Source organism: Anastrepha ludens, chromosome 5, assembly GCF_028408465.1.
Source record: "Anastrepha ludens isolate Willacy chromosome 5, idAnaLude1.1, whole genome shotgun sequence".
Lineage (NCBI taxonomy): Eukaryota > Metazoa > Arthropoda > Insecta > Diptera > Tephritidae > Anastrepha > Anastrepha ludens.
Genome location: NC_071501.1, coordinates 103076200 through 103220378, shown reverse-complemented (window position 1 = coordinate 103220378; position 144179 = coordinate 103076200). Strand labels below are relative to the sequence as shown.

Here is a 144179-nt window from a genome sequence, read left to right as displayed (position 1 = left end):
GGAATTGCCACTTAATCACACTCTACTAGAAACCAGTCGATTGACTCTTTCGGATAGATATATTTCTCTTTGTCGGATAGATATATTATATTTCAGATAGACTAATATGAACACAGACAGCCAAGTAGTAAGCAAATCCCTTGATGAACATTTATGGTGATCAGTCGAACTTAGATGAATAAGGTGTGCCGTAGCTGAGTGACTTTATGCGGGACTACCAATCTATTGTTCCCACATTCGAAAGCCAGTCTGGATATGAAACGTCAAAAGAAAGAAATAAAATTTGTTTAATAGTTGCCACGTTCGATGGGTTCGTGAGTGATTTGGATGTGCCCAGAGTCGAAGCTCCGGGCATGAAACATCAAATGATAGAATAAGTTTTTTAATAGCGGTCGCCCCTCTGCAAGTAGTGGCAAACCTCCGAGTGTATTTCTGCCATGGTATTATGAAACCTGGTATTATGAAACCTGTAGTATTATGAAACCTTAGCAAACAAGAGAGGCATCTTGCTCAAATGGGCACACCATCCAATGCAGTAGACGACGGTCACTGTAAGTGCGAAGGCATTTTGAACCTTACCACACCCACAAAAAGATAAACCAATAAAAGTGGTTTTTACTGTTCGACCTACCTTGAAAAACCTTCTTCCGTTCGGAGGGGGCAAAAAACCGTTGGAAGGTGGCATCAAGATGAACGCTTCAAATTAGAAGAGAAGCTCAGTCACAGATAAGTGGTAAATACGGTCCGATATCTTTTCTTGATGTGTAAGAGTACTTTCTTAACAAAGTATTGTTGTTGCAACAAAATAAAATGGGCCTCATATAATCTTGGATAATATGGCTCGAGTGACAATTCTTAGCCATATATAGAGAAGCTTCCAAAGCTGGCCACAGCTCGGGCTTCGCTTCTAATTGTCCTTACGGTTACACCTGAGTCACAAGTGGCCCGCTGGTTGAAAGATGATGACTATAATCACCGGAATTTCTATTTCTTGCTTGTGACCCCAAAACGCCCCCGCAGATTTTCCCTTATATTATACTTAACACATAGAGTCACTCAAATATGTATTTACCAATACATTTGTGCACCGATTTGTAGGATAGCAAAGATTTCAGTCGGAAAAATATATGTATGTATCTGTGTGTCAATGTATACATATAAAAATGTAACGGCGAATGGAAAGCATAAATTTATGTAAAAAGATCTGTGATTTATACAATGGAGCAAAGTTTTATTTCGCACGGCGTTTAATTTATGGAATTTCTGTTTTAACGTCGAGCGCACGAACTCACAAGTTGAGGCGAGCGGCCAAGGTGAATACGCGGAGCGCTGTAGTGACAGAAGCAAAAGTTGAAGTAGTTGAAGAGCACATGAAAATCCGTGAAATGCAATAACAATAGTGAGCAGCAAAGGCAGTGAGCAAAAGTAAGAATGGCCATCGCCATGCGCTCTACTCCCCGCCAACTGAAGTTACAAACCGTAAATATTATGCAGAAGTAGTAACAAAATGAGTATATGGAAGGTGGGAGTAACATACTAAGAGCTTTCATAGTCTCCGAACGAAAAACAAAAGGGGCGAAAGTAGTGCACAGAGTGAGAAAACAAAATAAAATAAACCTGAAAACAAAGTAAAGGATAATAAATCAAATGCAATTTTTGCGCTGCGCTCGACATTCGTGCTCGTGCAATTCCAGAACGCGCCGTTGTGCGGGGTGCAACATAACTACACTTTTCCAAGGGTCACGCTGAGGTGCACAGGTTGGCTAAGTTGTAGTTGCAGCTTTAGTTGTTGGGTTGAAAGCTGTTTTTGGCTGGGTTGGACGCCACCAACTTATAAAGTGGAAATTTTTGATTTTATTGTTTGCAGAAAGTTTCGCTTTTTCGGTAGATATTCATCCATTTATGTAGGCGGGCATATGTATGTGTGTGTGTGTGTGTGTGATCTCATCCTGCTACTTACTACTTAGCTGGTGCGCTAGCTTGGTGGCGGGCTGATTGGTTGGCTTGACTTGACTTGGCATGGCATGACTCGGTTTGCTTGGCTGGTTTGTTGCGTTTATGGTTTGCGCTGCTTCCTTGTCCTTCCTTGCTTGATGTTTGCTAAGAAACTTTTGCTGCCATTTTGAAAATAACATTTTTTAAAAATGTTTTCATTTTATTTCATTTCATACAATTTTATTTTGTGCATGCTTTCGCAGTTGTTGTTGTGTGAATTTATGGCTTTGCTGATAATGCAATCGTAATGAAGGTGGTTGCATGGACTGGCGCTACTTTAGTTCGAGTATAGAGCAGCGCACTTTATAATGAAAGAATTGAAAATATGCTAAGGAAAAAAATTGTAAATTTTTTATATGAAAAACATAGCTAATTTTTCGAATGAAGAGCTTGAAATGTGTAAGTGCGTTCTTTTTTTAGAGCAGACACCTAACAGTAGTTTTTGGATGCGCTAAATAAAGTGCCATTTAAAAAAATAGTAATATTTGGCGCGTATACCTCTGTTAGGTGTTTGGCCCAGTTCCTCCTCCTATTTGAGGCGTGCTTTATGAGGAGCTTTTCCATGGCAGAAATACACTCGGCTCGCCAAGGGGCGACCGATATTAGAAAAAACGTTTTCTATAATTTTGATATTTCATGCACGAAGACTCGAACCTGTGCACTGCCGAATGGTAATCACGCACCAACCCATTACGTGCAGCCTTTTAGACCTCTACAGCGGCATTATATGAGGCCTACTCCCCTCAAAGTAGCAATTAAATCTTGAGCTATTCTAAATGAGCTGCTTAAACAGTGCACCAGGATCTCGCCTGGGTCCCTGGACACACAGGTGAACTGGTGAAATAGTTGAAGTGCCAGTCTGACACTCTTCAAGTAGCACTGGAAATTGTGTCGTGGATAGGTTGTAGCTACAAGTCAGTTCTGCCCAGCTTGTGGGCATCCTTTTTTACAGAAGCAACTTGTGGGTTAGGTAATAAATGGACCACGGGGCTCACTTGTGAGGTAACTATAAAGGTCTGACCTGAAATTAATGAACACAGAAATTGGTCCCACATCAATTTAAGCTGACGTTGGTATTATCACCGATCACTACCTATTGGGAACACTTGGAAAGTGTAGGGGGCTGCTCTCTAATGACTCTGTCATAGATGCCGAAACGAGGAGGAAGTGAATATTGTTGAATACTTTCTCAAACACTGTCTCGTTCTTGCTAGAATGCATTATAGCTGTTTAAACTCTTACTTCTTTGGATGTTTCGGAGACTTAGAATGCGTAGCCGTCCACAATATTTCTTCCTTTTTTTGAGAGACTAAGTAGGAATAAGAAGGAGAGACTTGAGCCCAAGCAAATGATATTACAATAGGCCTCCAGGTCTAAGTGGTCACCTGAACATCTTCATAGATAGTTGTAATCACCGTAACCTAACTTAACTTACGCTAACTCAAGTCTTACTAAAAAACTCTTTTAAAGAGAAACAGAAAATTTTTTTGTTAGCACAGCTGAGTTGATAAAAATACTGCGATAAAAAAGCTGATCGGTTAAATTCAGTAACCAATTCAGGCTACTCTAAGTCCCTAACTGGGAAGTGGATGGTTTCTTGTCTTCCATTGTGGGTTTAAATGTACCTCTTTCCTTGTGAACAAATGGTTATCAGGCTGATGAATGAAAAGTGGAGATCTTGGGATCCATGTTTCTGGACTGACTTGCAGACTCGGTAACTCTAACCGTTATTTTTTCGGTGCATGTCAGCTTCGTCAGCTTTCTGCACAAAATTTCAATAATGCTTTAAAGCAGGTATTCCCAGCCCTTGAGCTCGCAAACTAAAACAGCTTTCGTGCTTTTACATGCCCACACGAAAGTAAAATAGATTTAGATGATGTAAAGTTTTCCTCATAAATTGTGTGAAATTTCATTTGCAGTCACAAACAGCGAATTTTCAATATACAATCAGCCGTGCGCAAAATACCAATAGACTTACAACTACGACTAACAGTACCGAATACCGCCTTCAGAATTAAAGAAGGTGGTTTTCGGAATGCAAGGATATTCCATAGTGTTATTTTAGACAGTCAAAGGCTTACTAGCATCTCATTAGATTTTACTACTGCTACTTTAGAGTTTAGAATCGAGTTTAAGTTCGACATGCGAAATGAATGTTACGAAAGCCACGAGCAGACATATTCAGACTGCAATCAAGAAGAATCTAAGGAATCAATTTTCACTATATGATTGAGTGTCTGAGTGCTCTACAGTATAGAATGCTGGGGTTATTCTCGATTGTTAACTTGAAAGAATTTACAAAACCGAAATTAGGTGACATAGGCAGATTCATAGCTAAATCAAGAGGGTTCAACTCCTAAAAAGCAGTGGTGCGTCAAAATGGCAGCTTTTGTGCTAATTGGGCCTGGGCTGTGTCACTTCGACACACCTGGGAAAGTTTTTAGAAACCTTAGGCAGAATTTTTGTCAGATATGCACTGGGTATTTACCTAGTACCCGACTGTAACCGAGCGAATGCAAGGAAGTGAGCAATCGCACATCACCATGGGTAACAAGACATCTGACTCCTTAGCTAGGATGGGCTCTGAGACTTCGTTCTGCCACTGCCTTCTGCAGCCATCAAAGCCACGGTTAGCAAATGGGTTACTACAACCCTTAAACTGATGTTACCTGTCATGTCGGACCGACTGTTGCAAATCCTTCTGTCATTAAGCAAAAGGGACTGCAGACAGCTGGTTCGACTGATGACGGGCCACTGTCTGTGGGCGAAGCACATGGAAAAGGTAGGCATCTCAGACAGAGATGTGAGTCTGCCCCGCCTTCGCTCGAATCAGGCTTGAGGTCTTTGGAACTGATGTGTTAAGAAGGCCCCTTGGCACCACAAGGTCTACTCAGATTTCTTCGGAGTCGGGTAGGTTTAAAGAAAATTAAAAAGGAATCCGAGTGCATTGCAATGGACTTAATTGTGTCTGAGTGCTGTACAGACAAGACACAGATTTTTTTTATTTTTTAAATGAATATTGTGTAATTGCTCCTGGCCGGATTGTTATACCTCCACAACTTTGAAACATTTATCTGAAACTCCATAACTCAAAATCTACTGAACCAATTACGAGGGGTGCCTTTTATATGTCGGGATTGGGTCGGGGTTGTCGGGGTTGTCGGGTTGCCAACCTGGTGTTGCAATCTGGCAACTGACAGCTGTATCGCAAAGTTTGACATTTTTTGGCTTTTATGTACTCAGAACGTTTTGAAATACCAGCGCTATTTGTGTTGTTTACAGTAACTTAAAAGATTCATCTCGGTCCAAAAATGGAATTAAATCGTGAACATTTTCGTGCGATTATTTTTTACAACTTTCGACGTGGATTAACTCAGCAACATTGCATGGATGAACTTAATTCATTTTTTGGCGATGAAGCTCCATCAAGGACCAGTGTTTATCGATGATATGGTGAATTCAATCGTGGTCGTAGTTCACTCCAAGACGAATTTCGTGAAGGTCGTCCAAAATCAGTTGTTGTTCCGAAAACCATTGATGCTGTGCGCGAACTGATATTGCAAGATCGTCATGTGAACTATCGTGAGATTGAGACAATCTTAGGCATTAGTGGGACCAGCATACATTCAATATTGCATAAACATTTGACTGTCAAAAAAATTTGTTCGCGTTGGATCCCACACAATTTGTCAATCGCTCAAAAATAGGCTCGTGTCGATTGGTCGAAGGAAATGCTCAAAAAATACGATTGCGGGGCTTCGAAACACGTCTATGACATCGTGACAGGTGATGAATCATGGATTTACGCGTATGAGCCCGAAAGTAAACAGCAGTCGACTGTATGGGTGTTTCAAGATGAGCCAAATCCAACAAAAGTTGTTCGCGCATGAAGCACTTCCAAGCAAATGGTGGCCTGTTTTTTCGGAGAAACTGGACATGTCGCAACCGTACCACTAGAACAACGCAGAACAGTGAATTCTGAGTGGTACACAACCATTTATTTGTCCAAGAAATTAGGAAAACCAATCGCCAAAGACGGATCACTCTTCACCAGGACAATGCGAGCTCTCACACATCGGCTCAAACAACTGCATTTTTGAGCACCCAAAACATCGAATTAATGGGTCATCCACCGTATAGTCCTGACTTGGCACCGAATGACTTCTTTTTATTCCCGTACGTAAAAAACAAACTGAGAGGTCAACGTTTTTCGACACCTGCAGAAGCGGTTGCGGCATTTTGAATGCATGTTTTGGAGGTACCTCATTCAGAGTGGCAAAAGTGCTTCGACAATTGGTTCAAACGCATGCAAAAGTGTATAGATCTTCATGGAGAATATTGTGAAAAACTATAAAGTGATTTTCGATGATTAAAATTTGTTTTTGTGCTCTAATCCCGACATATAAAGGGCACCCCTCGTGTTTTGAAATTATGCACAATACTTTTTCATATAATTTTCCAGGGTTTCCTGAGAGCATTGATGTTTTTTTTATTGTATTATCAAGCTTACAATCTTATCATTATTGTGAGTCGATTTACCACTGCGAACTGAAAGGTCAATTGTGCCGCCTTTATGGGTTCGGAGTATATCTAGGTGTCTATATCCGATAAACTACTTCGTATCCTAAAAGGAATCGTAATAGGATGAAAGTTATAATACTTGAATGTTTTTGTGAGTTTTTTGCCTCAAAGTCTTATTATTATAAAACAAAAATGTGTTTCAATTTCCTGCAGGAAATAAATTATTTAAAAATAAATGCGTAACTTTCATATATCTCTAATTTTTTACAAATTTATGGACAACTCATGGAGGGGTCCTAAGCTGAACTATTCGTTTGTCGTGGCAAGTCACTGCATGCATTTTTTAATGTCCCAAGTATTTGCGCTAATTACGACAGCTAGTCAACAGACGCGAATTCAACACCATTAGCACAACAACAACTTCAGTAAAATATCATATCTAATTGAACTTGTTTTGATGGTTGAATTACAAAACTTTCAAAATAATATTTATTTCACACTATCAGTAATAAATCTCAATTTATGGTGCGAGTATTTGTGGTGTCGGCGGCAGTGCTGTCGATGTTGCTATTGTTGTTGTTGCTTTCTGCAGCAGTGTCTTGTAGCGTGTGAAAAAAAACAACAAAAAATTAAAAATAAAGACAACTGCAAGTGGTGGAACGAGATCCAAATAAAAATGCACACTTTATATTCCAGCAGCAACACATCTGGAAGGGAGATGGAGGGAGTCAGGCTTCGGTGCATGGGTGTAAGCAAGTTGCTGAAATATATTTTATTTAGACGTACTTTTTTAAATGCAATTAAAGGAAGGTGTGCGTTTGCAGGCGGCCAAAGTTGAGTAAATTTTTGTGTGACTACTATTTGACTATTCGCGCTGGTTCGGCGCGCACTGTAGGCTTCTAATATAATATCTAATGACGGAAAAAGATGTTTTTTTTAGTGCTTCCTGCTGGTGTAGGCTACGAGAGGATTTCTATCAAACAAAACATCAAACAATTACCATTTGCTATCGAAAGGCGGCACTAACTCATTCAAATAATTGTGGAAAATGTAGAAGGTGAAATCCAAAATAAACAAGACTGAGCTAAAATAGAAACGATAGGGGCTTTGTTCTGCTAACTTGGAGTTTATTTATTCAATATAATCCCTCTGGCCTTGACCGATCTAAAAGCTTTTCGAAAGAGTGATTCAGGTCATTGACTGGAATGTCTTTCAAAATGTCGGTACAAACATTTTGGATGGCCTCTATGGACGCAAAATGTTTTCCTTTCATGGTCTTTCATGGGAATAGCTAGAAGTCGCAGGGAGCCATATCAGGCGAATACGGTGAGTGAGTGATGGTTAAAATGTAATTTCTAGTCAAAAATCAGTCACAAGAGTGGATCGATGAGATGGTGGATTATCATGCAATAAGCGCCAGCTTCCTCCTTCGCGATATTCAGGGCAAATTCGGCGAACGCAATGCAACAAACGCTTCGAAACGCCAAGATATAAAATTGCATTGACAGTTTGGCCCATTGGCACGAAATCCTTGTGGACAATTCCTTTGGAATCGTAAAAACAAATGACCATCGACTTGATTTTTGACTTCTTCAAACGCGTTTTTTTTTTTGTGGTGGCTCGTCTGGGGCGTTCCATTCGGTACTTTTACACTTAAGCTCAGGTTCATGTTAAAAACACCACGTTTCATCCCCAGTTACAATGTTGTAAGAGAGGTTTTCGACTTTTGTCGCCTCTTTAAAGAGGTCTTTCGAATGTTGAATCCTGAGCAATTTTTGGCCCTCAGTGCACTTGTGCAGAATGAAACGTGCACAGACCTTTTGTAAGCCCAAATGCGATAAATCGATGTTTTGGAGATATTCAACTCCGATTCCATGAATTTCAACGATGATTTTGGTTAATTTTTGATAAGTTTACGAACAATTTTGATGGAGTTTTCGGTGATTACTGTTTTGGACGGCCCGTATGTTCATTGTCATTTATGTCCTCACAACCATCTCCGAAACGTGTAAGCCACTCATGAACTCTGGCACGAGATAGACAATAGACAATCATCGCCATAAACTTTTTTCATCAATTCAATTTCGGTAAACGTTTTACCGTTTTTAAAAGCAAATTTGATATTAGCTCTTTCTTTGAAACTCATTTTTGTACCGATGACACAAACATACTGACACTTTAGACGCGATTACTTCGGTTCTACTGAACCGAATGTCACCAAACTTTCACTGTAAGTTAGGGATGCAACTTCCAACGCACTAACTCCATAAAAAGATGGTCCCATTAAAAATATTTTTATGACGCCATTTTCTTTTATTTCGGACTTCACTTTGTATAAGTAAACGAGCATTTCTATAAAGTATAACTATTCTCGCTAGCGGCGAATCTTGGTCGATAGCTTTATTAGGGCTTTCATATGCAAATTTGTCGACAAGCGAGCATAACCGAAACCTAGTGGGAAGTGGCGAATCGAAGGCGCCTATTCCATTCCTTCCATTAGAACTCTACATAAATTTTTTATTATTATTTTTTTTTATTTATTTATTTATATTTATTTATTTATATTTAGAATAAAGAAGTTTATCCATGATAACACATACACGCAGTGCTCCCAAAACTGCTTCTTTTGTACAGAAATATATATACCACCAATATCTTATACAGCAGACCCTCATATACATATAGCCGAATATACTTTTGCACGTCCATGCCTATATGCTGTACTATCTGGTGGCAACCTTGGCTAAGTTTGTTAAAAGGGCTAAACCAAACTGCAATACCTTCGTTGTTGTTCATCTAGCAATGGTTCGCTGTTTTCTTTTTTTTTTACTTTTTTTACCCATTATAGTTGTTGTTGCTTTAGCTGTTGTTGACTGCAACGCCAACTGAATTTGTAACTGGCAAAATCGTGACTAATTACAGAAATTAAAACGCTGTAATTTAATTATGTATCGGCGATTTGTTATCGCTGCAGCAACAGCCAGTCAGTCAGCTCGGCGACCATTCAGCCATTCAACCATTGAGATGCAGCAAAGTGCAACAACCAATGGCATCAATGGGCAACAACAATAGAACAATACAAGTAAACGGCAGCAACTAAAGAAATAGAAATGTGCGAGTATGAAAAGTTGAAAAGTTTAAAAGTAAGAAATCTAGAAAATGAAACAACATTTTTTTTTAGTATCAGAGGAAATGAAGTAAAGTCAGTTTAAATATTTTATTTTGCATATATTTGTTCCATTAAAACTGTTTTACTAAAACTACTGAAATATAATCCCCTGCATAATGTTATTTTCTCTCCTAAAGCAAGACTTTGCCCCCAAAAATTAAGTCACACATTGCCGCATATCAACTCAACGTGTGGATTTTTCCAAATGAAATGCAACATAAATGGCCTTTTTACATATTTTTTGCATTGTAATTCAGCTGCCACTGGTCTCCGCTGCAAGGGGTGGTTAAGGCAGATCCAATACACATTTGAATAATTGATATCTGTCGACTGCCGCTGAAGTTCAACGCGGTAGAGTGCAAGCACCCGCTTGTTTCGATCTCACTTTGCTTTGGACGCTTTTGACTGCGCTTTTCTTTTGATTTATTCACTTTTGAATCAGTCAGCTGACCGTTAGGCTATTGAACTCTGCGCGTTTCAACATACGAGAATACGTGTGTACATATGTATGTGATTTCAGATTTAATGAACAAATTTTCAGTCTTTAGCTTCATTTATAGTTTAAATTGTGATTTGCATGGATTTGTAGAATGTAACTACATTAAGAGATTTTGAATTTCAAATTTAAAAAAAAATTAAAGCATATTACCAAATTTATTTTTGTTTCTATTTTCATATATATTCTATGACGTTGCGCATGTAATATTATCTCGATCAACCGCTGCTCCGCTGTAGGTTGCGCATCCTAGTGAAGCACTTTTGAATGACATATTCACATAAATGGGGCTCACTTTCACGAAGCACGCGAATTATCTTAGCCTTCAAAGTTGCAACCGTCATAGACCAAAGAATCCATGTAGGCCCACAGAAAATAGTCGAACGGCTTTAAATCACCTGATCTCGGTGGCCAGTCAATGTCACCACCCAGCAAGAAGACTTAGCCATCGGGCTTCTCAGATAATAAGTTCAATGTTTCAAATGTGAAGTATAGAAAATAGCGCCATTCTGTTGAAACCGCATTTTTACGAAATCCATAAAATCTATCCCAGGCAGATACGGCATGCGGCTACCAAAGCAGTAAAGGTCAATGTTAAGTAAATTAATGGTAAACATCGGTGGGCCAACACTGAGCAAAAGAAAGCTAATTATGGCGGCCACAAGCTCAATTCTTCTGTACGGCAGCGAAGTATGAGGAATTGTGCTAAACTGCAAAGCCAAGCGCAAAGCACTGGAGGCTGTGCAACGAACAGCGACACTCAGCCTACCGCACTGTCTCAGGCGCAGCAATTTTCGTGATCAGCGGTCAGATACCCATCGACCTCATGGGCTGGGAATGAATGGATGCGTGGGACTCCAGGAAGAAACACGTCATCACTAGCCTCCCAGAATGGAGGCGCCTAACCTGGCTGCGGTGGCAAAGCCGATGGGACACTGAACCGAGTGGCAGATGGACGGCGAAACTTATTCTATCAATTGACAAATGGGTCCAAAGGAACTTCGGAGAAGTGAACTACTTCTTAACTCAGTTCCTCTGGGGTCACGGATACTTCCCGAGTTACCTATACCGTATGGGCAAGGTAACCCGTTCCAAGTGCATATACTACGAAGCACCGAGCGATGACGCTGAACACACGTTTTTTAGTTGTGACAAATGGCTCGCGGAAAGAAATGCTCTGAGGCAGCAGATCGGCGGCTTCGGGCCGAGCAACATAATCAGCAAAATGCTAAAACGTGTGAACAGCTGGAACGCGGTAATAAAATACATCAAAAACGTACTACGAAAAAAAAGATTGACCTCGACACAGTGCAACAAAGTGAAGCCGCCCAGATAGAGACACAAGAAGTCGAGCCTATAGCATGAAAGCTGGCTACAAATATGGTGGACCCCGACATGGGTGAATAGAATTGATCCATTTTATGGACGTCGTTCTAGGCACTCCCGAAGTAATGCAGAAAGTAGTTCCGGCAAGGGTGTCCCCCAAAAGTGGAGGAGGGATTGTTTTAGTGGTCATACCACACGACGCAGTAGACGACGGTCGCTGTAAGTGCGAAGGCATTTTAAAACCTACCTCACCCCCAAAAAAAAAACTCCCAGCCCACAAAAAGTTTATTATCAATTGATAAAGAGTGTATCTCATTGGGTATCTTCAAGGAATCCAGGGCGATGATGCCGCCGTACTCCAAAAGGTGCCTTTTCCAAAATGTAGGAACAACTGCTGTAGCTTTTTGTTCCTGTAAATTATCAAATTTTCCTTCTTTACGAAACCACTTAACCGGAAATGAGCTCCGAATGGTTAAGAAGATCATAAATTGAAAGCAACGCACAGCATACAGAGCACTGATTTTGATGCATCCAAAACGCATTGATTCCATATTTTAATGTCATTATATTCCATAGTTTAATGTCAAGACTAAGCGTAGTTTCTATGACATTTTTTAAAACAAACTAGCCGAAGATCCATCCTTTACTATTAACACTATAACGAATTGGCACATAGTCATAGTCTACTTGAAGCCAACAGGCGCACAGAAAATTAAAGAGTGGTTTCAAAACCTCGTACCTATAGATTTTTCCATCCTTAACATAAATTTGAAAAAACAAGAAAAGAAGCACTTTTGATGTTTCACGTGAAAATATTTCGGAGAAACTTCAGTTCATGCAAGAACTTACAATTTTTTTTTAATTTTCTTTATAATTTTTTTCTGAGAAACTATAGTAAACGCAATAAAATAAAATTAAAACAAAACTAAATTTTCGTTTTTATTTTTTTTTTATTTAAAAATTTAATTTTTTATTTTAATTTGCAAAAAAATTAAAACGAAGTTAAAAAAAATTTTTTTGCGTGAATTGAAGTTTTTCCGAAATTAAAAAAAAAAAAACGAAAATTAAAAGTAAAAAAATTAATAAGAAAATTAAAAGAAAATTTAAAATATTTCTTTTAATTTTTTTTTTCTTTTAGATTTTCTTTTTAATTTTTTTTTTTTCAATTTCGGAGAAACTTCAATTCACTCAAAAAAATAATTTTCTTTTAATTTCCTTAATTTTTTTATTTTAATTTTAATATTTCTTTTAATTTTTTTTCTTTTGATTTTCTTTTTAATTTTTTTTTTTCAATTTCGGAGGAACTTCAATTAAGGCAAAAAAATATTTTTGTTTTAATTTCTATTCAATTTTTATTTAAATTAAAAAAAAATAGAAAATTAAAATTTTTTTTTAATATTATTTTCTTGCGTGAACTGAAGTCTCTCCGAAAAAAAAAAGAAAATTAAAAAAATAAGGAAAATAAATAAAATATGATTTTCATTTTTTTCGGAGAAACTTCTGTTTAATTTTTTTGAAGAAACGTCGGAGAAACTTTAATTCACGCAACAGAATATATTTTTTCGAAAATTAAAAAAACAAGGAAATTAAAAAGAAGTTAAAAAGAATTATTCTTTTGTGTGAATTGAGGGATCCCCGAAGTTACAAAGAAGAAATCACAAAACGAAAATTTAACAAAACAGAATAAAAAAACTTAGGAAAAAATTTTTTTTTTAAATTTTGTTTTCAATTTTTTTCGGAGAAAGTTCTCAGTATACGCAAGAAAATAACTTTTTTTTATTTCTACTTTCAGCATCATGTTCCGCATTTTAGTTTCGACTAAAGTTCCCTTCCTCACCAAGCCGCTTTAATTGATTTTGATGTGGCGCTGAAAGAGGTATCACACTTTGGCGGTTCTCTCGCTCGCCGGGGCTAACGGCAGTATTTTAAGCCGATCTGACTTCCTTACTTAATAGCGGCAATATACGATGCAAGGAATAATGATTTTCTCACCATGTCCCGTCTATTCTCTCTTGAAAATTCGAAGTCTGCTTTTAGCCTCACTTTCTGCTAAACAAATGCGAATGCGTTGAAGGAAAAGATTGTCCGGAATCAACCAAACATTTTTAGCTGTAATATAATTATTTCTGCTCATTTGCGCATAAATGAAACTGAACAGCTGTCGCTACTCACGTGAATCATGCTACTTGGACTGGGGTATGTCATGTGGCTGTATATTCACTAAGCAGAGAATTCAGAAGGTGGTGTCTTCCGAAAACCGCTGCTCAATTTTTGCGATTTTGTCAATTGAGTGAGGTCAGTTGTCTTTTCCAGTAAGAAATCGATAAATGTGTGGATTAAAATGACGTCACACCGATCCAAATTGCTTCGATCAGTTTTACAAACAGGTCCTCATGCATAGAACTTTTTTTCGCGTGGGCGGCCTTTGGCCGCGCTTCAAAAAAATAACCCTCATCATTTTGCGTAGTACTCCTTTTCGCCAAATGAAGGAATAGTTCCTGTTCCTGTAAGCATTAATCGACAAAATTAGGAACTGTGTGAGAAATGATTGTCAATCGACAAGAAATGTGCGCAATCGAAACAGCAATTCCGTGCAAAAAAATTAGCATTGGGAAAAAATGATATGTTCCTACGGCAGGTAATTCGCTATCTTAGTGATTCGCTAATTTCCGCAGCGCTTAGTAATTTCGGCAGCTCTCATAATTCCCTCAGCTCTCTCTCTCTCTACCAAAACTAAGATTTTACTTTATTGAATAGCGAAGGTTTTATTTCAGCAATAAGAAAAAGTGTCAGCAAATGGCAGCAGGCCACAGAGAGGACCCTAATAGGAATATGAGGCATTGGTAGAGTGGCTGTCGGAAAAACAGAATCAAATGTTCTATTTTTTTCACGATATCTACTTTTGCTTCTATTATTAAATATTAACATTTTCTGGTTATTATTCAACGTTAGTTAATTTTGTCTTGGTTGGTTCTTCCATTTTACTTTGACAGCTAATTTCGATAAATTTTCGATACAAATCAGGGTTTGTTCGTAATTCACAAAGTAATTGTGACGTAATTACTTACAAAAGAGGAGACTCACTCTCAAATTTGCTTATATTTAATTTGCCCTTCAAAGACATCATAACATACAGAAAAGAATTAATATAAATTAAATTAATTTGTGTTTATACCACCTCAAGGCCAAGTTGCAATAATAATCGACAATATTTCATTTCATTTGGCTATAGATCAATCGAGTATTCACACTGAAATAGGCGGCACAAAAGATCATGGGATCGAAGTGCAAACCTCCAATAGTTCTAATTCAATCCAACTGAAATGAAATGGAACTCTTCACTTTGGTGAGGTCAAATCGACAATTTCAATCGAGAACGTGATCGAAAATAGTTACAGAAATAAGCTACAGAAATCTGGAAATCTAGAGATAATTTTAATAATTAGGTATACCTTCTGCTCAAATATGAACGAGACGGTATCAATAAAACGGTCCGCGGATGACATATGGCAAAAATAAATTTTTGGTTTTTTGTTAGGACTGTTATAAGCTTACATGGCGAATTTCATCGTGATATGTCACATAGTTTGTTTTCTGTGCTACTGTGAACAAGTCAAGCTCGAGTGTGTTCTTCGAATTCTCTTTTATGACTTCAATTGTCCCAAAATGTTTTCCACGGAGCGGCACCTTGAGCTTGGGAAACAGAAAAAAATCACATGGAGCCATATCAGGCGAATACGGTGCTTGCGGAACGATATTAACATTATTTTTGTTCAAATAATCGCGAACAAGACGTGTTGTGTGAGCTGGTGCATTATCGGGATGCAAGAACCATGACTTGTTGTCCCACAATTCCTTCCTTTTAAGACGAATGTTCTCGCGCAAACGCTTTAAAACGTCTAAATAATATTCAGCGTTAACCGATTTTGCGATTTGTGCGATTTTCAAGCACAATTTCCTTTACTTTTCCGATGTTTTCGTCGTTTACTGATTTTGTTGGACGACGTTCATGAGGCAAGTTTTCAACCGATGTACGGCCCTCTTTGAACGATTTGTACCACTGAAAAACACGTGCACGCGATAGAACAGAGTCCCCATAGGTTGTCTGCAACATTTTTAAGGCGTCTGAAGCCGAAATTTTGTTGGAATAATAAAATTTCAAACAAATTCTTTGAATTTCCATCGTTAAATTCGAAGAACACACTCGAGCTTGACTTGTTTACGGTGGCACAGAAAGCAAACTATGTGACATATCTCGCTGAAATTTGCCATGTAAGCTTATAACAGCCCTACCAAAACACAAAAAATTTATTTTTGCCATATGTCATCCGCGGACCGTTTTATTGATATCGTCTCGTTCATATTTGAACAGAAGATATTCATACGAAAATCTGGTAATTTTGCAGAGGAGTGGTGAATCCTCAACCCACCTTTCTCTCCCTTAAATACCATATCTCCATATTGCCAGAGTCCTTTGCAAAAATTTCCGCCCATCTATAACTACATTCCATACCTAAAATGATTATATTAGTATAATGAAAACTTTATAATTATAATGGATTTAATATTTCTTTAGTGAAATAAAATTACGAGTATTTCCCCTCCCGCGTACCTATATTTCAATTAAACCGTCTTTTCAGCCATTAATATTATATTTTTCTAATAGACATAGAAAAAATTTATTTAAATACGAAAACCAAATATTTGGAACCCACAAAAACAGTTTAAATAATTTGTTAAATTTTTTCATGCTCTCTGTATGTATCTGCAGTTGTTATGTTAAACCTCCAAATCTGAATAGCCGACAAGAATTTAAAGCGAAAATTGGACAACAACAATGGTAACTGCCTCAATATACGGCTAAATCATTCACAAGCCAAGTAACGAGAAAAAAGAAAAACTAGACAAGAGAAAATTTAAACAACAACAAAAATTCTCTGCTTCAAAGAACGCCAAAATCAAAGTTCAACAAAAATACATAATTGCATATTTCGTCAGCAATTTCGAGCCAATTCATTCGGACAGGCAATGGAATTTGTATAGCCATATAAATTTGGGGACTAGCAAAGAGTGGGAATAATGCATGTAACAACAGGCCGATTGGTAGGTGGTGGTGGTTAGGTTCAGGAACAGGAAGGAAAATCAAGCCGCAATGCCAAACAGACAGACAGCCAACAAATTTACCGTTGCAGCAATTGGGTTTATAACTGCAAATTTTCAAATTATCAAGCCGTGAACCCCAAAGCTATGTAAAATGGTTAAAAGTGTACGTATCCACTCGTACAGCGTAATGATCATGTAGGTGGATGTGTGCGAGAAATGAAGCCCTGGAGGAAATCGAGATAGTTTTAAAGTAATTATTTGTGCTTTTATTCATTTAAATATTCAGTACAAAGTACCCTACAGAGTAGACGCTATTGCAAGATACAAAAAGTTGGACAATTACTTTAGATTTTTTATAAAATATTAGAGCGTTAAATCCACCAAGTGCCTAAGCAATAAGGCAATGGGGCATTTCACATAGAGTACATAAAATTGACGAAGGCTTCGTGGAGAAACGTTTTAGCTAATCTCGCCATTAACCCCTACTTCCATTTAGAATAGCAAATTTGACTTTTTGTGCAAATTTATTCGCTGGTGGATAGCAGATTTTATCTCTAACTACGCAGATAAGTGATCTCTAACTAACTTATATATTCTACAGCCCATTAACTAGGTTGAGAGCGCTCCTGTACCTCAAACTTTAAAATCATTTATCTCATAGGTCCATATTGGTTTTAAGAGAGCTGAGTAAAGTGAGAGATTACTTTCGGAAGAACATGAAAATTTTGATATAGTAACCATTATAGGCTTCTGAGTTTTATTCGTAGAGCCTTCCGTTTGGTGAAAATATCGGGTTTCCATGTGAGTTTGCTATCAAGATGCATGCCGAGATATTTTGTGAGTTTAGTTTGGGGGATGATTATATCATATTATTGACGGGTGGGCAAGTTTTCGACTCAGTGTAAAGGTGACTTGGGAAGATTTTGTCTCGTTTTCATTAATTTGCCATTATTTCAATCAATGCGTTACTTTATCAAGTAATTTCTAGAGTTGTTGGGAGGCCACAAGGGGGTGGGAGTCAATTGTTAGTACAGCAGTCTCATCCGCGAAGTTTTGAACTATTTTTCCTTCAGAAGCTGGTAGATCGTATGTGTATAGTAAGCATAGGATAGGGTCCATAATACTGCCTTGGGGTATACCACCTGAACTTTCACATAGTGCAGACTGTTCTTTGCTTTGCTTGACAAAGAAATATCGATTTTCGGGGTAGGACTTAGTAAATATGTAATAATTTATTGATAGAGTGTCTTTTATTTTATAGAGTGAGTTATCATGCCAAACGCGGTCAAAGGCTTGAGGTATATCGAGAAAAACCGCTGTGCAATATTTTTTGAAGTGAAACTTCTTAGGCGTCGATGGACGAGCGAGAATGGAGAGTAAAATGTCAAGGTCATGCAACGAGAGAGAAAAAAGATACAACGTAGAGGAAAAGGAAAGAGAGAGCTATACCTTATATATATCTTAGATACACTTTAAGCTACTTTTCCCGAGTTTTTCCTTGTGGTTGCAAATTTTTAGTGAGAAATAACACTGCCTACTTTTTGGAGCTTGTTTGTTGGTGCAAACTTGTAGGAAATATATTTTTGTTGCCTACTTTTTGGCGTTATATTTCCTTGGTGCCAACTGTTTGGGGCGTTTTTTGGTCTTTTTTTGGCATTTTTTTTTGTGCCTACTTTTTGGCGTTTATTTCCGTTACCTGTGCTAGGGCTTGTGCGTACTATAAAGTGCTATCCATTCCGGCGTCAGATTTATTGGTATTGCCTTGCGGTAATTTGTGCCATTGCTGCGGTCCTGGAGTCACTGCGTTTGTGCGGGTGATAAACGTTCGGCCTAATGCGCGTTGTTGCCACGATTTGTGTCCGGCGTTTACCTACACCGGTCGACCCTTCTCCGTTTTTTTGTAAATTTTGTCTATTTGTATTCCCTGAAATGTTGTGAATTTATTTAGATATATATTCTTTCTCTCTCTCTCTCTCCCTCTCTTTCTATCTTTCATTCTCTCTCGGGTCTCTCCCTCTTTCTTTGTCTGCCTTGAACGTTTCACTTCTGTTATGTGTACCACGCTATACGCACTTTTTTTTTGTTCCAATGCTTTGTGTAATCTGTTCATGAGTCTATGGGCTTATTTGATGGCTCTGTGTTTTTTCCTCAAACCGAATCGGTGATTTGGGATTATATTTCGGTCTTCAGTTATAGGCATCATTATTTTTAGAAAAAATAATTCCATTACTTTAGAGGCAATAGACTGATGGGCCGATATGATTCGACTTTTTCAGCACTTTTTCCTGGTTTGAGGACCAGTTTTACTTGAGCTACTTTCCATTGAGGGGGAACAAAACCAGATATTGTAAGTTTTTCTTCTCAGGGTTACTTCAGTACTTCTCTTGTTATAAGTTCATAACCAGGAACCATTTTTAAAGATTTTTTTCAATTCTTTAAATTAATTTTTCGTGAATTTTTTTATGGGTGGGTCCCACTGGTGCGCGTGTTCTAGGGTATATTTTACTTTTTGAGCATTACTTAGAGAGGGTTCGATTTCGTAGGGGCAGAACACTCGAGTTAAGTGACGAGCTAATGTGTTTGCCTTCTCGAGATCTGTTTTAGCACATTTGTTAGTTTCCATTTTAATGGATGTTGGTGGTAGAGTTGGCCTTTTTAAATTTGTGTTGTTTTCCCATAGAGAGTAGTTAGTGACAGGTTAGGTTAGGTTAGGTTAGCCTGGTTGGCAATAAGCCACGCATAGACCTTTTGGTCCCTAGCGATACCAGATGGAGACCGATAGTGACAGCACATACATCAAATTTGCGGAGATAGTTCTGGAGCTGCGAGTTGTGTTCTTTTTCAAAGAGTTCTTTGAGTTCTTGAGTAAGTGAGTTAAGTTGGTTTTTGATCTCAGAGCGTCTATCTACATTAAAATTTATAAAAAAATTCTGCATATCATTTGGTTTTTAATAACTACCTTGGCATTTCAGCTAATTTCTTAGAGGGTGTTTAATATACCCACATACACATACACACTTGGTATAATTTCAATTCAAATGGGTAACTGCATACATACACCGATAACCACATGTGGGCATGCATATGCATGGATCAAACATGAAGTTTGTGTGGGTACGAGCAGTTTCCAAATTCGCCAACAACAACTGCAACAAATAGAAGCCTTCATTCACATGATAGAGCATGTAATTTGCATACCCTTCAAGCCATCAACCGCTCCTTCACACTCGATATTTAACTCGCTGGTAATACAGCGTTTCCCCTTTGCCGCCCACTCCACTGAAGTGCCGAATTCAATGAATAGGCCAACAATTTGAGTGAAATTTTACAAATCGGCAATTATCACATACATATGTGTGTGTGTATGTGCATATCTACATATACGACAGAGGTTGATTCTAAGCAGCAAAGCAAAAAATTGCACACAACATTTTTCAAGCGCTAAAAATTGTTTGCGCGAAAAAATGCGAAACAAATTGGAGCGAGCGATTTTCGTTTACTTAAAAAATAACGGTTCAACTGTTGTTTGATTTAGCATAAACGGAAGAGTATTCCGCTGCGACCGCGCCAAGCGCTAGCGCGATTAAATGGTCAATTGTTGTTACTGGCATTTATCTATTTTTTATTTTCTACTTTTAATTTTTTATTTAAATTTTTTTTTTTTGTGCTTTCTTTTTTTATTCATCATTTACTTCCCTTTACTTTTTGTTGCTTGTTGGCGCATGAGAAATTATTGTTGTCGATTTATACTTTTTTGTTTTCTCCCTTTTTAGAAAATACTCATACCAACTCATTGGAATTGCTCCCACAAGCTGAAACTGTAACGACTCATCGGCGCAACAAACAAAAAAATGCAGGTAATATTCGCCCGCGCTCATCGGCTCAATCAGTCAAGCGTCCCAACGTGCGGCTGACATACATGAAGCCTGACAAACAGGCAAGTCTGTCGCTGTGCCAGTTCATTCAGTGGGCAAGCAACGTGGCGCGCTTTATGGGAGCAACGAATGGCAATGGGAGCGGAGAAGGAACAACATTTGCTGCTGCAAACAAATTGTAGTCGTAATAATGACAACAATGAGCAAAACCAAAGCAATCGAAAAACAACAACAACCCTCAGCTCCTTCTGTGCAGAGCGAATCCCATTACAGTGTACTCCACGTCCATGCAGTTAGATTTTTGCTCCAGTATGGATTTTTTTTTGCTCCAGTATACATTTTTTCGCTAATGCTAATGAATTTTTCCATTATTTTCGAAACTCATTTCGCTTTTAGTTAAACTAATTTCAAAATTCGTATTTCAAGTAAACTTAATTAGTACAGCAGATCCGCTTATCCGTATAGGTAAATGACAGATGGCAGGCTTGCGCACACCTCAAACTGCTTAAAAACAAACTCTTGTCATGGACGTGTAAGCACAGATATGACTACTAGCATAAAAACTATTTCTTACGTTTTGAGCGTAAAACTTTGCTAATAATTTGTGGTTCTGTACGAGAGTCTGTTGAGTCTTATAGAATAAAACATAATATTGAGATCGAACAATTTATAAATGGACAAAACATAGTGCGCTTCGTGAAGGCGCAACGTCTTCGATGGCTAAGCCACGTACTTCGAATGGATGACAACAGAATTGCAAAGAAGACTTTTAACTCTCCCATTTTGGGCAGTAGAAAGCGTAGACGGCCGCCAAAGAAGGAGGGCCGATGACGCGGAAGACGACTTGCGCGCCATGAATGCACGAAAAAGCCATGCAATGAACCGATACGTATGGAGCGTAATAGTGAAATGAGCATTGACTCACCTGGAGCTGTAAATGCTTCGATGAGGGTGAAGAGTATCAAGAAAATGTGTACACGGAAAGCTTATTTCATGCTATAAAACGCGATCGGTTCATGACAAAATCTAGAAATTTCACTAATATCTCTAACTTTTTCGAAATTGGGCTCCTATGCAATCATATTTGACACTTCTGAACTGGACAGCTGCAGCATGCAAACGGACAAGCAGGCAAGCAATTAATCGTGTAAAGGTAAAAATAAAGACTTCCATTCCTTACAATCATTTTTTTATTTAGTAGAAAAGTTATTCAAAACAAAACTGTACGCCACCAAATGTAGACAACTTTTTGGCGTTAGTTTTTTATTGAAATCTGTTTATTCTCCTGTTTTTGTTGCCCATCTTTGATGCCTCCGGTGATAAATCCAGAGGTTTTGCAACAAACTGCTATTACCTATAAGAACCACAAGCAACAACCTTAAACAAATTGCCTGCTATACGCTCATTAAAAAAGATTCCAATATTAAGAAGCTAAGGAAAATTACTTTTGAGTTTGGTGTCAGCACTACTCTCATTGAGAAGGTTTTAAATCCTATGCCATGGCCGGCGGACGTCAAAGTTCGGGCTTTTCAATTTATTCAAAATTCTGCCAAAAAAAAAAGACTGCCTAGCAACTAAAAAAATTTAATGAGCTTAACGATCTAAAGATATACACACCTTGAAAACATGGGCAGCACTCGGACAAAATCTGAGGCTATTCGCACTTTAAACGCTCTTTCGGAGTTTGCCGTGATTATCTTTGTGGAAACGTGGCTGACTATAGACGTCAGAATGGAATATGGACCGTACAAACCGACTGTTGAAACTTAACAGGAAGGACATGAGAAATTTTGTGGGGGTTCTATCAGGGGCAGGCATGCCAGCAGATGGGAGCACCCCAAACGACTACTGCAGAAGCTGTAACAACCTTGAAGTAAAACAGAGCATAGAACACTTTCTGTTCGGGTACACGGCTCTGTGTAGAAGAATGTTTAATATTCTAGGAACTTGGCAAATATTTGTTGTCTTACTCCAACCAATTTTACAGCTCCCCATGAATCGTAGTGTTAGAGTTAGCTCAAATAAACTATTTTACGAACAAGCTTAATTGAATTCTTGATCTGGTTTCCACCAGCGCGAATATAGACGCCACCATTTCTCAATGTCTTTCCTACTCTCTCTCTCTGGCAGACGACCATCATCTTTCGTTATCACTTACAATATGTGGTTTCAACAGGACGATGCTATTTGCCACACAGCTAACGAAACAATGACTCTTTTGCGCGAAAAATTTGATGGCCGAATAATCTCACATCGCGGCGATGTCAATTGACCGCCAAGATCATGTGATTTGACACCGTTGGACCTCTTTCTTTGGGGTTATTTGAAAGAAAAGGTGTACGTCGATAAGCCAGCAACAATTCAAGAGCTAAAGGATGAGATAATTCGGCACATTGCCTCAGCGTCATCGAAAATTGGGATCATCGGATGGAGGTGTGCCGCCGAGGCCGCGGCGGCCATTTGGCCGATATTTTGTTTCATACGTAATTGAGCCATACCAGTATTATCATAATAAAGAGAAATGACAATAAGTTTCCTAAAAAAGTTGTATTTTATTCAAAATCAACACCGGCCCTTGAAACTTTTCCACCCTTTATAAGACCAATGTTATTAGATTTAAAACAAACAAATAGAATTCTTAGGGTTAGTTTATAATTTTTTTATAATAATTAATAAAATTTTACCATTTTCATTGTTACTTATATTAATTTAAATATTAATTATTAATAATTTTAATATCAATTTTTGTGACTGCACAGGAAAATGAAGTCATTAAGGGATTCACCAAATGACTATTAAGTGGGTGTTTTTTTATTCGTTAGTCATTCAACTGATTTAAATCGCATTTCACTAACAATCCTGGCATAGAGTACGTTTCTAAATAAAATAGTACAAATTGAAAGAGGCCCACCCCAGAGTGGTCTTAAGTTATGTCCACAATTTCTTTTCATGTAATATATTTGAGGTCATATAAAAGATTTTGGTTTCCAGAGATGCATTAAGTGTCTGCCTAATCGAGTGGAACAATTAAAACAAATGGTCCCACAATACTAGTTAAGAGGCGGTAAGTCACATGACAGTACAGTCTATTTCTACAGATAAATCAATGATTTCACCGGCAGTATAGTAACATTATTCTCTTGAAACCAAGGCTATTCAATACAGGAATCTTCAGGGGAGGTTTCATTCTCCAATTCCTTTGTATTAAAATATAGGTATTATGAAGTGAAGTTTTACATCGCTGGTAGTTTTTAACTTTCTTGTACCGATACAGTTTGATTAAATTGAGCCGTGAAATGTAAGCATAGACGTTTTGCATACCCCAGGGCAGTAATCAATGGTAGTTGAACTTTGATATAAAGCAAAATTGAAGTGATCGACAACAACAAATGTACGAATATATCTCTTTTGCTTATACTCGCAAGCATGGCCGCTTTTCAGAGTAATCATAGTAGCAGAAAAAAAAGAAAACAGAATAAAAATGCATGAAAATGCGCTGACTTGGCAGAAAATGTGAAGAAGTCCATCGCCGTCGAGTGATCGTGATTATCATTCCTAGCATCAGCACTTGAACAACACTTCGTCGTCGCCCTCAACATCATTACGAACGCCAGCAACATCATCACCTGGCATCCGCTTGGCATCGTACCACCCACCCACCGGACAGCCAAGCCAAGCAATGATTGCTTCCACCACTTTTCATTTACAATCATTCAACATTCTACTACTTCCACTCATTCGCTACTCCAGCGACTCCTTTCTATGCATTTGGCGGATTGGCGGTGGTCGGGGGGTCAGTTGGATGGCTGGTGGCTAGTTGCTGCGTCAGTCATTCATGTCCCGTTTCAGTAATTTTTCAGCCATACACTCATCCGCATACACATATGATGTATGTATGTATATGTTTGCTTGCATATGTGTGTATGTGTGCTTATGTGTCAGCCTGTTCGCCTTTCGTAGTAGCAGTAAATTGCACAACGCCCACAGGGAACCGATGAATAAATGTATGCAATGCACTGGTAACAGCAACAAAATAGTAAAAAAGCAAAGCTACCAACAGCAACAGCAACAACAGCTCTGGTAATAGCAATAACGTCAACAACAGCGATTTTGTAAGTAAACGCATAATAAATGGCTTATCATCAACAGCGCAATTGGTCTATTAGAGATTATGGCCAAAACGGTGTGCCCGGATAAAAAAGACAGGCGCAAGTTGTAGAATGCTACGAGTTGGAGTTCCTTAGATCGTTTGCTTGTCTCAAGTGCAATGAGTGACTGAAGAGTGGCACATTGGTGGTTGGGTCAGATTTGATTTAAGGTAAAAATTAGGCTATCGTTTGTGAATTGCCTAAATTTATATATAGTTTTTTTTTTTTAATATCAGAATAGGCGTTGAACAAACGCATTTATTTATTTATGTAGTTTAAGAAATTACAATTTTGCAGTAACGCAAAATTAAATTAGCGATCGCCGTACCCGAATGGGTTGGTGCGTGACTGCCATACAGTAGCTCACGGTTTCGAAACACCGGATTTAAAACACCAATTGACAGAAAAGGTTTAAGGAGGGAGTTGAGTGTTAGTGGATTTCGAACGATGACTGAGTTACGGTTGTGCTAACCGCTTCATGCTGCTGAAATTGATCAAGTTTTTAATATGAAAGTCTGCTATATCAGCAGTCGTAGCAAAGAAATGGGAGGTAAGATAACTAAATCTTAATCCCACGAGAACAGGACAGATAGGAAGAAGGTGCTGAGATGATTCCATCTTATTCTCCATAGATTTGACACAAAAAGTCCAAATATTGCTGAGTCTCACAGCATCCCAACCTCGTTTATGGGGTTCGACACCTACGAAATTTGAGAGCTGAGATTCTGTCAACCTCAGAAGATCCTCGAACGCCTCTGATCCACGCGTGATAAGTAAGACTTCGTTAACTTACAAGTGTGTGTACATGCTCAGCGCTCTCTGAGTTCAAGCGAAGTCCATCCTTCAAAGAACAGATCGTAGGTGGTCAAAGCGATTACTCCTTTAGCGAGGAAACTACCTCACAGGGCCTTTGGCGGGCCAGCTCGTCTGCGTCGCAGTTTCCCGCATTGCCGCCGAGTTTCCCGCATCCAGATACCCAGATGAGTTTTATATCAAAGAATTAGAATGCCATCGAAAGTAAAGCCATGCATCCTGACCAATTTCAAGTGTACCGTCATCGAATCCAGGGTTCTAATTGCCGCTTGGTTAATGAAGCAAATATTTACTTTCGAAACGGTTATTACACAAAAGAGCCGCCAATCAGCTGCTTCCTTGATTGCGGCTACCTCCACTTGAAACACACTATAGTGGTCCGATAACCTGAATTTGAGTCTGATGAGAAGCTCCTTATTGAATACTTCTCTGCCAACCCTTCCGTCCTGTTCAAGACATCCGTAAGCAGGTTTACCAGGCCCTGTCTCCAAATGCTGCACAGCGCCTACTCCTCTTTAATGGAATGTGAGTGGAGAATATTCCGCTTGCACTACGCGAGGTTGCATATCGATCCGTCGTCAAGAGGATGAACGCGAAGCTTCCAAGGATACTTAAGTGTCTGTAAGTGAAATCGAGCCTGTAGCCCGAACCTCTCAGTCTGATTATGACACGCACAGTGGCAGTTTTGTCTGCGATGTGTACAGGTGGCACATTTAAGCGCTAGAGTAGGAGTAGCTCAAAGCACCCCACTGAGTCTAATGAGTGTAGACGTTTGAACTCTCTCCAGCTTCTTTACCGATATTATCCTCTCCAGTGAATGCCAGCAGAAAATGACTCCATATAAAAAAATTGGCTTTATAATGGTATTATAGAGCCAAAATACAACTTCATGCAAGAGACCCCATCTTCTGGTGTGTCTTAGAAACTATGCATAAAGAAACTTATAGATACACGGATAAGAGACATACGTCTTACAACCCGTAGTAAGCAAAAGGCTGAATAGTATAGTTCCTTCGCTCTTTTGTAGCTGCCATAGCCGAATGAACTTATACATGACTACCACTCAGTTGATCCCGTGTCGATGCCCACTGTGGACGGCTGGAATCCTCTGAGTGCACTGCCAGCAACTCTTAAAAACTAGCTAACATTCGGAGGCGTTATAAGCCTGTCTGGCCGTACTTTTGTCAGAAAATATCAAGACGGGCATAGCAAAAAGGATGGGGGCTCATTGGTGTTTTCGGGCTCGAGCGCACACACTTCAGCATTATTTTCGGTTAAGCAGACCTAAGGAGTACGCGGCAGGACAATCTATGATGTGAAATAAATGCAATAATTAAATTTGAGAAATATTTTCCACAGATTTACATACGTAATGCGCAGTTGCACCATTCTCTTGACAAATTGCCTTTCTCAAAACTCAAAGTCTTTCGGCAATACAACAACTACTTTGAAGGTAAATCTTCGTTGAAATTAAATCAAATCTTTCGTATAGCGCATTGATAGCTGATAAATTGGCAAATGAAGGCTCTGCAAGTATGCCACTAGGCCCTGAACACTTTCTAGGTGTCAATTCCGCATCGATTCAACTATGGATTGACGACTTCATGAAGTCTACCCACAGAGGTCGTTGGTCTGAGTTGAACTCGTGTAGAGTAGTCAAGTGCTTTGTGAAAGAACCAAACAGGAAAACAGCGACCTTTCTCCTAAAACTCAGCAGGAAGGACTTGAGAGTACTGGTGGGTTTAATCACAGGACACAACGTCTGTGGTCAGCATATGGCTACTATGGGGGTTGTCTTGAGGATGACGACACTGCAAGGCATTTTCTCTGTAGCTGTTCTGCATTTTCCAGAATCAGACTTAGCATATTGGGTTGCGATACACTGAGTATGGACAAAGTTCATACTCTTCCTCTTCCGGATCTCTTAAAATTCATCAATGAATCCAAGAGATTTGTGGAAGAGTGACCTCAAACTAATTTATCCGTTTTTACCATCCACCTTTTAACTTTCCTATCTCTATTCTTTCTACTGATATCTATCCGGGTGTAGTGCAATGGTCTACTGCCTGAGTGCTTGAACTGGTCCAACCCCCACAAATCTAATCTAATCTAATCTTCGTACCGCGCAGCTATGATACTATTTTCCTGTTAACTTTTTGAGCGCATTATTTTTTTTTTTGCTAAATTGCATGTGACTTTTAAAAATATTAATCGCTGAAGTACCCTTTACATACTCCCCGTTTCTCCCAACCTTTTAAAGTCTCAGGCAGAAAATACTGTTCGAAAACGAATAGTCGGTCAGAAACAAACACCTGGCATTTATTGTACAACATATGACAAACAGCGGTAAAAACTAAAACACCCAGTATGACATTTTAAATGACATTAGCTACAAAGTTGACACTAGCAAAACAACAAAAAAAAACGAGGCAAACAAAAAAAACTCGATCAACAACGATCACTTAAAGACACATTTCGGCTAAGAAAGCAACACTCTGGGGTGCCGGCAAACCGTGCCACAGATGCAACTGCCAAGTCAACCAAGACGCGCTGCAGCATTTAATCCTTTCTCTCGCTCTAGTCTGACACATTGACTGGGCCGCGAATGGGTGCGTGTGCGCCGCAGCAACACGCAAGCCAGCAACACACGGACTAACATGCAAAACGAGGTGCGCGTCAGTGGCAATGTGTGCAGCGGCATACCGCGGAAGCGCGCGCGTGATGACAGCTATGCTCAATGGTTATTACATGCCTCAAAGGAAAACGAATGAAAGCCACCACCAGCTAAGGCAATCCAGCCAGCTCAGGTTGCCACATCCATTAACTAGTTGGTGTTGATAAAGGCAATTTGATAAGCGGCTGTGACGATGCGGTGCTCATAAATGAAATTATGCAGGCGCACAGACAATTTGTTGAACCGCCCCTAATTTGTAATATTTTTCACTTTCATGTTTTTTTTTTTTTGCTTCTCCAACTTCTGTTTAAAATTTGCTGTTGTGTGTGCACCAGTGACGTGGTGATGTTTGTGTATTAAATATTCTATTAAAAGGTATGACAGCATGAAGTCAAAATATGTTAAACGCTGACGTTTGACATGACATGCTGCTATCGCAGGGATGGCGTTGATGGTAATCGAGAGCACAGGTGAGCTGGTGAGAATGCGAGAAGTGTGGCTCAGAAAAACTTGGGCATATAAATACTTGTAAGTAGTTCGGTATTATTTATGTTTGTTGTCAGCAAACATTTTACTACTGTAATGAAAATTGATGTTATGATAAGCGCAAATATTTATTGCCTCAAATTACTGTATAAAATAAATATTACGCACGCTTGGGGGAATGCATTTCTTAGGCGCTCAATCGAGCGAATCTGCCAAAGAAATATAGCCGAGTGCGAGAGATAGGCAAAAAGTAACTACATGTGGGACCCTAAGCAACGAAATTGCAGCGGGTTAAGAATAATCATAATTTGCGAGGTGTGCTCGAAAAGTTAATTGACTTTTTATTTTTCTCGCAAAATATTTATTTATGCATCACTATCTAGTTGACCCTCTTCAAAGTAATCCTGTTTAAAGCAGCTACAATAAAGGGTGATCAGTTTAGAAGTATCGGATTTTAAATTAAAATAAAACAACGAAAATTCAATCGGCTGGGCAATTTTTATTATTTTTGTGTAGAACTATTCTTCACATTTATTTTATTGTAATATATTTTTTAAAGATAATCGTTTTCAAATGTTGGCCGCAACTGGGCCGTAATTCGACCATCCATAAACACCAATTTTGATAGACTCGCTGGGGTACTTCGGTCGGTAGCTCGCGAAAAACTTTAGTATTGTTGGCTTCCACTGCCTTGATCGAAGCTGGTTTATCCACAAAACATTTAGACTTTACGTACCCCCACAAATAAAATACCAAATGTGTGAAAATGATATCACACGATCTTGTTGGCCAATCCACTGGTCTGAGACGAGGATGGGCCTCAATTTCCGGCATCAAAAAGTCGTTTTTCATGGCACGATATCGTTCGCCATTCACTGTTATATTGGTGCCAGCCTAGTCTTTGAAGAAATATGGACCCATGATTCCTCCAAACGGTTGTTCTCAATGGATTTAATGGCTGTTATTGAATGGCTTCGAGTTGCTCTTTAGATCAAATATGGCAATTTTGCTTGTTGACGTAGCCATTAAGCGAAAAATGTATATTATTGCTGAACAGTATTCGGTTCCAAAAATGCGGATCTTCTGCGAGTTTTCTAAAAGCCCATCCACTGAAATCGACTTTGAAAAATCTTTAACTATTTAGCTGTATTTTATACGCTTCAAACCAAGATATTTGCATAAAATCGCCCAAGAAGAGCCATAAGTTGTTAAGATCGCCGCCGAATCGATTCTTCCGGGTCTTCGGCAAAACTCTCATTTACAGCTGCAATATTCTCTTCACTTCCGGCTGTACGTAGTCTAATCGGTTGAATATCATCTACATAATAATGTAAAATTATTCTAAATTTTGCCGATGGTTAGTCGAATAGTGCGTTTGGTAAGACAGTTATGTGCCCCATAAGTTGGCCTGAGTTCGCGGTTTGTAAACGTTGTTGAGGTATACGTCTTCCTAACATGAAAGCTCAAGGAATACTGAAAAAAATTAGTCACGTGTGATCTGTCACAAAAACCCTACTGGAAAAGTACCTCCAATCTTATAACTCTTTACTTGTGCATCAAAGTTTTTTAATATTTCCTATATACATATTTGCGCTTCTTAAGTGAATACTACGGCGGGTCGATTTAAAAATCGCTCATTGCTCTGTGAAAATCGTATTCTAGGGATCAAAATAAGAAACTTTGCCGAAGGAACCATACCTCTAAAACGAATTCTGATGTCCCCCAATTTGGGTCGAACGAAAAATCCCACTTTGACCCATTTAGAGTGCTCCAATCGAGTCCAAATGTATGACCGACCCCCACTAACTTTGGACGGCCGATCCACCCATGCCAGTCGCACACCCCCTGGAACTCCCCTGGGGGGTTCCCCATACAATCATTTCAAAATATCACCATTTTTGTCCTTTACATGAGAAAAGAAACTAAAAAGTTCGACCCAATTTGGGGGACATCAGAATTCGTTTTAGAGGTATAATTCTTTCGGCAAAGTTTCTTATTTTGATCCCTAGAATATGATTTTCACAGAGTAATGGGCGATTTTTTTGCCTCCCCACAAATCGACCCGGCCTAGTGAATACCCTTATTGCTGTCCATATTCATAGGTTTGTCTTCATAGACATATTCCTGATCTTTTGCTTGCTATTTTGTATATTTCCTCTTATTGAATGACACGCAGGCGCGCCTAAAAACAATATGTTTGCAAGTGTTTGCTCATTCATACTCGTATTGGTGTACCAGCATCAACATACATACATGCATATGCACTCATACCTACAGCTTTCTATATTCCATTCACAGTCGCCTGAAATCAATGTGGCAAATATTTCTTGCACAGAAATGCATTGTATTGATAAAGCAAATGCAGACTTGCGGTTGCAAGTATGAGCGCGCATATACAACAGAAATAGTAATAGTAACAGCAATAGCAACAGCAACAGCAACTGAATACAACCACATCAATATTGGCATATCAATAGAGAATCAATTTTCTGCGCATACCGCACGCATTTAGTGAATGCGAAAGCTTTGAGGCAATGATACCAAGTGTTTGACGATTATAAATGCTTACATTCATGCCTGGAAATACATTCATACATTTACATCGCTATAGAGTGGTGCACTCAATGTAATACCGTTAATATTTCGCTCCATTGAGTTTCAAACTGAGCATCCCACATCACTCTTCTGCCTATGCCTAAAAGTAGCTATAGTGGAATGTAAACAAAATACCGCTGAACTTTGTTATACGCGAGTTCTACTTACGCTTCCAATGAAACGCGTAATAACTTTGTATTATTTCTTATGAGGTTTGTTACAACAGTTAAGCAAAGGAGTTCAAATTCAGTGATAGATGCGCCGCAACTCGTAACAAATCAGGATTATTCAAAATCGCTTAGAGGAGGTGGATAGCACTGAGCATTTTCTCTGCGAATGTTCTATCTTTGCTAAAGCAAGGCTACGAAATTTGAGTTGCGATGTCATGAGAATGAGTAAAATTCGTTTTCTCAAACTGGAGGATATTTTCAGACTTACCAAAGAATCTGATTCTGAATTTTCACAAGTCTAGCTATCTCTGCCTCTATTCTATCCTACCTCTTTCTTTCTTTCTGTTACTTCTCTCCTTTCCGCTTTGACAATATATCCTTTCACTTTCCAGAGCTTTGAATACAATGGGCTTATTAGCTTGAGTGTGGTCGGAGAATGTCTGGCTTCTCTCTCGATTGCATCCGAATACCTCGATATCAGGCTCATTTGGATTCCCGGTCACAGCGACATAGAGGGAAACTGCTAGGCTGATGAGCTGGCTAGACAGGGAACTTTGGAGACGGTTCGTTCCGAAATGAAGGGATTGGGAAAAACGGGCCCCGAGTCCTCTCAGCGAGCGCTGAGCTAGTGCGCAAACGTGCAAGGTCGCGAGAATCTTCTGGCCACGGGTAGATCGGGGACGCTCAAGGGAACTCCTAAGGCTAACAAAGCCCCAGCTCTCGAATTTGGTGGGCATCCTTACCGCAAATTGTCCGTTAGGTGTTCATACGGTGAGACTTGGGATTGCCTTAAGTCCGTTCAGCAGAAGCTGTCTTGAGGACGAGGTGGAATCACCTCAACACCTTTTTCTCAGCTGCCCTGCTCTTGTCTGGCAAAGATTTAGACATGTGGGCTCTTATTTTTTCGCTACGCCTGCGAATATAGCGGGTCTAAATATCACAAATCTGGTGTAGTTCATCAGTAGCTTGTTGCGGCTAATTACGAACGTAAATCAGCCACCGTCGGCGTCATCGTAAATGCATGGGCATCTTCCTCTAATCCCAAGGCTCCTTCTTCCTTCCCTTTTCCTTTCTCCTCTCCCTTGTGTGGCATCACTACGGAAGAATTTTGAATATTTGTCCATGTGTGCCCAAGCTAGGGTAGCCATTTAACCTAACCTAGAAATTACCAAATCTCTCGGTGCTTCTGGGCTAGACTTTTTCAAATTTCAATTTCTTGTAATACAAAAATATTTGGAAAAATATTTATTTTTCAAAGTAAATTTTTTTTTATTTTTTTTTTTTAATTTTACTTTTAAAAGCTTACATGATAATAAAATTATTGGTAAGCTCAAGCAAACGTAGCGCTAGCAGCAGAGTCTTTCGTATGTGAAAGTAAATTATAGGCACCTCGAGATCTCAGAAGACAAAATCCGTCTAACATGTGTTACATGTTTACATATAAAGGGTGTTTACATTTTAAGGGCCGATATTGAATGTAAACCCCACCTAAAAGTCAAATTTTTGTCTGCATTTCATTTGACATTTTTCAATTTCAGACTAACTCAATTTGAACAATGGAAAGATACACAATCGAGCAACTCGTTAAAGTTGTTCAGGCGTATTATGAAAACGGGCGTTCAATTCAAAATGCATATAGCGCACTTCGTGATTTTTTCGGTAAATTTAAACCGGGTCTGTAGGAGATTTGAAAATACCAGTTCATGCTCGTACTGCAGAAAATATTGCTGCTATTCGCGATAGTGTGGTTGACGACGCTGGTCGTTGATGAACATTATGCATAAAGACTTGCATTTACACGCTTACAAGGTGCAATTGACTCAAGATCTAAAGCCTCTTGACCATTTCAAGCGTCTTCAATGGTCAGAATGCTGGCAGGAAATGGCAACAGTGAATGACCAATTTTCGAAGAAAATCGTCTTCAGTGATGAGGCACATTTTCACTTCAGTGGATTCTTCAATAAACAGTTGTTATGGCCCGAATTGGAAGATATGGATGTGGTCGATATGTTTTTTCAACAGGACGGTGTCACTTGTCCCACAGCTAACGAAACAAGCGAAAAATTTGATGGCCGAATAATCTCACGTCGCGGCGATGTCATTTGGCCGCCAAGATCATGAGATTTGACATCGTTGGTCTTCTTTCTTTGGGGTTATTTGAAAGAAAAGGTGTACGTCGATAAGCCAACAACAATTCAAGAGCTTAAGGATGAGATAATTGGGCACATTAACGGCATAGAATCTCAATTAAGCCCTAGCGTCATCGAAAATTTGGACCATCGGATGGAGGTGTGCCGCCATACGTAATTGAGCCATACCAATATTATCATACTAAAAAGAAGTGGCCGCCGTAGCCGAATGGGTTGGTGCGTGATTACCATTCGGAATTCAGAGAGAGAACGTAGTTTCGAGCCTCGGTGAAACCAAAATTAATAAAAACATTTTTCTAATAGCGGTCGCCCCTCGGCAGGCAATGGCAAATCTCCGAGTGTATTTCTGCCATGAAAAAGCTCCCCATAAAAATATCTGCCGTTCGGAGTCGGCTTGAAACTATAGGTCCCTCCATTTGTGGAACAGGAGGAGAAGCTCGGCCAAACACCTAACAGAAGTGTACGCGCCAATTATTTATTTTTTTGTTTTTTTTTTTTTTTAAAGAAATAATAATTATTTCCAAAAAAAATTGTATTTTATTCAAAATCAACACCGACCCTTGAAACTTAACCACCCTTTTTATGTATTGTATATATTTGTGCATGTATATGTGTTTGTATGCTTGTACAAATGTGCATATCTCTAAGTATACTTAATCATCCTCGAACCTTTAAGATTATTTAAGAATGGTTTTAAAAAAAAGGTCGTATAACTGGTAGACGAAATTCTCCAAACATCCTTTCCTTTCATTTCAAACATAATTTTCACAACATGCAATAATTTAACTATTTATTGTGTGCAATAAATGTGGAAATCCTCGCAATCTTTACAATGCCATGAAAAAAATGTAAGATTGCATATCTGAAACAGTAATGCGAATAATCGAGAAAGAGGATACGCTACCAATGGCCACACCCACAGTTCATATCAGTAAACAGAGATTACCCCAAAAATTCACTGCTACAATAAAGAAAAAGCAGATACTCGTATAAAATTAAAATAAAACAATCAACATAAATGCGCAAACATCATAAAAACCCCGCTACGACCCTCCAAAATAGACAGCAAGTAGTTGTGGGAGTTACTATATGAATACGTGTATGTGTATGTGTATGTGTATGGGTTTGTCAATATACTCGTAGTGTATTTGTATGGCTGGCAATTTGGGCAGCGCAATTCGTGTTATGGCCCGATATCGAATATACAAAATATAAAAAGCCAGCTATCGCAGCGAACGATTTGTTTACATTTTTATTGTTTCCTGTTAGCGCACTAATCCACAACGATATGAACTCACACTTTGAAATGTACTTGCGCTCACATACATACATGCATACATATGTACATAAATAGTTTGCATGCGAGCATATTTGCAACTAAAAACAAAAGGCAGATCCAGCGCATAGATATTTGGCTAAGCAATGGGATGTGCCAATATACGTATGTATGTATGTGTTTGTGTATGCATGAGTGTACTATACCGAGATACGAGGACAGATGTTTGCGCTGAATATTGCAAATATAATAAATTCAAAGGCGTACACACCGTTCATTTAGGGTCTCAGAGCCCCAACTTATAAAAGCTTGAGATAGTAAATGTTCGGTTTATTTTGAACTGGGTTACGGTGGGTGCCACAGCTCTCAGGCAGCGGCTGCTAGCCAGAGCTAGCAAGCAGAACCGATTCTTTTTCGATTTAAAGCAGAAAATACCGCACATGTCAGAGGAAAATATTTATTTATAGCAAGGCAATTCTTTGGAAAAAATTAAAGAATTTCGCTGTTGTCGCTGAATTCAGATATTCTCCTAGGCACCTGCAGCATAAGCAGATAAATCCCGTTAGGATGCGCCCTGTACCAGAGCAGCTGTAAAATTTGCGTTTTAATTTTCTCAGTGCTCAACAAAAGTGAGGTAATTAATTTTTTTTAAGAATTTTAAAGTTTAAAACTTTTCTTTAATATCATACAAACATAGACACAATATAAAATACATAACACTGTTCGTTGACACTGCAACTAAAGGGTTTTTCAATAAGGGCGGGTAGATGTGCAGAATGTCAATCGTGGCGTTTGCTGTGTGGCACGTAGCGTCGTCTAGGCACATGTCGTCTAGGTCCATATGGTTCAATATGGGCCATAAGAAATTGATTATCATCGTTGTGTAGCGCTCGCTGTTGACGGTGACCGCCTCACCAACGTCGTTTTCAAAAAAGTACGGACCAATGACGCCGCCGGCCCAAAATCCACACCAAACGGTAACTTTTTGAGGATGCATTATCACCTGGTGAACCTTGTGTGGATTGGTGTCGTCCCATATATGGCAATTTTATTTGTTAACACAGCCATTCATCCAAAAATGCGCCTCGTCACTAAAGATGATTTTTCGCCCAAAACTGGGGTTCTCTTCCAAACGATTCGAAGCCCAGTCAGCGAAAAATGGCGTTGTCTATGGTCAACAACTTTGAGCTCTTGGGTCAGTTGGATCTTGTTCGGGTGTAGGCCCAAGTCCCGACGCAAAATTCGCCAAGTTGAAGTCTGTGAAAGGCCAAGTTCTTGTGCACGGCGAGGAATAGACTGCCTCGGGTTCTGCTGTACACTTTGACGGACCGCGGCAATGTTCTCGGCTGATCTTGCATTCCTTGAACGAACGGGTGTTGGCTGATTGTTTACTGACCCGGTCGTCTCAAATTTGGCCACCAAACGTTGAAGAGTCGACTTTGAAGGGCCACCACGTCTACCGAAAAATGGGCGCAATGCGCGCAACGTTTGCGTTAATGAACACTCATTTTGATAATAAAGTTTTATCATTTGAACGTGCTGTTCAATCGTGTAACTTACCATGATGATTTGGCATAAACAACTGAATAATAAACAAAAGATTTGGCAGATGTCACCAAAACAAAATGGCTGCCACAGGGCGCCAAAAACGACCCGCGCCAATTGAAAAACCCTTTAGTTACACATAAACTAACGAGTAGTACAATTTTAGTAACAAAAAGAGAATTTTGTGAAGAGATTTTTATAGTCCCTTCCTCAAGTTAACAGCCATCATGCCAGATCATGTGGTTGGATTCGATGGAGTCGTCGGGTCAGTCCTCAGGTGTTGAGGAGTTTGTTTGCTTCCTCATTCACGTGTTTGCTTCCTCAAAGCCGGGGGCTTGTTTTTTAATTTCTTCAGCGACTGTAGGAAACTTGAGGTCACGATGAATATCTTTATTGCGAACGAACCAAGGTGAATTGAGAATATCTCGAAGGATTTTATTCTGGAGTCGTTGAAGTATATTTATATTACTTTGGCTGGCGCAACCCCATAGTTGCGCGCCATAGGACCACACAGGCTTTATAATTTGTTTATATATGGATATTTTGTTATATATGGATAGCTTTTATCTCCTCCTTTGATCCCCCAATTAGCCATTCATCATTTTTACTACCTTCAGATGGATTTCATGCAGTTTAAGTTTTATATGCTCCTTCCTTCGAAGCTTAGCATCGAGCGTTCTGCCAAGGTATTTTGCAGTGTTTACATGTGGAATTGCGGCACCTAGTAGTATTATTTGATACTGATTAACTTTTTTGTTGGTGAAGCTTACACGAACTGACTGTTGTAGTTTACATGAACCGACTTGGCATTGTTCACTTTTATGCGCCAAATCTTCGCCAATTCTTCAATAGCGTTTGTTGCAATTTGAAGTTTGGCTACAGCTTCTTCAGCACTTTTTCCAATTGCTAGGATGGCAGTGTCGTCGGCAAAAGTGGCGATCAAGCTATTCGGGGGCATCGGCAAGTCTCTGGTATATAGAAGGTATAGGAGCGGACCAAGAATGCTTCCTTGCGGCACACCTGCATTTATTTCTTCAAGGTTAGAGTATTCGTTTCCTTGCTTAACCCGAAAGTAGCGTTCGCTCAGATACGACTTTAGGAGGGCGCAAAAATCATTTCGATGGCAGGTATTTAGTTTGTTATTTAAACCGACATGTAAAACCTTGTCGAAAGCTTGTGCGACGTCCAGAAATACTGCTGTTAATTTTAAAATGATTACATTTTCAACGAATCCAGAAGCCAGCATAAATATTTAAAACAATTTTTTTTTTAATTTAGTACTCGGTAAAAAGCCGAGTTCACGCGCAAATGAAATTTGGCAGACCAACATTTTTTTCCTTTAACTTCTTGTAAAAATATTGATCCTTGTATATAAAAAAACTTATAAATTACAGTTCCAAAGTTTTTAGAAAATTCACAAAACTTAAAAAAATTTGGAAAAAAACCTATACTCGAAAATTTGAAACTTTAAACCGGATTCGGTATGTAGTTTAATAAAAAAGCCATATTCGTAAGTTAGTTTTTCGAGATCTCTGTACGTTTTGTTACTCCTTTACGCATTGGTGCCAATTCGGAGATCCTAGAGATAATTCTTGGAAGAAGTTTAGTCAGAGGCGTGCCTGGAGGACTTAGCACCCATGGCAGCGAACCTGCATCAATCGAAATCTCACCATTCATATTTTTAATTCTTCTTCGACATCTTTCAGTTGCAAGGTCGCATTTTTGACATAAGATTATCCCTTCCTCGAGTGAACTATCAACGATTGCCTCTCTTTCATTTTCGAAATAATTTTGAAGAGCCTTCAAATCATCAGCAGCATCGTGAAAATTCATCGTGGGATCTTGCAGCCTCTTTTGAACGCGGTCAATGCGGATAGTATGTACTTTATTCCAAAATCCCAGCACAATCAAGAAATCATGCTTCAACATTCGGTTGTTTAGTGGCTGGGCATCACTTCTTGTTTCACTTGTTTTATTCTTGTCTTCGGTCATTTCTTCAAAAATTTTCAGAATTTCATCCAAATGGTTGTTACCTGGCTTTATTGCGTCTACGTTTGCACTCCATCTGGTTTCAGATTTGGATTCCATGACAAGTGGTATAGCTTCCTCAAATTTTTCCCAACGTTGTGTGAACGAGAAAAAAATGCATACAGACTTTCGATCGTTAAGAAAATTTAAAGAAAAAAAAAAATTTAAGAAAAATCAATATTTGTACTGTATTTACCACATTATTTAATATGGCATTTGATCAATATTGAGAAATTTTAATACACTGTCATAAAAAATATGGCCCGGTAGAGCAAAATTCAGTTACTATTCTACATGAGTACTTTCATTTGCAGTTGATTTGGTTTGAGCCCGAGCCGATGCCCTGAAAATTGTCGCACTGTGTAATCTAACCGAATGGTTGTCTAATCTGCAGAGCTTCAGAGTATCGGCTCGAACTTAATTATCAACATCATTGCCCATTAATGTATAGATCTTCAGCGATTTTCTGTTCGAATACTCTGGAGGAATATTGATGCAAGTTTCAGCTCTATACTCGTACCAGCTCCTTCTGAGGGATTGAAGGTCTTCATCTGTAAGCATGGACTTGTTTAAAAACCTTTTCCTTCTATGCGTCAACCCCGGACATTCGATGATGAGATGTTCCATAGACTCCTCATCTTCGCAGCAGAATCTGCAGGTGCTGGTGTTAGTTATGTCTAATTTATGTAAGTGTTTATTGCAGGTGAAGTGACCCGTGAGGGCGCCTGTGAGAGTGCGAATGCTCTTTTTGTTTAACGTGAGGGCCATGTTAGCTCTTTTAGCGTTGAAACTTAGGAACTTTTTGGAGTGCCTAAGACCCTCTACGTTGTTCCAATGCTGATTTTTGTTGAAACGAACATGGGACTAGGTCCGATGAAGTTTACATCTGCCCCTTTCTTGACTTGAAAGTCTGCCTTTTCGTTGCTGTCATATCCCTCATGTCCTGGTACCCAAATTAATGAGACATTGTTTTTGGATGCCAGGTTATTGAGTGCCTTGTGGCATTCTAAGAGAGTTTTTGAGTTGTAGATATAGCTATCTAAAGCTTTTAGAACTGATTGGCTGTCCGAGAGTATTTTGATCTTTACTCTCTTGTGGTTTCTACGTTGCATGATGTTTGCTGCTTCCATTATTGCGTATAGTTCCGCTTGGAAGATGGTGGTGTCCCTGGTGAGAGTGAATGATTTGTGGATTCTGGGCCCCACTACTCCTGCTCCTACACCATAAGGTGTTTTTGATCCATCAGTGTACCATTTTTGTGAATCATCATTCATCCATTTTGGGTTTGTTTTCCACTCGATTCTCTCAGGAAAGGTAACTGTGTATCTTTTTGTGAAACAGAGGGTTGGGTCAATGTGGTCTGAAACTTGAGCCATGCTTATGGTGTTTTTGATTTTATTTAAATAAACCGGTGAGGTTGCCCAATTTGAAATTTTCTTTCATGTGTAGCATGAGTGCTTGCGTAGCTGTTTCCTTTTGGATTGCTATATGAAGTGGTGGGAGATTAAGGAGTGCTTACATGCCAGCTGTTGGGGTAGTTCTCATAGCCCCTGTGATGCATAGGCAAGTAAGCCTTTGTACTTTTCCCAGTTTGGTTATCGCTGTTTGTTGGATAGATTTGCTCCACCATACTAGTGCCCCATACAGTATGATTGGTCTAACCATTTGGGTGTATATCCAGAGGGCCATACTAGGGCTGAGGCCCCAGGATCTCCCTAGTAATTGTTTAGTTGTCCACAAGGATTTCGTGGCTTTTTTTTGTTATATTATTTATATGTGATTCCCAAGTGAGTTTTTTATCTAAGGTTAAACCTAGATACTTGACCTCTTCCTTTAGTTCTATCACTGTGTTTAGGTGCTGCAAGTCATCAACTAGTAGGGACCATAGCAGTGGAGAAAGAACTCCTCCTTGCAGACATCCCTTTACTGTTGTGACTTTAAGTTCAGCTTGGCCTAACGAGCTTTAATAATCCTCTGATTAAGCATTTGGGTTATCCAGTGTGTTAATATTGGGTTTGCACCTCTTTTCTCGAGTGCTGTTTCCATGGATTTGTAGTTTCCGTTGTCGAACGTGTTCCTAACTGGCGGGCCTCTGAGCGCTAGATTTCCTAAATCGAAAACCTTTGTTGCGAACTCGCTTTGAAAAAATATTAGTAAAGAAAGTGAAAGATCTTATGCAAGTTTGCTTGAAGTAAATAGGCAGTTTCTTTCCAAAGCACTTTCGATTGGTTTGAATTTGAATTTGAAGAGGTCGAGCCAAGGAGCACCATGAGATTTGGTGGCTCCTAAAACACTCAGGCTAAAAAGCCCATTGTATTTAAAGCTCTGGAAAGGGGGTAGATAGTTAAGGAGGGAGGGAGAAAAGTATCAGAGAAAGAGATAGGAAAGAATAGAGACAGAGATAGAGATAGTTAGTCCTGTGAGAATTTTCCAGATTCTTTGGCGAATCTGTAAATATCCTCCAGTTTTAGAGAACGAATATTACTCATTCCCATGATATCGGAACCCAATACCCGTAGTCGCGCTCTAGCAAAGGCAGGACACTCACAGAGAAAGTGCTCAGTGCTATCCGCCTCCTCCAAGCAGGACAGGCATACCGGGTCCTCGATGATTCCAATGGTGGTCATATGCTGACCCCATGGGTTGTGTCCTGTAATGATGCCGACCATCAACCGAATGTCTTTCCTTCTAAGTTTTAGTAGAAAGTTTGACAGTTTTCTGTTCGGACTTGTCACAAAACACTTTGCAGTTCTGCAGCGTTCTAGACCGGACCATCGCTCTTTATGTAGATTGCCTACATAATCGTTGATCCAATTCTTGATTCCTGCGGGACTGATTCCGATTATTGGCTCTGGCCCCTGTGGGGGCACCGCTGATCCACGGTTGGCCAATTCGTCGGCAATTTCGTTTCCTTGAACACCGGAGTGTCCCGGAACCCATATAAGTACAAGCCTGTTTTGTCTTGCGACAGAATTAAGCTTCTTCTTACATTCTTGAACAATCTTCGAGGTTTGCTTCGCGTTCTCGATTCGATTGGTTTACTAAGCTGCTATTTAGAACTCTCAATCTCCTCGCTTCCTGTTTTCGTTCTATAATTTATAAGTACTATTATTCGATTCATATTTGGGAAGCAGAAACTAAGAAATTTTGACTTCTTGGTACATGGAGCCACCGTATTGGTATTGATAAGGTACATTAAAGATTCTTGCTAACCCCACGACTTTTCAAAATCAAATATTAAATACTTATACAGGTAAAATCGACTTTTAGTCCACCAGCCTTAAATTCGATAACTATTTCAAAGGCGAAATATGAAAAGCGGCCGCTTGCCGTAAGCAATGGCAAAGCACCTTGAACATTTTGCTTCAAATAGCTTCCTTTAAAAACTGTTTGACATTTGAAGGTGGGTTTCATTTTTAGGAGCCCTCAATTGTAAGAAAAATAAAGCAGGCCTTTACAAAGTAAGGAGAAGCTCGCTATAAGCCTCATTCATTGCATTCACATTCACATGCATTCATTTTGTCATAGAATTTTGTGAAGGAAAAATTTATCAAAATTATTTTTTATAAGTTTGATGTATGTATATATATCATTTCACATCAGATCCGTTTATACTTATACTACTGTCTAAAAATATCAAAATGGAGCATTTATTAATATATTTAATATATATATACCCCCATGAAAAGCGGGTACAATGGGCGATATCAACATTCAGCCCATACAAATCTCCTGGACCTAATGGGATATTTCCCTGCCGTTTTACAGTAGGGTGCACACCATATTATCCCTAATTTGGCCAGGCTATACAAAGAAAGCTTACTGCTAGGATATTTACCTACAAAATGCGCTGAGGTTAAGGTTGTATTTATTCCAAAGGTAGGGAAAAAATCCGAACAACTGCCCAAATCATACAGACCAATTAGTCTCAGCTCATTTTTCCTTAAAACAATGGAAAAGATAGTTGATCAGTATAATAGGGAACACAATCTAGCTAACTTCCCACTGCATCGACTTCAATTTGCCTATCAACAGGGAAAATCCACTGAGACTGCAATACACAGCCTGGTAACAGTTATTGAAAAGGCTATTGAGTCCAAACAAATAGCTCTATGTGCATTTATTGGCATATCAGGGGCTTTTGATAACACTTCCTATGAGGCAATCTATAATGCCCTATATCTAAAGGAGGTACCTGAACCCATCACTAGATGGATAATATTCATGCTGAAATCTAGGACGATCAGCATCGAACTAGGAGGAACAATCAAATCTATCAAAGCCACAAGAGGTTGCCCTCAAGGAGGCGTACTCTCTCATCTTTTGTGGACTCTAGTCATAGATGAACTTCTCCATTAGTTATTATTAATAAACGCACAGACTGGAAAACTAATTCTATCGCTTTCAAACCTGGCTCTCAGCTATGGTTTACTGATGGGTCCAAATTGGAAAATGGTAGAACAGGGGCAGGAATCAATTGCCTAAATTCAAAAAATCGATTCCGATGGGACTCTACCAAACAATACTCCAGGCAGAAATACATGCCATTGAAATATGTGTGAGAGAATGCCTTAGCATGAAAATGAGAGGTACTCACATCTACATACTTTCAGATGGCCAAGCGGCTTTAAAAGCCCTTCTATCAACAACTATCACCTCTACATTGGTAAATGATTGCCTAAACCTTCTCAACTCATTAGGAAACCTCAACATAGTAACACTAGGCTGGATTCCGGGGCATAAAGGACATGAGGGAAATGAAATGGCTGATGACCTTGCAAAACAAGGAGCAAATATGCAACTTACTAATAGTCCTGAGCCTTTCTGTGGACTCACAAAACGCCACATTAATGAATTCATTAGGAAATGCGAAGAAAGAAAATTTGCTGCACCCTGGCTAAACTGCGAAACTATTCCTAAGTCCCAACAAAGGAATATCTGACAAGCTTCTCTCACTAAGCAGAGTAGATCTGCGTTTTTGAGCAGGATATCTTACAGGTCACTACAGCCTGAGGTATCATCTAAATAATATAATATTGGTCTATCTGAGACCAATGTCTGCCTTTCACAATAGATCAGCTCTGGTCGCAGTGCGTAATGGCCTTCTAATAATAATAATAATATATTTAATAAAGCAGCCACTTACCCCTTCATAAACAGTTTTTGGACCCGCCAGTGTTTATGTCCATTCATACGATTTGTATGTATTGGGAAATCTGCAATTTTGTATTAGAGATATTGAAAATGGTGTGCAAATGGTTATTGCCGCATAGCCACTGAGCCGATGAACCGCTGAACTGTTGAGCCGCCTCCACCCACATGTAAAATTACATATCTTTCGCCAATTGCAAAGCGGGTGGTTGAAGCGGGTGCACTAAAGTGTCGGCGTGAAATTGACACCAGCGCTGCGCCAACAAAGCGATAGCTTGCAAAATATACTATGAAATAATCCATACGCATCTATGTGTTTATGTATGTATGTATGGGAGTCAGTGAAATTTGTTTGTTATGGATGCAACCGCAATAAAGGGCAATTTTCTGAGTACTACTGTAGCCGCCATATGGACAGCCTATTGCGTTGGCTATTGATATTCTCGTTGTTGTTGTCAATTTTGATAACACAAATTTTTATGCATGTAGCTATTAGATATGTGTTAGTATGTATGGGTATATATGCATGCGTTTGTAAGCTAAAAGTTGTTTGTAAGATTGTTGTTATTTTTATTGGGCGCGCGTTGCCTGAGCGCACGGCACGCACGGCACATTGAAAAACAAGACGATGAAAAACAAAGAAGTGAAATAGAAACAATAGCAATAAACCGCACAAGAAAACCACGAACTACAAAAAGCCCCTCCATTCAAAATCGCGTGGCAAGCGCAGGAGGTTTGGCAAAAATTATTCCTCCGGATTAGTTTCGCACTAAAGCAAGACAATAAATATGTACATATGTATGTACACAATTACCTATGTACATATGTACATAATTTACCCTTAAACTTTTCCAAATAGTCACCACAAACAGATTGATTGAAGGATTTTCGTTAGCAATTTTGTTTGCAAAACGCTTCTGTTTGGCACGTGCCAGCACTTTTTGTTAAGCTAATATCAAATCAATGCCTGCATCTAAAAACACACAAACACATGTATGTGTGCGTGTGCTTTTTGAGAATGTTTGAATATTTGTATTTTCTCAAGTCCACAAAATAGAGAGGCATAAGTGCCAATTGCCGGTTTAGTTGTGTAATCGATATGGCAATAAAATAATGCAACATCGCTCGCAAATAACGCACTTACCTACACATGCACAACAAAGTATATGTAAATACAGTATAACCTCTCCTAACGGACACCTCTATCAGCCCTACAACTCCCTTGAGCGGACATTTTTTTCTATACCTAATTATAGGTATCGTCATCAGTTGGAAGTTCAGTGTGGCTTTAGAGCTGGAAAGTCTGCCATCGACCAAATATTCACAATACGCCAAATCTTGGAAAAGACCCATGAAAGGAGAATCGACACACACCATCTTTTCGTCGATTTCAAAGCTGCATTCGACAGTACGGAAAGAAGTTACTTGTATGCCGCGATGTCTGAATTTGGTATCCCCACAAAACTAATACGGCTATGCAAGATGACGTTGCTCAACACCAGCAGCGCCGTCAGAATTGGGAAGGACCTCTCCGAGCCGTTTGATTCCAAACGAGGTTTCAGACAGGGTGACTCGCTGTCATGTGACTTCTTTAACCTGATGTTGGAGAGCATCATACGAGCCGCAGAACTTAATCGCTCAGGCACAATATTTTATAAGAGCGTACAATTGCTGGCGTATGCCGATGATATTGACATCATCGGCCTTAACAACCGCGCTGTTAGTTCTGCCTTCTCCAAATTGGGTAAAGAGGCAAAGCGAATGGGTCTGGTGGACAAAACGAAGTACTTCCTGTCTTCAAACAAACAGTCGGCGCACTCGCGTATCGGCACCCACGTCACTGTTGACAGTAATAATTTCGGGGTTGTAAAACGCTTCGTATACTTAGGAACCAGCATTAACACCGATAATAATGTCAGCCTGGAAATTCAACGTAGAATCTCTCTTGCCAACAAGTGCTACTTGGACAAGTAGGCAATTGCGTAGTAAAGTCCTGTCTCGTCGAACAAAAACTAACACTCACAAGACTCTCATCATGCCCGTCCGTATGGCACAGAAGCTTGGACGATGACAACATCCGATGAAGCGACGCTTGGAGTGTTTGAGAGAAAGATTCTGCGTAAGATTTTTGGACCTTTGCACGTTGGCAACGGCGAATATCGCAGACGATGGAACGATGAGTTGTATGAGCTTTACGAAGACATAAACATCGCGCTCCGAATAAAGATCCAGCGGCTACGTTGGCTGATTAAAGTCGTCCGATTGCAAACAAACGCTTCGGCTCTGAAAGTAATCGATGCGGTATTTAGCCGGTGATAGCAGAGGAAGAGGAAAGCCTCCTCTGCGTTGGAAAGATCAGGTGGAGAAGGACTTTACTTCACTTGGTGTGTCCAATTGGCACCGGTTAGCATGAGAAAGAAACGACTGGCGCGCTTTGTTAAACTCGGCCAAAATCGCGTAAGCGGTTATAGCGCCAATTAAGGAGAAGAAGAATCTTAGGTATCGATAGAAGTTATCGTTTATGTGGACACCTCTCTTGGACGGACAACAATTGACTGACGGTGAGTGCCCGCCCAGGAGAGGTTTCACTGTGTGTCCTCATGTAGGTACGTTAAAAACAGTTTAAGTCTATGATGTATACAAGATGTGCTCAGTAACATTTTTCAAATTAGGTATGAGCCGGAAATATTGATTCTTCCTGTACGTCACATCCTAATGAGTCGCTGAAAAATAAAACAAATGGCGCTGCTACCTCCAAAACACTTTTTATAAAGAAGGATTTCTCAAATCTTCGCTCAATTTTCTAAAATTTCTTCGACTGATCTGTTAAACATTTTTGGTGAGGTGTACAAATACCTTGCTTTTTTCTTACATGTACCTAGAAAATTTTAAAGAAAAAAATTATGAAAACTCAAAGGGAGCTTATAGCAACTTCAAACTTCATTTTATTAAACTAAAATGTAATAAGGTATAAAACTGTCTTACACTAACAATTACATTCACAATCCACTTGATTGTGTACTTTTTCGAGCTTAACTCCTTAACTAAGCTTAAGTAAAAACTAAAATGGATGCCGATAAAGAAAAGGGTTATAAGCATAATTCTAATAATATGTTTATTAAATATTATTAATTGCACATGCGTATTACAAAAAACCAGCGATCGCAATAGCGCGAAGCAGCAGTCGACTTCTTCTGAACTTATGGCAGGAAAAGCTGCCTCAACTACAAGGCTACAAAAGGAACTCGCACACAATTATTAACAATATAAATAACTTTGTTCAATATCAAAATGTACGTACTTATAAAAATAGTTTTCTTGTTTTACAGATTTTAGAAGAAGATTCTTGGGCGTTCAGGCGGCTCCTCATCTGCGTAGGAGTATTAAAACAAAGTGAACCAAAGCCTCGGTAGGTATAAATATTTTAATTTGGAAGTAATGATAGACGCCAGTTTAGGCTAGTATGCACTATAATCTTCTAAAGGGTGATTTTTTAAGAGCTATACGAAAGTTTTTCAAAAAAACACACGTAAAATTTCAGAAAAATGCATGAAATTTGTATTTAAATCGATAGTAAAGTCCATATAATTGAATGTTTGAAGATTATTTCATGCAAATGTTGACCGCGACTGCGCTTCAAATGGTCTATCCACTAAGTCCAATTTTGGCATACTCTTTCCAATGTTTCGGCCAGTATCCCTCATATAAATGCCTTAATGTTGTCTTCCAATGCGTTAATTGAAGCAGGCTTGTCTGAATAGACATAAGCTTTAACATAGCCCCACAAAAAATAATCTAAAGGCGTCATATCGCACGATCTGGGTCGCCGATTGACAGGTCCCGAACGTGAAATAAAATGTTCACCGAACTCGCCTCTCAACAAGTCCATTGTTACGCGTGCTGTGTGGCATGTGGCCCCTTCTTGCTGAAACCACATGTCATGCAAGTCAAGCTCTTGCTTTTTGGGCAAAAAAAAGTTGGATATCATTTCACGATAGCGCTCACCATTCACAAGAAGTAAGGTCCAATGATACCTCCAGCCCATAAACCGCACCAAACAGTGACCTTTTCTGGGTACATTAGTAGCTCTTGCAATTCTTCTGGCTGATCTTCACTCCGAAATCGACAATTCTGCTTATTTACGAACCCATTCGTCGTCGTTGAAGACAATTTTTCGATAAAAAAGTGGATCTTCGGCCAACTTTCCGAGAGCCCATTCACCAAAAATTCTGCGTTGCGGTAGGTCGTTCGGCTTCAATTCTTGCACCAGCTGTATTTTGAAAGGCATCACACCTAAATCCTTTCACAAAATTTTCCACGTTGTTGAGTAACAGAGGCCGAATAGCTGCGAACGGCGACGAATCGATAATTGATGGTCATCATTAAAACTGGCCGATATAGCTGCGATATTTTCTTCAGTTCGCACTCTACGTAAGCGTGTTGATGGTTTGATGTCCAACAATGTAACTTTGCTTCTAAATTTAGTCACAATAGTTCGAAAAGCCGCTTCAGTGGGTCGATTAAACTGACCATAAAATGGAAGAAGCGCGCGATACCCTTTCTTAACAGAACACGCATTTTTATAATATAGTTCAATGATTTGCAAGCGTTGTTCGTTTCTTAGACGATTCATGGTTAAATTATAGACCAAACTGAAGATGTTTGACAGTGAAACAAAACACGAAACGGGCGTCAGCTGTTTCAACCAACTGTTTTAAAAGATAATAGCTAAAAAATCATCCGTTATACAATACGCATTTATTGTTTATCATTCTCGAATTTATTACAATTGAGACCTTTGAAAGCCGATGAGTGCTACAACAGCTTTTTTATTGCTAGAGGAATTTCTAGCTCCCATAACTTGCCGTACCTCGCCTACAATACGCGGAGTCGCTTTGATTATTATAGTCACTAATAAAAAAGCTGATATGCCCTCAAATGTTAAATGTGTTCATAGACGCTTTGGCCTGTTATTGCTTATTATAAAATTTAGTATCGAATGTTTTGCAACTTCATAGACGTCGTTTACGGATTTCCTCCAACTGTCTATTGCTATCAGCCAATTGTTCAATTAAATTAACTATTGCAACTCTTTCCCTTATTTCCGTATCGTTAGTAATAGTTGAACAAACCATAATACCAAATATAATATTACACCGAACCAATTTTTATGAAGAAAACCTTTGGAAAACCATCCTGTCGCAAGACTTAGATATAATTTTTGCAAATGTCGTTGCACTTCAAGCATATTTGACACTTGTGAATTAGGCAGCTGAAGTATACAAACAAACAAGCGATGGCGCGCGTAAAGGTTAAAATAAAGATTAGATCACTCAAAATATTTTTTATTTATTTAGTAAAAAGGTATTCAAAAACTAAATTGGATGATTAGTTTTGGGCCACGCATAAAAGAAATGAAAAACTCAATCCTATCCGAGGATGTCACATTTTATTATATTTTTGGATCGACTAGCTTTGAGAAAATAATGCCTTCCGCTTTCTAAATAACAAAACAGCCGGTGTAGGCTTAATCCCGATTTACACAGGGAAACATTTTATTCATGAGAGAAGGGCGAAGGGGGAAGAGAGAGAGTTTTCTGTTTTCCCTACTGGCGGCTCGTTTTGTGCTTCTTATTCGTATTGTCAAACTTAAAGTTGGCTGCAAAATAATTATTGACGGTTTTTCCATTCGTTTTCTTATTTTATGTGAAAAAGATCTGTGTTGGTTTCCAATCAAATGGAAGGAATTGACGATGACAAACATCAAAACGCTGCTTGGGAAATACAAGATGATTTTTGGTAGTTAAGTGGATATGATTTAAAAAACTTGTGCGGCATGTTTATGTTGAATTCTTCACTTTATGAAAATTAGAAAAATCTCGACTGCAGGAATGCGAGAAATGTCAAAAGATGCTAAAGAAATAAACTTCAAATGTTGCCGAAAAGATTTTTCCCGTGTGACCGCGAATGAACATCATTTTTCCAAATTTCATTTATTCCTAAATTATTTCAATAGCATAGAGCTATTTAAAGGTTAGGTTGGGTTAGGTTGAAGCGTTTGTCCATTGTAGGACACACTCAGGCTAATGGCCGCGTGGGGAACAGGCTTGTGATGCCGCGTGGGGAACTAGCCCCTATCCCTTCTGAAACCAATGTGTGCTATACAAAAATTTCGCAAGGTCCTTAATTTCGACAGAGCCGATGTCTTCTAACTCGTTGAAGAAATGTCCGCCCGAAATGGCGAGTCTACGTCTGGATAGAGCAGGACAGTGGCACAGAACGTGCGGGATCGTCTCTTCCTCTTCCTCGTCTAGACAAGTTCTGCAGAAGTCATGTGTTTGCACACCCATTCTCTGGGCGTGCTTACCGACTAGGCAGTGCCCCGTAATAACTGAAATCAGTGTGTTAAGACTATGCTTATCTCTTCTTAGTAGAAATTCTGTGCGTTTAGCATTGAGAGTCGGCCACATCTGTCGAGCTATTTTGCAAGTCGCTTTGTTGCGCCATCTTTCGTACGCTATTCTAACAATTTCCTCGCGGATACGTAGCCTACATGTTTGCAAGGGTATATCTATATCGTTGTCTATGTACTCATCAGTCAATTTGGTACCGATTTTCGCTAGTTCATCGGCTCTGCAGTTCCCCTCAATGTCGCAATGGCCAGGAACCCATGCTATCATTAGGTGAAATGACTCAGTCATCTCATTAAGAGATGCGCGGCATTTCATGGCTACCTTGAAGGTTGCCGACTGTTTTGTGAGGGATTTTATCGCCGCCTGGCTATCAAGGAAAATGTAGATATCATCTCCAGGTATCGTATCACACTTGTGGGTGTCACGGCTTTCATTATTGCCATCAGTTCAGCCTGAAAGACACTAAAGTAGTCGGGGAGCTGAAAACTGAAGGAGATCCCCAGATGTTCGGAATATACACCTCCGCCCGCCCTGCCATCGAGCTTTGAACCATCTGTGTATACATGGATGGACTTGCCCTGTCTTACCACGTCCCATTCCCACTCTTCCATGGAGGGTAGGAGGGTCACGAACGTTGTAGTGGCAAGTATAGGCTATTTAAAGTACCTAAATAAAAAAAATTGTCACGCATTTTATTTTTCCAGATACGTTCGTTTGTTGTTTGAGCAAGGTGCCATTAAAAATTTCTTCCACAGCTAATAGTAGAAATTGCGCAGCAAGCGTTAACGAATTTTTTTTTTTTTTGTTTTGTTCTGTGCTTTTGTTTTTTTGGTATTCCTCATCCTGCGCCAGAGCGTATGCAATATTTTTATGCTTCGAAGTTTCATTCTTTCCTTCGGCAAAATTCGATTTCTATCGAATAGCTAACTTGCAAAATTCTAACAGGCGCGTAGAAGAGCCAACAAAGACAAATTTCAAGGCTGCTGGTTTATGTTTAGGTGGCTGTAAAAGAAGAGACCACAAAGATACTAACGTTAAAGACAGAGAAAACCGGGCTGATCAGAAAGTTTTGTAGTCCAATGGCCAACACTTCGACCTAAAAGATCTTTTGTGTGCTACTACCTGACTTACTCGTAACAGTAGTTATCTAATTAAGAAGTGCCAGAGGAAATTAATTTTTTTTTCACATTTTCATACTCGCCTATTTATACTTGGAAAATTAAAAGTCCTGTGTTTTTTTTTTTTAATTCAAATTTTTGTTTTTGTATTTGTGTATATATATTCAATTATGTTCAATTATACCTGTTTATTTTGATCTTAGCCTAAATCATCAGTTTTTACACATATATTTATAACTTTTTTCACATAATAAGCACGTAAGTGTATTGTTTACTTCTAATAAATTACTTATAAATACTAAATGTTACATACATATATAGAGATTACATATACAAGCTACCATACATACAAAGTGATATTCTTATACATGTACATATACATACATACACGTATTCTATTACAAATATTTATTTAGATATCTGATTACAATATTTTTAAATTTTTTTTTTTTCATTTTATTACATGCCTTGTTAAACTTAGTTAAAGTAATAGGTGTTGCTGTTCTTGTTGTGTTCTTTGTTTTTTTTTTTAATTCGGCTGCGACTTATAAGAACTAAAATTCTGCAAAAATGTGAAGCTCATCTTTTTTGTCACTAACAGGTATTTATAATAAAAAAAGGTATGTGATTTTTGAATTAGATTTGCTTTGCAGTGAAACAGCTGAATAACTCGAGGAGCTAGTTTTTGCTAGCTAACGGCATTTCACAACTGTTTACAAATAACTTACATACACTCGAGTATCGAGCAGTCTAACAGCTTTCCTACAAATTTTAGTATTGTTTTTTTAGTGTTGTCTGAAAAATTATTATTTTATATACTTTTTGATTCGCTGTTGATTTTCTTTTTGTTGATTTTTGCCGTGCCATTTTCCTGTAATTGCAAACTGTATATATACATTTTTTTTTTAATTTTCTTGTTAATTTTTACAATTTCTCTTGCAAATTCTCTACTCTCTCCTTCTCTTATTAACGCTTTTTAGTGTAATATCACAAATTTATTTTTAATCGCGTTCGCTTGTAATGTTTTGAAATTTATTCGCTAAATTTCAGCTTACTAAGGCTATGAAAATCTTTTGTATGTAAACTACAATACAATAAATATTTACAAAATAATTAAAATTATAATTTAATATATATTTTTTTGTTTTCATATTTTACATTAATAGGAAACGAGAGGCTTGCTAAAATTTACAAAAAAAAAATATTTTTTTTACTTTTTAGTTACAAATTCATTTCTTGTAATTTCTACCATTTTTTAACTATAAATATGTTTTCTTTAAATTTTTACATTAACTTATTTTACGTCTAATTTCTCTTAGCATGAATTTGAGTTTTGTTCATTTTTATTATTGCACAATTTGGTAATTACTACTAAATAATTTTTCGGTTTTTCAATTAATTATTTTCATAAGCTTCCATATGTATGTATGTGTGCGTGTGCGCATATCACTGCACAACTTTTGTGGGCTGTAAAACAGTCAATTTCGCGCACACTGAAATCTATCTACACACACATATATTATACATACACGTACATACATATTTATGGTAAAACACAAACACATTTTTATTACATACAAATTGATTATGCCGCAACATTTATTATTATTTAATTAGACTTTTGATCATTTTCATTTCTCTTTCATATACAAATTTTTATTTATTTTTTCTTTTATGTTTTTTTATGTCTTAAAAAGTGTTCATGATTTCACTGCATTTTAGGATATTTTTTATTATTATGAAATTTGTTGTTTATAATTACGGACTTATTTTTTTATAGCATTTTTATAAATTGTGAAAAAATGAGTTAACATTTGTTTATTGCATTCAAGTTTATTATTACAGTTTTTTATTGTTTTTAGTCTAGCAGCAAACGAAAATGGGGTTTTGCATTTGCACAACTAATTTTGGTCTTGAGAATTATAAAGAAGCCACGCGTATTTTAAGTAAAGGGTGTTTCAAAATAAGATTTTCTTGTCAGTTCCACTAAATTTTCAAGGTTTACAATTGAAGCCGATACTATCTGACGTTAAGTTATGAGTTTTGAGATAAGCGACTGTTGGGTTAATGAAACTCTGTTGATTCTCGTACATGATTGTCCAACGCACAAAAGTTATGAAAATTCGCCGACATAGACCAAGTAATTGAACTAAATTTGAAAATAAATTATCGCTTCTTTGGCCCTAAAATCCCAGAAATGAGGAGTCCCGAGTTTTGGTATGGATTTGGGGCTTCTGACGACGAAAATGTGGCCTTATATATTTTGGCTTTAACTGAGTGCTTTGATTGCCGCCCGCTTTTGCTTCCTACAGCACGCCGCTAAATCATGAAAAATCACATTATAGCGTGAAAAGTTTTCTAGTCAAGATATTTCGCATAATTATGACTTTATTAACATAAATTTCTTGGCTGCTTTGTGAAATGCTAAGCCTCCTCCAAAAATATTGTGGTGCTGTTGTTTGATAGGTGGAGCTGCAAGCGCTTAGAAACAGCGGTGAAAAATCAATTTTTGGTTTTTTTTTTATCGGAATACCACGAGTAACAAAATATGGATAAAATGATTTTTCATTAATTGAAATTGCGCCAACTGCTTGAAATACCCTTTTTTATTTATTTATTTTCATTTTATTTTATTTTGCTTTATATTTTACTTTATTTTTTTATTTTATACAATTTAATTCCTTAAATTATTCATTAAACAAATTATTATTAAATTAGTTTGCCACATTTTATTTTAATTTTTTATTAATTAATTTTATTATAATTTTAATTTTGTTTTATTTTTTTTTTTTTTTTCATTCAAATTTTTTTCATTTATTTTATTTTATTTTTACATTTTTGGTTTTAATTAAATTAAAATTAATTTTTTTCATTTCTTTCATTTTTTTCTTTTTATTCCATTTATTTTGTATAATTTCATTTTATTTTCATTTTTTTAAATAAATTTAATAAAATTTTATTTTTATATATTATTATCTTTTTTTCTTTTCTTTTAATTTATTTTTTTATTTTATTTTATTTTATTTTATTATTTTTTTATTTCATTTATTTTATTTTATTTTTCTAAATCAATTTTATTTTTATATTATTTTTTATATTTATTTACCTTTTTTCTGTTGTTAATATATAATTTTTTATAATGTCTTTTTTTTAACACTATTTTTATTTATTTTTGTTTTTCTTATTTAATTCAATTTAATTTCACTCTGTATTAGTTTGTTTCAATTTGTTTTAGTTTGTTCGTTTTTCATTTTTTTGTGGCATTTTATTTTTTATTTCATTTATTTTAATTTACTCATTTCAGTTTTCTTTGTTTGTTTAATTTCTTTTTAATTTAATAATTTTTCAATTTAATTTGATTTAATTTTTTTACTTTATTTTTTGTTTTGTCTTTTATTTAATTCATTATTATATATTTTATTTTATTGATTGGTTTTATTTCACTTTTTATTGTATTTGATTTGACTTCTTTTTATTTTGTTTTCATTTATATATTTTTTATTTTATTTTTATATTCTTAGTTTAATTAAATTTTATTTTATTTTAATATAATTTATTTTAGTTTACTTTGTTTGCTAAATTTCTTTTTAATTTAATAAATTTTCAATTTAATTTGATTTAATTTTTTTTACTTTATTTTTTGTTAGTTTAATTTTTCATTTAATTTCTTTAATTTATTTTATTTTATTGATTGGTTTTATTTCACTTTTTTATTGCATTTGATTTGATTTCATTTTATTTCGTTGTCTTTTATATACAATATATTTTTTTATTTTTTTTAATTATTTTTAATTTAATTAAATATTATTTTATTTTAATTTTTTTTATATTTAACTAAATAAATTTTACCTTTATTTCATTTTTCTGAATTCACTTTAAATTAGTTTATTTTATTTTATTTTATTCTAACCTTTTATATTTTTTTATTTAATTTGATTGCATTTTATTTTTTTCTATTTGTGTTACATAACTTTTTTTTATGTAAATTAATTTCATTTTATTATATTTTAATTTATTTTTTTTATTTAATACAATTTAATTTCATTTTATTTTAATTTATTATATGTTATTTCAATATTTTTTAAAATTTAATTTAATTTTTTTAATTTTATTTCTTTCCTACTTTTTTTTATTTAATTCGTCGTTATTTCATTTTACTTTAGTTTAATTATTTCACTTAATTTTATTTCATTACATTTTACTTTAGTTTATTTTGTTGTATTTGATTTTATTTATTTATTTTTTTAATTTAATTTTGATTTTATATTTTACTTTATTTATTTTATTATTTTATTCTTTTTTTATTTTATTCTTTTTCTTTAATTTATTTAAATTTTTTTATGCCATTTTACTTAATTTTATTTATTCGTTTTTAAATAATAAAAATTTGTATAGTTCTTCTGAGCGACCTATTTTCATAGAATTTCTGCTTATTTGAGTCTAACTGAAACGAAATCAGTCTCATTGCAATAAACAATAGGCTACATATGTACCACGCCCCCACTCTTCCAGCTTATACATCAGAGAGCGGCTCGTACACAGGCGACCACCATTGCTGCATCTTTGGATACGTTTCATTTTTGATTTTTTCTCTGTTTTTTATTGCGTTTTCTTCAATTCAATAAACAGTTTGTTTATGTAGTTGAGAATTATCTGTATGCTTCAATTAGTTTGCTTTCATTTATAGATTTTTATGTAAGTATTTATCTGTTTAAACTAAAAGAGATGATTGAGGACCAAAGCCTGGAAAACAAAATGAACTCTGAAGCAGCCAGCGATCGCTACAAACAACAACCAGCAAAGGTAAGAAGACAGCAATGACGAGCAATAAAACAAGAAACAGATAAAAAGTCGAAAAAATACCGTTAAAATCCGATAATAAAAATTCAAATATTGAAGAGCTTCTGCAGAATATGGAAATGTATGAAAGAAGGCATGCAGGTGCCGCAACCGAAGTGTTGCTATTAACTATGAAAGCATGTACACATATATGTATGTATGTATATGTTTTTTTTTATTTGACCATCGCAGTATTTTCACGTCTGCTTGGCAAAAAACATTTGGACTTTCGCTCATTCAATATTTTTTATTTTCCTATTCAAATTATTATCACCTATGAGCAGTTCCCAATGGAGCGCAAATAACCTGGCATCATAGCATTTGCAAATTCCCAATGCCAACAAAACAATGAAATAAAATATTTTTACCATCATTATTTACAAACGCCATGCTGCCAGGCCATTTGCGCTTAATTGTGAATTGCCCCATAATATTTTCATTGTATATTTCATTGGCAACAATAATTCTCAATTTGCGCAGCCAAACATATTCTTCTTGATTTTTTTCACATTTATATGGCTGCTTCATTTCACTTTTGTTTGTGCTGCGCGCGCTGCTTGTTTAAACAAAAAGTTATTTTCAATTTTACTAATCTGCTGCTACTTATTTATTCTATTTTTCACTCTTCAAAAGGCAGAAGCAAAAAAGGATTTTACGAGTATGATTTTTCGTCATTCATCTTTTTCCGATACGGCCATGCTGTGTTAAGATAGGTAAAGTACAAATCAACAGTGAATACTCGTTGAGTAGAACTTAGTACAAAATAATTTAGCACAACTTAAGTTCATTTCATTTTCAAAGCAGCCACTCGAGGCCCATTGCTGAGATCATTACTAAGGGATATAAACACTAGTTTTCATTACTCAACTCCTTAAACTGTTTTTGTGTTTTATTTTATTTTTTTTTTCTTATTTTTTGTTTTTGTTTTTTTCTTTCGATAAGCACGTGCAACAGTTACTGCTTGCATTGTCTCTTTGCATATTTGCATTGAAGTTTTACACAAATAAATACACGAAATGAATACCACACAACACCAGCGAAATACAAACAACATACTGGGGTGTGGGAGGGGAAGTGGGTATAGAGAGCGACGCACCTGGTAGCACCTTAAGAGCATAATTTTGAGATTTTTGGACTTTTTGCAGGTTTCTTTCTAGTTATCATGTGTGTGTGTGGGTTTTTTATTTTTTGTATTCATGAATTCAGCTACCGCCCGTTTTCTTCTCTAAACGTATGCAATGAGCTCACTACTCGTAGCCTTCTTTGCAGCCACTCATCTGTAAAGAGCAAAGAAAAGAGAACGGAAATACAGGTGAGTGCGGTTGAAGGTAAAAATGCATAAATATTAAAAATATATATATGTGCCTGTTTACATGTGTGTTTGTGTGTGTGAAAATGTGATTAAATGGTTAGATGAGCAGAAAGAGTATGAAAAATTCAAATTAATTAGAATATTGTGTAGCGAAGGAAATTAAAAAGAAAAATTGTAAAAGAATGCAAATACATATAAAAAAGCCTGGGAAAATCTATAAAAGTAAAGAAAAGCAATAAAAGGAGCTATAATTGCAATTTTAAAAGTGAAATGAAATAAATGAAATTAAACGAGAGAAAAAATATTTATGTGTAATAAACAGAAATTGAATTATGTTGGATGGAAAAAAGGGTATTGCATTTAACATAAAAAGGAATGTATAAAAAAAATTAAATTAGTGGAAATGGAAATGCAAATGGCGATCAGAGTATCGCTGAGTCTGCGTATCAGTTGTTCGTGAAAGCTTGTGTGCGCTCACTACTATTTTTAGGGAAGCTTAGAAAATTAAATTTTTTATTTTTTAATTAATTTATTTTTTAACTTTTTTTTATTTATTTATATATTTATCAAATTGCGGAAAAAGAAATCCATAATTTTTGCGTAAAGTTTTGGTGCAAATGGCTTAAAACTGTTTTATCATCGATCTTTAGCTCATAGACGATGCTACAACTACTAACATGCCGGTCAACTTCGATTATTTCTGTGATTTTATCAACATTATTATAATTAGCGGTTACAATATCGGCACCATTTGTGGGGCAACATCAAGACGCACATCACAAATAGAAGGAGAAGCTCGTTCAAATACCTAACAGAATCACCAATAACAACAGCATCAATGTGATGTAACGCACTCTCTGATGGACGCAATCTTGTTACTGTAATTACCATTACCAGCGATTGAAACTCCTCTAATATTTAATAGTTTTCATTTTTGCTCTCGCTACCGTCTGAACTGATGTACAGGTGAGTAGTAGAGGAGGTAGCGTAAAACGCGCAATCAACTGTTTTGCTCTGCTCCAAGCTACAATTCATTACTGCTAATAGCTCGGAGCAATGGAAAAAAATGTAAAGTGCTCTCTATAATTGGAGTAGTGGCAAAGAAACAGAGCAACAGTCAAAAAAAAAATATAAGTGCTCTCTGCAGTTGAAGTAGTGGCAAAGAACTTGGAGTCGGCCGGAGCGGTTCATGTAAATTATTATTGTGTGCTCCAGCTGCCGCTACTGCTCTCGCTTCTGATGCACTGCTACTAATGCCGTAGTTGCTACTTGAGCAGTAATCGTCTTTGTTTGTTAGATGCACTAATTTTTTGTGCGTTTTTGCTATGCTGCATAGAAAATGTAATTGACGAGTTATATAAAGGGTGGTTAAATTTCAAGGGCCGATTTTAATGTGAACCATACCTAAACGTCAACGACACCGTTAGACTTCTTTCTTTAGGGTTATTTGAATTCAATTCAACAGCTAAAGGATGAGATAATTCGGCATGTTAACGGCATAGACCCCCAATTATGCCTCAGCGTCATCGAAAATTTGGGCCATCGGATTTAGGTGTGCCGCCGAGGTCGCTGCGGCTATTTGGCTGATATTTTGTTCCATACGTAATTCAGTCATACCAATATTATCACAATAAAAAAAATGACAATAATTAAAAAAAAAATTGTATTTTATTCAAAATCAACACCGGCCCTTGAAACTTAACCACCCTTTAGAATAGGTTGTTGATAAGATTTTAGAGAGAAGTGGTAGAAACTGAAATTTTCAAAAACAATTGGTGGTTGTAAAAGTTTACTTAGTAGTCCGAGCATTGATTATAGTGTAAAGTAAATCATAGTTTTAATTAAAATTTTTTCCAGCACCGATGTTTGCAGCGAATAAAAATAATAAAAAGCAAAGAACACGAAAAAGCGCAGCTAGAGTGAATTACGAATATACCGTGTAAACAGAGTATTATAATTCACGAATTACTTAGAGAGCGCATTACTTGCTGTGGGAACGCAGCATAGGTAAATATAAATAAAACATGGATAAATAATACATATAAAATATTTCCAAAATATGTTGATGAAAAACTGATTTTTGCGCTATTAAGTATGTATTTGTGTAGTGATATTCTTTATGTTATGCTATGTTTTTGTATGTATTATGTGTATGTATGTAGTTATGTGCTATCCGTATATTCTTGGAACACTTACATACTTTACTGCACGATTCCGGAAAGTTTCCTGTTCCATGTCCCGTATTTTGTGGGTCAGCATGTGCTGCTTGAGGTTCCCCTGTTGAAAGTGAAAAGGAAATAAAAAGAAAGAATAAAATTAGCTTTGTTTGAATTGCAACCTTGGAAAGTGAAAAAGAAATATTTTGTAAAAATGTAGGTAATAAGAAATTAAGTATTTTTAGGGTTAGCTAAAATTCATAGCTGGAATTTTTGTTTGTTTTGATTAAGGGTAAATCTATGCTTTATTTAAGAAAAAAATAAGGAGTTTGCCAACGACTGATTAAATTTTTTTCTATACTTTTGCAGCCACTGGAATATTTTGAAATTCTGTTCAAGCGTAGAACAATCAATTTTGTACTGGGGAGATCTGGAAACGTTTGTAAGGTTCTTAACCTTAACTTTTTATTTACAGTAGTTTACAAATTTTGACTTTCTTTTTCGCGCACCGGATGTCACTATCCAATTGCTATGTATGTATGTATGTACAATCGCTCGGTGATTCCGAGAATCGAGTTAATTTTTGTATGGAAAAATTAAAAAAAAATGCAAACTTTAATACGGAAAAAAAAAAAAAAATATTGAATTATAATTATTTTATTTGAGAGCCTTCATACAATTATACATTGACATTTGTTTCGGATTTTGTCTTAAAAGATCAGGCTTTAATAGAAATTCATAATTTTTTTTTAGTTTTTTAAGTTGTTTTTTATGAATTTAATTAATTTTGACTTCGACTTGAGCTTCCAGGTAGATTCCTAAAATTTTATTTTCTATCGATTTACGGATACAACCTTTTAAAAAGGATCCTCGAGCAGGACAAAAAAAGCCAGACCTGGGTCCCCAATCGAAGGTGTGCAACGGAGGGTTCAGGAGAATTATTTTTTTTTTTTGTTTTTTGACAGAATAACGGTAAATTGCTATATCTCGAAATATTCATAAAAGAAATTAACTCGATTACCTCGAGTTTTGGAATCAGCTGGGAATTCTGCATACCTTTTTGTATCGCAAATCAGTGTGATTTTAGACTATTCACTCACTTGCCGAATAGCTATTAGCGGCTACAGAACAAGTGATTTAGAAATACTGTGTAACCTCTCCTAACGGACGCCTTTCTTAGCCGGGCCCCTCCCTTGAGCGAACATTTTTTTCTAAGCCAAATCTTATGCATCGAAAGAAGTTACTCTCTTTTGAATGAACATTTCTCTTGGACAGACAAAAACTGACAGACGGTGAGTATCCGTCCAAGGGAGATTTCACTGTAAACCACCCTTTACTTTTTGTTTGACGGTCGCCGTAGCCGAATGTGTTGGTAGTGCCCGGTTCAAAACCCACTGTGGGCACTAAACCCAAAATGATATTTATTTTTTATGACAAATCCCGAAAGTTTTTCTGCCCTAATAAAGCTGAGGAACTAGCCTTTCGGAGGCGGCGTAAAAGTGAAGGTCTCTCCATTTTGTGGAACACCATTACGGCGCACAACACAAATTGCAAGATGGCGCACAATTAATCATCAATTTAGTTTTTGAATAAGGTTTTTACTAAACAAAAAATTGACCTTTACGCGCTCTTGTCTGTTTGTAGGTATACTGCCACTTCTGGACATTTATACGAGAAAATAAAAGATTTCAATCACAAAATTATAATTTTTTCCGATAGAGTGATTAATTTTGCGCCACCTTTTTATATACACTTTTTGTTTATTTCAGATTTTTCTCCTTTAAAAATCTCTTCTAAGTAAGCGAATAGTTTTGATAGCTGTGGTTTTTACCCCAAAAACGTAAAATTTTCTTTATAAAGAATTTGGTTTTTTTTATTATTATTACTTATTATTTTCTTTTGATAAAAAGCAAAGCATTTTTCGTCACTCACCTTTGTAGTAAAGCCACGATCACAGATCGTACACTTGAATGGTCGCTCCTTGGTATGACTGCGATAGTGAATTTCTAAAGCTGAATGACAAGGGAATGTTTTGAAACAGATGCCGCAGGTGGTGCTCCCTCGCACGCCTACAAAGCGAAATTTTTTTCGCAAAAAAAGAAAATTGAAAACACATTAAAATCTTTGAAGGGAAAACATGGGCAATAACTCAAACTCAAATCAAGCAAAAAGTTCATTTATTTAATTAAAAGATGCAGTTAATAAAATAATTTTATAGCCAAAAATACCAGTTGCGCATGCGCAACAGAGCAAAGCTACAAAGTAATATCGTTAAAACTAAGTGTTAATTACCAGAAAGTAGGTCAATCTATAGTGCAAGCAAAAAGTATGCAAACTCACCGGAAAGTGCAAGTGGATTGAATGGTGCCGCCGGCATTACCGATTGCGCAATCGTATTCATAGCTGAGCACATCGTTTGCGCAGTGGCTGGCGGAAAGAGCGGCAAATTGGGGAACATGCCGAAGGGCGGACGCGCCGCAACCAGTGGGTTCGGTGGTTGTGGCCCCTGTGGTGGTAGCGCACCCGATGCCTGTTGTTGCTGGGCCGCCGCCGCCGCTGCTGCTGCTGCTGCTGCTGCTTGTTGGTGTTGCTGTTGTTGTAGGTGATGCGCCAGGTGCGGTGGCTGCAACGCTAGCTGATGTGGTGATTGCGCCGACGCATGTGACTCTTGCTGGTGTTGTTGTTGTCGCATATGTTGCTGATGTGCTGCCTGCTGCTGCTCCTGCTTTATTTGGTGCTCACGCCGCAGCTGCTCCGCATGAAAAGCGACTGCATGCTGCTGCAGTTGTTGGTGATGGTGCTGCGCTTGAGCCTGTGCATGCGCTGCTGCCGCCACTACCGCTTGCTGCTGCATTAGTTGCTGATGTTGCTGCTGTAAGTGGTGATGCAGCACTGGTGGCAAGCAATCGACAGCCGAGGTGGGCACCAGAGGTGAGGTAAGCGCCGCAGCAGGACTCAGCTGTGAATGTGATTTTTGTGAGGGCACAGGATTTGGGCTTCTTGTTGTGTTGCTATTGGCACTGCTATTACGCAGTGGTGGTGTAGGTGACTTGCGTCCGCCTGCTTGAGTTGCACTGGCTGTTGGCGCTGGTGAACGCGAGCTGCTGCTGCTGTTGCTCGCGAGCACAGGCAAGGCGCGCGGCGTCAGATCCAACGCGCCTTGAGATGCTTCAGACATAGAGCGAGCCGGCGAGCTGGTGCGCGTAGAGCATTGACGCGGAGCTCCCGAACTAGGGCTGGTTGGGGCGGAATTTATTGAGTTTGCATTGCTGGTAGACGAGCGGGGTCGGGGTGTGGTATTCACGACTCCGCTGGCATCGATTCGTAGCTTTTGCTCGAAAAGCAGGCCTTTGAAGTCATCGCTGGATTTCGGCCGATCGCTTACATCTAAGTCATGACCACTGGACATGTGTTCGGAGGAGATATCATCGTCGAAGTCATCGCCGCAATCGATGTTCTCATCCAGATCACCCTGCGATGACTCTGAACCCAGAGTGCCATTGTGCGGGCCTAGATGACCCATGGCAGCGCCTGCTCCCGGCATAGCACCGAAGTGGAAAGCTGCTGCTGCGAAGGGGTTCATGAAGGCGCCGGGCATCATTGATGGCGGGGGATCACGTATTTCGGCTGCTTGTATTTGTTCGGGTGTTAGATCGGTCGGCTCGCCTGTGTGCAGTCGAATGTGCTGCTGTAATACCAGTGCATTCGAGTACTTTTTGTGGCAGACGGGGCATTGGTGGAAGTTGCGCATGGGTGGCCGAATCTTGTGCACGGCCATGTGCGTCTTCAAATTACCTTTGGTAGTGAAAGCGCGCCCACAAATTCGGCACTTGAAAGGTCGTTCGCCTGTGTGGGTGCGGTAATGCATCTGCAAAGCGCTCTTACACGACAGCACACGATCGCACACGACGCACTGATTCGGATCGGTAAGTTTCTTGTTCTTCATTAGCTCCTTCAGCTTTAATGTTTCCGAAGTGTTTGAAACCTCTATGAAATTCTCCCAAGAGTTGTCATTGCTATGTGGGCGTGGCAGTAGTGCCATCTCGTGTTTGATCGGATTGAAGAACGGTGAGCGCTGTAAGTGGGCGGGCGAGCGTATGGGTGAATGATGCTCGGGTGAGAGATTTTTCGTAAAATTCAATGGGAAACGTTCCGCAAAAAAGTCGTCCCGATGGTGGAAAGACGGCGGCAACTGGCCAGGTGTGGGCAGATGATCGAGGTGATTATGCATGCCTGGTGAGGGATGCGCATGAATTGTAATTGGTGGTTGTGCCGGGTGCCCCACAGGTGTCAGTGCCAACGGTTTTGAGGTTGGAGTTGGAGGCGTGAAGGGCGCGCTAGCACTCGTTTGTGTTGGCGATGAGGTAGCGCGTACAGGTGATAATGCTGACTGAGCGGGTGGAGTGTCCGCACGATCCATCTCTTCGTCGTGCGAGTCTATATCGATACTTTCCTCCTTGATTTTTATGTCCAACGCTGGCGGTGCGTCCGGTGGTGTATCACCATTTGTTGGTTCCGATGACCGCGACGTTACCTTTTGCACTGTTGATTGATCGTCTTCCTTTTTCTCCGTAATTTCAGTCTTCACAGGCAGTTCGGGTGAGTTGGACGCCGAGGACTTGCGCAAATCTGTAGGTGTATCTTGCTTATTTCCCTTGGACGCAGTCTGTGTTGCAGGGGTCTCTGTGCGTGACCCCGCAACGAGCGGCATTTGCGGAAAAAACGGGTTAGGAAAGCCAGCGTTACCCAAAGACTTAAGCAGCTCCATTGGCGGCCGGTACAGGCCAGGCAAGCCGGGGAAAGCAGTACTGGGTGGAAAGGGTAACGGCAGTGACCCAGGCGGCATGTGTTGTGGCATTTGCTGTGGCAATTCGGCCGGTGTATGAGATGGCGAGCTATCTGGCGATATTTGATCCAACAGAGGTGGGTGAAATTTGTCCAAGTGCTCGGGTATAGGCGTAGCATTCATTGGCACATGCGGAAACTTATGCGCGTGCCGCTGAAAGTGTACCTTCAAATTGCCTTTGGTGGTGAAGCGGCTGCCACAAACGTTGCACTTAAATGGGCGTTCGCCGGTATGAGAACGAATGTGTATTTGGAGCGCGGAATCGGAACCGAACACCTTGCCGCAGTAGCGGCAACGATGCTTGAAGAATGGCTCATTACGATCGCCATTCTTGTCTCTGAATGCAAACTCATCGGCCATATTGTTCGCGAGTATGCCCTGCGAGGCGGAGTCCAGCACCTCTTGCGCACGCTTTTGCAGCATCTCTAGTGAATTGGGCTCGGGTAGATCATCGTGATTGGTTATTATGGTAGACGCGAGATCGGAACCGTACGGCAGTGGCATATTCTCCAACTCCTTCAGCTTACTCAGCGGATCCGATGATGCTGGCATTTGCTCGCCGTGTCGTGTAGCGCTGCCGTGCGTCACCTCAACGCTTATGCGTCTGCTGGCGCTGGCCCTGCCAAAGGCATCACTATCATCTTCACGCTTGCGTTTTAGCGACTCCAAGGGAGATGCGCCACTAGCTGCTCCTGACGCACTAGACGTGGTTGCGCTTGCACCGGGGGCGGTTTCATCACGCAACGGTACCCCTGCATTTATCAGATGCTGACGCGCCTTCGCTTCAGCCATGCGCGCCTCCGCTCTCTGACGCAATTCCATCTCCGCAATACGTTCTTCTTCTTCATATGTATCCTCCTCGCCGTCTTCACGCTCCTCTTCCATTTCTTCACCCTCACCCTCCCCCTCAACCTCCCCTTCGCTTGCACCCTTCGGCTGATTCATTGCCAACTGCGATTGCAGCTGCTGTATGAGTTGTATTTGAAAAAGTTGTTGTTGCTGTAGATTGAACAGCGCTTGCTGCAAAAATGCCAACTGTTTCATAGCCGCGTCATTATCGCCGCCCTGCGCACCATTCGCAATCGTCTTGGCGGCAAATTGCGCGATAGCCATTTGCATATTTTGTATGGCTTCCAGATTGACGGGTGCGGCGCCAAAAGCGGCAGCATTTTGTGGTAATATGCTAGCGGTGGGTGTCAGGGGCGCAGAAGTGGTCTTCGCAATGGTATCTGTATCGGATGTAGCAGCTGCATTGTTGACCTCTTCTGAGCCACTGGGCTTTGGTGTTGCTGAATTAGCAGTTAATTCTTTTGCATGCTGTTTCAGCGCAAATTCTTCAGGTGCCTGTGCTCCCTGCTCTTCTTCATCTTCCTCTTCTTCGTCGTTGTCGCCGCCGCCGCCTCCTTCAATTGCTGGCGCGCGCTGCTTTGCCATCGTGCCTGCCGATGCATAAAGCGGTCTCTCCTGCTCCTCCATATCCATAGGCGTGGGTGAACCAAATTTGTTGTTGTTAGTCTTACAAGCGTTATCTGTGGGATATGTATTGTATGGCGGCGAACTGGCAGCGCTAATTGCCGACGCGGCGCTGTCTCCACTCACCATTGCCATTGTCGTCGTCACATCCGCCGCATTGGCAAGTGATTTCAATTGTAGTAAACGCTCCACGGGTGTCGAGCCGCGCGCTTGTTCTAGTCGCGTTGCCGATGCACCGGACATTATAACATCATGGGCGCTGCCGTTGCTATTGCTATTGCCGTCGATGTTGCTGGTGTTGTTGTGATTGTGATCTTCAGTGACTGCAACGTCGTGTGCAGCAGCTTCTGTTGTTGTGCTATTTTCTGCCACATCGGCTGCGCTTTGTGCGCGATCTTGGGCTTGTGCCGCAACGGACAAATCATTGCCAATTGCGCTTTGCTGCGGCGAGGCAACCACATTCGTAGCTCCCGTTGTTGCCGTTGTTGTGTTTGTGGAGTCTTTGTTACTCGCCATTTCTTGGCTAGTAATGGGCGAGCAGCAAGCACCATTCTCCTCCTGATCGCTTGAATCATCTGAAGCTGCAGCGCGAGCAAGAATAAAAAACATGAAAAGAAAGAAGAAGAAAAAAAACATTTTTTAAATATAAAATAGAAAAATTGAAAATCGTACAACGTAATGCTAAGCGCTAAGCGCTAAGGAAAAATTTTAAAGCAGGTGTAAATGAGTGTCCCCACGGAAATAAAACCTAACAAGCTGGAAAATGAGGTCCCTCAGCGTAGAGCATCGGCAAAACGAAAAGCGTGGCGGACACAGGCTACAACCCGAATCTTGCACACAAGTTGGCAGTGCCTTACTGTTGCTGAGGCGCGACCGCATGCGCTTGACTGACAACGCGAACGCGGCAGTGGCCATCACTAGGCTGGTTTCACGTGCCAACAGCGGCCAACAAACCGATAACTAATAACTCGCTTTCTTGTCCACTTGCATTTCGCCATTTAATGAAGAGCCAGCAGTGGCAACGACGACAAAGAAACTGGTCGAAAAAAAACATGCAAGAAATAAGAGAAAAAATCGCCAAGCTTTAAGCGAAACAAACAAAGAAGAAGAAAAAATTGTTTTTCTTTTTTCGTTTTACGCGGAAAAGGTGCGCACGATTACGCGCGCGAGCGTTGTCCGTCGCTGGCTACCATTGCCATATTGACTTGTCATAATCGTGCCATATTTATTTGCTTATACATTCAATAAATTGTTGTTTTTGCTAGCTGCTGCGGCTGCTGTTGTTGTTGATTAAACATACGTTACAGTTAACAATGTGCGCTGACTTTAAGCGGCGATTCACGTGAATTTCGAACAGGATTTAATGATCATGGGAATGCGAAGGAAACCGAAGTGCAATTACAGTGTTTTTAGGACATGCAGTTGATATTGCTGAGTTCCATTATTTTAAAATTCAACTTTCATTTATAATATCTTACTAGCTTTTTCAAGAATTTGAAGCCAAAACAGAGTAGCCTGGACCACATAAAACTGATCAAAAGTTCATCAATCATTAATTGCCTGACATTTTTTTTCGAAAAGCAATACAAAATTGGAAGTAGAGGGGATTTTTTAAGTATAAACATAAAATAACCGATCGATATCTGAAATATAGCTGATGTAATATATAACAAAGTGATAGCCCTCATAGCCGAATGGGTTCAAGAGTGACTGATATTCGGTATAGATTCGTGTTCGAAACCCTCTACCGGCATGAAACACTAAGTGATAGAAAAGCCTTTTTCTAATAACAGTTGCGCCTCGGCAAGCAATGGCGAACCTCTGAGGATATATCTGCCATGAACAAAAGCTCCTCATTAAAAAATCATCTGTCATTCAGAGGCGGCATAAAATTCTAGGTTCGACCAACATTAAAGACGTAGGTATACCACATATTGGAAGAAGAGCACAGCCAAACATAGAACAAAGGACGTACGCGGGAATTTTATAAGGTTATTTTAGTACTAGGGGAATTTCTGATTATTTTGTTTATATGTCACGATGCGCAAAACTCAACCATTTTCGAGATATTCGGTAGTAAAAGTAATTTTAAAAAATTTTTAATTTTTGCATATATGCCCACTTTTTTAAATTTTGATTCCAGCGTCTTTTTTTTTTTTTTGGTTTTGTGCTTAGTTAAAGGGTAGGTCAATTCATAAAAATCGTCAATAAAATTTGAACCAAGCCCTGGCAGTTCAAAATGGCGGCTTGGTAAAATCTTGAATTTATGATTTTTCACTAGGATTCCCTTAATTCACGTATTACGAAAAAACACAATTTTGTGCTGAAACTATTCCGCAAATTATTATTTATATATATAATATATATTTATTATGTTTTTAGCTATCCAAAAAGGTGTAATACTTAAATTAAAGAAGCAACCTGTAGGCAAATCGTAGGCTCAACTAGCGGAAGGTAAAATTTCATAGGAAGGAAAAATTGTAAAAATATGCGACTAAAACAAAAAAATAGTAATTTAATTTCTTTTATTCATTATAATTCGTGCACGACATAGCCGCCCCCATTCCAGCTACAACTTCTCATTATTTTCCTTAAATTACTTCTCACGACGCTTGCTCTTAGTTGCTGTCTCATTTCAGCTCATTATGTTCTTCAACATCAAACATAAAATCGAAATCAACGTTTTTCAATGCCTGAAGAAGCTGTTGAGTCCTTCAAGGGCTATGAATCGAGCGACGGTTGTGTGCGCCACCTTCGATGAAAGAAGCTTTTCTTGTGCGTAAAAACAATCTCGTATGAGAAACGAGCTTTTCACTTTTGGTCAGAAAAAGTCATCTCGGGTCTGATACGAGGTTTCCACTCTAGGCACGAAAGTACAATCCCACATGTTGTTTTAAGATAAATGGTTAATGAGAAATTACCCAAATAATTATGTTCTCAAGTATCTCGGAAGACTTTCGTAGCAACCTTTTATATATAACAAAAACAACTTTAAGGGCGACCAGCTTTAGAAATTAAACATTAAAAATTTCTAGCTTAGCTTAGTTTCCTGATCATCGGTTCATTGGTTCAAGCAAGATCGCCAAAAACTTGCCAGAGCGAATTCTTCGATGAGTTTGAGTCCTAGTGTCTGAGAGAATCGCTTTGATTTCCTAATCATCGGATCATTAGCGGTAACCAGGAGAGCGAAGAGTTAGACGGTAAACAGAAAAAAACGGAAGAAAGAAAGTAAAGAAAGATAAACAGAGAAATCTAGTACCATCAAAATCAGCACTAGGATGATACACCGGCTCAAAAAATAGCCGAAATTACTAATTTCAACGAACCGCCCTAGAAATATTGTATTCTTTACGCTGGCAATTATATTGGAGGAAATGAATAATGAAAGAAATATCAATGAATAATTAAACTGTTTTTGTTTTATTGACCTATTTGACGTATTTCGATTATCTACTTTTCGAATAGAAGGAATGACAAACTGCAGAAGGTAGAACATGAAATCTATAAACAAATGTCAGGTCACACATTGCGAGTTTTGTCGTCGTTAATACCGTATTTCACTCAGAGCTGGGCGATAATAATTGCCTGCACTATTAATTACGCCTAGAACTATGTTTAACACGACTCCAACAACACTGGTAACACTACGAGCAGGTGTGGCCTATGTGAGATCTAATCAAAACTGGCAGATATACCTAACCTAAAATTTTTTTAAATTACCACAATGGAAATCGTCAATAATAACAAAAATAAAAGTAAATTAATCTTAAATTACAATTACAGTAGTCTTGATTTCTTTCGCTACTTGATTGGCGTGTTAGCCGCTTAAGCGAGTTTGTTTGAGTTTAACGAAATGCGCCAGTAGTTTATTTCTTGTGACAACCGGCGCCAGTTGGGCAAATCAAGCGAAGCTAAGTCTTTCCACACCTGATCTCTCCAACCCAAAGAAGACCTTCATCTTATTCTGTTAGCACCAGCTGGCACCGCATCGAGTACTTCTAGAGGCCGAGTATTCATATCTATTCGAACGACATGGACTAGCCAGCGGAGCCGATAGGTCTTTGGTATGTCTATTTCTATGCCATCGTTAAGCTCATGCAGCTCATTGTGTCATCGCCTGCGATACTCGTCATTGCTACTGAGCAGAATCTCTCTCTCAAGCACTCCAAGAGTTGCCTCATCGGATGTTGTGATCGTCCAAGCTTCTGCGTCAAATAATACAACGGGCATGATGAGCGCCTTATAGAGGTTCGTTTTGTTCGTCGAGTGTGGACTTTAGTACTCAATCAATCCAAAGTAGCACTTTTTGGTAAGAGAGATTCTCTATTAGATTTCAAAGCTGGCATTTTGATCGATGTTAATTCTGATCCCTAAATAAGCGAAGACTCTTACTTATTCAAAACCATAACTGTCGTGACGTGGGTGTCTTGATTTAGCCTTCGTTGAAAGTTTACAAAATTCTAGAAAATTAAAATTTTCCTTGTCAGTTACCACCGGACATTTTAATTTTTTACCTTTAATACTTAAATAAAAATCTATATTTTTTAATATTCAAGTTCTCTAATTTATTGAAAATGTTGTCTCATGTAAATAATGCAGCGTTAGGCTCAACATTTTTTTCTCTGATTAAAATAAACCTGATAACGTAAACATAATAGCAGTGATGTTTACCGATTTTTAGTAAAAGTAATCCTTTGCAGCGTTTACAGCAATTCTAATCGTCCAGCACAGGTTTGACAAGATTGAAGATGCCCTCAATATTTCTCTCAAAGCTTACTAGTAGGCTTCTGCGCAGCATTCAGGTTCAAAGTGCGCCTTTCAGTGAGTACAGTTTTCTGCAGAAACTGTCCGCGCATGGTATCTATGTATGCCAACATAATCTTTCGGGGCGTAAACAGAACTCGGCTGATACTTTGACGTTGAGTGCTGTAACCATCATCAACAGCTTAAACGTCCCATTGGATAGTGAAATAGCAGTTTTTTTCTTTTCTTATAATTCGTCTAATATCTGAAGTAATCAAGAGACTTTTCCACTTGAGTCAATTTGATATCGAATTTGAACGTAAAATGTGTCACAATGCGTGCTGAGGGCTTCCCGACCCTTTTGTGTCATGTAATTGTTTAAGCAGCATTCGATTCATTTTAATTCAGTTGCCGATTATTTATCGTACAACTAAGCCCCACTGTGTTTTCGTCCCAACTAAAATATTTTGTATTAATTTTTTTATTTTTGCAAATATATTTTCCTTGAAAGACAAACAAAACCTATCAGCTACTTCTATTACTGTGACTCCAGCGCATAGCCTTTGGTGTGACCATACACCTGTCGTTTGCTAGTGGCCTGCCGCTGCCATTGCTGCTGTTGCTAAAAAACACTTGCCTGCTGCCGTTGCACTGGCTGGCTCACAACTGTGGCCTCTGTGCGGCCCGCCTTGCAACATGTTTGTCGCGCACATTTGGCATTCGGCATGCGGCATGCGGTTGCAGCGCGCAATTCATAGCGCATAACAGGCATACAGCGTGAGCGCGCCATAATCGCGCAGAAATCTTTCACTAATCCAGCGGCAGCTAAAGCAAAGCCAACAGCCACAACAACAACACGTAACGCAAGTAAAATCAGACAAAAGCTAAGGCAGCAAAATTAAAAAGGCACAACAACAAAAAATAACAAATTACAATAATAATAGCAAAAAACATTGTCGTGGAGTTAAACGGCAAAGGCGTAGCGTAGTTGAAGATGGTGGTTGCTTGTTGTTGTGTTATGTTTTCTTTGCTGTTGCTGTAGCTTTTTGCTGCATTTGCAGCCCGTATAACTCAATTGGCAGCAGCAAACACTTTAGCAACAGTGACTTTTCTTATATATGTACGTGCGTGTGTGTGTGTGTGTTTGTACAGATCTTTGCAATAACTAGAACTGGGAACTAGCATTTGTTGTGCTTTAACTACTGCTGAGACAGTTTCTTGCATGTAGCTACACATGCATACATACATACATACATACATACACTCTTTATTGACTTGTCTCAGCTTCCTGATTAATTTTTCGTTACTTTATTAGCAGCGCATTTCAAAAGTATTATACACTTGGCTGCGACTATTAATATTTTAAATGTACAAACATACTCACATGTCCATAGATTTGTCTGTTATAATTGCTCTCGAATGCATCACACTTCAGAAATGTGCATTTTCATCGAAACATCGACAAAAAAGGTGATAAATAAATAAATTCGAATTTTTGGTGCATCGTGAGCAATTTTTTTTAACGAACTTTTTTGGGAATAGGGCACGTGAGTTATAAACGAAAAGTAGTTCTATAATCAGCAGTAAGTAGTCATACAAAAACGCTTGTAAAATGTATAGGATGCACTTCTGACAGTCATACCCAACTTTTAATTTGGCCCACAAGTCATATCCCAAATCCATTCCATTCTATTTCTATGGCTGTAAGTCTCACTAATGATGTAAATAACCGATGATATCACTAATGAGCTCATCTAATAAGTGCTTTGTGACACATTGCCACTAAAAAAACAGACTCTAGCAATGTATCATTGATTGGGAAAAATATGATCAATTGATGAAATTTTGTTTTCAAAATTATTGCGAAATAAATTAAGCGCAAAAACATGCAACTACTTTGGAATAGTCCACCTACAAGGTGGCGCAAAATTAATGATCCAATTTTGTTTTTGAGTAATTTTTTTTTGTCCAATTTATGGTGCGCGTCCTGATACTTTCCACAAATGGAAATTTTTTTAATAAAGTCGAAATATAAGCAGTGATTAAATCTCTTGCGCCACATCGTCACCTTCTATGGATTATATTAAAAAAAGCTCTGTAAGACAAGTGCAAATGGCAAGTGGAGACCGCGATTTTTACTTTTAGGTTAAGTTGAAGCGGTTGTCCTCTGGGACACACTGAAGGCTCATAACCCATTGTGATGCCGCGGGGAAGCTTGCCCCTATCTCTCCTAAATCCAGTGTATGCTTTTAAAAAAATTTTGATTATTTTTACTGTTAAAACATATCTGTTTTATCGAAACTTTACCATCATCGTAGTTTGGCAACTCCCTTTTGATTTTACAGCGAATACAACAACCCGATTTTCTTGACGCAATTTTCAAAATGAAATGTTAAGGCAGAAAGCTGGACATATGAGAAAACGGAAGCAAGTTAAAATAGAAATTTGACAGAGATTAACACACATTTAGTGTAGCAAGGTGGCGCAAAATTAATCATCCAATTTTTTTTTTAAATAACTTTTTTTTCTAATAGGACTATGAATAAGTTCGTGCGGTTTTTTTTCGAAATTTGAAACTTTATTGACGTAAAATGGTTACAAATTTAATATTCAAAATATTGTCCATCGCTTACTACTACTTTTTCCCATCTTTCTGGCAATTCACGGATTCCCTTTGTGAAAAATTCGGTCGGTTTTGCCGCAATCCACGAATCGATCCATTTTTTGACTTCATCGTAATTACGGAAGTGCTGGTCAGCCAGGCCATGTTGCATCGATCGGAAGAGATAGTAATCGGATGGCGCAAGGTCTGGACTATACGGCGGGTGGGGTAGGACATCCCATTTGAGCGTTTCTAAGTATGTTTTGACCACTTGTGCAACATGTGGCCGAGCATTGTCATGTTGCAAAATAACTTTGTCGTGTCTATCGGCGTATTGCGGCCGTTTTTCTCGCAGTGCTCGGCTCAAACGCATCAATTGTCGTCGGTAGACATCCCCCGTAATCGTTTCATTCGGTTTCAGTAGCTCATAATACACAACACCCAGCTGGTCCCACCAGATACACAGCATAACCTTCAGGCCATGAATATTCTGCGCCGACGTCGATGTTGAAGCATGGCCAGGGTATCCATACGTTGCCCGACGTTTTGGATTGTCGTAATGGACCCACTTTTCATCGCCAGTCACAATTCGATGCAAAAAACCCTTTCTTTTGTGCCGTTGAAGCAGTTGTTCGCATGCCATAAAACGGGGTTCAACGTCTCTTGGCTTCAATTCATACGGCACCCAATGGCCTACCTTTCGGATCATTCCCATGGCTTTTAAACGTTTGGAAATGGTTGATTGATCAACTCCCAAAGTTTTTGCAACCTCTTCTTGCGTTTGAGCCGGATCTTGATCGAGCAATTCCTCCAATTCGGTATCCATGAACTTTGGCGGCGCACCCTCGCGTTCTTCGTCTTCCAAGCCAAAATCACCACTTTTAAAGCGTGCAAACCACTTCTGGCACGTTCGCTCAGATAGAGCATGCTCACCATAAACTTCCACCAAGATACGATGACTTTCGGCTGCTTTTTTCTTCATATTAAAATAATGAAGAAGAATTCCCCGCAAAAACACATTATTTGGCACGAAATTCGACATTTTCAAGTGTGGTAAAAATATTGTTGTTTACGCTTCAAATAAAAAACTTATACTGACGTTTGTGCCTTACGACAGTAGCTCTCCAATGAATGTTTGGAAATGTGGATCGATGGAATAATAATCAAGTTACGCCATCTGTTGTAAAACCGCACGAACTTATTCATAGTCCTATTAAATGAAAATAAAAAAATTTTGAGTTATGGAAATCATTCCATTTTGCTTTTAAATAACTTTTTTTCCTAAATGAAAAAAAAAAATGTTGATTGATGGAAATCTTTATTTCGACCTATACGCGCTGAATTTTTTTTGTTTTTACGGTGAAGTTGACCTGACCAAATTGTTAAACAACATATTTAATGTCAAAGGACAGATGTATAAAATAAATGGGGAAAAACAAAAAAAAAAAACAAAAAAAAAACGGTAAAGTTGGGTTAAAAATTATTTCGTTACTACGTGTGTGATGACTCCACTAAAAGCATCCCTTCTCCCTTCTTGGATTTGTTCCTCAACCCCGGGACTGCTTCCTCATCGCTTCAAGGTAGCGGTCCAAAGATATGGTTAATGCTCTTCAGCACAAGTTTCCATTTCACGCCTCTTTTTACAGATAATATCTTCAACGAAATTTTCGACGGCATTCCATTTTTCTTCGCCTATCATCATTTCTTCGATTACTCCTTCAGGTGTACATCCAGCAATACGTCGTTGTTGAACTATTCTCTCTGTCTTCCAGCGCCCGCATTTAAAGAAGATGTGCTACGCATCATCGTATTCAGTATCTCCATAAATGCAGTTTGATAGATGCACATTTCCCATTTGCCACAAACACTTGCGAAAGGGCACGTGCCCGGACAAAAACTGTGTGAGATAATAGTTAACTTCACTACGCGCTCCATTACTAGTCTGTTTATATTATATACTTCAGCTGTCTAATTCAAATATGATTTCGTACGCTATTCGGAAAATTTATAAATCTCCTGATACAGTGATTAATTTTGTGACCCCTTGTTCAAGCATTGAAGCTATTTAAATGTATTTCAAAATTTTTCAAAAACTACAAATCTCAATGAATGTATTCAAGTAGACAACTCCCAAGTAGATCAATAATATCCATTGAAAAATACAAACAAATTAGTTCTTGGCGCCGATTTTCTCTCAAGATCCTTTCGAATGTTATTCCAAGAACCAGCAGTAAATGCTTTTTAAGGCTAAATTACGTAACGATGGTCTATGTGGCTGTGGTCAATATTACTTAGACAATCTTGTTATTATTATGAAAAATCATAATCTTTGATGCTCACTCTATAGATTGTTTTCAAATATATCATTTCCTCATCGAGATCTTGGCATACCGTCACTAAAATAATGAAGCATTTTTCCATAGCTCACAAATTGCGACTAAAAAATCAGGTCACCGATGCAGCATCCAGGTTGCTTCGGCTGAATTTTTTTTCGAACGCGATTAGAACGCACAAAGGTAACAGACCTTATCGACCTTCTAAACAATGTCTAAGAATCTAAAAAACAAAACAACTTAAAAAAATATCATTTCCGATGAGATGAGTCAATGCGAGATCACATCTACAATGCGAGATCACATCATCCTCAGAGAGTTTATCAGTGAAGATCAAAGGTTTCTAAGCTTCTTGCAACAAAACATATCAAGCGAGAGTCAGATCTCTGCGAACGTATTTCCAAAAACAAAACAAACAAAAAAAATCATTTAAAATTCGTCTATCTCCAAGCAGATAAATCAGTCGGTGCAAGCACTTTTTGATATGTCTTATTGTGGAAATCACTGCCATTTATTTATTGCACTTAGTCCATAGGACGAATTGCCTGTTTGGATGCTCTCGCCCAAGCATCTCACGTATCACTGCAACCCTTACAGGTCACTGGATAGTAGGGCATCATGCAGCCTGACTTAATCTCCAGTTCAACCCCATCTGCAGAAGCTGTCAGGCGGAGTGGGTGAAAGAAAGTATTTTCCACTATTTATGCAAATACCGAGGTCTAGCTAAAGCAAGAGTTTGCGCTTTTGGAAGCCTCTTTTCCAACAAATTAATGAAATCTCAGACATAGAGATAAGAAATTTGCTGTTATACTTGGAGCTCTTCAAATGGATCTGACTCAAAAAATAAACCAAAAAACAAGGCATCACACGTGGAGTAAAGTGGGGATAAAGCGGCGCTAGTCGATATTTAGGACTACATCAATAGAAACACCGAACCACTTCAACAACAACAACAACAACAGTATGAGAAAATTGCATAGATGAACGATCACTCATAAAAATGTGTGGGTTATCCCTTCAAAGGTATTAATAAAATCTTTTAAACAAATCACTAATAGTGAGATTGAGCAGCGCTTTGTTATAAATCTGTCGCCACTAATTAGCTGACAGCCGTAATTTACTGCAAAAAGAATAACGATTTCAGTTTTTACTCAACTAAAATACAATGCAGCATCAAAAAAAAGCATTCAAATCATAAATTTTAAAATGCAAATAAAGCATTTGTTTTTTTTTAACTACTGCAGGGACGCGCATGCATTTTTTTGTTTCCTTTTTTTTTTTTAAACTTAGCTGAATATATTTTTACTTTATGAGTTTTGAAGAAATGTTTGCCAATATTTTTCGTGACCATAAAAATCTGATTTATGCATTTTTTTAAAGCAAAGCAATTTGGGTGAACGTTAAATTAATTTTTCCTTTATTACCAGCGAAGTGACAAATTCATATAAATTTTTAATATAATGCAAATATTGACCTTCAAAATTCGATTTTGATGCCACATGAAAAGCTATTCGATAAAAATAAAAATATATTGTACTTGACTTCGAAAATGAATTTGATAACCTTCTATCTCGAATGCGACATAGATGAAATGTGTGAGGTACAAGTTTTGATTAAACAAAAAAAATGTAAGAAGCAAATTTTGATTATAGAGAAATATTGAATATACCAAAAACTGTCGCAGAGATACAAATATTAAAAATATATATTGAAAATTACTAAAAACCACTGTGAAAATGTGAAGATCAGTACATAAAAAATTCGATAGTCAAAAAATAAATGAAAGTACTTAATTTTTTTTTTTACGAAAATTTCAAATGTAAGAAGTTTTTTGAAAACAAGCATTCAATTTTATAAACAAGTTATTTGAAAGGTTAGGTTAGGTTAGCCTGGTTGGCAATAAGCCACGCATAGACCTTTTGGTCCCTAGCTGGTATCGCTGGTATGGAGACCGACCGCTATGAATACTGAAAGTAGTCATCATGTAGGATGTCAGCGCTTTTGGCGAATCTGAGCAGAGCTTGGAGATCCACTTATGAGACATCCTCCAGACCCTCAAACAATGGGGCTCCCAGGCATTTTAAACGCGTTTTTAATAATGCCGCACAGACGCACAGAATGTGTTATTTGAAAAAACAAATTGAAGTATAGAACTCGCCTGGCTTTTAAGTGGTATTGTGCCAGAACACAAGAAACTAAACAAAACAACGAATGAAGTAATAGTAAAAAAAAATTCGATGTTCAAAAACTAATTTGACTAACAATTACACAGTCCTGCGAGGTACAGTTTCTAAAACGGCTATGGGTGTTTCCTGAAGGTATTTTTATGCTGAAAACGAATATGACCTTGTAAATGCTCCAGCACGTCAGGATTTTTGGCAATTTGAGGTTAAATAGTCAAAAAATGCAGATTATGGCCATTTTTTAATTTTTTTTTTTTTAGCAAGGTAAAGTTTTTTTTTAATTTTCCACAACGGCATCGCAAAGTACTACTCTTTAGCTTTAAGGTCCTCTTTAAAAATATTTTTACGATTAATATAAAAAAAGTTATTCTATTTTGAATTGGAGACTTTGAGATATGCAAATTCAGGTTGTTTTATTTTGTATTTAAAAAGTTTTTTGTTTAAAAATAACAAATGAAAAGTAGCGATTGGCAAAATGCGTTTATGTGTCGTATGTAACACGAACATGTCGAAACCTGCGAGCAGCGCGCGGGTTGGTGCGCTAGAGTCTACCGAACTCGAGCGCTCTGCGTACAAAATCATCAAATGGTTAAAAAATGAAATCAAAAAAATCAATTTTTTTTCCGTTTTAAGCAATTCCTAATATATCTCACAATATTCACACAAAGTTACAGAGCCTAATTCTCAATATTTCCGTAGATACAAAGCCAAAGGTAGGCGAGCGTTAGGTAGTTACGCTGTGACCGGACAGCTATAGTACAAGCTTTATCTTCTTTTCTCGACTTTTCATTTTTAGGATTTCTTTGAATTGGCGTACATGAATGAAAAAAAACTAATGAACCTTTTGAAATGAATCATAGCTTGTTCCCTTCAGTATTAAGTTCTCTTCTATTTGAACTAACAAAATAGATAAAAAACAATTTTTCAAGATTTTTATACCAAGTTGAAGTGAAGTTTTTTTTTATAGAAAGGCATTTTTTTCTTTAAAACCTCCAAAAAGCTGAAATTTTGGAATCTCTCTCAGTTTTCTTAGTTCATCTAGAATAAAAAATCATGATAATTAGAAATCCATTTGAATTTTTTGCTTTAGATAATAATTACGAGCTGTATCTTGTACGCCAGTTGGAAACTCCAGCGTTGCAGCGCTCTACTAATTTCTATGTTAAACATTTTTTTCAACTTATTTTAACCAGTACAAAATTTTTTTATACTTTTTAAATGTTCATTAAAAGATAGAAAAAACTTTACAGTGCTAAATTAATTTTTTCCTTAAAAAAAAAATCGCAAAGAGATGCAACTTTTAGACCTCATAAACCAGGCTCCCCCCTAAAGTAAACAAACACTTTGCATAAAATTTCGGTGGAACAAATTTGGTAGAGTAACTGCGGGTATTGTGGTATACCCATTTTATTTTCGTCTATAAAATCGTTAAATTTTATTTGATTTGAATGAAAATTTATCAATAATATGCTACCGTTATTAAGTTCAAATAAACCTAGCTTCAAAAGCCTTAGAGCCGCGAGTTTCAGAAATATTTAAGAAAGTACTGCAAAAGACGGAAACAAGCCCTTAAAGAAATTGGCGGGTAATGTGGTATACCTTATTTTGGTAATGTGGTATAGTATACCACGTTACCCGCATATAATGCCTTTAATAATAAGTCAGTTACTTTTGATTGATAACTAAAATTGTATTGCGAACCATTTAAAAAAGGATAATGAACTGAATTAAAACATATTGAACAAAAATATTTTAAGCTTCAATTGACAAAAAACGCAACAATAAAATTCATAACACTTGTAAGAGTATTACTTACAAGAATCGCAAAGAAAAATAGCACTTCGATTGGGATTACACTTTTCGTGGGCCCAAATTTGTTCGCATTGCAGACAAGAGGTCCAAGGCTTCATTATTATATCCTGACCATAAATTTTGCCACAGTAGTTGCAAGAGGATTCTTTTGTTGGTGGAACATCTGGAAACTCCTCTTCACTGTCACTTGAATGCGAGTCAACAAACGATTTGGTAGAAATATTTTTTTTATTAGAAGGTTTTGGGGATGGATTAACCGGGGCATTGCGTTTTCTGTTAATGCTTTCAATGCTCTGTAACAAATTACATTTATTAAGGCGAAGTTGTTAAAACAGTTGCCTTTGTTTTCTGGCCTTTCCGATTAGGTGGAGGATCTCGTAGATCTTGAAAAATATATCAACATTTTCTCGAGAAAAACCACGTGCACGGTCGACGCTTGTTCCAGTTGGCTTTCGAAAACTCAGAACATTTCGCTGTCGGTTACAGAAGCCTTTTAGCCAATCCTTGCCAGCGCACTCTTTAATAACGGAGAACTTATTGGGAATGTTGTTTTTTGTGCCAATTTGATAACACAATGACCGCACGTCTGCGCGTGTTAGTCCCCAGTACCTTGACTCCATTTCTAGTAAATATTTAACTAAGTCATTTTCAATTTCCGCTGTTAAAATCGGAGCCCGGCCAAGTTTAGTTGTTAACAGCTCCTCGATGGATTTCTCGCTTCTTGACATGCGCTGCAGAGTGGTATGGGGGACACTAAATGTCTTGGAAGCCAAGAGAATACCCATTTCACCTTTTCTAACCGCTTGGATAGCTTTTTTCGTATCCTCTGCTTTCCATTTTCGTATTTCACCTTTCTTCGGCATTTTTTTGATCGTGAGGGTAATATGGTACACTATACCACTTTAACCGCCTTTACCTATACCACAATAGCCGCATTAGAGTTTGAACAAATTAATTTTGAATAATTAAATAACGATCAAATATACAAAAATATTGCTTATATGCTTCACTAGTATTAAACTCACTTATTACTTCCCGATGAATAAATGCAGTTTAAAGCACAGGATTTTAATTTGCCAGAAATTTTCCACTGAGCACAAAAAAATGCCAACCACACGACCACGCGATTTTTTTACAACTGGCTCACTGTATGCCTTGCAAAACACAAATCAAATCACGCTTTCTTAAGATTCTGAGAATGCCGAAATATCTAACTTGGCTCCGTTATTTCCACGTCTTTAGTTTTCGAATAAAGCTGGTATACCACATTACCCGCCTATACCACAATACCCGCAGTTACTCTACAATTGCGCAAATATTAAAATTGTTTGTATATTTTGCAAAAAAAAATAATTAAATAAAAGTTAAAAAAATTTAAAAAAAAATTAAAAAAAAAAATTTTAATTAAAAATTAAAAAAAAAAAATTTTTTTTAATTTAAAAAATTTTAGAAAAAAAATAAAAATAAAGCAAAAAAATAATAAAATTTTAAAAATCCAAAATTTTTTAAAGCAAACCAACCAAATTGTTTTAAGAACTCTTTTGGTTTTCGAAAACTTGATGTTGAAGTTTAAAAATTATTAAAAAACTAATATTTTAAATTAAATGCTCAAAACGAAAAATCAGAAAACAGCGAATTTGGAAAGTAGTAATTGAAAAAATATCTGACAAATTGTTTCATACTTTCTAAATACAAATTGAATAATTTACAAATATTGTTAAAGCTGTCTAAAATTTTTAGTGTTAATTTTTATGAATAAAAAAGATTAAAAATTAAAAAAAAAAATTTTGCGTTTAATATAGTTGGAAAATTGTGAACTTAGTACTATTTTAATTGAACATGAAAAAATATAGAAAGTAAAAAAAATGTATTTATTTATTTATTTAATGGATTTAACTAAGGATTACAGTAATATCCTTCCTAGCACTTATAAATAGGATCTATGAGTTAGAATATGACTTAGGACTAAGTTTTTCAATGCAGCTGCAGTGAATTAGAAGCCAATATCTTTGAGATTATTTAGTTCACTTAAGGTTCGCGCATGAGATCATTCATAGCATAATTCAATTTGTTTAATTGCACATGAAACATGAGTGAAAATAACGCAAGTGTCCAACGTTCCATTAATGCATTCACTTCAAGAACTCAACGAGATTTCGATTCTATTTTGCTTGATTTTACTTAGCCGAAGAATATGTTTTCTAATTAATATAAATTATTAAATTCTATTTTATTTTAATGCTTTCTTACTTCTAAGTCATCGTTTCAGTCCGTAAGAACCTTTGTAGTTTTTTAACTTTTTGAAATAATTAAATAAATAGATGTATTTGGAGGAAATCTTCCCAAGATACCAGTACAATGAATTTCATATTTTAGGATATTTAATACTCGTACAAAGACACACGACAAAAATGTTCTTCGACTGTGTGGTGATTTTAAATTCAAAAGGTGACATCGAATGAAAGCAATGGCTCTGAAAACATAAATTTTATAAAAACCTTTTGAATGCGCGGCATATTCTGAACGGACCCCAAAAATGCAATATACAACATTTTGAGAGTATAAGGATCTCAGAAATGTATACAACTACGTCTGACAAAGGCCTACATAGCGTTTGCATTCGGAATTAAATAGTCCATATGATTACTGAATATGAGTTTAGAGTTGAAATATACCCTTAGATCTTTAATTCGGTCTACAGTATTCAGATTAGAAGATCCCGAAATATGGTAGGTATAATATAGTAGATGGAATTTGCCTTAATTGAAAAACTACCTGAAAGCATTTGTCAATATTCAAATATAAAAGGTTTTTCTCACACGACGAATAACACTCTGACAAATTGCAATAGAACTGAAGCGGCAACATTGAAAATGGCGCAGTAAATTTTAAGATCATCAGCGTAAAGAAAAATTTTGGGAAATGAAATTAAATTTAAAAAAATATATTTAAACCATAACTTTACAAAATAAAAATGTTAACTTCATCACATTTTATAACAGCTATAATTACATACAAGGTGGCACAAATTTCGTCAAATGTGTTTTTGAAAATTTTTTTAATACAAAAAAAATTATTTTAAGTGATGGGCATCTATATTTTGATCTTAACGCGCTCCATTCAAGTGGCAAATATGTTTGACGTACCCCGCCATTTCAAAAAATTATAAATCTTCCGATAGCCTGATTAATTTTGCGCCACTTTGTACGTACCCACCAAAATTTCAGTTCAGGGTGAACGCACCGCCTTAATGCCAGTAAATTAAATCTCGCCAAAAATCATTAAAGGGGTGTAAGGCGAGCTTTCTTTCTTTCCTTGTATGCATTGAAAATAAGTTTCAAAAACAGAAAATATTTACTATACAGAAAACATAATTTTAATTTTAATTCTGATAATTAAAAATTAAAAAAATATGTCCATATATATTATAGAATTTCCATTGTATAACTTCCAATTAAGAACGCCTTATTTGTTTATTGCAAATAAACTTAAAAAAAAAAAAACAAAATGGAAAACATTTTGAAGAAGCCATTTTGACACACAAAACTTGCCATTAGGAAAGCCTTAAATTTTATTTTTAATATTAAATGATGCCGCTAAGTGTTGCTTAAATGCATACAACTGTTTATTGTATAATATATTATATATATTATATTATGTAAATGCAGGCAAGTAAATAAATTTCGGAGCCAAACGGCAGCCAAAAATGGCTAAATGTTATTTGCCATAACTTTTCGATTAAAGTATTTTAAAAAATTTACTTTTAAATTTTATTGAACTTCGTGCACGTTAAAGTGTCACCATGCATTTGACAAGCACGCAAACCAGCAGCAGCACAGGCTTTCAGACATACATACATACATACACACAAACATATGCACATATGGATATTTATACTCTTTGCGCTTAAAAGACGCGCTTGCAGAGAAGTCAAAGCTTTGTTGCTGCCGCTGATTAATAAATTCGGAAAATATTTTAAAAAACGTCATATTTCTGCAAATTAAATTGGCGAATTAATGTGTGCGAAATGCAAATTTATTAAGAATTATAATTTTCGCGCTTTTGCTTTGCGCTTTTTTGTGCTAAGCCCGAGCGAGCGTGGGACCAAATTTTATATGCTGCAGCGAAGATTTTGCGAAAAAAACACAATATTTTTATAAAACAATAAAAATTAGATTAAAAAGTCGAAAGAGATTTTTTTTTATATCCAGCAGCATTAAAGTACTACTGGCAGTTTTCAACGCCTCTCAAAGGCATTAAACTGGTTAAACTCGTTTTTTCCACTCGTTTTAATTTCCCATAGATTTCTGCCTGTCATAATTTAATTACCACTTCCTTTATAATATTTAAACACCAACAGTGCGATTTCGATTGATATATTTTAGTTGTACAATGTGGCACAAAATTAATCACCCTATCGAAAGGTTTACAATTTTTGCAAATGGCGTCATACGTGAATCATATTTGAATTCGACAGCTGCAATACACAAGCAATGGACCGCGTAAAGATGAAAATAAAGATTTCTGTCACTCCGAATACTTTTTTTAATGTATCAAATAAAATATTCCTAAAACAAATTGGATGATTAATTTTGCGCCACTTTGTATTTCACGTATATTCAGATAAGTATTATTCTGATTTGCGGCAATTCACCTTAAAATGACAAATCCAAGTTGATAACCAAGAATCTAACCGCGGTGAATCTACTCGCTCTGTAAGGCCATTAACTTCATTGCAGGAGGATAGTAAATTAATGCCTGACTAAATTATTTTATTAAAAAAAAGCACTAATTGTCAGCTGCTGATGAAGCTCTGCTGAGCTTCAACGCTAATCCACTTAGTGGCAATAACAAGTGTTGCTCACTGCCAAATTACACAAGACAATCTTCATGATAGTGATCCTCAATGGCAAATTAGCCAATTTATTTTTGCGCTTATCGCTACTCCAGGATTGTTACTTATGTTTTTTAATGCCTTTATTATTACTTTTTTGTTCTTTTTTTATTTTTATTTTATTTTTTTATTTTATTTCTTGTTTTACTTATTTTGTTTTATCTCCTCAACAGTAAAGCTTTAGCAGTAGAAATGTCTTAGAAGATAATAAATCAGTTGCGGTATTTTGTCATTAGAACATTCGAAATGTGTTCAGTATTTAATCGCTTTTGTTGCGCTAAATTTCATTTCATTGATTCTCGGCGTTCGTGGAAGTGATCGTAGAAAATTGGCTACTGAACTTAGTAATGCTCAAACTACAAATAGAGGCTCTGTGCTAATCATTATTTATGACAAATCTACAAGTTGTCTTAATTAAGCAGCTAAGATTGAATACAGTTTTCTAGTAAACTTGAAAAATAATTAACAAATTGCAAGAAAGACGTAACGTATAAAGAGAACAATTTTAAAAATTAAATTTTTCATTAAAGTGCAAGTAGGTAAAGTATTTTTAAAATACGAGCCAAGAGAGTAGATTTTATAAAAAAAATACAAATTTGCCATGCTACGCACCGCTAGACATTGGCCTTGAAAATTATTTCTTATCATATGATCTGATTGGATCTCAATTACCCCTGTCATGCAGTTACGGCAATGTAAGAGTGATAAGCGAAGAGTAGCTCACAAATAGAGTATGCCATTGCTTGACATAACCAATCATATCAGGAAATTTATTGATAAGGAGAGCATAATCATATGCGGCACCGCTATGTAATGCTGCTTAGCGCTGTTCAAAAGGGTAGCCACGATGCACAAATGAGCTGCAAAGAGCGTCGCTGAGAGTAGCGGTATCTAGTGCAGTCGCTGGGTCCGTAGTGTGGGAGTGGTGTGTCCCTTCATGTGCGGATGTGTGTAGAATATTATTTTGAGTGTAATTATGTAAATATGTGTGGGTGTGCTTATACTAGCGGCTGTGGTTTGTGATTTGCGAACTGCCGATACAATTAAGTACAGTGGTGGCTCAGAAAGGTGGGCAAGATGTTGTGCAACAGGTGTGTAAAATTTTTTTTTTGGGTACGTAAAAATATTTTATAATACATATTTCATAATTTTTTGTTAAAATTTAATAAAAATATAGTAAATAAAAATGTTTAAGTATCTTCTACTTAAATAAAAATGCATCAAAATAACTACACAGTATTTTATTCAACAGTCACTCGCTGCGGTAGTACCTAAGAGTGCTAATAATAAATATCTAATAGTAACTAGCGACTGCTGGCTGAATACCTACATACGCATTTAGTAGTTTGGAGAATTATTTCTATTCGCAAACATATTTAGCGGAGCCCTTTAACGCATCTACGCTACCCCTCATTAAACACTCTTAGCTCAACTCTAACTTTTTGCATGAACTGAACCATATTTTCTCACTGCAAGTGTGTACTATGTAAATAGCTATGCATTTCAATCACACCTAATTAACCTATCATATTTTTGTATTTTAAATATGCAAATCTGAAATGATTTATTATGAAGGTCTAGGCGCATGCATTATACAAGTATTTATGTGTGCTTATAAGTATGCACATATGAATAAATTGTGCCGTTGACGAACGTTTTTAATAGCATTTGTGGTACGATTTTAGAAAATTTCAAATCAAAACAATACTCATTCGCATGCAATGAACGGCCTCTATAGGACATTGCGGAATTTTTTAAATATGTATAATTATAATTAATACAATTTTGTTTTGCCTTAGCGGTGTACGTAGCGTAAGTACAATAAAAATGCAATTAGTTCACTTTTACATATTTCAAATGCAAATTATTTTTTTCAGCTACTGCGCACAACATAAGGCATAAATAGACTCTTGGAATGAATGTGGGCATGCATGTATGTAAAATGTACATTTGTATAAAGTATATATGGCTATTTAAGTACGTGCATCACAACTTTGTGAATAAATAATTGAATTGAATAGTCTATTGAATGGCGGCGGCGTAGATGAAGTGGCGGAAGACTTCATAAATGAGCAGAATTGTGAATCGGCAAGGGAAAAGTAATAAAAATAGAATAATAATAAATAAAGTAATGTTATTATTACAATTGGTATCAGAAGCGGTAACTCATTGATAACTAAGGATATATTTTGTTATTAGAAGTAAGCTGCGTTGATGTAAATATAAGGAAAAATATAAAAAATTGCATAAAAATTAGTGTAGAAAATCAGTAGAAATTAAAATAAAGTGAAAAATCAGACCATTCAAAAATGTTCATACATATACACATACCTATATTAGATAGGGATTTCTTATTAATTTAAAATGCAAATGTAATAAAATTCTTCAACTTTTTTAGCCGCTTACTATTTTTATTTTTCCTCTCAGTATTTCTTCAGTGTTTATTCAACCATTAAGAAAACAACTGCCATCATCGACTGCATTGAAACTTTAGAAAAAAGTACACTTTGATTTATTAATGAATAAATAATTTCACCCACCATTAAACAAGTGATTTTTAACCTTTTGCATTCTCTGGGATTTTCTTTATTTTTATTTATTTTTTTGTTTAGCTCTTTATTCTAAAGCGCGTCCGACAAATATCTAAATGTTACCAATAATAAAAAAAGGGCAAAAAAACTTAAAATATTATTTTTGTAGTAGAAAAATTGCCTTGTTGAGAGAAAAATAGGCGATCACAAAATTTATAGCTGTCCAGCAAGTGTTGCTTGCAGCGGAGCATGTTGAAATATAATTATGCTTATGTGCTCGAAGAGTATGTAGGTACTTAGGTATGTAAAGAAAAAAAATTGCTGGATAACGCTTTTATTTATTCTAGAACAACAAAACAAAATTTTGTATACAGCAGATATAAGAAAAGAGAGAAACGTTCAACAAATGTAAAACAAATAAAATTGAGCGAATTGAAACACAAAATTTTTTTACGAGTAAGGAGCAAGTCAGAACGGTTAATTAAAATTATAATTTATTGTTTACATAAACTTCTGTACTTATAATGCATAGAAGACCTTTTACAAATATTTGAGTTCATTTAAAAAATGTCATTGATCTAAGTATTAACGGCACATTTGCTGTGAAATATCCTTTCTAGCTAACAAATATAAGATTTTTTAGGTAGCTCTTAGATGAGCTGGTAGATGGATTGGTATTTTCCTCTTCAACATCAAACAGACGCGAAAAGGTGAGATGAGAGTAGACGCGAGTTCATTTGGGTATGATTGAAGACGATCTCGGTTAAATTTTGTTTTCCTTCTTTATTGAAGAAATTTTTATTATTATTAGTGGTAGTAGGGATCAATTTTAAAATAATAAGTTATCTAAGATATAATAATGTGAAATGTGTAAGCGCAAAAGCGAGAGAGAGCAAAATTGAAAAAAATCATCTCAAATAAATACATAAAAATATATGTAAGAAAAACTGAGTCGAACAAATTTTCGAAACAATATTCTTAACACCACATACATACACAAATTCTACAGATTATGTTAAACATGCTCAATAAAAACCGAAATGTTCAGCGAAAACCGCGATTTTCACTGTTAAGTCCTATCTCTTTTACCGAATTTATACAGATTATGTTAAATATCAAAGAAGACCACGATTTTCACTGCTCAAACATATCCGCCTTGCCAAATTTCTTGCCACCACTGTCTTAACATCAGCTGTCATTTCGCCGTTCGACAACTCCGAAATCATTTTACCGCGCCATTTGCATGCTCGAATACAGTGATCCGATTTGTTCACTGCCATTTTCAAAATAAAATGTTAAGACAAGGTGACCCAAGTTAAAAAAGAGTCCAAACTAGAAAGCGGAGCAAAGTTAAAACTGAAGTTTGGTGTCAAGACACATTTAATTTGGGGAAAGAAATTCATTATTTTCTCGGTAGATAACTGTAATGATGGATATAAAAAATCGACCATAAAACGAAAAAATATTTTACGTGAAAATAATGGATTGATTTTTCCCCAAACTAATATTTTTAACATAACGAAAAAAAAACAACACAAAAAATTTATATAATTTTTCAAATACAGGTGGAGGAGTTTAAAAGAAAAGTTCAGCAGTTATATTGAAAAAAATTAAATAGAAAAGACATGTTATCTAATATTACGAAAGTTGTTTGAAAAGTCCGTGCAAAGTCAGAGGGATGGCACTACTGGCACGTATCGCGGTTATGTTTAGTTGGTAGTATCTAGTATCTCTCTCCAGATCGGAAAACCTAAATATTTTTTTACACGAATCTGTTTTATGCGAATTTGATTTAACCTGAGTTAATAAGAAAACAAAATCTTTTTTTCACGAATTGTTTTGTTTTAACAGAGCAAATAGAGTGAGATTTTTCGACGCATAAACGAAGCGTTTAAATTAGTATCAGAAAAGGTCTCTGAGACTTGGTATATTTTGCTCTCGCCGTTTCATATTCATTTTAATGTTTATAATACATGTATTTAATGAATTATTATGTGTAAACACGAAAAGAATACTTAAGTAAACTCTAAAAAGAATTTTTTAATATTGTTTTCACCTAATTATCTTTTTATAAAAATTTTTTGGGAACGTATTTATCGTGTAAAAAGAGAATAAGGTGTATATTTATTTGTCCTTGGCGTGCGCTTGAGTCGAGGAAGTCGTGTGATCTTCCTGTTTCATCACGACAAGACACCAGATCACACCAAATTTGTTGGAAATGGGGTTTCAACTCGTTTCACATCTCATATTTTCTCCAAACTTGGTTCAGTCGGAACCAACGGGTTACTATTTGTTCCCGAAGTTTGAAAAAGATTTTATTCAAACGAGGAGTTGATTGCAGAAACGAATGGCTAATTTTCCGACTTGGAAAAATCGGAAGGGATCAATAAACAAGAATAGTCTTGGGCAAAGTGTATAAGCCTAAAAGGAGACTAAATCAAATAAAAAAGGTTTACCCCAAACAATTATCTAATTTTTTTCCCCGCACTGACTTCGCAAACGACCCTCGCAAATAATATGAGTAACTGAAATTGCAAAATAACCAATAAATCAACTAAAAGAAATCACTCAAACGCGTTTGCCACTTAACAAATTTGGAACGTGAGATCTACTTTCACAAGCCAAAACAATTTGTATGCGAAATTTTTTATAGCAACTAAATGTGACTAACATCAATGCAAAAACACTTACACATGTACAGATGTATCTATGCATTGTGGCTGTATGTATGTATGTTTGTATGTAGGGTCCACATGTGTGCATGGCTATGGTTGGCATACTTGCGAAGCTTTAACAATTTTATCTTAATTTAATTATTGCCGAAATGTGCGTTACATGGCATTTAGTAGGCTATTAACTGCAATAAAATTAAAAAATTTAAATAAAAAAATTAAACGATGCCAATTTAAACAAAATGAATCTGTAAATTAAATAATTAATGGTTTCAGCAAGGATCTTTTTTAATTCAGACTTAACTGTTAGCAGCGCACATACGCACATACACTTAAATAATTACGTATGTGCATAAAATACATACAAACATATGTGTCTTCATCGGTATGTAGGATGAGCAATTTGGCTCATTTTGTGCGTGATAGGCATCAGCCAAACTACTAATGTATGTACATGATTTTGATGAGCTACCAAATATGTGGACGTACTTTAAATGATTATGATGATTAATTTTATTTAATTTTTTTTTTTTGTTTTCTCACAAATCATCTATTCGCAATCAAAACGACTTTAAACTTAGTTATAAACCGGAGGTGTACATAAAAGTTTTACTCGAAATGACACAATTTATAGTGGGTATCCATGTATCATCATACTATAGTTAACATAAGTAAGTTGGAAAGTTTTCCCAACCGTAAACTGTTTTGCTATTCTACAAAAAACGATTAAAAGAAAAACACTTCAAAATCTGTTGAAATCAAATGCAGGCTATTACCTACTACAAGTAGAGCTAATAAAATATAAAATATATAATTTAAGTAAAATGTAATGTCTATATTCCCCTACAAATCTGCTCAACCGCCACGTTTTTTCTTCGCTCTCATCACATTCGGGCTCATAAAGTCGGTTTCGCTGAAGCCATGCGTAACAGCGCTATGTACGCTCAATGTACTCCATACATAACATATTTACATACATATCGGTTATACAGGCGGGCAGTGAAAAAGAATAGTGCAGCCGAGTAGCAAACCAACCAACCATCGAAGCTGACGCACGAAGTAGCGCCGAGTACCCACCAGCTAGCTGGCCATTAAATAAATGCACATAATTTTTCCTGACATACATTCGCACATTAATTTTATATTTCCTCATGTTAATCTCAAACTGCCACACCTCCGTTTTCCCCTACCTGTACTTGCATGCACATACACATGTATGTAATATATGTGCGTACATATTTGTATGTAGTAGAGTCGTACGATTTGTGGCGACTTGGCAATAACATAAAATTTCGAAGAAGACAAATTGTTCCGCAAATAAAGAGCGGCATAATTATTAATAAATAAATATATTTTTGACAGTGAAAATGGTATCTAGTTATTTATGTATGTATGTATTTATTTATATAAAGCAAGTTATAAAAATTTAAAAAATATGCTGTAAGGAAGTATACAAATACATACATATGTGCCTGCATTCACAGGCTTGTATGTTCATACACACACACATCGCTTTGTCGCTTTGCCGACTGTGCGTTTCGTTGGCATCTATTTCTCCTTTGCTGCTGTTAGACGCCCACGTCACGACCCAGCTTAGTCGGATTGGTTGCTGTCTGCTTGCATATAACATTCATATTTTTATGGCACACAACAATTGGTTGCTAAGGAACTACTGAATGCGTGTGTGGTGGTGTTTTTGCATTTTATTTAATCTTTAAAATTTGTTTGCATTTATTTTTACTCGTTAAATATAATATATATTAAATCATATTTTGTGCTGAGGATTATAGCGCTGATATTGGCAATTTTTCTTTGTTAGCGAATTTTTGGCATTTTTTGAAATATGAATTTTGCAGTTGTTTAGGAAACTGAATAACTGCTGCGCAGTTGTGTAAATAAACTGAAGGATTTTGAAATCCACATAAAACAAATGAATTCAGTTCAAACATAAACAAAACTTAAAAAATATATTCACTAGTATTATTTGCTCATACTCTGAAACATACATTTGCAAGCAACTTGAAGTATATCAAAATTTAGAAACACAAAAATAAAAAAAAAATTAATAACTGGCGCGTACACTTCTGTTAGGTGCTTGGCCGAGCTTCTTCTCCTATTTGTGACGTGCGTCTGGATGTTGTGGCTCCACAAATGGAGGCACCTACAGTTTTAAGCCGATTCCGAACGGCAAATGGGTTTTTATGAGGAGCTGAATTGCAATATTTCTAGCCAAATAAGGCGCTTTGAACCAAAGACTCTTAAAATTTTTAGTTGAATTATCTATGTCTCAAAGTTAACGAAACCTGAAGTATGACCAGACTTTTTATTTTTATTATTATTGTCTTTAGTTGATAAGATGTTACAAAAAATGTGGTGACACAACTCAAAAAATAAGTCGGAAAAAATAAGAACTCATTTTTAACGCTTTTAATTATTTTAATTGTATTCTAAGTGGATTATTTTCTTGCAGCATTTTTGAAATATGCACATTTTTAAGCGTCCGTGTTTATGTATTTCGATAAAAAAATTGCTATTCCTTAATTTTCAAAAAAACTCTAGTAATGCTAAAAAGTAAATTCATAAAAAACAAAATAAAAAGAAAAACGAACTTCAAATGCAAGCATAAAATGCGCACATGTATATATATATGTAGATGCGCATTTATGCTGAAACCTTTAAAAATATGTGCATAAAAATGTAAGTCCACTGCCATCAACCATATAAGTTTGTATATTCTAGTTAATAGTTGCGCTACCTTTGCCTTGATGAGCAGCCAGTCAGCAAAGTGAGCACTGCAAATCGTGTCGAATATATGTGCATATGTATGTATTTACTATGTAGATATGTAGCTGTATATGTATGTAGTTTTATATTTATGCATGAACATCCGTTTCTTTGATATTCCCATAGGGAATATTCTGCATATTTTATTAATATGGTTCAACACAAACTAACCTCGGCATACATTATTAAAAGACAAGCAATAAAGCACGAGCACACACGGGCACATTTTCATGCTCGTATTTTTAGTGGATATTCCCTTTATGCATAAGATATGTGAAGTATATGGTATTGAGAAGTTACCGTATGCGCATAAAATATACATATATAAAAAAGCGTACACAACAGAATATTTGAATAAGAAAATAAACATTAAATTAATTTCATTTTCATTTGAAATTTCCATTACGCTTTTTAAATACATAAGTCAAATTAATGCGTACGATTCGCATGATAATGAAAGGTATGTATTGACATATAATTAAACTCCAGAGAGCACAGGGAGCAGCCTCTGACACCAAACAGAATAATCAGCAGGCTAGCAGACAGTAACATACATAAACAAATACTTATGCGTAAAATGTATAATAACAGGAGGAGAACGTCCAGGCTTTATGACACATGAACTACATCCGTACATAGTAAGCAGAGTTCTGTTCATGTAATTGAGCTGCTGCTACCTTTCCGTAGCCGACTTTATTTCGGCAGCGCTCTGTCTCACTGTAGGGCAAAATGGTGAAATAATGGCTTTCGTTAAAGTGAGTTGGAAATATATGTATATACATGCACACTCACATGGTAATATAATGCGCAGTAGTGCCCAAATTACATGCACTATTGCCGTATTATAGAATAATTGTGTATATATTTTTTTAGTTCAGTTTTGTAGAATGTTTTTTTAAAGTAAAATTATTTTATTTAATGTTCTCAAATTACGCTAAATCCATCCTTTGAGAAACAAATAATTCAATTCTTTATAACTACTCAAAAATGCGTCGAGAATATCAATGCAATTTTTTGAAAACAAAATGAAAATTATGTTAAACTAATAATTTGCGATACATCTATTCTTTTTATTACTGCTTTACAGCCTCTGGACACCGATTCAATGAAATTATCGATTATCGGTGTTGATAGCCAAGCATCTTGAAGTCTATCTTATAATACGTTTCCACGAAACCCAAACTCTGAGTTTGCAGATTTTGAATTTGAGAGAATTGTCAACTGCTTCCGCTGCGTATTTGTTCGAAATTGTGCCTAAACTGTAATTTGTGTGTCTACCTAATATCCATGCATGTGTATGTGTATCCAAATTTTAGACGCCGGCAGTCAATCAAACTGTCTCGATATTGACAAGCTGCTAAATGTAAGAAGCTGCCAAAATGCCATGTAAGAATGCAATAACGGAAGAGAAAAAAATTCGTTAATAAGCCTATGGTGGCAGCATTCAATATTAAAATGCCTGCAAACCCGACACAAACACGCTGTGAAATGGGTTTGAGTTATGATATTTGTATGGGATTTGACAAGAGTCAGCAAACCCAAAAGTAAGCTGCTTTGGAAACGGTAGCGTATGCCGAATTAGCTCCACAATGCATGGCGCAAACAACACCACTGAACTAATTACACTCATAATAATAGACTTCGATATGACTCAACTGAAATCGATATGAATTATTTAAAACGCAGCGCATAAAAAATGCATCAAAAACAAACTCGCTTGCGTAGCAAAGGTCGCATTGGAATAATTCAATGGAAAATTACTGTATTATTGGTAATACTGTCAACTTTGTTGCCTGTGAGGTGATAACAGTTATAAATAGAGTAAAACTTAACTACAGTACAACCCCAATAACTACAGGGTGGCTGATGAATTTTGCTACATTAAGAAACTCTAATAACTTTTTTTTAGTGTATGGAATTCATTTATTTTTTTTTTCAAGTTGAAGGTCATTAAATTTTATTAAATGTAGCTTAACTAGTTTTAAAAATAATTGAATTTAAATGCCCCCCATGCTCGTTGACACAAGTGCGGCATCTTAGTAAAAAGTTGTTCATTGCTGCTTTGAGAGTTGCGACAGGAATAGCCGCAATTGTTGCCCGAATGGATTGTTTTAGTTCATCCAAATTTGTTGGCTTTGTTTTATAAACTTCTTGTTTACATAAACCCCACAAGAAAAAGTCAGGTGCAGTAAGGTCAGGCGACCTGGGGGGCCAACGAAATTCGGAGTTTCTTGAAATCAGTTTATTGGGAAATTTTCGTCGCAACTCTGTCATAACAGTCTGGGCTATATGAGACGTTGCCCCATCTTGTTGAAACCACACAGAGTTGAAAGGAATTCTCTTTTGGCGTAGTTCTGGATAGAAAAATTCTTTCAGCATTTTCAAATAACGGTCTCCAGTAACCGTAACGATGTGACCATTTTCTTCAAAAAATAAGGCCCGACAATACAGCGTGAAGAAACCGCACACCACACTGTCACGCGAAGAGGATGCAATTCCGTCTCGTGGAGTATCTGTGGGTTAGAAGTACTCCATATTCGACAATTTTGTTTGTTCACATTGCCGTTTAAATCGAAATGGGCCTCATCAGACATGAAAAGGCAGTTTAACATGTTTTGGTCTTCTTCCACCATTTGCAGGATCTTCTGGCAAAATTCCAAGCGAATCGGCAAGTCTGCTGCATTCAGTTTGTTAACCATTTGAATTTTGTAGGGAAATAAGTCTAAATCTTTGTGCATTATTGTTTGCAAAGACTGTCGGCTGACACCAAGTTGAGCAGATAAGCTTCTTGTTGAAACCCTTGGATTGCTTTGTAAAGCTGCAGCTACAGCAGCGATCGTTTCCTCCGTCCGAACTGGTGGGTTTCGATGATAAGGCCTTCTTGCGACTGTTCCTTGCTCAGCAAAATTATTCACCAGTCTCATTATGGTCCATCTGCTCGGGGGATCGCCGCCAAACATCCGCCTGTACTCTCTCTGTACCAAAACTACGGACTCCAGTGCGTGATAGCGGTGGACTATCCAAATTCTTGTTTGCGTTTCCCAGTTATCCATTTTAATAAATTTTAAAGATCAATCTGCAAATTAAAACAAAAATGGAACAGATAACTTAAAAAGAAAAAAAGTTATTCAATTTTTTTTTTGGTAGCGGCATTCATCAGCCACCCTGTATAACAAATATAAAGTATATGTGTATAACACATCGGTTAATAAGTCCCGCGTCTGGATAAGAAAATAACATTTTCTTTCAAAACTTCTTTTTTATTCATCAATGTAGTCCCCTTTGGCGATGATACAATCATTCCAACGAGTTTGTAGCTTTTCTATGCCTGTTTTGTAGAACGATTTATCTTTGGTGCCAAAATAGGCTTCAGTTTTAGCGATAACTTCCTCATTTGATTGAAATTGCATTCCCCGGAGCATTTTTTTGAGGTCTGAAAGCAGCCAGTAGTCACTAGGGGACATATCTGGACTATACGGTGGGTGGGGAAGCAATTCGGAACGTAATTCATTGAATTTGACCATCGTTTCCATCGATTTGTGACACGGTGCATGGGCTTGGTGAAAGAGGATTTTTTTCTTCTTCATATGGGGCCGTTTTTCTGCGATTTTCTCCTTCAATTATTACATATGTGTTGTTATTTCATACTTTCGTTGAATTTCTTTGTTTTATTTTTATTTTAATATAATTTTTTTTTTTTAATTTTTTGATGTTGCTTATCAAAAATTCATTGCTAATTTCATTAGTTATTATTTTTCTGCTATTTTCCCCGCCTAATCGCCTAATAACCTTCAAATTTCTTACCGATCTATTAAAGTTGAATGTTAAGCAAAGCAATGAAAATCTATTAATAAATTTTTTAGGAACGCAAATTTCGCCTTTTGATATAAAATAAAAATAAATTAACTTAATAAAAATTTCGCACTCTTAATAAAAAATATAGTATATTGCAAATAAATAAACTTAATAAACATTTTGATTGTAAAAAAAATTGCGGCAAATTTTTATTAATCTGATTTATGTATCGAGGTAAAACTGTATTCACGGAAGGTGAAAAACAAATACAACACATTTATCCACAGTCGAGGCTATGTTTAGTTAGTAGCATCTCTTGGAAGAACACACAACAAGTTTCTGCCAAATCAGTCCACTTCTTTATTTGTGTTTGGCATTCGTTTAAATCGAAGAAGTCGAGTAATTTTCTTTTTCCATCACGACAATGCACCAGCTCACGTCGCAGCTGTTGTGGTCGCAAAATTATTGGACATGCAATAGAGTACCAAATCGTTTCACATCCCCCCTATCCTCCAAACTGGGCTCAAGCGGAACCATCGGGTTACTATTTGGCTCCCAATTTGAAGAAAGGGCTAGCGGAAAAAAGATTTTATTCTAACGAGGAGTTGCTTGCAGAAACGAATGACTATTTGCTTGACTTGGACAAATCGTATTAGTCGAAGGGATCAACAAAGTGGGAACAAAGAGTAGCTATGAACGCAGTGTAAAGACTAAAAGGAGACTAAAACAAATAAAAAAGGCTTACCCCAAACAATGAAGTGGTCTTTATTTATGCACGGACTTTTCAAACCACCCTCGTACATGCATACTTTCATATAGGGTTATGAAAGGATTTAAGAAAAATTTTGAAGTATTTACAGTTAGTGAAACAAATATATGTATAGAGGCCAACACTCAGTGCAACGCTGCATACTAATTTTTGAGTGATTTATTTGCTTTCTAAAAAAACAGAATTAATAAATAAATGAAAATAGTAATAATGTTGTGCGAACTACCCATAACTAAACAAATTATGAATAAAAAATTAATAAACAAATTATAAACAAAAGTATCGCAAAAACAGCGGGGGCGTTTATCTACTTTGAATATTTTGGGAAGACCATTTAGTATTGAATCTTGAAAAATAATTGCAGTAATTTTTTATTCTGTGAAAAAAATGCGAAATATGCGTATTTAGTGAAAGTAATTAGATTTTTATGTTAGCAATATTTTTCTTCTTTAATTTTCTTCTTTTTTTTTTTTTTAATTCTTTTTTTATTTCTTTGATTTTTTATATTTTTTTTTATTTTTTCGTCTGTTTATTGGTTTATTGGTTTTTTTATTTTTTTTTTTTTTTGACTTTTCATCGTTTTTGTTTTTTTGTATATTTTATTTTCTTTTTTTCTTTTTTTATTTATTTTTATTACTTTACTCTTAATACAGAATCGTGTAAAAGAGATAGCCGCCACAAGCTAAGTAAAATTGCAATCAAGCACTAGCTGTTCTACATGAAATATGCATGCCAATAAGACTAAATATGGGAGGTTGAATTAGTTTTAAAGGTGACACACAGATGGCGCTATTTATCACTTTATCGCGTTGGCAATACTGAATATATATTCATGACAAAGCCTCATCCCAAGGCTTTGTTTATCAGTATCTGTCATTTCGCTGAAATATAAACAACGCAGTGTTTTCGTGCTCCGAGTATGTCAACTTTCGTGCCGTCGAAACGCAATTTGCGGGAAGCTTTGCTTTTCTGCTTCAATTTGAAAAAAAATACAGCCCAAGCCTGTGAATTGCTGCAGGAGGCCTACCCAGACCATACTCCGTCGATTTCAACATGTGAGTACTGGTTTCGACGATTCAAAAGTGGTGATTTTCACACCGAAGACAAGGAGCGTCTTGGCCAGCCCAAAAAGTTCGAGGACGCGGAATTGGGGGAATTGGTAAACGAGGACTCGTGCCAAACCCAAGAAGAGCTTGCTGAATCATTGGGCGTTGATAAATCAACCGTTTGCAAGCGTCTAAAAGCAATGGGAATGATCCAAAAGCAAGGACATTGGGTCCCGTACGAGTTGAAGCTGCGCGGCGTCGAACGGCGATTTTTTACGTGCGAATTGCTGATCGAGCGACAAAATCGGAAGGGTTTTTTGCATCAGGTGGTGACTGGCGACGAAAAATGGATCCACTACGATAACCCAAAACGCAAAAAATCATGGGGTTTGCCCGGCCACGCATCAACGTCGACGGCCAAGCAGAATATTCACGGCAAGAAAATCATGCTCTGCATTTGGTGGGATCAGGTCGGCGTCGTATATTTTGAGCTGCTCCAACCGGGCGAAACAATCACGGGGGATCGTTACCGACTGCAATTGATGCGTTTAAGCCGGGCATTGAAAGAAAACCGGCCGGAAACGGTAAAAAGGCACGACAAGGTTATTTTGCAACATGACAACGCTCGGCCGCATGTTGCTCAACCTGTCAAAAAATACCTTGGAACGCTTGGCTGGGAAGTGTTACCCCACCCGCCGTATAGTCCAGACATAGCTCCCTCCGATTATCATTTGTTCCGGCATATGAGTCTCGATTTGGCGGACCAGCGGTTCTCCTCGTACGAGGCTACCAAAATATGGGTTGAGTCATGGATAGCCAAGCAGCGGCCAGAATTTTGGAGAAACGGCATCTGGAAATTGCCCGAAAGATGGGCGAAAGTTGTAGCTAGCGATGGCCAATACTTCGAATAAAATATTTTGTACCGTTTTTTCACAATAAAGCCCCAAATCTTCGAAAAAAACCTTTAAAACTAATTCAACCTCCCATTTGAAAAAAGGGATAAAAAAAACAAAAAAAAAAGAATATCACTACAAAACCAAATAGTGCTTTTAAGAGGACAATACCGGTAAATTAAAAAAAAAAAGGTTTCATAAAATGTTAATATAATCCTATTCTTAATATAATCCTATTCTTGTCAAAAAATTTTCAGAACGTAAATTTAAGTATTTCTGATTCTATTCTTTGCGTTCGAGCGCTGGGAGAGGTATAGTTACGTTGCCGTTTTTTTAATTTATAGAATATATTATGGAATAATTTATAGAAATTTAATTCATATAGAAATTATGACATTAATAAACGAAAAAATTGTTGGTTTTTTGTATTCAGGTCACTGACGTTGATGCTACAATGCCCGCCGATTCAGAAGCCCCACTGCGACCTTCGTGGAAGAATTGAGTGTACATCCGCCATTTCAAATGATTAAAATTAAAAAAAAATGTATATTATTTTAATGTATGTATAAATAAACTGTATGCCAATTTTGAAAAAAATATATTGACTTCTTCATTTTAAATAATTTTAATGAAAATCAGGGAAAATAAACTTTTACAGGTATCTGTCCCCTTAAGAAAATATTTATTTGTAATAATTATAAATACCCAATACACTAGCAATTTTACAAGAACGCGGGCCACTAAGCCCACAGGCTCGAGATTTAAATTAAAAAAAAAAATTAGATTGTTACAAATGTAGTCTAAAAAAATTTAGTTTGGTCAAATATTAAATTTTGAAATTTACTATCAAATATTTTTTACAAGTTAATATAGAAGTAAAAAAAGTAATAAAAATAATTTAAATATTAAAAATTATCAAAATAAAAAAAATAAAAAAAACAAATAATAACAAAAAAATTACTTAGTTTTAAGAATTTGCACCTAAAAACCCCTCAAAAGCTAAAATCTCTTGCGCCACAAGCTGGAAAACTAAGAAATATTGCTCAAAAATGAGAGAAAATAAAAGTAAATTTTAACTCAGAATTAAAACACATTGTATACAATTTAAAGATAAATATTTGTATATTATGCCAAACCGCTGCCACAGTCGCTCATGCATTGCTCGCAGATATCCGATGAATTATGGGCCTTTTAGCGACCACTGTGTGGCTCATATGCTTTAATTAATCGCTACAGCTGATAAAACGCACTAATAACAACAGCAAAAGTAACAACAGCAACAACAACAGCGACTAAATGCGACTAAAAATAAATGCCCGCATTATGCAACATACACACACACACACACATACACATACATATATAAAAATCTAATATAGAATAAAATAAATGCATGCGCCAATAGGTATGTAAGTATGTAATTCAAACGCTTTGAACGCCAAACTTTTTATTTTCTTCTAAATATGCACTAAGACTGTTTTTGGCTACTAAGGCTGCAGCCGCTGATGCCGAAGAAGAAGAGGATGATGACGTTGATGTTGATGCTGATGTTGATGATGAAGATGAGTTCAAAAAACGCATTTTAAGTTGCATACATTGCCACAAACACACACACAAGTTCATGCGCTCACACACAATCACACATGCATGCGTACGAGTACACTAGTGTTGTTGTTGTTGCTGCTGTGCGCCAGACGTCGAAAACTAAGCGTTTTAAATGATACAGAAAGATCAGGTCTAAAAATGGATGCGTACAAGAAAGGCAAAAGTAGCGTGGCAATGGCAGCAAGTATGTGTAGAACACTAAAAACAACAACAACAACTATGAGGGCAAGTCAATCATGAGAAGTAGCAACAAACAGAATAGAAACAAAAAACCTATCGAAATGTGAGGAGCTTTTTGTATGCATGGATCGGAACAATTGCAATAATGCAACAACAACAATCAAAAATAGCAACAATTTTTCACTTACTATTCGACTTTTCTCTTAATAAAAAATTAGGTGGTAATATTAATCCGACGAGCTTACTAGTACGGTGCACTAGACAGGGCTAGTTTATTGGGGCGGCAGCCCTTGGACACACAGACACACAGACAGGCAGTGACTAAACGACATCCATCAGGAGTATCTTACCAGCCTCCTAAACTACCGACCTCTGAATGCCGCCATCGCAGTCCAACCATCAGTTACTGCAGACGAAGAACTTCAGCTACACCGAGAGACACGCGTAACTTAGGCCCGATTGCGTTCTGGATACTAAAGCAGATTAAACTTTTACCTATCCAGAATTCACCCCGGCATACCCAACATATCGCACCCTAAATACAAAAGGGTCACAACACAAAATTTTCCACACTCGAGCTTGACTTGTTTACAGTAGCACAGAAAACAAACTATGTGACATATCACGCTGAAATTTGCCATGTAAGCTTATAACAGTCCTATTTTTGCCATATGTCATCCGCGGACCGTTTTATTGATAACGTCTCGTTCATATTTCAGCAGAAGTACATTTTGAGTTGTGACCCTTTTGTATTTAGGGTGCTATATGTCCAGCATGTGAAGGCACAACGCACGACACTAGCCGCCTTTTCATATGCCCCATCAAACCTACTCACCTAACACCCGTCTCTCTCTCTCTCTGGACCCGACCTGTTAAAACAGCAAGCATCCTGTTAGATGCGCAGGAAAAAGACCACCGGTAACTACAATACACTGACGGGGCTTAGTAAGCGGTTACAACAACAACAACGAGCATACTAAAACAAGCATATCCTTGATTTTCGTAAATTCTTTTGCTCTGGCTGAAATGTGTTAGGAAATTAAAGGGAGTTAAAAAAAAATATTTTTTAACCATGAAATTTGATGGCCACTATGCCCTGTAATGCGACAGCAAATCGATTAGCAAATTTTATGCACTTTTAACATACACGGTGGCGCAAAATTAATCACCCTTTTGAAAGATTTATAATTTTTGCAAATCGCATCATACGTCAATCATATTTGACACTTGTGAACTGCACAGCTGCAGTATACAAACATACAAGCAGGCACGCAACGGAGCGGGTGAAGGTCAAAATAATGATTCGCTTCACTCAAAATCATTTTTTTTTGTGTAATTAAATAGTATTCAGAAACAAAATTAGATGATTAATTTTGCGCCACCTTGTAGTAAGTAGGTACTCTAGAAAAAATAAGTGTACTTCATGTAGTAAATTTCGTATATCTGGGTTGATAATTATTCAACATTTGAAAAAAAATTAATTTGTTTTTTTGTCAGGTATTTACTTGCACATATCTACATGTCTACATACACATACCAGATGTACATAAATACATACGTGGTTACATATTTGTCATATTCATATAAATATTTACATGCACGCATACATACATACATACACAGGCATGCACCATAAATGCCACCTCGTAAATTTTCGTTATAAACGTTTGCTTTTTCAAGTTTCTAGTAGCAAATTTCACAACAACAACATCGTATTACCAAATCAATAGTGATTTATCAAATGCAATGCAGCACCCACACGCCGCCTCTGCTGTTGTTGCTTTTGAAGTATAGGGTTTTCCAAACAGAGGTGTTATTTTGATATTCAAAGAAAAAATGGTATTTTTTAATATAAATTATCAGATGTTTATTTCATTATAAAGAGGAAGATATGCCGTTAATAGTGGAAAATAACATCAGGCAAATGACTACCACGACCACGCTTACAGCACAATATCCTTTTCATGAAATTTTCCATTACCGAATTGCAAGGTGGCTGCCCTATGTCCTCGATAGCCTCACAAATTCCATCTTTGAGGTCTTGAATCGACCCTGAGTTGTTAGCGTAGACCTTCTTTTTCACGTGGCCCCAAAGAAAAAAATCACAAGGTGTTAAATCACAAGATCGCGGTGGGCAATTGTGATCACCTCTTCGAGAGATAAGACGATCCGGAAACTTTCCCCGTAAAAGATCAATGGTTTCGTTCCTTGTGTGGCACGTAGCGCCGTCTTGTTGAAAATAAACGTGGTCCAGATCAATACCATCTAATTCCGGCCATAAAAAATCGTTAATCATCTCTCAATCGCACAATCCATTCACCAATAACACTTGTTATTGGAAAACCCTTTATAACGACTAACTACCAGTCTACTGCAATCAGTCACTAGCCGTCGCAGCAGCATTTTATTAACATATTTAAACTATTTCACTAAGAATGAGTTAATTTGTCATTTCTTAAATTTTTTTTTCTGTTTGCAGCTTTGACACTAAAAACATTGTTTTTGTAATTTGCTTGAATTTTATATGAAATATGTAAATAAAAGCTGCACGCGCGTCCATAATGCGTAGGTTGATGTTTATATTTTTTGTTGCTTTGTTTTTGATTTTGTGTTTGTGCCGATTTTATGTTCTGCCATTTTGCATTTATTTTATGTCTTTTTATTTTTTTGTAGTTTTGTGTTTTTTTATTTTTTGCTTTTGTCGCATTGTTTTAATTTTTTTTTTTTTTGTTTTTTGCTTTTTTGCACATTTCAATGTAGTAGCAGCAACTGCCTATTTTATGTTTCTATTTTTTTTTATGGGAAACGTCTGTTGTAGTCCTACCACGAACACCCGCTTGACTGGTAAACGAGCTCTTTTATTTACTCGAAATTCGGAAATAAGCAAAAGCATTAAAAGAAGAAGTTTGCTCTGCGCATCTTTATTTGAAAATTTGTGGTATTTTAAAAGGGAACTTAGGAACGAAACTGCCTGCGAAAAGTTTTTGGGTGTCTGATAAAATTGTTTCTAATAACCCTAAACAGCACGAATTCAAATTCTAACAGCGCTTAGCCTTTTTCTCCACATCAGTTTTTAGTAGCAGTATTTTTTATCAATAAATCAATCAGGTAGCAATAAAATTTCTCTAATTACGCCTACAGCGACATAAAATTAGATATCATAAAGGCAGATGACACATATACATACAAAAAATACGTGCAATGGGGAAGAAAGAGCAGGCGTCTTGCTGGCTACACAGTTTCCGGAAGCTAAGACTCACATCTTTAGCAGGCCTATAGAGCCATCTACATAGATTGAAATCCAATAAACACTTAATTAATTTGCAATTCGTAAAATAGCACAAGAGCTCCCTTGATCCTAATGACGAAGAGATAGTCTACTGAGGTGAATCTAAATATAAACCAGTCCAAAACAGCCATAATTCCCTTCACCAAATGAAGATCATTACCAGAAATGAGAGGAATCACTATGGAAGGGGTCGCTATTAAAATGGTAAGCGAAGTTGAGTACCTTGGCCTTATACGGGATGCTAAATTCAGCTGAAAAAGGCACACGAACTCTACCCTGACCAAAGCAACTCAAGCCTTCATGGTGGGCAAACGATTAGCAATAAAATCGTGGGATTGTAGCTTTAAAACTCTTAGAAGAGAGTTTTGGTTCTTGAGCTTACACCGCTTCATATAGCCATGCAGCAGCCAGCTAAGCGTACCCTATTCAACAAGGCTAGGGAAAGTTCTTAGCAAAAGAAAAGTGTTCTCATCCAAGTATCATATAAGGAATGGTTGAGCGTTGAGATTTGGCAAGGATCGTTGCGCCCACAGCTTTTCAGAGATGATATCACTAAGGTTATAATATTTAAATCCGCAGGACAGGACGCCCAGCACATAACTTCAGAAGGCAGACTGAGCTCAAAATTGCAGCCCAAAACAAAAGCGAGAGAGAGAGATAAAATTCCTAGCTTTAGATAGAGAATATTTGAATATTTTTATAACGGTCCTATGTTCCTTCTAGGAATAATGGGAAGAAAAAAAAATATTTGAGAGGATATTCAGGATTGAACTGGACATTAAAGCTACCTCGAGTTACTGTTTTTCCTTGAAAGTTTTTCCTTGAAAGGAAAAACCAAGAGTATACCCTGTGCTGCTTTACAGATGCCACAAAACACCCTTCGGGTATAGGCGCTGGAATTTATGGCCGTAAGACAAAGCGGTCTGTACCGATGGGTAGTTTTCCAAGCAACTTCCAAGCGTAGGCGCATGGCATCTGTCTATGTGAAGATATTAATTCAGTAAAAAGTCTGCGGGAAATAAGTTTTTGCAATCTCAGTGAATTATCATTCTGAGCGACAGTCAGGCTGCGTTCAAGACTTCGTCATCGCTTGAGGTTAAGCACTCGCTGGTCTTTCAGAGCAATGAAGAATTACATTTACTAAGAGTGCACAATCGCATCCGGCTCAAATCAGACGCAGGACACAAGAGGAATACCTGAGAACGTTGTAGCCGATGCTTTGAAAAAGAGAGAGAGATGCTAGAGAGCCTGCAGCCTCGTTACTAACAGAATCTGCAACCTTCCTTTCCTTGAGAAGAGCTTAGAAGCAAAGAGCTAAGGCTACGAGATACAAGCTGGCGCCAAGCCGTGGAGCTCCACCAGGCTAATTGGTTATTGGTATGGGATAGCCGCCGTAGCCGAATGGGTTAGTGCATGACTACCATTCATTCACTACTACCATTCGGAATTCGGAGAGAACTTAAATTCAAATTTCGGTGGAAAACCAAATCGAATAAATAGCTTCTTCTTTTTTTTTTATCTGCCGTTCGGAGTCGGCTGGAAACTGTGGGTTTCTCCATTTGTGAAACAACATCAAGACGCACTCCAAAAATAGGATGAGGAGCTCGGCCAAACAAACTGAGAATGCTCACTGATATGCTGTTGTGTGCACAGGATCGGAATGTAGTCCACCGACTCTGGAAACATCAATAACTATTTTTTACAAATACGATGCTAATAGCGAGTGGAATAAGTAAGACATAATAAGGCATCTCGGCCTTGTATGGCCCGAAAAAAGCCATACACGCATAGTTAAACCTCGTCCATCTTACTTTCACTCAGGGAACTACGTTTGGATTAGGTATTCTGATAAGTAGAAGGTGCATTCCCTAGGTTGAAGTGCAAGCCGCCTTTTAGTTTTATTCTAGAATTTGTTTGTTCACAATTCATTTTTTTTTTAAGCATTTTATTCCGCGTTTTTTTTTTTTTTTTTTTGTGTTTTTAATTCATATAGAAATTATGACATTAATAAACAAAAAACTTTTTGGTTTTTTGTATTCAGGTCACTGACGCTGATGCTACAATGGCCGCCGATTGAAAAGCCCCACTGCGACCTTCCTGGAAGAATTGAGTGCGCATCCGCCATTTTAAATGATTAAAATAAAAAAAAAAATTTACATTATTTTAATGTATAAATAAACTGTATGCCAATTTTCGAAAAAAATATATTGACTTCTTCATTTCAAACAATTTTAATGAAAGTCAGAAAGAGCGACTATTTCATAATAAGTTTCAGTTACTTTAACACGTCTTTCCATCGTGTAGAATGGTCAAGCATGTCATCAAAAAAGGCCCTGCCTACGAATTATTAACTAGTGGCAACGTCTGTCACTTTTGAAAGAACGCTTAGTTCAAATTGATCTTTGGTTGACACTACTCTGTGAAAAATCTGGAAATTTAAACCTAAACTTAAGATAATTTAATGCATTCAGTCCCTGTGTCAGTTTGGCCGCAACTTCGTTTTGTTTTGTGTGAAAAAGTTAAAGCGCAATGAATATTTTGTATTAATTTTTCAGTGCATTTAGCTTTGTTTTACAGAAATAAAGAGGCTTCTCTTACTTTCTTTGTTTTTTATTGCTTAAAATTGATATTTTTGACGTTGACTCAAATTAACATTTTTCACCAGGGTCTGATGCATGTTAAAAATTTTCAATGGATTGCAATCGGTTTATTAAGTGGTGAAAAGGATTCAAAGTGCGGAAAAATATGGGTCGCGTTCGGGGTCGTTTTGAAATTCAGCTACTCTTTTTCACGTTTCTCTGTTGCTACCGAGTGAAATTTCTCATTTTAAGCCTAATCTAAGAAAAATATACAATATGTAACTCTGTGCCACTTGCTCAACTAAGTTTCTGTAACTTAAAAGCATCTGTAGTAAGTGTTTATTTGTTTTATTATTTATTTATTTTATTTTATTTATTTTTTTTTTGCTTTTTTTTCGAAAGGACTCATGCTCACATTTCTTTGTTATGATTTAGCGATTGAGCCTCACAAGCAAACTCTTTTAATATTTAGCAATTCATTTCACTTCAATATACACCCACTCAAGTACTTACATACAAACACATGTCTGTGTGTATGTACATGCATAATTTCAAGCATATGCGACACATAAAATATGCATTTCAATTTGTTGTAAATCTTAATTAAAAACCCCTTAAAAGTCGCCAGTGCTATTAAAACAAAAGTGAGGCTAAAAATGGCAAAAGCGGACATTGCCAACCACAAAGCAAAGCAAACAAAAAAAGATTAAATCTTAAATGAAAAATATTGTAATATGGGCAAATGCTTATGAATACAAACATTCATATACTCTAATAAATACATACAAACACATGTAACATATTTGGATTTATGTGATAGGTAGCAAAGCAAATATACACCCAATATTTTGGTATGTAAATTTTGCTTTCAAAATCAATTAAAAAATTATATATGTGAAATCACTTTGGGTGCGCGCGGTCACTTAAACAGCCAAACAAACAAATTCATATGTAGTCATATTAAAAACAATAACAAAAAATCTGAGGCACAGTTGACGACGAAGATGCTGCACAAGAAATATCCATATGCTGTATGTATGTGTGTGTGTATGAATGTATGAATGTGCCAAGTTGCCTCAGCCTTTGACCAACGTTTTTCGTTTCTGATTCACGTGCAGTGGACCGGTAGCGCGGCATGGCACTCCATTGGTTGTTGTTTGTTAGGCAGTTGGCAGAATGGCTGCTCGGCTGCTCGGCTGCTCGACTGCCGGCTTTTGTTTCTTTTTATGCTCGCGACATTTTTTTCTGTTGCCTCTTCTGCTTCTGCTTCTATTAAATTATATTCAATTTTTGGTTATTTGATTAATCATAAAATTTGGTTTTGCGCTTAATAATAATCCAAAAAAAGCAACAAAATTGAATTAATAAATGATTAAAAATACATTTCATAAATGCAAGTGTGTGTGTGTGGCTGCGTCTGTGTGTATGAAATCTTTTTAAAAGCACGCTTGAATGGCCACAGACGCGTGCGCGTGTGTGTGCTTGTGTGAAATATGTATATGCATTTTTATATACACATACATACATGTGCACCTATATTTATTATATGATTATGGCTTTCAAACTACTTTTTATCAACTTTAATCAAAGCCTAAAAGCATTTGGCATAACTTGAAAATGCTGTTTAATATTTTATATTTTATAATTAATATTTATAGTATGCTTTGACGCAAATCGAAAAAAGATCATCATGCCAAAAGTGGTCGATGGGTAAATTTTGTGTATTTACCAATATTTAGAGTGTGTGATGAATAAAAATTTTTAGTAAAAAAGGTTAAATGGTAAGGCATAAATCGCGTTGATTTTTTACAATTTTTTCTGGTGGGGGTTTGGATGTTTTCCTTGATATACAAGAAAAAAATATCTAGTACCCGTTATGTGGTTGTGCACATCCAACACCTTCAGGCGAAAAAATGTTCGAAAATCAAAGCGATTTGTGGCCTTGTGTTTCTCTCTGGAATCATAAGAAAAAATAATAATGCGATTTTTGAGCCACTTGAAACTTGCACCTCAATATTTCAAAATTCAATGGGTTACTATTGGACTATTACATCCTATTATACGGTATACTACTTCCAATTGATACTCGACATTTTCTGCATACTTTAAAATTTTCTAGAAATTTTGATTAAAAAGTTTGAAATTTTGATGAAAACTTGCTGAATTTTCAAGCAGTTGTACAAATTTTGAAACTTTGTGTTGTATGGTTTTTGTTGTATTATGAACTGTAATTTTGTAAAAAAATAATTGATATTAAAACATTTAACCTCTCAAGAGAGAACATCTCGAAGGTCGTGGCTTGTGACACCGGCCATTGGCTGTTAGGTGGGCAGGCGAGGAATTTTCGCGTGAATACTGCAGAAGTTGTAGAGACGAGGAAGACAAAGAAACCGTAGAACACTTCCTCTGTAATTGTCCAGCCTTCGCTAGGAGCAGCGCAATGTTTTTGACACTCTTATGGAACTATCCGGTTTTGAGATGAAACCTAACCTACGCTTCATAAGAAAGTCTAAGTGGTTTCATGAAAAATTAACTGTAAGGTTCCCGTGTTACGCAGTGGCACCACAACGGACCTACATGGTCTAAGTGAGTTGGCTGATCAAAGCCGACTGAGCAGCCCAATCAGTTACGCCAGTGGCATGTGTTACGTCAGGGAAAACAATTTTTTTTATTATTGTCATTGAAAACACTTTTTTTTTTTTAGTTTTTTTTTTGGAAATAAAGAATTGATCTAATGAATAAAAATCATTTTCAATTGATTCCGATTATTTTTCTTCAATTTGCAACGTCTTCTATTTTCACGTCTCTAGACCAGAAAAGTGCCTTGAAACACTATTTATTTTTTTCTTTTGAAAGATCCTTTATTTAAAGCCCCATTTTGACTGTGCATTGTAAAAATCCAAAATATGACCTGACTTTATGGTATCAAGTTGTAGATGATAGCGGAAATAGACTTTCAAATTAATTTGTGATCAAACTTGTACATTTTAAATATATAGAGGCAAATTTTTTCTACAAAATCATTATTTACAAATTGGTAATCATCGTAGTTGGGTGGCGCTCAGATACCTCAACAGTTCACGCCTAGTTTCTGCTCTTACACTTAATATTATATGGACACTATCAAATATATATTCACATCACAGAAAAAAATATAGTAAATTCCACCTTTGTCATATGAGTATGGGCAGAGTTTTTCGTACTTAGATAGCAAATGAAATATGTTTGAAATAATGCAAGAAGCCCTCCTTTATTGGTTTCTTTATTTCTTTAGCTGTACATTTATGAGCATACAAAATATTACAATACCTTAATAAAATGTATGTACATATGTGTGCCGACCCATACTCGTTAGCTGCAAGCGTAATTTGAGAAAGGTCTGCTATATGAAGAGTCAAATCGCCATACAACCAGCTACTGAATTGAATTCATAGGAAGCAGAAGCAGAAAAGCCGACGGCAGGAAGAAGTGATATTTGAAGTGTCTTTATTGGTTCGAAAGCCTTTTGCTGCAGTTGGATTTGACAAAAAGGTGTCTTTAGGCAAACTAAATTTTGTAACTCAAAAATAAAAATTGTATATTTTAGCTGAATGTTTCGTCTTTCTACATTTCAGTAATAGTTATGTGCAGATGATAGTACCAAAAATTAGTTATTTATTTAGTTATATGAGAAATACTGCATTGTTTAGCCTATTAAAAGAATAAGTAAATAAATAAATATACTCATACATAATTACATTAGAGGAGTTAGGCAACTAGCATCAGAGGCGGTCTAAATAAAAATTTTAATAACAATTTAGTATCTGTAGTGTACCCAATGGCCGATACTTCTACCTAAAAGTTCCTTTGTGTCCTACTACACGCTTTAAAAGTCGTTCTATTATTTACTAGCCCTATTGACAGGCACTACTATCGTTAAATGTATTACATCAGGCTCTATTTAATCCATATGTTCCCTGCCTCAGGCTGGGAATTGGTTGACAGAAAAATTCGTTCAGCAAATTTACCGCCTTGCGGCCTTGCGGATAAATTTCAGAATATCTGCAACAGGAGCATTCGCGATTTCATTCAAATCATGCAGATCCCTTTGATCTCGTTGAAAGATGTGCAGTCTTGTTTTTACTAAGGCAATGTAGTTGCACAAGATATGCTCTGCGGTTTCATCATCCTGCAGACAGAGCCGACACTCTGTGTCATTCTCAATGTGCGTTTTTGAGAGATGGTAATTTAAGTGATAGTGACCTGTCAGATTTAATAGTAATAGTGACCAGTTAGAAGGCCTTCTACGTTCCTGAAGTCTACTTTCCGCATGTTGTGCAATTCGCTATTATTGGTAAAAGGTCTTATAAGGTCTTATAAGCTTAACACAGTTCTTGTGTGACTTGCCAATGGTTAAGTCTTTGAGTTTCCTCCCAACTATTTACGCTCTATTTAGCTTGTAAGTACAATTGATTGTTCAGAATTTTTTGTAAATTCATTCCCATTCACACGCAAAGTAAGAAATTAAAAAAAAAATCATTCTCAAAATTAAATTCGGCCCTTCAGTAAGGAAATAAGTTACCCTTAAGTCAAGAAATAAACTAAATAACAATATGAATTTATCTTACCGCTTTAAGCAATAAGTTAAATTTATCATACATCCAAGGTGACGCAAAATTAGTCATCCCATTTTATTTTTGGTCAAAATAAATCAATCAGAAGAATTTACTAAATAAAAAAAAATATTCTGAGTGATGGAAATCTTTATTTTGACCTTTACGTGCTCCACTGTAAGACTGTTTATCTGTTTCTATACTGCAACTGTCTAGTTCTCAATTATGAAATATGATTGACTTACGAAGTCCTTTATAAAAATTAGAAATCTTCTGGCAGGCTGATTAATTTTGCGCCACTTTGTATATCAGCTGTCGAAAGTTAAACATTTTTCTTGATTATTTAGCCTTAATAAATAAACAAATTATTTTTTTTAGCTACGGTGGTAAGCCAAATGCAGAGGAGTTCGAGACTTCGAGTGCCATGAAACTTATTGGAAAAACGTTGGAAAAAAGACCAGAGAAATAAATCGATGAAAAGGATAGGTAATTTAACTCGCGCTTTGATTTAATAAGAAAATGCACAAGGAAAGTTGGAATGAATTTTACAAAGCAAAAAAAAATATATAATAAAAATGCAAGCAATTTGAATTTTCCTTTACAAAAAAAAAACAGGAAACACATTTTACTAAAAAGTATAAAAATAACACAAACAAATTTTATTTTCCTTTACCCAAAAAAAAAGTTGGGACACATTTTACGAAAAAAAAATATATAATATAATTCAAAAAATATATATAAAAATAATGCAAAAAATTTTCATTTTCCTTACAAAAAAACCTATTTTACCAAAAATTATAAAAATAACACAAAAAACTAGAATTTTTGTTTATAAAAAAAGGTGGTGCACATTTTACCAAAAAATATATTGTATATTATATAATTAAAAAAAAATTTATAAAAATAATGCAAAAAGTTTAATTTTGCTTCACAAAAAATCTATTTTACCAAAAAATATAAAAAAAGCAAAAAATTTAAATCTTGCTTTACCAAAAAAAAGTTGGACCACATTTTACCAAAAAATATAAAAAAATGAAAAATATTTAAATTTTCTTTTACCAAAAAAAAGTTGGAACGCATTTTACCAAAAAAAAAAAGATATAAAATTAAAGAAAATAATGCAAAAAAATTTAATATTGCCAAAAAAGAATAAACTCTAATCCTTAGGCATATAATATCTCTTATCACCGGCCACTGCCTATTGGGCACTCACGCACGTCGGCTCGGGGTTCCTCAAAACGACCTGTGCAGATACTGCGAGGACGAAGATGAGGAAGTATCGAGCAGGCATTTGCTGTGCAGTTGTCCCGGTCTAGCCAGAAGTCGACTCGCTCTTCTAGGCTCTCCAACAATTGACAATCTTTCAGTACTCTCGAACCTGAATATCGAATCTCTCATCAAATTCTCGAAACGAATTAATATCTTTGACCAAAATCTACAATAAAAATCTCAGTTAGGTGGGGAAATCATATAACGTAATGAGCTCTAGGGCCACACAACGGACCCAACTTGCGATCTATGTGGCACTCCGATGCGGGGTCACCCTTAAACCAACCAATCCTTTTCTGATTATTTCATGCCATTTTGAAATGGGATGGCATATTCATATGTCTGTATGGATATAATTTCCTCCAAAATATTAAACAGATAATTAATTGTAATTATGGACCTTACATATTATATTATATTAAACAAAACATGGAAGCTGATTGCAGCAGAGTCTACAAACTATCGCATATCCTCAACTTGTTTTAAATTTTTTTTTTTGGTAATGGAAGCTGATTGCGGCAGAACCTACAAAATATCTCATATCCTCGATTTTTTTTACCTTTTTTTTTGTTTTATAAAACTTTTAAATATCGGGCTGTGAAATCTTCAAATAAACTTTTATTTTCAGCAGTCGCTTCAAGAACTTCGTGCTTCTTAAACAAAATCCGTACGCAATACACAAAAGCACAGGATTGTCGAAATTAATATAAATGTCCAAGCTCTCTCAAATAATCTGATCTATCGTACAGTTATTTGCGATATTTGCAACAGGCCAAAAAAGTGCCTCGAAATCTAACAAAACTTTTAAAATTAATTTTTTTTGTTTTTTGTATGACACTAAATGCACAGGTAAGTAAATATAGATTAAGAAAGGTATTAAATCTTTCCTACAAATTGATCAGAAAAAAATTTGTAAGCTGCTTTTTTAAGAAAAAGTTCTTTTAAGCCTTACAAAAAATTTTTAAGCTGCTTTTTTAAGAAAAAATTCTTTTAACCCTTTAATTGTATGTACTCGTCAGAGCGAAACGAAAATTGTTCGCATAATGTCAAGTATACTCGTCGTGAAGATGAAAAAAAAATCGCATTCGAATTATTTTTCAACGAGTAAACTGTAATTTTACCCCCCGAAAAAGGGCAAATAAGTCTTTTCAAAAATGTACATTTTAGAATATTCTTTAGTCTGGCAACCTTATTAATTTTAATACACAATAGCTTGTATTAAGCTGAAATAACAAATTCTAGAAACTTTTTCAAATAAAAAACCATTTCGTATGCATTTCTCAGTTGATTATGCGATGAATAAAAATATATATTTTCTAAAAACCCAACACGTAACGTTTGATTTTTAGCCATAATTGCCTACTTTTTTACAGGCAGAAAATTTTTAATCTGTTTATGTCGAGTATACTCGCCTCTGCTGGAAAATAATTAAGCAAGCAGAAAAAGTTTTTCGAAACAAAATTATGCAGTTAAAGGGTTAAGAGTATACCAATTCTGCAAGAAATTAAGAAAAAAAATTCATTTTCGAAATTTCATTTATTGTATTAATTAATTTCGCCCCTTCAGCAAGGTTGTTACCATTGACTTAAATAAAGAAGTAAAATAAATTGAGAATTGGCCTGTTTTTAGTGAGAATTTGTGCACAGGTAAATATCTTAGCGCTTTAAGAAATAAGTTAAATTCAGCGTACAGCCAATCATCCAATTTCGTTTTCGAATAAATTTTTCATCTATTATAATATAATAAAAAAAAATATTTTGGTAAGAACTCTAAATATTTTTGGCTTGTAGAAACTCAAAAAAAATTTTCTTTTCGTTATTTTTATTTCACTTGAAAACCTGCTGCCAAAATTTTACTGATTGAGAGTAAATTTTTTTTTTTGACGAAATTGAATGGTAAATACTGCATAAAAGCGTATTCACACTACGTTAAAAATTTGCTAGAAAAATTTAGTGATGTAGTGAAAATGGCAACTGACTTTCAAATGGACAACTATAAAAGAGTTCTTTAAAAAGCGTTCTAGCTTAAACTCTGTCATATGGGAAATACCAGTTTAACTATCACAAAACTTAAAAAGGAAGCGTTTAACTGCATTTTTAATGCATTTTCAATTAAATTTTATTCACATTTTTATAAACAAATATCTGCTGCATTTCGGTTTACTATGCACAAATTTATATTATTCGGAAAAAAATATAAATTTTGATGACACACCGAATAAAAAAAATGATTATAAGTATATTAATTAGCATACTTTTTAAATATTTTTTTGTATTCCTATTATTGGACAACAAAAGTAGCTTAAAATTCCATAATTTTTCATGCCCCCGTAAGCCATGTTACCAAATTTTTCGGATCGCATTATTTTACGAATTGCAATAGATTCAACGAAAGTCATTAAATAATTTTTTTTCCAGCTTGTTAAAGTATTTTTTGCAACTTACTTTCCTATAGAAGGCTTCTAAAGCTCACAATTGTAACTAACTATTTTTTTTCCTTTTTCACTCCTCTCGGGAGCATAGGGCCTCGACAAGACTCAGTCCTGCGTTGGTTTCGTTAACCGATTTGATTTCTGGCAGGGTAGGTGATTAGCATGCCGCTACCAGTGTAACTAAATATATTTACAATTTAAAAAAATTCTCTTAAATCAGTCTTTCACTATGTTTGACGTTTCATAATATTTGTGTATTTTGCCTACATCCTGTGCGTACAAACTGACATATGTACATAGATTTGTTTTTATTTTAAATTGCCACTGACCTTTCTCGGCGCTTCTCGCACGATCTTTCAACTGTTTGACGATTCCATATTTAACGGTGCCAAATTGTATCATTTTATTGATCGTTTCTTGATGATTATCTTTAAAATCACTACGCATTTCACACAAAACAGTTGATATATGATTTTTCATTTAAATAATATTTTTAATATTTATAAGCTAATTTCAAATATTGAAAAATTGGCTTACACTTTTTACGTTACTTAGCTTTGGTTGTTAAGCTTTCTTATGTTTTTTGTTGCTCTTAAAAAGGGCAAACAAAATTTACCACACACAAATCAATTTGCAATGATTTCAGTTGCCGTTATAAGTCATAAGTTTACTGAAATTTCCATTTCTGAATGCGATTGTGACTTGAAGGCGGCGCTTTTGTTGTGGTGCAATTTGAGCGCGTCATTAGCGTAGAATTTTTGAAATAAATGAAATTGAGAAAAATACGTGGGTGGCGTTTTTCCAATTGGTTTGAGCGCTCAATTCTTGATGTTGGTGTGCGACGTGAAATGTATTTAATTTTTTATAAATTATTGCATTTCCTTTTTTTTAGCTGTAAGCGTTGCATTATAACTTTTTATTTTTTTTAATATAGCAAAATATTTAAGTAACTTTTTTCGTTGATGATTAGAATTGAAATTGCGATATTTTTTAATTTAAGTAAATTACACAGCGCGCTTAGAGAGAGCTTAGCTTTTGTATTAACCGCCGGCGTTGCTGTGGCACCGTATTATTGTTGATTGGCCGTTCAGTCGGTTGCTCGATTGCTCGATTGTTGTTTACGCTACACGCTGCCGTCATCAACTGTCATCATCATATTCATTTAAACTTTAATAATGCTCGCCACCGCTCATAATGTGTAATATCAATAAATTCGTGTGTCGCTGTTGCTTTCAATTACAATATTTTTTTGCGTTCTCATGTGTGTATTTGTGTTGTTTTTTTTTTGGTTGCTTTTTTGTTTCGCCGCTGATGATGAAAAATCGCTTTGCCATTGCGTCGCTGTCGCGCTGCTACTGCGCTGCCGCTAGCGCCTCCTGCTGCCTACTTCTGTTCATATATAGATATGACTTTTAAGCGTTACTCCTATTCCACACACACGCACGCTCATACATATCTACACACGCATGTGTTATGTGCGTGTTTGTGCGCGCTGCCGTTTTTGGACACTTTGTAGCGCTCGCCGCTGCTGCTGCCGTCGTTCAGAATACTGGTGCTATTGCCGGCAACTTTTTCCTCTTGCCCCACAGCAGCAACAAAATCCAATCCGAATGTTTTCTTTTTACTTCAAACTTTATAATTACGGAAATTGCTGATTTAGCTTAGTTTTTAGTATTGTTTTACCGTCGGCAATCGTATTTTAAAAATTTACAGGCCCTTGAGCACCAGTTAATATATTTTTGTGTCACTCAGGCGTTTTTCGTAATGTTTCTTTTTTTCCTAATTTCAATGAGAAACAATTGCATTTATTTTAGTCTAATTTTGATTGTCACTATTTATGTAAAACACATTTAAAGTCTTTAGTCATTATTTATGTTTGTCTAAAATTCGCATATTTTATTTCCTTATATCACTTTTCCTTTGCTGCGGTTCCTCGTTTCAGCAAAAAAAAAATATATATATATTGATTCACACTTTCGTCGGTAAGTCTATTAAATTCAATCAATCATTTATCAATCCGCGTATCGACTATCCGCTTCGTATCCACACAATACTCTCGACGCAACACGTAGATATTGCTTCTTACGTTTTCTTTTTTTTTGTTCTGTTCTTTTCGTGTACGAAACCTCTTAATACCAACTCTCCGTATCACACTATGAGCGTACGAACGTTCCACACGCGCGTCAAAATAGCACTGACACAAACAATAATAATCGACCGACCAAAAAGTCACTCAAACAAAAATATACAAAATATACCGCGTGCAAGTAGCGTCGACGTCAACAACAAAGTCATAAAAGCAGCAGCGACGCAAGCGGCTGCAACTTATACCAACACTACTGCGCTTGCTGTTGCTGTTTATTGCATGCTCGGAGACAGATCAGTCCAAAAACGAGTATTATTGTTGCCCATTATGTATACGTATACATCATATATGTTTGCATATATGAGCGAACACACACACACACGTATTATCTATGCTCACCTTTGCTTCGTCGCTCATTGCTTGCACACTCACTGCTGCTGCTGGTGCTGCCGCTGCTGGGGCTGCCGCGCTTACTTTGCAACTATTTTGTTACTTTTTCGGCCCCCCTTAAAACTCCCTTTATATTAGTAGGTTGGAAAAAGTCATATAACTCCGTGTTAGCACTCAACATACACACATTCACTCACACATGCGCTGACGCAACTAATCTCCGCAATCCACTCACATTCATACACTCACTCATCCATTTTTATACCATTTTTATTCATATTCATGTACCTCACACCTATTGTTATATATAATAATATTTTTCACATTCGCTTACTCTTTTTACCCAACGCCTCTCAATGGTGGCTAGAGCACTCATACACTGAACTACTATACTCAGCCCACAGCTACAGGCATGCATTCATTCATTTATTGCTGCTGCTCCTGCTGCTGTTACTTACTCTACTCTGCACCATCATCATATTTTTATTCCTATATTTCCCAGCACACATATACACAAGACTCATACTTATACGTACACTCTACACATTTTGTTGCTGCTATTATTTCTCGAGTTTCTCGACTGTTGGCGCATTCACACGCACGGTCAACGAGGGCAACTGTTAGACAAGCGTTCACCTTCACGCACATACACGCATCCAACCAGACAGGCCGGCCCAAGCCAGGCTGGTAGTCAGTCAAGTCAACAACGCAAAGTACTTTTCACTCACACCCACCACCATTGTTAATGTAATTTTGCTATTGTTGCTCTCTATAAAAATAATACAGAGTCAAGTTAGAAAAAATCAAACGAAAGAGCAACAACAGCAAAGCAAGTGTGCACACACAGCACCGCACAACAAGTACATTCGTTTGCTAATTTCTATAACAGCATTTACCTGTTCGTCTGTGGCTGTTACTGCGCTGTTGACTGAAGTTCTCAGCAGATCTGCTGCTCGTTCATTTATGATTCTCATTGCAAATTATGAGTCGAAGCAATGGCACTGCTGTTACTATGTATGCATTGCTCTTGCGATTGTTGTATTTATAATGTCTCTGAATTTAACCACTTTGTTGCCACTCATTTTTCTGCATTTCTGTATTTCGTTAATGCTCTCCATAACCGGTACTATTTCCTTCCGCAGCACTCTCTGCTCAGTCAACGGCTGTTATGCGCTACCGACTGCTGCTACTGTTGTTGATTTTTCACATGTTTTCCATGTTACCTTTGTTGCTTTGTTTGGGTGCTTGTTTGGCCAACAGCTGCGGCTCCTGTACTCATTCGCATTCTCTCGCCTCCTTATTATAAAATTTTTTACAACTGCATGCTACAACAAATATTGCAAATTTCTGCTCAGTACCACCTTTATGTATAATTGTCACTTGTGTGATGTTGTTACTTGTATGTTGTTTCTGTTACACCTGATTGTAGTAACTGCGCCGCGCAGTGTTTATGAATACCATTGTCGCCGTCTCTTCATATTCGTATACTCTTTTGCACTGTGCTCATGTTACATCTAGAAGGGAGGTGGGCACAGTGTAACGGAGACCGAGTGCGGTAAATGGTTGACTTTAGAAATTATTAAATATCTAAAATATATGAATTTATCTTCAGACATTTATTAAAAAAATTTACTAGACTTAGACTTACAAAAATAGTAATGTATTTTAAAAAGAGCCTCTTTAGATTCAATAATTTTCTTTTTGTGTATTAAGATTATAATTTCATACCAAATTTTGTCGCCCATTGTCCATTTGCTTATTTTTACATGTATTTTGTATCGTTTTTTGTTTTCGGTGATCACAGCAAATCGGTTTAAAATTTGTTCTTTGCAACCTGCCAAAAATGGGGAAAAAATTATGCAGTGCTGCCAAATCGTATGCAACGTTGGATTCAAGCTAAATTTAATTTTTTTATTCACTACTCGCTAGGTGATTCGTGAATCGAAAGCAGCTAATATCTACACTCGTTTCAGTTTTTTTCAATTTGATTTGTATATGACAACTGCTCACAGATAAATTTCTCAAAAATTAACGAGTCACGTTTTTAATAAAGAATATGTCTGAGCATAAAAGCATAGTTCTTCTTTCCAATATATTCTATTTCAATTTTCGAAATGTCATATGTCTTAGCACTTTTTCGAATGATTTATTTAACTGCAATAAAATGACAACGACGTGTTGACGTGTTTTCTCAATCTCAGTATTCACAGAATAATTTAGTCGATCAGATTTAGAAATAAAGAGAACAGATTTAATGTGACAGAAAAATTATCAAACATAACTCATCAGAAAGATCCAACTAAAATCTTGAGGAAAAATGTATTTTGATGGACTACTGCATTGCACACGACAATTAAATTGTAAGAACTATAAAAGCGGCCTCTTCAAAGAGATGAGGTATGAGGTATTAATGTTTGTCGGATATTTATATGTAGATATTTTAAGTCGATCACAATAGTAGATACTACTTGAACGAATTTGCGTTTTCGTAATATTTTCCAACAATACAACTTATCTAAAAGAGGATAGCTAATATGTATAAGCTAACCAACAACTTAGGATTTGTGTTTGGGTTATTGGCTAGAGGATAAGGAGGACAATTCGTATATGTATATAATCTTAAATATGTTATGTACATTCTTATAAGCATACATACTTACATATTAACTAGAACGGTTTAGACAAAATTTTCTGAATCTTTTAATAATACCTAGAGAGATTACAACAACAGGAAACATTCTACTTCGGCATCGTATCTTAAACTATTTTCTTTATTTTTTTTTTTCTTCTTTGGCGTTTTGATTTGTGAAATAAAATAGGAGTATAGAAAAATGTAGAATTTTGAGAATTAGATTTATATTTATTTATACTAAGAACTATAAAAAACATTTGCATTGTCAGATAAATATGTACCGCAGTTGTAAAAAAGCATAATTTTTTTTTTTTAATTTTTAGTTTGGGTGACAAGAAATCCATATTTTTGCGTAAAATGTTTGCGCAAATGGCTTAAAACTGTTTTATGTTCGATATCTACCTCCTGGGCGATGTTACGACTACTAATGTGCCGGTTAACTTCGATTATTTCTGTGATCTTATTGACATTTTCGATATTATCGACATTTCTTTAATATCAAAAATGCCTGAACAGCATTACAACCATCCACCGCAAAAATGCTGGATTTATTTTTCCTCAAACTAATATTAGTATTAAATTTAGACTATAATGTTAATGTAAAAAAATTAATTAATTAATCTTTCAAAGTGCCAAAGTATTAGTCCAGAAAATCTAGTGCTTAATAAACAATTATTGCATTCATTCTGAAAAAATAATGCGTGCAATTTTCGCTAATTAAATTAATGCTTATGAAAAATATATTAGTTCAATCGTTTTGCTTTAATAAAAATCATTAACTTTTTTTTTCGTTCCTATTTCTGAAGTATAATACACCCATACCATGATGTGCTCAAGTTGGGCGGTTGCTTTCATTCGCAACCATAACTAATATACCTAAATGCCAGATATATGCGTGGAATGCCAGCAAGTTTCGCAAAATTAGTCATTCTAAAAAGTGTGATTGCTAAATATGAAATATGAATTAGTTCCTATTGTTATTTTGTTCGTCTAAGACCTTATGTGTATTATTGTATTGCATTTTCGTGTTTTTAAACGATAATTTGAAGCAACTTTATTATAGATATTAAAATTTGTTGAATACACACGTATCGGTTTTTAAAGATTTCGGTGTTTAAAAGGTTTTTCGAAGGAAATTACTACTAGAAAAAACATCTGCTTTACTTACTAAATTGAAATCACGCAAATAAACTGAAACAATTTTTATTAAGGTATGTATATAATTCCCCTAAACAAATATTTAAATTAATTATATACGAATACAAATTTGAGAATTTCATCTATTCTAAAGAATTCTCAAAATAATTCCTATAGCATATTTCCTAAAAATATTAGTTTAAAGTGTCCAATTCTCCACACTGTAGTTACTACAAGTACATTTTGCCTTAAAAATCATACGCATCCAAGTCTTTGTAAGTAATATAGGTATCTACATAAAAAAAAACTTCAAGTTATTTTTATTGGCTTTTGCATTGCTGAAATTATTGTTGCTGCTGCTGCCACTACCATCATTGCCACTGCCTTCTCATACTCACCAGTTATTACAGATTGTTGTTGCAGCGCTTTCATATTTCCTTAATGTTTTCCAATGTTCTGAGCAAACATTTTTTAACGGCTCCATCATTTTTACTCATATCTTCACTACTTCGCCACAAAAGCAGAGCTCTCCTGAATTCTCGCCTCTCGCTTGCACTCGCGCAACAGTGGCCCAATGGCGGCGACCATCTACTATCGGCACCCGAACACCAACGTACTACAACAGTTCGTTCGTTTGCTCTCTTTCACACCAGCGCGCGCAGTAGCCCTGCGATTAATAATTTATCATAATTCATTCATATCATGTCTTATGGCAGGCAACACATAAACGCACACACACTTTAGCTTGCAGGCAGACAGGCAGGTCGACAGACTGGTTCCGTTTTCTTTGCATGCGCGCGCCCAACCTTCTTTCTCAGCGTCGGGACGAGCTGGTTGTTAGAGTAGGAGCGCATGCTAGTAGTGTTCTCTTTTGCAATCGCTACAACTTGTGGATTGTTGCTACTACTGCTGCGCTTATACTTCCTTTTTTTAATAATTTGGCTTATAAGATTTTTGTCTTGAGGCGCAGCAATAAAACCAACAACAACATGGAAGGCATTTTTACCATTTCATTTCGCATTCAGTGTTTCTCCGCTCACTGCTGTTGGCTACATTGAGTAGGGGCGCTCCTGTTGTTTTTGTGTTTGCATGCATTTGTGGTAGTCGTGTAGCTGGTGCAGATCGTTACTGGCATTGTTTTTGCTTTTGTTATTGCTGTTCGTATGAATATTATGAACCATCTATCAACATCACAAATGTTGGTGGAACGTTTTTCTCGTTGTTGTTGTGCTACCTTCATTGCTCGCGAAAAAGGTAACTCCCACTTTCTTAATTGTTCACCACTTTCCGGATTTTTTTATCTTTTGGCAATTGTTAAATTTGTTTTTTTTTTGTTTTTTTTTTTTTGCTGTCTTTATTTCATTACACATTTTCATTTTTTTCACTTAGACATTAGTACTCGAACACGCACACATACTTAAAATGTACATATGTATGTATATACGTACATACATGCATGCATATTTTGATGCTAAATCTTGTTTTCCTTTTGCCCCATCTATAGCCTTAAAGTCCATTTTTGCCATGTTGCAGTACCTATGAAGATATTTCTACCCTAAAATGCTTTGAATGTACCTACTTTGAATTTTAAACGGTAGCGTTTTCGCTGCTATTTTCATGTTGTCTGTGATTACATTTTTTAGTTAAGTCATTTTTTTTCTTCTTATCCATTCATTGAATACGCAGGTAGAGAAGAATTTATTTATTATCCATAAAAGCACCGTTAAACAGAAAGTTTTGAAGTCTAATTAAATTTTTTTATACATTTTGCACCGTAAAGTTTAAATATATAGATAATTACCTACAGGTACACATATGTACTTATGTAGGTATGTATGTATGCGGTACGTAAGTATGTAAATATTTTTGGTCCAAAAGAATTTTTATTTATTTTCATTTCATTAGATTTTGTTTAGCATTAAAAGCACATTGAAAAACACTATTTGAATATATAATGGGACTTGGGCTGCTTTGAAACGAAAATACTTACGGGTTTCTAGCGCCACGAGAAAGTTGCGAAAAAGTATTTTAGATATTTTTGGTAATGGCGTTCAAAAATTCAAAGACGTGTGTTAAATTTCTAATTACATTAAAAGAGTAATGACTTTATTCTTAAGTACATATACGAACGTAAAGGGTGATTTGTAAGGGCGCAGTATAATAAAAACGCACAAGTCTTAGACAAAGGCGACTTTTTTGTTTGGTTGATAGGTGCAAAATTTTACGAATTAATAAAAACCAAATATCGAATATATGAATTCCGATACGCTTGCAGCAGTTTTCGAGTATTTGTACACGAATTGTGCGCTTTATGGGATTCCCAAGGCTGCAATATATATAATGGGCGCTAACACCCTTTTGAGTGCTAAGCCGAGGTCCGAGCAAAACTGAAATAGTTTGCGAAAAACATCCAATATTGTTGAAAAATCACAGAAAATGCAAATAATTGAAAAATTCCTAGCTGATAGGATGATAATGATAAAAAGAATAAATGATATTGAAAGCACAGAATTAAGGACTTTAAATTATCGGACGCTTTTTTTTACAAGGAAAACTTAACTTGAAACATAAAATTTGGTTCAGAAAAACAATAGCTATGTCGGAGGAAGGAAGGAAATGTAGAGTGAAATACACAAATCTTGTAAGTTACTATGAAATATTGTAGAGGCACGATTCCATGTCGGTGGTTGCTTTGTGGGCTCTGTATGAATATGAATACATAATTTAGTTACTTCGAGGTGCGTATGTACTACAAAAATTGTTGCCGCAAATGACGCTAAATTAGATTCAACGCAACATTGTGCCCATTTACACGAGGAGACATCTGGAAGAGAGAAGGGAATTTGTCTCCCGTACTGGCGACACGCTTTGCTCTTCTTATTCGTATTTCCAATCTTAAAGCAATTTTTGACAGTTGCTTCATTTGTTTTCTTCTTTTGTGGGCGAAGGTTCTGAGTTATGTGTTGGTTTTCAAGCAAACGGAAGATAACAAAGATGACAAACATCCGAACACTGATTGGGAAATGCCGCATTTCTAGATACTCAAGTTAATTTTAAGTTAATTATTTATGTATGAAGTATTTATAATTAAATTTTTTTTTTATTCAAGTACAACAATTTATAAATATATTTAAATAAAAAAACAAACAATTATTTATTATTTAACCAGGTTGCATTTTTCATTCATATATTTAAGAAATTGTTGACGAACGTTTTCCGCTTTACATGTAAGAGCGTGCGAAAATACATCCGAACCAGACGATGCTAAAGCATTAAATGTCAAAATGTTGCCGAAAACAATTTTTCCTGTGTGGCCGCGAATGAGACATGAAAAGAGAATTTCCAGTGTCTCCCTTCCAGATGTCTCCGTGTGTAAATCGGGTGATTGAAGCATCCCGCTTGACAAAGGCCAAAGGCGTGACCCAAAATCAGCGAAAGAATGTCTCATGCACCGAACAACAGGCACGAACTATGTAATTGCTGGATGGCCATAACTACCGAGCCAAGTACTATCAGTTTCTGTCAGGTCATCATACTTTGTGTGGCATTGTCATGATGGGAAAGGACACCCTTTCTTCTGATACTTCTGTCCGCTAATTGCGCTCGAATTGCTTGCACCAAACTTTGTTGATAAAGAACTAGCATCGCAGTAGACTAGACGCACGCACCACAAAAAGAGAAGAAAAGCTCGATCAAACAGCCAACAAAGGAGGTATGCGCCAGTTGTGAACACGGAAATCGCAGTATCAGAAAAATATTAGATTTTTTTTCAAAAAATGTTTAATCTATGATGTGACTAGAAAGTTTTTATTATTAATTTTTTGTTTTTTTATTTAAAATTGGAAAAGTAATGAATTACAATCACAATGATTTTAAAGCATTAGCGGCTAGGCCATCAACTTAAATTTGTATTATTATTTTGAAATATTAATATATTATATTCCTTAACTGAACACATTTTTGAATTAATTCGAATGCGCAAAACAAAACTTTATATAAAAAAAGTTAGAAATACTGGGTTAACATTAAAATATCAGTGGCCATATAAGTAACGCATTCTGTCTAAGAAAAAATTTAAGAAAGAAAAATTGAAGAAAAAAAATTATAAAAAATTCAAGAAAAACTGCATTGACAAAGTTAGCAGATACTAAGTTGAAACTAATATTTAGTTGAAGGGGCACTGAGGCCAACACACATCGCAGCTTCGAAATTTTCAGGCACGCATCTTTAACCATTTGCCAAAGTTATTGATTGTTACCGGGTTTGGTATTGTGTAAAGCTCTGTTTAAGTCCCCGCACCCATTTTCTGAAGGATTATGGTCGGGAGACTGAGCATCCTCATTCCATAACCTCAATTTTATTTGCGCGAAACCAATCTTTGGGCTTTTGACTCGTGCTATTAGGATCATTGTCCTGCTGGTAAACCCATTTTATTAGCATTTTCTCTCTGCAATATGGCAATATAATATTCTGCATTGTTTCCACACAAATATTGGTGTCCATTATGCCATCAATTTTGTGTATGTATACGCGGGGTGCGTCAAAGCTTCCTTCACAAAACTCCTCCAAAGTGTTCTATCGCTTGCTTTTCCTTCGTAGTTGCGAATTCCCATTGCTGTGAGATCGCTTCCTACTGCGTCTATCCATCGGTTTCTCGGTCTTCTCTTCACCTTCGCATCAATTATCTTTCCAGTCATGGCTTTCCTTACAGCGGATTGGGCAGGCATACGGATCACGTGACCTAGCCACCGCATACGCTGCGCCTTTACAAAACGCACAGCTGTCTCGTCTTAGATAAGTTCGGCCTGCGCCCTAATATCTCAATACCATAATTTTTGAGAACCCACGTTTGATGGTTTTTATAGTGTATTGCGGTTGTTTTTCGGTAGCAGGTGGATGTCTAACAGATTGTCATGAATCTGTGCCGCCATACAAGACTATTTTAGACTCGTCAGTTCATAAAATATTACGCCGCATGTCAGCTGTTCAGCTACCATGTTTTCTTGAAAATTGGAAAAACCGAAACATTTTGCCTTATAATTTTATTTTGGTGTCAGGAGTAGCTTTTTTCGTGGGCTACGAGCTGCTAACCCATCTTACCGTAGGCCTCTTAGAAACATTTCAATTCACATCTTTTTTTTCAATTTGTATGGCTGACTTCATCGGATTCTCTTTGGTGCACCTTACAATTCTGCGATCGTCTTGTAGCGAAGTTATTCATTTCCCTCCTCTTTTTCCCAGCTTTCCACAAATTTGATTGTACTATATTTGAAACCATTTTTGCTGAACATGAAATAATATTTTCTTATATCTGTGTAAGATCTTCCATCTACTCTCAACTACAGAATTTCCTTTCATTGTTCTTCGGTGCAGTATTTCGCTAGACGCACTGTAGTCAAATCGCAAGATATATATGCCTGGCACTCACCAAAGTTAAAAAATAAAAGTATAAACATATAATAAAAAATGTACTTTTCTCTTAATTTGTGCAAAATTTTATTAAACTTCTTTGTATAGCCTTAAAAAAACTGAAGACCCTGTTATTTCAGTGTTGCATTTAAAAAAGCAATGACGCCAATAAAGAACAGTTATTTACGTAGTTGCCAGATTAATTTAGATAAACTCCACATATCTGAAATCCTTTAACCCTTCGTAGATATTTGGTATTCAAATTTTCTTTTGTATGATTCAAGTTAAGGGTAGTGCTATTTTCTACTGGAAAGAAGTAAATTAATTCCAAATAAATATTAAAATAAATACTTTTAAATAGATCATTTATTCTTCTTTTATAGCATGAAAGCCCTGCTTAAAATATTTAAAGGTTTAATATGAACTCCACATTCCAACAACATGACCCTTCTAAGTATTCTATCTAACCCTTCTTTAAGTATTCTATCTATTAAAGTATACAAATTTTAATCAAGCATCCACGTCTATATTTCCACAAATAAATACAAGCAAAACTGAAGTTAAATTTAAGTATTTGAATGCTGGCTGCGGCTGATGCGATTTCAATCGCGTAGCAGTCATAAATCCTTTTGATATACGAGCTTAAGAATGCTTGTGCAACTATACAAGTATACACCCATACATACGTACATATATATACATATATGTGTGTGCACAATCATACAAGCATACACAGTAGGTGTATGAAGAAAATAAATTTGATTTGCACACAAGTATTTTCCAAACCGAATAGATGAAGAGTTCTCGTACACCTCAGAATGCCCACCACGTTGGCGCAAAACAGGATAACGCATCAATGCGCAGGTCCTACCCACAAGATGCTCCTTAAAGCGCAACACCTATCGCAATCCGGCTTCCCTTCGCCACGGTCCCCCTCATTCTTTTTGGCAAAGAAAGCCAAGAAAGAAGTGAAAAAATTACATTACGAGAACCTGCACACGCTGTTGCTCATATTTTTCTTTGGTGCTGTTTTTTTTTTGTTGCTTCAATTTTTATACCATAACTGTGTGCTGTAGCAGTGCCGCTCTACCTACTCACTCAGTAGCGGTAACAGCGGCAGCGCAGTCGTAAGCAAACAAGTGTGCTTCTTAAGCCGATGCCGCTGCTTTATTTTGTAATATAATTTTTATTTTTTTTTTCATCAAAAGCTGCACCGTATTCCTGGCCACAGCACCAAAACACAATTTCTCGGAAAAGTGCTCTGTAAACTTTCATATAAAGCCAGCAAGCAGCCTATATATTAAATATATGTTCATACATACCCATGTACTAGCAGGGTACGTTAGTGTGAGTTAGTATGAGTTCAAATATATGTAAGGTAAACTGACGCCCTCTCATCGTTTTTACCTTTTTTTGTTTGTTTTCATTTTCATGGCATTAACCAATAATATGTAATATAAAATGTAGAAAAATTCATAACTCACCCTTAGCGGGCAGAGTTTGAGCTGAGAGAGTGTTTGTTTTTTGAGCGGTTTAAGGAGCGGTAAGCTTAGTAGTCTGTCTGGTTGAGATAGAGAAAGTTTTGAAATATGGCGTTTTCATCATACTATTGGTGGAATGGGCGTAAACTAAAAAAATGCATTTGATTATTATATTTTTGGTACAGTACACTGTGTACACTACAGAACCAAATTTTAGTGTGTTGCCCATTCGGCTGAATTTGCAGTCTTACTATTTAGTTTAAATAAGAAAAATCGGTATCTAACTGGAATTGGATCTAAATGGAATGTCTACCATTTATTGCAATGGTTTTTAAATAAAAGTGTGGAATTAGATACGATTTATGGGATTTTCAGTGTTATATTTTGAAACTAAATTAGTTTGGGGGGAAATAAGTCAATTATTGTCTCGTTATATGGCTTTAGTGATCGATATGTAGTAAAGTATCAAACAAGTCAAGGTCACATTTCAAACAAAAACAATTCGTTTGCTGTTTTTGTTTGTTCCATTAAGCTGTGAGTTACAAGGTGTTAAGTTAGGGAAGTCAGCAAAGCGAAAATTCGATACATTTTACAGTTTTTATTTGATAAAGACGAAAATGCAAGTCAACTCGCTGAAATTGTGCATTGCGTTTATGGCGCCGATGCTGTAACAGCTAATTACGTGCAATTTTGGTTTCGTCGATTCCGCTAAAGAATTTCTGATGTCAAAGAAAATGTCAATAATGTCGAAAATGTCGATAAAATCATACAAATAATACAAGTTTACCGGCATGTTAGTAGTAGTAGCATCGCCCAGGAGCTAAAGATCGACCATGGAACAGTTTTAAGCCAATTGCGCACAAATTTTACGCAAAAATAATGGATTTCTTTTTCACCAAACTAATGTATTAAAAAATGAGTGAATGATAATTAAAATTATGTGCAAAACTTTACTTTTTCTCCTTTTAAGCATTAAAGCCTATTTATTTAACTACAACTTGGTCATGAAAACCAAACATTCAAGTCCCTGACAATTTATTTTACTAAAGATAATCTTAGCAAAGTTGCAAATTTTTGGGTTTTTCTTATCGAGCTGCAAATTTTGCTCTAAAAAGACCAATAATTTGACATCCTTTTTTTCTAAGGTACCAATGCACTTATGTATATAAAATTGTAAATTTTTGGAAATCATTCATTTATTTTTTCTATCTCTGGATCGTGACTCGTTTCGCCCTAAGTCCACTTTGATAGTTTTCCACTTTTTGATATTCTTTAGTCTACCTCGTTTCCTTTATATTTTTTCTTCCATTATAACTGTTAAAAAAGTATTTTTATGAGCTATCTTATAAATTATTCGAATATAAATTTTGAATGCCTTCTGCGTACACGGTTAGTATTAAAATTCATGCATATATGGCACGCTGAAATATTTGAAATTGTTACCCATTTCACGCATTTTTCTAAAAACTGCTTCTTACTAAAAATTTCATCTTTGTGATGAACCACATATGCATTTACATATATGTATATATCTTTGAACGTTTTCAAAACGCTTTGAGGGCATGCAAATCCATTGTATTTTTAAAATGAAGTGTCAAAACCCCCGGTCGGCAACAGAAAGATCTTAGAATCTCTTACTCAATTCTCTAGCTCTCCAAAGAAAGTTGTATCGGATGTTGTTCTCGGCACTGAAATAAAAATAAATAGTCACTATTAGTGAGCCTTAATAACTATAGCTGGTGGCATCTCCTCAACAAAATATTTAGTGAAGAAAGAAAAATTTAGGACACTTGATTTATATCTTTCCTGAAAAATAACTAATCAATTCTATTCATAAATATAAATTATATTCATCATTTAAAGATTCAGGGAGAACAAGGAACAGCGACTAGTGTTGCTGTTCAGCAGTTACCTCTTAAACCGTTTAATGTGAGTCAGCATATCCATTTTTGTAAAAACTTATGTAAGCATTTGAAGGCTCGAGCCAGAGAAAAGCGTTGCTTTAATTCCATAAAGGCCCATCGTTTCTGCGAATCTTGACACGCCTGTGGCTAGAAATCAAGAAGCTCAGCACGAAAGCGACCTCTGCTCGTAATTTAATGGAGAGGTGTCTTCTTCTATAGAAACAGGTTAACGCAAAAAGAAGCACATACAGTCACACACATACATATGTATATCCATATCTACAGCCAACAACAAGAAAATATGTAATATTGCAATAACTAGACACCTTGAGCAACGCACCAGTAAGAAAACGCGCAGTCATAATCCTACATAAACATACATATTTCTACAGACATTGGTATGTAGGTATGAGTGCATGCAGAAAGACTACAACAAATGCGCAGCACAATTTGCAGCCGTGCCAAAAGCAAAATGCGTTGCAATGTAGGAAGGTATGTACATAACTAAAAAGTGAATGTATTATCATATATTCATAAGCAAGGAGGTGCACAACCGTATGTTTGTGTTTGCATGTGTGTACAAACACAAAATACATAATTCATAAATGAAAACGCTTATATTCACACAATGACGGAGCGCAGTACTCAGTCATACTCGTCTCGCCACAGTCGCAACAGTAACAACAAGCCAGAAAATGCCAATAAAAAAATAACAACACTGCAAAGGGAGTAGCAATAGTAGCAGCGCACGAGAACCAGCACTCATATCTTCCGTCATATTCCAACATTATCATTCCCCTACACATCCGATGACAGCGACGGCGACGGCGACTGTGATGTTGACGACTTGACTCGACTTGGTCGATGCTCGATGGTCACCTCCTCTTCTGCAACTACAACTACCGACTTGCTATTCATATTAATGTTTTTTTTTTGTTGCTTTACTGATTTTGTGTGCAATACAAGAGTCAAGTTTTGATATCCTCTCATAATCATAAACAGCAGCAACAGCACACAGAAATAGCAACGACGACAACAAAAAATGCAGAACATAACGCAACCCAACACACTACCAGCAGTAATAATAATACAAGCAGGCAAAAACAACCACTTTTACTACTCTCACAAAACGTTTTATGCGCAACAACACTCTGGTAGTCATCACTGCTATGTAACGTCAACGAAACCAACTGGTTTTTGGAGTAAATATATTGTGCGAGTCCAAGAAAATACTCGACGCTGTTACTGCACTGCCGCTGTGCTCAGTGTACTCAATTACCGCTAAAGTAGAGCTCCACGTCTTTGCTGCTTTGAGTGCTGTGTTAACTGTGCTGCCACTGTTAGTTTTATATTAACAGCTGTGAATTCACTTTCGCCATTTTTTCTTTAGCTCTGTATTCAATGCCTTTGCTCACGTCTGCGCGCCATGGTTGTAGTTTATCAATGGTGCTATAGGTATCTCGCTTCAACGCATGGACCTTGCTAGCTGCTGATTCTTAGCAAAAACGGCTGTTAACTAGAATTGGTACATTTTAATGTAAATAGTCTTATTTTATTGGACTCTCAGTTGATTTAAAGTAGTCTAACAGCAGTTACAGTCTTATACGCTGTAAGAATGTTTACAGTAGGGGTTTTCGAATGTTGCTACGTATTAACAGTGGTAAAGAACAGTGCGGTTTGAATTAATTACACCCAACTAACTTATTTTGCACACCGTCGATACGATCTTTGAAAAACAGTGAAAAAAACAAAAATACACGTGACTATGGTAAATTCAAATAACTTAAAATATTTTCCTAAAAATCCATGCAAAAAAAGTATTAATCGCCTTTATGTTACAATTAATTTTTATTACAAACGAAAGCTAAACATTGTTTTACTACATAACACATGTAAAACTTTAAATTGAAACAAAAATCAGTTCCGCCACTATACATCGCGCAGATTTTATGCATATTGGATTAAAAACCGTTGGCGTATTGGATCATCAGTAGATATGTCAAGTGGTATGTCAAATGAAGAATTCGTTCGTTATTTTTTCGTTGTTACAAAGTCTGGTTATAAAAATATTGATATCCATGCTCCATGTCAGAATCATGAGGAAGAAAATACTGTTCGAGTCGGCCTTGTTAAGTTCTAAATATCTAAAATAAAAATATTTACCTCGCAAAGCATTTTTTTCAAGAATTGTGTTTTGTTTCGAATTTTTTTTTGTTATTTTTTGTTTTCAGATTCGTGCAAAAACGAGAATTTCGTGTTCTTGCAAACGTTTGGTTTATTATTTCGCTTTAGCTGGTAAAAAAGCTTGTCATTCTCTATTTGGAACAAACAAATTTTTTGCGTCGAATAGAGGAATGAAAAAAGAAGGAAAAAAAGAAATTATGTAAGTAATTATTAATCTACACATATGACTTTTTCAAAGAAATTAATAACTTGCACCCACTTTTCCGAGTATGAAAATTTTAACTTTTCATGATACGGATACCTCCTTATTTATGATAGGCATACGTACCACCTCATATTTTTCAACTATAGAGTAGATATCCTTACTTGGCACCGCTAACAGATGAATTTTTGATTTGCCAAAAAAACAAAAAAACATTGGGAAAGAATACCTCCAATCTGATCACCTTTTAACCAGAAAGGGTACTACCATCTATAGGCAAAGGAATTTAAAGCCTTTTCCGACAGTAGGAACGACTTACTTGAGTCAATATATTTTTATAAACCAGATTTTTTCGCGCACATTTGTCTACCGGAGTCGGTTATGTTTTTGAACCACGGCACGCACATAAAAAATCACGACGACAATAAACAGATCAGAGGGATTTGTTGGATGTCTGGCTTAAGGATGCTTAGTTCGCGGAGCCGATGCTCAATTATCAGGAAATATGACAATGTCAGTTAATTAACATTTGCTTAATTACACAAACAATGCCACTTAGTATTCTCTTTCCTATTCCCCCTCTCCGGTAAACAAACCCAACTTAACTTTTCATTTTTGCTTCACTATTTTGACACTTTCCACTTTCTCTTTAAAAACCCGTCTAAAATTAGGTCACAGCAAAAATGCTCTGAAAATTCAACTTCGTTCTGAAAAATCTTATATTCCACCACTCTTGCACCGATGGAGTTTAATTTTTCCACACTATGCAAATATTGCTTTAACTTTCAATCATTTCCTATAAGAAAAGCGTTTTACGGACCTAAAAGTCATCCTAATATTCAAAAGGAAGCATGACATGATTTCAGATATTGCCAATCGCTGAATTGAGTCTAAATGTAAATATTAAAAAAAAAAAAAACCTGTCCTTTTGAAGACACCCTGTACATAACCTCTGTTAATAGTCCCCCTCTTCACATTTTAAATATATTTCATCCAACTTTATTAGTATTGTCCCTCTCTGCCTAGCTTATCAGCAGAGCGAGATCGTCATCAGAGTTGAACAAAATCTGTAATAACAGCATAAATCGATGGATCGCCTTAGAGAACGAATTTACTTATGTATGTATGTATGGATGTGCACACACGTATACTTACATTTATTTATATTGGCTCAGTAAAAGAGGGCATGTAAAAAAATGTCAATCGCATATGAATCGTCTGAACTTAGGAAATCAGCAAAAAAGGTTTAAGTCGTTTGAAACGAAAAATTATAAAACACAGAAAATGCCTGGGGGAAACCAAAATTTCGAAGAAAAAAAAAAAACAATTAGATTAAAATGCATTGAAAAAAATGAACGAATTAAATTAAATATGGAATAAAAACAAAAAAAAAAAAAAAGACGAAACGGAATCGCTTCCGTTCGATAACACAAATGAATGCATGTGAGAAGAGGAGCATCCCAGCAGGGAAAAATGCTTGTTGCGAGTTCACCTTGCAGCTTAACGAGTTAGATAACGAATTAGAATCTGTTTTCCATGTGAGCGTTGGTTTCCTTGACACGGCGATGTCCTATGAAATGTCAATTGCCCGGCTATGCATCAGCAAAATACCAGTTCATACTAAAAGCTCTAGTCTAATATGTTTTTACAAAAACACAGTTTCAGGCAAGTTAAAATGTAAAAAGAAACAGACATACATACATTCTAGGTTTTCAAATTTTCTATTTCATATAAAAAGTGTACACAAAATTTATTTTTTCTTAATATAAAATGAAACTTCCTTTAAGTAAGTTGTAAAAAATTCAAAATTTGATTCAAATTTACATTATAAGGAAATACTAAAAAAAATGTAAGCAATTAAGAAAAAAACTAGTTTAGTAATAAAATTTAAGGTATTCATTTTAGGAACATAAACAAAATTAATGCCAGTTAAATTTCGGATTCATATGTTTTGTGCCCGTTGGCTGCGAGGATTTTTCTGCAATGACCCTTTTTTGGCAAAACCCGTTTTTTATTCAATTGTGGTGCTTTTCTTAATTGGATTTCTGGTTCGTCAGAGTTGGTGAAGCTTTTTCTAGATTCTGAAACGAAATACCTACTTCCTTGTTTTTTTCATCGGGAAGTGCTTAAGTGAGGTCGTAAGTGAGTTGAGCAGTGTTTAAAAAGTGACTTAAGCAACTCAAAGGCGCCGTCGCATCAGTGGTATATGGGACTCGCACCCACTAAGAGACATTCTCCTCATCATGACTTAGACCGACCCAGGAACCGGTCTCGCATAACTTCGGGATGCAGTCTCTTATGGCACTAAGTAATCTTTACATCTGCATCTAAGGCGCGCTTCTTCCTGCATAGCACATTTTCTATGTTTTTTTCTATAATTTTTGAGACTATATTTTCAGCCGCTACATTTCTTACTACGGCTTGGAGTCGTTCGCGTTCTTCTTGCCATCTTTTCCATTTGCAAAATTTGGGGCTTGCATTAGCTGATAAGCTGTTACCGTATATACAGTCGGCTGAATATACTTTGCCCATCTTGAAAAGGCATTGCCTAAAATACTCGTGACCGGAGAGAAACTGCGTGATATAAAAGGTCTACGAAAGGTCTGCTACATCAGTGTTGAATGTCGCAGATTATTCTAAATGCCCGTCTTCCTGCAGTTTCCACCTACAAGCAGTCTTGCCAGTCTTGTGGATTCTTTTGTGCAGGAAATACATTAATTAAAATACATATTTATATTTATCTTGATATTATCTACATAGAAGTTCTTGACCCAAAAAAACCGCATAGAAATTTTTATATGGCTTGAGGTTATTTTTTACTTTTGTCTTGTCTATGTTGCACATACTCGATTATTTTGTCGGGGTTAAACACGTTTTTAAAATTTTTGTCTTGAAAATGATGAATCATATTCTTTATTGAATAAATCTGTCAAAGATAAATTTAATACTTTACATTCTGTTTTTTTTTTGTATTTTTTTTAGTTCTAAAATAATACATCCCATCATAGCACGATTTGTCGGCACCACCTTTTCATTCACCTTAAAAAAAACAGATTGCATCGGCAATGGTAATATAGTCAATATATAGCAATTGTTTGCTAGCAAGTCAGCTCTCAAATGAACAGAAATCGATCTACTCAGAACAAATCGTAGAGGACACTCGTCAATTTAAGAAAAATTCTCCTGTATTCCTGTTTCCTTCCAAAGAGGAATAGGATAACGTACTGCTAGTATAATCATCTATACTGGTGGCTCAAAATTATACATATAACAAAGAAGGTGGAAGGTTATACTTGGTAAAACTTGGGGTCAACCAATCATTTCGCCTACCTGATCATTCCAGTGCATTTCAAGCGGAAGTCACTGCTATAAAAGAGGGACTTATGCGATAAAAACGATAGCATTTCCCACTCAGAGAGTCAATAGCGCTAGAATCCAAAACACACTTATCAAAAACACTCATAGAATATTTTAAACTTTTAAATGACGTATTAGGTCAGTCCATAAGTTCGTGCGTATTTTACCCATAATTTCACTTTTGTACGGTTTTTGCATACAAAAAATTATTCGCGGATATAACGGAACTATGTATTTATATTTTCTTTGATAAATTGTGCATTCAACAAATGATTTTAATCGCGGATATAAGCATGTGTTGTTAAAAAATGAAATAGAATCTTCGAACGCCTATAAAAGGCATATTTTGTATTTTTTTTATAAAAGTGGTAAAAATGCAACAACTGCTGCTGCAGAAATAAACACTGTTCACGGAGAGGATACCGTGAGTGTAAGGACTGCGCAAAGGTGGTTTTTAAAATTCCGAAGTGGTAACTGCGACGTGGAGGATGAACCGCGCGCTGGTCGTCCTGAAGTCTTTAACTCCGACGCCTTGCTGAACTCGTGGAAGCTGAGCCAAATTTGACAGTCGATATGATAACTAAGAAGTTAAATTCATCGCATGGAACAGTACACAGGCACCTGGTTCAGTTGGGTCAGGTTTCAAAACTGGGAAAATGGGTTCCGCATAGACTTTCCGTCGCCAACATTCAGCAGAGAGTGAATGCAGCGGCTTGAAAATGAAAGTTTTTTGAACCGTATCGTTACTGGTGATGGAAAATTAGTCCTTTACAATAATTCTGCTCGCAAGGGCCAATGGTTAGATATATGTAGATGAAACACCAGAACTGACCCCTAGAGATGTCCTTCACCCCAAGAAGATTCTCCTGTCTATTTGGTGGGATATGGCCGGTATAGTTTATTATGAACTTCTGGAACCAAACCAGACGATAACTGCTGATTATTATTCCCATCAGCTATCAAACCTGAATGAGGCACTTAAAAAAATCGATCGTCTTTAGAGAATAGACACAAATGTTTGTTTCACCACGACAACGCAAGACCTCCTACCGCAAGCCAAACATTAGGCAAGCTGAACGAGCTCGGATGGGAGCTAATGCCGCATCCACCATACTCTCCGGATATTGCACCTTGTGATTCACAAGAAACATGATAGGTGTATTAACTGGTCATTATTTAATAGGTAACCACGCCAGAAAGTAAGGAATACCATACCACAATTTTTGTGGAAGCTGTCGTAGCATGGAAGAAGAGGAAACAATCAGACACCTCCTAAATGAGTGTGAACGTTTAACTTGCTAGTGCATTTTTAACAGCTTTAACGAAACTTTGCTCGTTTATAAAAGCTACAGAACGGTTTAAAAATAAACTCATAGGGTTAAGGGGGTAAGTTCCACTGGTATCACAACGGACCTACAACAGGTCTAAGTGGGTCATATTGGGAACCACCAGACGTACCTATCTACCTACCTAGCAATAGTTTCAATATTTGCGCTCTGTCTTTTTCATAGCTAACAGTGCTTCTCAGTATCTCGGTACTTTCAAATTTTGTTCTTCCAAAATAGAAAGTAAGACCTTAAATGCTGTTCGTGGCGCTTTATGTTCAACGTACCAAACTAAGTATTTCTCTCAAAACGATCGTTCTACGATATGCGAAGATGCATTTTAATTTTCATCAGGAGACTCATATGTACAAGGTGGCGCAAATTTAATAATCCAATTTGGTTTTTGAATAATTTTTTACTAAATGAAAAAAAAAATAATTATTTTCAGAGATGGACCTTTATGCGCTCCATTGTATACTGTAGCTGCCAAGTCCACGAGCTTCAAACATGATTGATTTATGACGACATTTACAAGAATTATAAATCTTCTTAAAGAGTGATTAATTTTGCACCACATTACACTAGGCCTGGAGTGGTTGATATCATCATCATCATTTACTTACTTACTTACTTAGGTGGCCATAACAACCCGTTACCGAGTTACGGCCGACCTCACTAGGTCTCCCCAGGCGCCTCTGCTCCGCGCGCGCCTTCTCCAATTCTGTACACGTTGGATGGCGATGCGTTGAACTACGTCAATGTCGGCGTAGAGCTCATACACTCAACACCCCAAGAGCGGCTGCATCGCTTTGTGACACTACCCATGCCTCTGCGCCATAAAGCAACACGGGTATGATGAGCGTCTTGTAAAGTGTCAGTTTGGTCATGCGAGAGAGGGCTCGACTACTCAATTGCTTACTTAGCCCATAGTAACACCTATTAGCTAGAGTGATTCTCCGTTTGATCATCATTAGTATTATTATTAAGAGAGGATATGGTACTGTGACCTGAAAGATCTACTGTGTGCCCTTCATGTGTTTAGGGCATTTCACTGAACCAAACATCCTCAATAAATTTTAGTGTTTATCCTATTTTATTCAGTTTTATTTCTTTCTCTGGTACCATCATCATACTCTGAAGAAAAATGACAAGAGCCTATGACACCACTTGATTATGCAGCATTTTCTGCTACTTGAATTGAAGACTGCAACATCTTAGAACTTCTAGTTGGCTCAAGAGAAACTAGATTGGTTCAGCTCTTAGAATATAACTCCCTTTGCTTTTTTATAAGTCTCCTCACATTCCTGTTGCTACTCACGTTTTTTTTTTTTAATTTTTAACTCACTATTTTTTACAACTAGTTTTTTGAACTAGTTTGGCTTTTCCCTGCAGGGATGCAATAAAATTATCACACACACGCACGCAGACCCATTCAAATTGGTACAAAGAGCAAACGCTTGCGGCAACTGCGAGCAGACAAACCTCAAAGCCCAAAGGGATTTGTGTTGGGAAAAGCGAAAATTTAATGGAAGAACAAACACATGCAAGCGCTCATAATTTTATATGTATATGTGTGTATGGACTTGTAATTGTACCCTTAAGGAGCGCGTCTTCAAAATTCGATTTCATCAAACGTTCTAAAATAAATAAAAACTACAGCGTTTCATCAAAGTCAAGCCAAAACTCCTTCCATAAACATTTCAAATGAGCGCAAAGGGTTTCTGGCTGCTTGCTACAGCTACCACATTGTGCGCATGCGCGTCGCTACCGCTGCTGGCATTGCCTGTGTAAAGGCCTGTGACGCATATTAAAAGTGCTAAAAGTGTAAGGATCTATGCGCAGGAAGTTCGAATGAGAACAGACGGCAAATAAGAAATAATAAAATAAAATGGATTATTACAACATTGCTGCCGCTGCCGCTGTTCCTACTCCTTCAACTCCCATTGCCATGCACTCACAATTTTTTACTTTTATTACCAACAATAAATTTGTGGAAAATGTGCGGCGTGCTGCATTGTTGGTCTTATTTAAATTTGTGTGGATTTCCGAAACGCTAAGAAATGCCGCTACTTGATTATTTCGGTAACATCTAAATATATGTAAATATGTATGTATGTATGCATGTCTGTATGTGGAATGAGTAATGCATGTGCAATGCACGAGTTCGCGTGTATGTGTGTGTGTGTGTGTAGAGGCAATTAGGCAAATTTATGTGTTTTTCACGAAATCCGTTTCACCACTTGCTGCCGATTGAAATAAGTAAATAAATATTCAAAAACAAAAAAAAAAACAAACGAGAAAATGAGAAAAATCGGTTGCTCAACATTTCACACCAACCTTATGAAAAAGAAAATTTTAAATTGAAATAAAATTATGGCAACAGCATTACAAGTATGAAACCATTTACAGACGCACACATTTTTCCATGGAATATTAAAAGATCCGTCATACGTCCTTCCTGCCATTTGTGCTTTGTAGATATTTCGACTGAACTCAACATTCGCGCCTGTGCGTGTAGGTGTCTATGAATTGTTGGGCATTTGTGCGCATGCGGCCGGCTCCTTTGTGGCAATCAGGCAATGGCTGTGGAAGAGTTTATACACAATTTGGTGCGTGCGTGCGTGAGGTGGCAACGGCGGTTCTTCAATTCTTCAATTCATGCTCGTATGCATGTACATATGTGTTTGTATAGAGTCGCACTCTCGTCTCAAAGTCGCAGCTCCATAGCCACTTACGTAGTATTCACGTAATTACACTAAAACTATGTATTGTGTAGGCGTTTATTGTTATTGCCTTTGTAGTTTTCGTTTATTATAGTGCTGCGCATGCGTGCCACCATTTAAAACGTGTCTAATGAAATTCTTAGCACTTCTTAACGTGTACATATTTATTGGCTACACATTTGTGCGCTACCATTTACGCATTTTAATTATGCTCATTTCTGTTTTTTTTTCTTCATTTTTTTGGCAACATAAAATGGTTGGTGATTTATTTTTATTTAATTTTTAGTAATTTATAAAAATTTCATATACAATATTATTTAATTTCATATTTCTTACACAATATTAAATAAGAGATCTAAATTTTTTTTAACTATTTAATATTTTTTCAATTATTGCATAGTATCTCTAGGGTATTGTGTCAAAATTTCAGGTCGATCACAGTAAAATTGACAAAGGTATAAGTATTTGAGACGGCCGCTGTAGCCGAATGGGTTGGTGCGTGATTACCATTTGGAATTCACAGAGAGAACGTAGGTTCGAATCTCGGTGAAATACCAAAATTAAGAAAAATATTTTTCTAATAGCGGTCGCCCCTCGGCAGGCAATGGCGAACCTCCGAGTGTATTTCTGCCATTAAAAAGCTCCTCATAAAAATAGTTGCCTTTCGGAGTCGGCTTGAAACTGTAGGCCCCTCCATTTGTGGAACAACATCAAGACGCACACCACAAATAGGAGGAGGAGCTCGGCCAAACACCCAAAAAGGGTTCCCCAAAGAATTTACAAGGTGTGACCAAACCGTCTGATTTGCTGACGAAACTGGTAATGTGACAACTGTTTGCCTCCGACAAAGCTGAGATTATAATTGTGATATGAGAAAAAATCAACGCAACTCTATTACTCAACTTACTTCGGGGAGAAATCTGCTGCTCAATCCCATATGACGTGACAGCCGATGTTACTCTCACAATTTTGCTTCGAATGGCCAAACCCTTTAATCTATAATCTTTGCCATTAAAGCATCTTGAAGTCTTTTACAGCCTAATGGTGGTTATGCTGGATTAGCTCAACTACAACTCAGTGTCTTTTAATTTGAATGGCCTCCTTTGATTTTTTTGTCGCTTATGTCAAAAGCGCTGCACTTGTAACATAAGAACAAGTGTTCATATGTTATTATACAAGGTGGCATACAATTATTCACCCTATCGAAAGATTTATAATTTTTTCAAATGGCGTCGTATATCAATCATATTTGACACTTGTTCGTTAGACAGCCGCAGTATACAAACAGACAAGCTCACAAGCAATGGAGCGCGCAAAGGTCAAAATAAAAACTTTACTCACTAAAAATATTTTTTTTTTAGTAAAAAAGTTATTCAAAAAGAAAATAAGATGACGTATTTTAATCAGTCATCATCAGAATTTTTTATTAAAAATTGTATGTATAGAAAACATTTTTAATTTAGTTAATGTAGAAGTTAAAGAAATCTTCCCAATTTAAAAGAATATATCGCACCCTAAATACAAAAGGGTCACAACTCAAAATTTTCCACACTCGAGATTGACTTGTTTACAGTAGCACAGAAAACAAACTATGTGACATATCACGCTGAAATTTGCCATGTAAGCTTATAACAGTCCTACCAAAAAACAAAAAATTTATTTTTGCCATATGTCATCCGCGGACCGTTTTATTGATAACGTCTCGTTCATATTTGAGCAGAAGGTAGATTTTGAGTTGTGACCCTTTTGTATTTAGGGTGCGATATATTAACGAAAATCTAAAATAAAATATGCCAGTAATAGAGGAAATCACAAAAAAAAATTGATATGTTAAATCCATTTTTGTATTTATTTGGCAAGGAAAGGTAAATCCTAAATAAAAAAAGTCCAAGACTTTTTAGATATTTATTGGGTTTCATTGCCGCAATGATTATTTATTGATTAAGGTTAATGGAAACAAACGTTTGACAAATTTGCTTTGATTTAAGGGGTCCCACTGGTCTAGAGCTCGAAAATTTAGGGTATTTTCAGGAATCTTTTTTTACAATAAAACAATTAAAAACGATGTTTAAATTTTTTAGGCTTTTTATTCAATTTCTTTTACATACAAAAATGAAAAAAATTGTTTTTTTTTTAAATTTTTGTAAAAAATGGCGCTGAAGTTGACCCTCCCGAAAAATCGGATCTGGATGGTGTTATCCATTTTCGCTCTTCTATTTATCTGAAACCCAAAACCAAAAAAATTATTGATCAGTATGAATGCAGTTATGTCCCGCTACTAAAATAAAAAAAAATGACAAAATGGCGCAATTTAGAATTTGACACTCTAAAAATCGGGTTTTTATTCAGTCGATTCGGTTTAATACAATAGTTTTTTTTGTTTTGACAATACCAGGCCGAAACAAGTCGTTTTGAGATAAACGAGTTGGAGCGCGCGGACCGCTCTCTACCTAGTTAATAGGCTGTAGCAGCTATAATATTGGTAATTTCCGCATGAAAATTTCACAGTGTTTTCTTAAGATACTATACTTTCGGAATAATGGAATGATTTTTTGAAATTTCTGTACTACCGGGTCCCTTTCATAAGTTCGCCGATAGTACTTAACACTTGTTTCATTCATATTGATAATAATTCTCCAGACAAGAAGGCCACCTAGATTTTATGTATTGGTCTAGTGGGAAATCGTCTTAGATTGGTTAACCTTTTATTGATGGTTCTGTTAACTGATACCCTTTAACTAAAAACGGAAAAAAATTGGACTCTTGAACTAACATTAGAATAAGTTAAAATCGAATATTTCGAAAATGATTAAGTTTTACACATTACCTAAATAATAATGCCTTTAACTTCCGAGAGGTTTGAGTTCATTCCCATTCTTGATTAATGCACATCTTTGTTGGGTCCGAGCGGTACTTTTTCAATTCATATTCTACCAAAGTAGGAGTGGGCGGGGTTGGCTTGAAGTCGGACGGACGGATTGGTGGGGGAGTATTATGCGAGGAGCTTAAATTTAGGCTACCAGCCCACTGTTATGTTTTTCAAGTAGAGGTAGCCACAATCAAAGAAGCAGTGTATTGGTTGCTTACTTTTGCAACTACTGTAAAGAAGGTAAACATTTACTCCTAGCGGCAATTTGAGACATCAGCTCGTTGTTGGTATGTAGAAATTAGTAGGGGAATGCCAGATTGCTCTCTCGACAGCATACAAATACTTCAATATTGATGGGCTGGAAAACTGCTAACCTGAATAACACAGGGGACCATCAAGATGGTTTCACTGCAAAATGAGAAGGTTAGAGCTCCCTTGAGAACTTGTGGTCTGCTTCTGGAAAGATGGGTGGCGCGTCAACTCAGAGAGCGTTGAGTTAGAGCTCAAGCTGTATTCTGACCACAGGTAGATCGAGGGTACTCAAGGGAACTTCTAAGGCTAACAATTTGGTGAGTATCCTTACCGGGCATTGCCCTTTAGGTATCCATGCGGTAAGACTTCAAATCCCTTCTGCAGAAGCTGTCCGGAGGATGAGGTGGAACCAATTCAGCAGCTTGTTCTCGGCTGTCCCTCTCTCGCCAGATGAAGGTTCAGCCATCATGGCTCTCACTTTTTGGTTTTGATTTAAATATCACACACCTCTCGAATGCCGTCTGCAGCTTGAAGCGGTTGACGCAATTGTAATTAGCCACCGTTTTGGTGGTCATCCAGCTCCAACCCAAAATCGCCCATTCTTTTTTCCTCCTGTTCGATTCTTCTTTCTCTCTCTCTCTCTCTTTCTGTGTACTAGTAAGGTGTCACAACAACGAATTTAATTATTCGCCCAAGTCAGCTCTTACATGAGTAGCCATTTAACCCAAGTATCTAGGACGAATTTCCCGGTAAACCTGGATATCAAAATGTTAAGAAACTTGATATTCATTCGGAGAATTAAAATATATTTCATTCTTACTTCAGAAGATGTACGAAAACGAGCATTATAATGTATTTTCAGCTTTTATACGAAAATATGTCACTTCTTTGTATCGCAACATTATTTCCTCATAACTATTGGCAACCACCCAGAATGCCATAGAGTATCTCTCGCCTACTCGAGAGCGTGGTTGTTAAGCACTTCACTTTCCAATTCAAGTTGCTGCAGTACGCATGCATACCCACTCACATACATACAGTAGCACTTGAACTTTTCCGCATAATTAAACTTTTGATTAAGCAAATAAATATTTCGCGCAAATTTGATGAAATAAATCAATTTAGTAACAATCTGTATGAATTGTGAGGACTGCGCACAAGTATTGCTTTGTGTTGTGTGCGAAAACAATCGACTTTAACACGCATATATATGCACTTACCTACATTTTTATTGTAGCTACTCCCTCTCAAGTATTTGCAAATTGAGTGCGGGAAGCGAAGACATTTTGTGGTTGCAGTCAAGCAGGCATAATTTCTCGAGAGTGGACGTTATTGTTGGTTTCCTGTACAATAGGAAATATAATATACAAAAAAAAAAGAATACAAATAATTTCGCATGCCGTCAACTTCACTTATGCAAAACTTTCAATACATGTGCACATTCTTGGCTACTCGCACATTTGCCCTGTAGGGATAAAGTCAACTAATGGAAATTATGCTTTCTGGCAAGGTGAAGTACCTAGTACTAATCCTTGACAGTAAGCTAAC

The 144179-nt window shown here is 36.5% G+C and overlaps 1 protein-coding gene across 3 annotated transcripts; it reads right to left on the bottom strand.

Moving 5' to 3' along the window:
* Positions 1-55167: 55167 nt before the first annotated feature.
* Positions 55168-116857, bottom strand: LOC128862998 (homeotic protein spalt-major). 3 transcript variants are annotated; one of them, XM_054101866.1, is made up of 5 exons: positions 115010-116857; positions 61700-66259; positions 61292-61371; positions 59400-59480; positions 55168-57168 (listed from the first exon to the last, which is right to left on the bottom strand). In XM_054101866.1, the coding sequence occupies exons 1-5, from the start codon at positions 115158-115160 to the stop codon at positions 57139-57141; spliced, it is 4902 nt and encodes a 1633-aa protein (XP_053957841.1). In that variant the 5' UTR covers positions 115161-116857; the 3' UTR covers positions 55168-57138. The 3 variants fall into 3 exon arrangements, with proteins under 3 accessions (XP_053957841.1, XP_053957840.1, XP_053957839.1); XM_054101865.1 differs by having other exon boundaries at positions 55169-57168; positions 59404-59480; positions 61292-61428; XM_054101864.1 differs by having other exon boundaries at positions 55174-57168; positions 61292-61428.
* Between the last annotated feature and the right edge of the window lie 27322 nt (positions 116858-144179).

Coding starts and splice junctions, on each gene's coding strand:
- LOC128862998 (XM_054101864.1), bottom strand. CDS start 115,160: ATGAAAAATCATATATCAACTGTTTTGTGTGAAATGCGTAGTGATTTT. Junction 66,260..115,009: donor TGCGAGAAGCGCCGAGAAAG/GTCAGTGGCAAT, acceptor CTCGCGCTGCAG/CTTCAGATGATTCAAGCGAT. Junction 61,429..61,699: donor CAATCCACTTGCACTTTCCG/GTGAGTTTGCAT, acceptor TTCGCTTTGTAG/GCGTGCGAGGGAGCACCACC.